This window comes from Esox lucius, chromosome 22 (genome assembly GCF_011004845.1).
Source record: "Esox lucius isolate fEsoLuc1 chromosome 22, fEsoLuc1.pri, whole genome shotgun sequence".
Lineage (NCBI taxonomy): Eukaryota > Metazoa > Chordata > Actinopteri > Esociformes > Esocidae > Esox > Esox lucius.
The window spans coordinates 17,866,965-17,971,324 of record NC_047590.1 but is presented as its reverse complement, the minus strand read 5'-3'; the positions used below and the strand labels follow the sequence as shown (position 1 = coordinate 17,971,324).

The window sequence follows — 104,360 nt, the reverse complement described above, 5'->3', positions numbered from 1 at the left end:
CCTATTAAAACACACTATTCACTGAATAATCATGCAAATGTGTAATTCTAACGATGCTAAACATCTATTGCTTCTTATTACTAATTCATAGTTAAAAAATATCTTCTGAACAAGTTATGAAGTATTTACTATGAATGCACATGTATACTACACCTCTCTAAACTAATTTCCCTCCTAGCGAGTGTTCTTGATGTTTTTTGAAAGCATTCTTTGGTCATCCACGCCCAAAAGTTATTTAAGTATTTAATAATTCTTTATGAATTTGCAATGCTTTGCTTTATGAATCCTAACATTCCTGAGACAGACAATTAGACAAAATCCCTAATATCCCAAGACAAACCAAAAACATTAGCATTTCTCCAGTGTGTGGCTTTTACCAGCTTTCAGATTACACAATCACTATTTATAACTAATATGGTTTGTGTATAAATAGCATAGACTGCAATCCAACTATAATATTTTGTAATCAACATTTACATATTTAATATCTGAAAGACATAACTCCTCAGTTATTTTGTCAATATTCCAGAAAAAATGTCACTCTTTACTAGTTCTTCTCCGGGCAGACGTGAGAGAGAATGGTGTTTATCATGTTCTTGATTATAGGGGTAGATGGGTGTATATTATGAGGAAGATGGTGGGCAAGGGTCATCTCCCAGGCATCCAACAGCAAGACGTCCACCCCCTGGAACATGGCCCTGAGCACCCTGTCCAGCTGCGCTGCGAACCAGTCGCTGACGACAAGGCTTTCCTGTAGGCTTTGGCTGCGGAGGTTAGCGGAACGCACCACGACCGTGGTCTCCGGAGCCCGTTCCAGAAGCCGCACCACCGCCCTCTGAATGTGGCGTAGTCGGCGAATGTAGACCTCCACGGGGAAGGTGGTGAAATGGGCCCAGACGCTGATGATGACAACTGTGTTTGAGCCGCCGACCAGGCCGTCCAGCTCGTTAGCTACGTAGCGCAGCTGAGTGACACTGAGAGGCAGGTAGGAGATGGGCGGACCGTGGCTGCGGTAGTTCAGCATGATGTTGTGAGCCATGTCCACTGCCATGAAGGGCCCTGCTTGCACTGGACTTCCAAGGTTGAACTCCTTCAGCTCTGTCAGACAGAGAGGGAATGTAAACACACCTGGGACAAAGAAGCAGGGGATTTAAAAGAATGGGGAGAAGCGCACCCACCTGGCAAGATGCTGGTTAGGAACTCGTAGTACTGTCTGACGGTGGAGTCTCCGTACATGTTTACCACCTTGCCCTTCAGACACTGATTAATGTCAGCAGGGTCGTTGTACTCTCGAATCGCAGCACCACCCAGCGACCGCCATGACCACTTGAAGTAATAACCAGAAAGAGTGGTCATTACAGTTGCCTCCTTTTCGCTGGTGCGGTTGTCCCCCAGTTTCTCTGGAACAGTGGAGCACACAAGGTACATGGGCTAGCATCATAGACACCTGCACGTTTTTCTTTTAAACGCCTCAAAAGTGTTTTCACAATGCATACCTTGCTTCGCAGAGAGTACAGTGACCGTGTCAGACCCCGTGGCATAAATACGTGCTTTGAGGTTACTTCTAATGTTTAAAAAAGTTGATGATTATTGTTAGTGTTTGAAATGCATTATGAACCACTGTCTGTTAATGTTCTTATGAAAAAGGGGAGAAATATCATTAAACCGAGATAAAACCTAAAGCACATGACATCTCTTTCAACCAACTCTTACCTCTGAAAGAGAAGTGTTTCTTTGTCAGTTATTAGATTATTCTGGTAGCCTGCCCTGAAGTGGTTAATTCTATTGTCACAGCTCAGGTCTTGTTTGGGCTTGTAACAGTACCAGGGTTCCCCTGTGAGGATGTCTGTGTAATTACATACTGGCTGCTGGCTGGTTGGCAGGCATAGGTTACACATGGTGGTTTCAGACACTAATCCAGAACGGAACATGCTCTTGTAAAGCACCCTGTCTGGCCGTTCCTCCCGTAAGCGCCGTAAAACTGTAATTGCCTCGCTAGGGTGGACCAGTGTCACTTCCACCCGTACAGTCCCCTCCCACAGCAATGGAAAAATGGCAGAGTAGGAGCCATTGTTGTGGTCTATCACCTGTCCTGCAACGCCCGCCCCCAACTCTGGGGATTGCAGCCGAGCCAGCAGGAAGTCCCCACCGTAGCTCTTCGGACGCCCGTTGAAATCTTTCAAAAAGACCCGAGCCTCAAGCTGGGCCCCCACGTATCGGTCTTTCCCACCCTCTGCTGGCACGAAAACAAAATGGCTGTGTGCAGGATCGCTGGTTTCTTCAATAGGTGTTGGTGTGGGCTGCTGCGGAGGCTCTGACCATGAAATGGACTCCAGGAGGTTACGCTCCTTTAAAGCCTCCTCAGGTGATGGCTCCTGGCCTAGGTGGCTACAGAAGCTTTGCTTTGGTTCCAAATGAGATAAGCCTTCTGAGGTGATGTTGTACTGCTCCAACGTGCTGTTGGCAGCTGCAGTAGATTGGAAGCAAAGTTGTACTTGTTTTGGGTGAAGATCACTTTTCCACTTCACATCCAAGGTGATAAAGTTATGGAACAGGAGGGTGAGCAGGACCAGCAGGTAGAAGACGCATGCATATTTAGACAGGAAGTTCATCATAGTCCCAGCTGTTAGATTAAACATTTGAAAAAGGATTAAACTTTCCAGTACACTGCATAGATAAGACATACATTTATAAATGTAAGATTAACAAACTGTGTTTTTATGAACACTTAAATTATGTATTCAAAATTAATAAAATCAATTATTAGTTGTCTTATTATATCTTTCATACAACAAAAGGTTTATAAACAAGTAATACGTGGTTTTGTGATAAACTAGTTTACTATTTGGTAGTATGTCACCTGTAACCTTGTCCCCAGGACAGTAACACACAGTGCAGATGAATCTGTTAGAACAACAATTTAAAGTTCTCATTTAATTGCCACCTTAACGTGGTGGAGGGGTTTGAGTACCCGAGTGACCCTAGGAGCTATGTTGTCTGGGGCTATATGCCCCTGGTAGGGTCTCCCAAGGCAAACAGGTCCTAGGCGACAGGTCAGACTAAGAGCGGTTCAAAAACCCTCTAATGATGAAAACTAACTTGTGTTCTGTGACGTCGCCCGGCATGGCACAGCCGGGGCCCCACCCTGGAGCCAGGCCCGGGGTTGGGGCTCGTTCGCGAATGCCTGGTGGCCGGGCCTTTCCCCATGGGGCCCGGCCTGGCCCAGCCCGAACGAGCAACATGGGGCCGCCCTCCCGTGGGCTCACTACCCACAGGAGGGACCATAAGGGGCCGGTGCACAGAGGATCGGGCGGCAGTCGAAGGCAGGGGCCTAGACAACCCGATCCCTGGACACGGAAACTAGCTCTAGGGACGTGGAACGTCACCTCGTTGGCGGGGAAGGAGCCTGAGATCGTGCGTGAGGTTGAGAGGTTCCGACTAGAGGTAGTCGGGATCACCGCTACGCACGGCTTGGGCTCCGGAACCACACTCCTTGAGAGAGGATGGACTCTTCACCACTCTGGAGTTGCCCATGGTGAGAGGCGGCGGGCTGGTGTGGGTTTGCTTATAGCTCCCCAGCTCTGCCGCCATGTGTTGGAGTTTACCCCAGTGAACGAGAGGGTCGTTTCCCTGCGCCTACGGGTCGGGGATAGGTCTCTCACTGTTGTTTGTGCCTACGGGCCGAACGGCAGTGCAGAGTACCCGACATTCTTGGAGTCTCTGGGAGGGGTGCTGGAAAGTGCTCTGACTGGGGACTCTATCGTTCTACTGGGGGACTTCAACGCCCATGTGGGCAAGGACAGTGACACCTGGAGGGGTGTGATTGGGAGGAACGGCCCCCCTGATCTGAACCCGAGTGGTGTTCAGTTCTTGGACTTCTGTGCTAGTCACAGTTTGTCCATAACGAACACCATGTTCAAGCATAAGGGTGTCCATCAGTGCACGTGGCACCAGGACACCTTAGGCCGCAGGTCGATGATCGACTTTGTTGTCGTTTCATCTGACCTGCGGCCGTATGTCTTGGACACTCGGGTGAAGAGAGGGGCGGAGCTGTCAACTGATCACCACCTGGTTGTGAGTTGGATCCGATGGCGGGGGAGGAAGCTGGACAGACTTGGCAGGCCCAAGCGTACTGTAAGGGTCTGCTGGGAACGTCTGGCCGAGTCTCCTGTCAGAGAGATCTTTAACTCCCACCTCCGGCAGAGCTTCGACTGGATCCCGAGGGAGGTTGGAGATATTGAGTCCAAGTGGACCATGTTCTCCACCGCCATTGTCGAAGCGGCCGCTCGGAGCTGTGGCTGTAAGGTCTCCGGTGCCTGTCGAGGCGGCAATCCCTGAACCCGGTGGTGGACACCGGAAGTAAGGGATGCCGTCAAGCTGAAGAAGGAGTCCTATCAGGCCTGGTTGGCTTGTGGGACTCCTGAGGCAGCTGACGGGTACCGAAAGGCCAAGCGGATTGCAGCCCGGGTGGTTGTGGAGGCAAAAACTCGGGCCTGGGAGAAGTTCGGTGAGGCCATGGAGAAGGACTATCGGCTGGCCTCGAAGAGATTCTGGCAAACCATTCGGCGCCTCAGGAGAGGGAAACAGTGCCCTACCAACGCTGTTTACAGTAGAGGTGGGCAGCTGTTGACCTCAACTGGGGATGTCGTCGGGCGGTGGAAGGAGTACTTCGAGGATCTCCTCAATCCCGCCGTCACGTCTTCCATTGAGGAAGCAGAGGATGAGGGCTCAGAGGTGGACTCGTCCATCACCCGGGCTGAAGTCACAGAGGTGGTTAAGAAACTCCTCGGTGGTAAGGCACCGGGGGTGGATGAGATCCGCCCTGAGTACCTCAAGGCTCTGGATGTTGTGGGGCTGTCTTGGCTGACACGCCTGTGCAACATCGCGTGGCAGTCGGGGACAGTGCCTCTGGGATGGCAGACCGGGGTGGTGGTCCCTCTTTTTAAGAAGGGGGACCGGAGGGTGTTCCAACTACAGGGGGATCACACTTCTCAGCCTCCCCGGGAAAGTCTATGCCAGGGTACTGGAGAGGAGAATACGGCCGATAGTAGAACCTCGGATTCAGGAGGAACAGTGTGGTTTTCGTCCGGCCCGTGGAACACTGGACCAGCTCTATACCCTCTACAGGGTGATGGAGGGTTCATGGGAGTTTGCCCAACCAATCCACATGTGTTTTGTGGATTTGGAGAAGGCATTCGACTGTGTCCCTCGCGGCATCCTGTGGAGGGTGCTTCGGGAATATGGGGTCCTGGGTCCCTTGCTAAGGGCTGTCAGGTCCCTGTACGACCGAAGCAGGAGCTTGGTCCGCATTGCCGGCAGTAAGTCAGACTTGTTCCTTGTGTATGTTGGACTCCGGCAGGGCTGCCCTTTGTCACCGGTTCTGTTCGTAATTTTTATGGACAGAATTTCTAGGCGCAGCCAGGGGCCGGAGGGTGTCAGGTTTTGGGACCACACGATTTCGTCTCTGCTCTTTGCGGATCATGTTGTCGTGTTGGCCCCTTCAAGCCAGGACCTTCAGCATGCAATTGGACGGTTTGCAGCCGAGTGTGAAGCGGTGGGGATGAAAATCAGTACCTCCAAATCCGAGGCCATGGTCCTCAGTCGGAAAAGGGTGGCTTGCCCACTTCAGGTTGGTGGAGAGTGCCTGCCTCAAGTGGAGGAGTTTAAGTATCTGGTCCTGTTCACGAGTGAGGGAAGGATGGAAAGGGAGATTGACAGACGGATCGGTGCAGCTTCTGCAGTAATGCGGTCGATGTATCGGTCTGTCGTGGTGAAGAAAGAGCTGAGCCGCAAGGTGAAGCTCTCGATTTACCGGTCAATTTACGTTCCTACTCTCACCTATGGTCATGAGCTTTGGGTCATGACCGAAAGGACAAGATCCCGGATACAGGCGGCCGAAATGAGCTTTCTCCGCAGGTGGCTGGGCGATCCCTTAGAGATAGGGTGAGAAGCTCTGTCACCCGGGAGGAGCTCAGAGTAGGGCCGCTGCTCCTCCACATCGAGAGGGGTCAGCTGAGGTGGCTTGGGCATCTGTTTCGGATGCCTCCGGAACGCCTTCCTGGGAAGGTGTTCCGGTCCCGTCCCACCGGGAGGAGACCCCGGGGAAGACCTAGGACACGCTGGAGGGACTATGTCTCCCGGCTGGCCTGGGAACGCCTCGGTGTCCCCCCGGAAGAGCTGGAGGAAGTGTCTGGGGTGAGGGAAGTCTGGGCATCCCTGCTTAGACTGCTGCCCCCGCGACCCGGCCCCGGATAAGCGGAAGAAGATGGTATGGTATGGTATTTCATTGTGTGTTTGTGTGTGTGCGTGCGTGCGTGTGCGTTTGTGTGTTTTGCAGGTAAACGTACGTTTCTTTAGAGTGTCGTTTCTTTATACTGCCGTTTTGCTGCTTTAGTCAGCCCTTTGCTTTCATTGTGATTTGTTGTGCTCGGTGTTTGTTTGTTTCTATTAATTAAAGAACACAGACTACCTCTGCCTGCACCTGGTTCCTTGCTCCCGCAACACCACCATTCATTACAAGTGTAAATATGTACATATACAATGCTCAAAAAATAAGGGAACACTTCCATCACACATTGATTAAGAAAATATATTAAAGATCAAAATCTTTACTGGACATTGTGTAATTTTTTTAGAACAAAATGAAGTAACAACGGTTGATGGAAACCAAAACCACCAACCGATTGAGGGCTGGATTCAAACTTACACAGAAAATTTAAATAAACAATTGAAATTACAGGCTGTTTCAACTTCGGGGAATTTCATCATGGCAACTCATAACGTGACTCAGTAATGTGTATAGCCCCCACGTGCCTGTATGCACCCCTGACAAAGTCTGGGCATGCTCCTGATGAGACTACGTATGGTGTCCTAGAGGATCTCCTCCCAGACTTGGATCAGGGCATCAGTGAGCTCCTGGACAGCCTGTGGTGCTACTTGGCAGTGTGAGATTCACCAATACATAATGTCAAAGAGGATCTCAATTGGAGTCAGGTCTGGGGAACTTGAGGGCCAGTCAATTGCGAAAATGCGTTCGTCTTGCGACGGCGTGTATAGATGTGCCATCCTGGAGGAGCAGGATTACCAATGCAACCTGAATTGGCTGCAGGTAACGCCTCATGCTACCAGTAGTGACAAGGACACTAGCAAAATGTAAAACTAGAGAAGAATCAGTCAGGAAGGATAAGGAGAGAGCAATTTTATGCTGCCAGCACCTGCAAAACCATTCCCTTTTTGGGAGTTGTCGTGCTGTTACCTCTCCAGTGCACCTGTTGTCACTTTAATTTGCAACAAAACAGGTGATTCTGATGCACAATTTCTTACTTCCCAGACACTTCTATGAGGAGCGACCATCATTCTATTCCACATACATTTTTCCAGTAGGATAATGTCTTGTAAAAAATAATTAGTACAGGTAAGATGTAGCCAATTTCACATTCTAGCCTACGTCTTCAGCTTTACATTGGAGATTTGTACATTTTCATTGTTGTCGGGGGACAAAATAAGCAACCAAACCAGCAGCTTGCTCACCAAAGAGAATGCCCATTATTAAAGGAATTCAGCTCGAGGTCATGCATTAGCCTACAGTAGGTTGCATAGAAATGACAAAGGTGATTTGTTTTATAACCTTGCATTCTACTTCAAAACAACATATACACACACACACACACACATAAAAATAAGATGTAGGTACATATGGTATTAAGTCTTATCACATTTCTGTTAATTTACCAGCTCACACAACTCCATATAAGTTACTGTCAGAGTTTCTTCAGCAACACAATGCCCCTTGGACATGAATAGATCATCAGAGGATGATTAAATTGCGTTGTTGGTTAAATTGCGATGGCAAACTGCACAGACAAGGATATTGCTCTCAATTTACATAGCGTAGTGGTTAGCTATTCAACTTTCATTGTTTTCTAAAGAAACAAACCAGCCATGGAGTGATTCAAGTCATTGTTTTCATTATATGTACTGTATAGCTATTAGCTATCCATCTACTGTAATCTCTTTCTAATTTAATGTGATGAATGTATTGTAGCGATCCTGTAATACCTGTGGTTGATTTGGATGTTAACTAATGTAGGAAACTAGTTTTGAGAATCGTGGAGTTTCGACTAATTGTTTTGACAAAGCAAGAAGTAAACAGACACCACACCTCTGGACACAAATCACATACACTCACACCCACTGTTCACAGATTCTTATAAAAGTTTTGTTAATTTACCTGCTCACACAACTCCATATAAGTCACTGTCAGATTTTCTGCTGCAACACAACGCCTGTTGGAAATTAATAGGTCATCAGCGAGGGAATTGAGACGACTCACTCAGTGTTCACTTTTTGAGAACGAGAAAATCATGTTTGGAAGTGCTGCCCTACCTGGACGTTGCCCCTATGTTTGTCCGAATGTATGCACCAGCACACACATAAAATGTAGGTGTAACATTTGGACTTTAAATACAGAGTGTGTCAAAACATGAATGACACATTAGAAACTTTTTAAAAGGGTTATATAAACTTTTTTAACAGAAAGTTTGGTACCACTTTATTTGGCAGGAAGGAAATAACAAGTTAATAACTAAGGTTATTTCCAGGAAACAACACAGAAACAAAGAGGAAACAACTGGGTAACAAAATGGTTACTACACATCAATTGTAACCATGTTTTGTTGGAAAATAAAAGGTAAATGCTAGGAAAGTTTTAGGGTAAAAGCTTTGTAAGTGAAACAGCAACACTGGGTATGCTAGTGACCCATTTATCGTTTGTTTGTTTATGCTGAAATAACAAGGAAACTGTAAGGAAAGTTCCACAAAAAAATACAGAATGAAAACCGCTACAACCATGTCAGAATGTGTCGATTACCCATCAACAGTTGATATGTTACACTGCTGTATTTAATTTACCTCAGCACAACTCAATTGTTAAATTCCCCTGTATTTATAACACAGTGTCGTTTTTCTTCAATGCTATTTGTATTATTAATCTGCAATACAGCATTAGTCATCTCTTTTCAAATGTTGTTAACCTTTTATTTAATGTGTATTTCGAGTGTACCTATAGGTTCCTTGGATATTCATTGTTCTTTCCACAAACGTTCACATTGTAGCCACTAGTAATGGTCTGAATTTTACAGTGATGCCTCCGTAACCATCTCCTTTACTTTCATGTTAGCTCCATATTACCTTGTGTAGTTGCAATTCAAATGGTTGTCCTTGTCACGGTGTAGGGGAAAAAGATGGAGGCAGATGCAGGAAAAACATTGCGTTTATTTGTTGAGGGTCAAATGCTTGTTATGAAAAAAAAAGTTGTCCTGAATGCATTTTATAAATGATTAATAATTTTATGTAACAAAAGCTATATACCACAGTAGCCTGAAATACCTTATAGCTTTTATAATCCTACATCATTAAAGCAGTAAAAGGTGATGTTATACAAATTAAGAGACCACTGCAACTTTTTCTTTCCTTTCCAAAAAAGTTGAAAATGAAGGTTTGAGTGAGAAACAGAAGGGTTAAAATTAAGAGAGCACTACAAATGGAAGGCTTCTGTTCCTGACTCAAAACTTTCCTTTTCAACTTTGTTGTTATACTGTCTCTCAATGATCAAATAAACCCACCATTAAAATTATAGACGGATAATTTAATTGTCAGTGGGCAGAATCAGCAGGGGATCTAATATTTTTTTCCCTCACTGTATTAGGCAAGTGAATATTCTGATTGAACTGACACTGAAAAGTCATGAATTGTAAAATGTTTTTCAGACAGATGCAACTCTCTATAGCTAAACTATTGAGGCGTGACCACCAGACAGTCAAAGGGTTTGTTGCGAATAGTCAACTGGGGTGCATAAAACGCATGGAGATGAAGATATGCAAATTAACTGCAAAAGACTTGAACGTGAAGCTACCAGGGACCCATCATCCTCCAGTGCCACCATATTCTAGAACTGCAACCTACCTGGAGTGTCCAGAGGGTGTCAAGTGCTCAGAAACGTGGCCAAGGTCAAGAAGGCTGAAACACGACCACCACTGAATATAATGTTAAATGCATTGTATAGATTGGGCAAAGAAATACCTGAAGACAGATTATTCAAAGGTTTTATGGACAGATTAAATGAGTGACTGTTGATGGACCAGATGGACGGGCCTGTGGCTGGATCACTAATGGACACACGGTACCACTTCAGTCAGGCACCACCCAGGTGGAGGAGGGATACTGGTATGGGCTGCTATCATTAAGGATGAGGTAGTTGGACCTTTTCAGGTTGAAGATGGACTGAAACTCAACTCCCATACCTACTGCTAGTTTCTGGAAGATACTTTCTTCAAGCAGGGGTCCAGGAAAAAGTCCTCAGCATTCAAGAAGGCCATGTTCTTTATGCAGGACAATGCTCCATCACATGCATCCAAGTACTCCACTGCTTGGCTAGCCAGCAAGGGCCACAAAGATGCCCAAATAATGACCCCCTTCCTTTCCTAACTTAAATCCTATTAAGAACTTGTGGAGCCTTCTCAAACGTGAGATTTATAGTCAGGGAAGACAACACACCTCTTTGAACGGCATTTGGGAGGTGGTTATATTGGTCACTGAATATCTTTGAAAAGCCAGACATTTATTTTTTATTTTTCCTTTTGTGTTACTTATTTGTTGCACTTACTCTAAAAATTGAGAATAAACAAGTGAGTTGGAGAAATTATTTTAGTAATTTATTCATTCATCTTCTTCCGCTTCATCCGGGGCCGGGTCGCGGGGGCAGCAGTCTAAGCAGAGATGCCCAGACTTCCCTCTCCCCAGACACTTCCTCCAGCTCTTCCGGGGGGACACCGAGGCGTTCCCAGGCCAGCCGGGAGACATAGTCCCTCCAGCGTGTCCTAGGTCTTCCCCGGGGTCTCCTCCCGGTGGGACGGGACCGGAACACCTTCCCAGGAAGGCGTTCCGGAGGCATCCGAAACAGATGCCCAAGCCACCTCAGCTGACCCCTCTCGATGTGGAGGAGCAGCGGCTCTACTCTGAGCTCCTCCCGGGTGACCGAACTTCTCACCCTATCTCTAAGTGATCGCCCAGCCACCCTGTGGAGAAAGCTCATTTCGGCCCCCTGTATCCGGGATCTTGTCCTTTCGGTCATGACCCAAAGCTCATGACCATAGGTGAGAGTAGGAACGTAAATTGACCGGTAAATCGAGAGCTTCGCCTTGCGGCTCAGCTCTTTCTTCACCACGACAGACCGATACATCGACCGCATTACTGCAGAAGCTGCACCGATCCTGCAGAAGCTGTAGTAATTTAGTTGCCTAATAATTGTGCACACATGTATTCCACTGAGAATGATCAAAACTAGAGACTGAAACTAAATACTATGAAAAAACAAAAGAACATGTGAATGACAACAGGTGATATGTATTCAGGGGATTGTAAGGTGGGAAGAGTGTGACATTCAGGTGGAGTGGAAGGCTATGATTCAGGGAGTGAGAAGGATCCAGATGACAGGTGGAGTGGAAGGCTGGGATTCAGGGAGTGAGAAGGATCCGGATGACAGGTGGCGTGAACGGGTACGTGAACTGGGCACAGACCTCACGTGATGCATCCGAAAGAAGGCATAACAAATCATTGACAGAGAGTGCATGTAATATTCATTATATTCAGATAGCTATCAACAGTAGCACATAATTGATTTAAAACATACCTCAAACAGTCTAGTTTTAGCTAATTAGCTTTCCTAAAAAAGTTGCTACAACATTTTACCAGTGTTTTCTTTGAAAAAGATGGGGTAGCTAACCATAGTTCATAGAATGTAGGGAGCTTACAGTAGTTACTGTAATCTTTCTTTCTGTAACAATGCTTGCCTTTAGTTACAAACCTGCTGACGCTGACTTGCAAATGATTGATAAAAAAAATTAAGAAATAAAAATGAAATCATATGCATACCTGTGTTGACATTACATTTGATTTATATTCTTGTTTCTATTTGCGAATTCTGTTGTCCCAGATATGTAACAAGCATTTAGGGCCACATTTCATCTCTGTAGGCTTGCATTAATGAGTATTCAAGCATTTTTGTTTAGTTTTTACCTGTTTTTTCTACTTTGTATATCCATTAATAGTATGCTAGTGCATGATTTTGACACTATTAAAAGCAGTCATAAACACTCCAATTAATTGCAATCCATTTCCAAAAATGCCTCAATGTGATGTTTTTCTTTCCCACTGACAGCTATCTAATGACAAAACTGCCATATTTATGATTTTTTTCATATTTACTGCGTTGAATTGACTACAACGTCCTAATGTGTAACATATTTAATTCTCATTAACTCCAATGCATCCCAATGTATGATGTCTCTGTTAATGCAGTGTTGTTAAGAAAAAGTCAAATTGACTGCAATGCATTCCAAAAATGTCATAGATTCTGATGTTTTATTTCTCATTGACTTCTCACATTGTGACTTTTTTTTCTCCACATTCACTGAAATACATTTACAAAACATGATCACTTTGAGGTTTTTTTCCCCCAAACTGATTATAAAATATTTTGAGGTCTTCTGGGATTTCACTTCGCTTGTGGATGTTGCATCGTCGCACACCCGCTGCAAGGAGCAACTGGAAGTTCTAAGTAGCCTTTACACTCTTTTTTTCATTCTCTCAGCTTTGGGAAAGTGTTCATCAGTATTTGCCAGTGTTCAGGGTGCAGTGGTCTCTTAATTTTTTCCAGAGCTGTAGGTAAATAAATTCCTAATGCCTGCATAATCAAGACCCTCAGGTAAATACATTAAAAAAATTTGTAAATCAAATAAGCACTGTGATTTATTAGAGATACTGTAATGATTTAAGGATAGACATAAATGATTGCTGTCCTCATTAAACCAGCCAGCTACCTTGTGTTCCCAAGTAGACTGGCTTGGAGTGGAAGAAAAACAAAAAATGTGCACAAGAATTGGCATTGAGCCCCTAAACATTCAATTGCAGACATAAAACCCCCAATTTGGAGATTGTTGATGACTCAACCTGAGTAGGAAAATGCGTGGTTTTACTTGAGACTTTACTTGAGAATTAGAAATGTGTGGCTTTACTTGAGACTTTACTTGAGAATTAGAAATGTGTGGTTTTACTTGAGAATTAGAAATGTGTGGCTTTACTTGAGACTTTACTTGAGAATTAGAAATGTGTGGCTTTACTTGAGACTTTACTTGAGAATTAGAAATGTGTGGCTTTACTTGAGACTTTACTTGAGAATTAGAAATGTGTGGTTTTACTTGAGACTTTGTGGGTTTCCCATTATCACTTGGGATATGATGATTGAAAGTTAAGGCTTGTTTAAGACTTGCAGAGTTGGAATCTCTGCATCTTGACATGCCATTACAAGCCTACATAGATCACCCAATTAGAGTGTTTAAATTTTAAAAACTAGGAAAATATAAAGTTGGAATGAAAATATAACAGTTGAGAGAAGGATTTCATTCGTAGCTATGAATACTTACTACTACAAAATCACATACTGAAACTACTTAAAAACACTGAAAAGGTTGCGTCGAGCAGTCTGAGCCATTTCCCACGGAAGAAATACAGTATACTGCTACAGTATGGCTTTAAATCAGACTCATTGTCATTTTGGTACTATCTTTTCTCTCTTCTTCTCCATACAACAAAATCGTTTTTTATGGTTAGCGACTAAAGCCTGGATAGAATATACAATCATTTTTGACAGACATGCACACAGATGTTGATGCACAGGATCAAGTTGGACCGAATCAGACTTGATACTGCTAAAGGTTCTCAAAGTCAGTGCTTTCAGGTTGGAGTCCGGGATGTGTTTTCTGGATGACACTGATGGCAACACTCTTCACTGCGAGAAGGGCTTCATTGCAGGCCTTGGAGATTAAGGATGGCGGAAGTAGAAAACCATATCGGCCTCTGTCCTCCAGCTCAAAGGTGAATGAGTAGAGAATGCCTAAATTGTAAGCCCAGTCATCAGACCCTCCAGGGGCTAGATCTAGGGAAAAAACAAGGGAAGAACAAAACAAGGCAACACATTTTGGGGTTAAAAGTATTTAATATAAAAACTTGACAGCTTTTTGAATCAATTGACCACTCGGTATGAATACTGGGTAGTTTGGGTCTGGGACCCTGATTAGCTAAAACAGCAATGATCCAAACCTTGTGGAAGACTGACTTACATATTGTTTCAGCTGATGCGCCATATTTGTAGTTGTTCTTGTAGTGCCTTTTGATCTTCATGGCTGCTTCTTGAACAAGCTCAACCTGTGAATAAAATAATATGATACATAATGCAGTCCATAAGTGTTTGGACAGTGACAAAATGTTCTGTTGTTTCGGCTCTACGCTCCAGCTCTTTGGATGTGAAATGGTACAATTATAATAGGGTTAAAGTACAGGCTTAATTTGAGAGTTATTTTTATGCATATCAGATCAAATCATTAAGAAATAATAATAATAATTTATTTTATCCCCATTTAAGGTTACCAAAAATATTTGGACAATTGGCTGCACAGCTGTCTCTTATAAGGCAGGTGTGACTGGCAGGTGTTTTTTCTTTATTACTTTACTGAGTGATGTAGCTATCAGCAAAATCAGCACTAGAAAGAAAAAAATTAATATAAAAATTCCAAACATTAATTCATGAAAGATAACACTAAGCAATCAATGGCAGATGGGGGCCAGCAAAATTTTTCAGTCATTTATTGGTTGCTAAAATTCTACAATGTGACAATTTCCAACTTCCACTGGAGGTTGTGAAGACGCCCTGACAGATACAATTTACATTGCCGACAGGAAGTGCCTTGCGCACAAAATGGACTATGGATTGCAGCATCATGATTTTCACAGAAACATGGCTACACAACAGGATACCCAACAATGCAATTGGGCTAGAGTGGTGCAACGACTTCAGAGCTGATCGTACGACAGAGACCTCCGGTTAGACCAGAGGAGGTGGCCTGTGCATTCATGTAAACAGAGCATGGTGTACCAACACTAACATAACCGGGAGTCACTGCTCAACCAGTCTGGAGGACCTGGTGAATAAGTGCAGGCCTTTTTACTTGCCTCAGGAGTTCACATACATTGTCACTGCAGCCTACATACCTCCGGATGCTAATTCTAAACTAGCAATGAAAAAACTGCAGGCTGCAATTAGCAAACAGCAAACTGCACATTCGGATGGTGCTTTTATTGCTCCAGTGGAATTCAACCACTCAAATCTGAATAGTGTTATTCCCAAATTTCCGACAAAATGTCTCCTGCCCCAACAGAGGAGACAACACACTAGATCATGTGTACACAAACATTCCAGAGGCCTACAAAGCCTCTTAAACGTGTAATAAAACCAGAGAGGACAGTCAAAGTGCCACTCAAGCCACCCTTGACTCTCATACGGACATTGATTCATACGCTTCTTCTGTTATGGATTACATCAACATCTACATCAACAATGTCATCACCCATAAACTAATAAAGATTATATGGGGGAATACAGTCAAATGAAGAGAGAGCAACTAGAGCAGTAATATTTTTTAGGGTAATCCATGTCTCGGTCATGGCCAAAAAGTCAAGGGCCCAAAGGACCTTATAGGGCAAAATCTGTCCTGTTGGAACCTGATGAATGGTTCCATATGCTGCAGGAGACCAGGAATTTTGAATGGGTGGTGTGGGCATTGGACACAATATTATAAGGATTCCCGCTGTGAGTTTGGAGCTTCAGTAAAAAGTACAAGGAATGTTGTGAACAGGGTTTAAAAAAAACATAGCTGAAGCTACAAAAGATCCATCCATCCATCTTCTTCTGCTTCATCCGGGGCCGGGTCGCGGGGGCAGCAGTCTAAGCAGAGATGCCCAGACTTCCCTCTCCCCAGACACTTCCTCCAGCTCTTCCGGGGGGGGGACCGAGGCGTTCCCAGGCCAGCCGGGAGACATAGTCCCTCCAGCGTGTCCTAGGTCTTCCCTGGGGTCTCCTCCCAGGAAGGCGTTCTGGAGGCATCCAAAACAGATGCCCAAGCCACCTCAGCTTACCCCTCTCGATGTGGAGGAGCAGCGGCTCTACTCTGAGCTCCTCCCGGGTGACCGAGCTTCTCACACTATCTCTAAGGGATCGCCCAGCCACCCTGCGGAGAAAGCTCATTTCGGCCGCCTGTATCCGGGATCTTGTCCTTTCGGTCATGACCCAAAGCTCGTGACCATAGGTGAGAGTAGGAACATAGATTGACCGGTAAATCGAGAGCTTCGCCTTGCGGCTCAGCTCTTTCTTCATCACGACAGACCGATACATCGACCGCATTACTGCAGAAGCTGCACCGATCCGTCTGTCAATCTCCCGTTCCATCCTTCCCTCACTCGTGAACAAGACCCCTAGATACTTAAACTCCTCCACTTGAGGCAGGCACTCTCCACCAACCTGAAGTGGGCAAGCCACCCTTTTCCGACTGAGGACCATGGCCTCGGATTTGGAGGTACTGATTCTCATCCCCACCGCTTTACACTCGGCTGCAAACCATCCCAGTGCATGCTGAAGGTCCTGGTTTGAAGGGGCCAACACGACAACATCATCCGCAAAGAGCAGAGACGAAATCGTGTGTGAAATTTTTTTGTGCAAGAGGGTTAATTATATATATATATACATATAAAAACATTGTTCCAAAGTTAACACAAATTACAGTCAGACTGGACAAGCCATAATTCTTAACCTATTACAAAAAAAATTTGATTGTATATACGGTTATCAATGTAAATGTGTTTTACAGATCCCCAAACCTGGAGAACATGGTCCACTCGGACTCAATATCTCCAGCCTCCCTCGGGATCCAGTCGAAGCTCTGCCGGAGGTGGGAGTTAAAGATCTCTCTGACATGAGACTCGGCCAGACGTTCCCAGCAGACCCTTACAGTACGCTTGGGCCTGCCGAGTCTGTCCAGCTTCCTCCCCCGCCATCGGATCCAACTCACCACCAGGTGGTGATCAGTTGACAGCTCCGCCCCTTCACTTCACCCGAGTGTCCAAGACATACGGCCGCAGGTCAGATGAAACGACAACAAAGTCGATCATCGACCTGCGGCCTAGGGTGTCCTGGTGCCACGTGCACTGATGGACACCCTTATGCTTGAACATGGTGTTCGTAATGGACAAACTGTGACTAGCACAGAAGTCCAATAACTGAACACCACTCGGGTTCAGATCAGGGGGGCCGTTCCTCCCAATCACACCCCTCCAGGTGTCACTGTCGTTGCCCACGTGGGCGTTGAAGTCCCCCAGTAGAACGATAGAGTCCCCAGTCGGAGCACTTTTCAGCACCCCTCCCAGAGACTCCAAGAAGGTTGGGTACTCCAACTCCAACGCATGGCGGCAGAGCTAGGGAGCTATAAGCAAACTCACACCAGCCCGCCGCCTCTCCCCATGGGCAACTCCAGAGTGGTGAAGAGTCCATCCTCTCTCAAGGAGTGTGGTTCCAGAGCCCAAGCCGTGCGTAGAGATGATCCCGACTACCTCTAGTCGGAACCTCTCAACCTCACGCACGATCTCAGGCTCCTTTCCCGCCATCGAGGTGACGTTCCACGTCCCTAGAGCTAGTTTCCGTGTCCAGGGATCGGGTTGTCTGGGGTGGTAGGTAGCCTAGAGTAGCCTTCGACTGCTGCCCGATCCTCTTTGCAATGACCCTTTATGGTCCCTCCTGTGGGTGGTGAGCCCCATGGGGAAAGGCCCGGCCACCAGGCGCTCGCGTGCGAGCCCCAACCCCGGCTCCAGGGTGGGGCCCCGGCTGTGCCATACCGGGCGACGTCACGGAACTCAAACATTTTTTCATCTTTAAGGGGTGTTTTGAACCGCTCTTAGTCTGACCCATCGCATAGGACCTGTTTGCATTGGGAGACCCTACCAGGGGCATATAGCCCCAGACAACATAGCTCCTAGGGTCACTCGGGTACTCAAACCCCTCCACCACGTTAAGGTGGCAGTTCATGGAGGAGGCTACAAAAGATCTTCATTCATATTTAATTATTCTACAGTGCTTTCTGTGGTGTTTGTAACAGTTTTGTCAAGCAGTATTGGCCCCTCCAAAAAGAGGCTTATTAAATGAAAAATCATTTTTTGAAGTGAGAGAGTGACATGGGGCCTTTCTCTCTTATCTTTCCTTTAACTGGCAGAACTGTCTTTGTTTTAGCAACAGTCTTTTTTTGAGGGGCCTCCATGCTTTTTGCTTGACAAGACATTCATAGCTATCGAACTGAGAAGACTTAAGTATTAATGCAAATTGATAATTGCCTTCCAGACGTGAAAACACTCCCCTACAATTGCATGCACTGGTTACCAAATTAATGGCAAATTGTTCTGTCCTTTGGGAATTTGTCCACAGTCAGTGGCTCACAGTGTAAGTAGGCCATTGGGCGGATGTGCAATACTTAGGTGGCTCAAACTACTGAAATAAAGTACTTGACAACACTAGCTTAAGTAGGGCAAGAGTCCATTAGCTGTCGACAAAAGCGTACAAGATTGAATCCGTCCATTCAGCTCTCTACAAATGACTCACCAACTCAGCGTGATTGGGCACCTGTTCATTGGAGCAGGCGTATGGGAAGAGGAGCATCTGCCCGTAGGAATGGATGGAGAAGTACAGCTTCACTACGTCTTTGTGGCTGCGCAGGAAGTTAGCCACGGCCGCCGCCTCAGGCTCCGACTCTGGGAACAGGCCGCAATATATCTCATCACAGGGCCTGGGGGAGGCACCCACTGCTGTAGAGGGAATGCAGCAGAACACCTCTTATTGACCATTTGGTTACCATGGAAAGTCATCAGAGGACCTTTCGCTAACGCACCTTGAAACGCGCAAACACACATTGAGTGACACGGGATCAGAAGTGTCACTAAATGTGCGCTGAAGAGGTCGTTTTGGTGTCAGACGGACAGACACAACACAGACATTGCTGTCCAAGTCAATGTCACTATGACAAAACCAATTCTGTTTGTAAACGTCTTCGTTAGCTGTCCAGGACGGTTGTGATTGACATTGTTCTGTGCAGTAGAAGTTTCATTCATGTTGGAATACTTACTACTACAACCCCCTTCCCAAAAGAAGTTCACTAAGTAAAATACTAATAAAAACAGAATGCAATGGATGTGCAAATCAATTATTCCGTGTTTAACTGACAATAGTACTAAGACGACATAGCAAATGTTGAAACTGTTATTGTTTTTGGAAAATACATGCCCATTTTCCATTTGATGCCAGCAACACTTTTCAAAAAAGTTGGGACAGGGCTATGTTAACCACTGGGATGCATCACCTCTTCTTTAAACAATACTTTGTGTTTGGGAACTGAGGAGACCAACTGCTGTGGTTTTGAAAGTGAAATGTGTCCAATTGATATAGGATTTCCCCTTTGTCGTTTTTTTTTATTTCATAATGCGCCAAATGTTTTCAATGGGTGACAGGTCTGGACTGCAGGCACGCCAGTTAAGCACCTGAGCTCCATTACCTCGGAGCCATGCTGTTGTAATACATGCAGAATGTGGTTTGGCACTGTCTTACAGAAATAAGCAAGGCCTTCCCTGAAAAAGACATTGTCGGGATAACAGCATATGTTGCTCCAAAACCTGTATATATTGTTTAGCATTAACGGTGCCAAGCCATGTGTACTAATGCACCCCCAACCCATCACTGAAGCTGGCTTTTGAACTATGCACTGATAAAAAGTCAGATGGTTTCTCTTTAATCCTGAGCATGTTGATTCCCAAAAAGAATTTCAAATGTTTATTTGTCAGACCACAGGACTGTTTTCCACTATGTACAGAGATTCCACTGTGTGCTTGCTTACAGAGATTTCTCTGGATTCTCTGAATCTTATATGATTTACCATAGATGATGAGATCACTAAACTCTTTGCATTTTGATGTTGAGAAACGTTATTCCTAAAATTGTTGCACTATTTGCCAGCATAGTCTTTCACAGAGTGGCGAACCCATGTTTTCTCCTGAAAGAATCATCCTCTCTGGGATGTTCTTTTTATAGCCAATCTGTTACTTACCCGTAACCAATTAACCTAATTAGTTGTGGAATGTTCCACCAGGTTGTTATTTTAGCATTACACAACTTTTCCAGTCTTTTGTTTTCCCTGTCCCAGCTTTTTAGAAATGTGTTGCTGGCATCAAATTCAAAATGGGCATGTATTTTTCAGGAAACAATACAATTTCTCAGTTTCAACATTTGATACGTTGTCTTTGTACTATTTTCTATTGAATATAGGGTTTAAATGATTTGCACATCATTGTATTCTGTTTTTATTTCCATTTTACACAGTCCCAACTTTTTTGGAAACGGGGTTGTACATTATTTTGAAAGTTTTTATGTGAAGACATTCGTCTGTTAATTTTACTGTTCTGAAATGTATTTTATTTGTGAAATTTGGTCAAACATACACCATACTAAAAGAACAGCAGAATAGAAACCTGACAGTTTACTCCTAGAAATACTTAGTTACCAAATACTGGTACCTCTTAAACATGTTTTATTGCAATTAAAATAACAAAACAACGCACTGTGATGTATACCAAATAAGGTACAGGACATGGTTTTAACCCATATTGCTAAAGCTCTAGGCTACCTACCACCCCAGACCTTCAGACCGATTTAGGTGCGACAACCAGCTGAAATTTGAAAGGAGCATTGACAGCACGTAAGGGTTGGATCTGCATGGCCTATCAGGGAAAACATGCGCAAATCTATGGTAGAACTATGTGGAAAGTCAGACAAAAAAGATGGGACATGTAAAGTCATCAACATATGTTAATATAATAGCCTTTGTTAGAATGTGTGATCGATTGCTTCTTCAAACCAACATTTTTTTATTTGCAAGAGCACACATTTTTGTTCTGACTTTTCACTCAGCTTTGGGAGAAATTGGCTGTTTACACATGCAGTTCAATATGGTTTTTCTTTTGGTCAATTACAGTGGATTCTGAAATCATTGAGACCTCTTCCCTTTTTCCAAATGTTTGTGTTATATACTACATTTATAATTCATTTCTTTCACATCAATCTACCCCATGATGACAAAGCAAAATATGTTAAAAAAAAATCTTATTAATGCCAATAAAAAAGTTTAAATTATAAATTTTTCATAAAGTACATATTCAGACCCTTCATTCAGTACTTTGTTAAAGCACTTCTGGTAGCAATCACAGCTTTTAGTCCCTTAGGAGGGGCTTCCATCCAGCCACTCAACCATAAAAGCCTGATTGATGGAGCGCTGCAAAGGTGATTGTCCTTCTGGGAGGTTCTCTCATCTCTGCAGTAAAACTCTGTTAGAGTGGTCAATGGATTCTAAGTTCTTGGTGGCTCTAAACCTCTTCCATTCACAATGATAGAGCCTGCTGTGGTCTTGGGAAAGTTCTATGTTTTAGCCATTTTTCTATGTTTTTACAACATTTCCTAGATCTATGGCTTGACACAATTCACAGAGGTCTACGGAGAGTTCCTTGGATTTAATTTAATTACTTGGTATTTGCTTGAAAATGCAATGTGAAGTGTGGTACCTTATATAAAAAGATGTGTTCCTTTCTACATCCTGTCCGATAAATTGTATTTGCCACAGGTGGTCTCAGATAAAGTTTTACAAATATGTCATGGATGATCAAAGGACACAGGACGAATCTGAGCTCAATTTGTGTAATGGCAAACGGTCTGAATACGTACAGTGGGTATAGAAAGTTACTACCCCCTTTCAAAATATTCTCCTTATGTTGGCTTATAGAGTGAAATGCAAACACATTACACACAGTAAAACTGTTACTAGTGACTTTTATACCCACCGTACATTAAATATTTCAAATATTTTCAATGAATTCTTCAAAATGTCAAAAAAACATGTTGTCACTTTGTGATTACGGGCTATTGTGTGTAGATGGCTGGCACGTTTATTTTTTAAGTTATGAAGCAAGTTTATACTTTTCAAAACCACTGTATATTAACAAAATCTGATGTCAAAAATTTGTTAAAAACACCAATTAGTTGTGAAATAAATTTGGGAATAAAATTGTGCAAACACATTCACTGTGTCATGTCTGAAACCAGTTCAAACAAGTACACCTGAAGGACTAATTAAATAAGAAAACTAAAGTTTCTGTCTTTCTACAGTAGCTATGGAATGAACAGAAATAAATGTCAGACTTACTGCACCAGTTTGCATCAAAGTTTCTATTGAGGTCTGTTCCAATACAGTTAATGTCCTGGCTTACTGAACGATTCTTTCTCCACATTCGGTTCTAGGCAAATAAAAAAGCACACAGTATAGAAATCTAATTCTTACATATTCTGCACAGGCAAATACATATAACCTACTGCCACATTACAGTAATGAATACAACCTATAATGACTAAAATGGAGTGACATAGCCTACTCTATATGGTATTTATGCAACAACAAAAAACATGTTTAGGAGTGAGTGGACTGTGTTTATTGATAGAAATTATTTCATCAAATCTTTGAGATTCATATATCTTTGGTTATTCTGTGCACCTCTATAAATCCATACAGTTTTGGATCTGAACTTGATCAATATTTTGGACACCTGATACCTGAAGAAACTGACTTGTCAATTTCTTTATAAGTTTCTTTACAAATACATACTGTAGTTTATACTGTAACTACAGTATGTACGTTTTTGTAATGTATACACCTGTCTTCCCTTTGAATTACTGTATATACAGTGCCTTCAGAAAGTATTCAAACCCCTTTACTTTCTCCATGTTTTTGTGTTATAGAATAATTTTATAACTGACTACATTATTTTCTACCCATTAATGATAATGTGAATTTTTTAAATGCCCACCAAAGTATTATTATATTAAAATAAAATATATATCAATATACAACCACCTCTGCAGCACTCCACCAATCAGGCCTTTACGTTAGAGTGGCCAGATGTAAGCCACTACTGAGTCAAAGACATATGACATGCCATCTGAAGGAGCGTGAGGAAAACTATTTGGCGTGAATGCCAAGCACTACGTTTGCCACTAATCAACTTGCTAATACCATTCATATTGAGAAGCATGGTGGCGGGAGCATAATGCTATGGGGTTGCTTCTCAGCAAGAGGGCATGGGAGGCCAATCAGGTTTCAGGGAAGGATAAACAGAGTAAAATACAGAGAGGTCCAAAATACAGAGGTCCTTGAAAAAGACCCAGTTCAGACCACTTAGGACCTCAGTGTCCTTGAGTGGCCCAGTCAAAGCTTGGACTTGAACCCCATTGAACATCTGTGGGGAGACCTGATCACAGTTCACCGACCCTCCCCATCATTACACAACAAAAGTAGGGAAAAGTGATGGGGCCTGAATACTTTCTGAAGGTACTGTATTAAAGTGATGGGGCTGAATACTTTCTGAAGATACTGTATTAAAATGATGTGGGCTGAAAGCACCCTGCATTTACCCCATAAGGGCTGAATACATTCTGAAGGTACTGTATTAAAGTGATGGGGCTGAATACATTCTGAAGGTACTGTTTTAAAGTGATGGGGCTGAATACTTTCTGAAGGTACTGTATTAAATTGATGGTGGCTGAATTATTTCTGAAGGTACTGTATTAAAGTGATGGGGCTGAATACTTTCTGAAGGTACTGTATTAAAGACAAATAAAGGCATGTTCCTTACCGTTGTCCATGTGTACTGATATCCATCAGGATTCATGACAGGTAGCACATAGATATCCATACTGTCTAGCATCTCAGTGATATCACTGTTTTGGTTATAAAAATTCAAGGACTGAGGATAGGGCACAGATGAGATTAAACAGGTTAATAAATCTGTGTACAATAGAGTGTGCAATAGAGGCAATTTCATTACAGAGCTGTCATACGCATTTCAAATTGTACCTTGACTTATAGATGATGTATGTGCACTTTCAAAATGAATTACATCCATTATGTTTTCAGACATCCCAGCCTCACACAATTTTTTTTTTCTTCAGGGTGACCCCCTTTTTCTCTCAAACCCACTGTTTGACCTTGTGCCACCACTATAACAGCCCCTGCGGAATCGGGAGAGTCGTAGATCGCCTACTCCAAAACCTGTTCGATCAGCCGGTCTGCTTCTTTACACTCCCTTACTTAATGACCAGAAAGTCAATGTGAGCCAACACGCCAGAGGAAATGTTTGCTCACATTGCCTTAGGCATGGCCAGGTCGCCAGAGACGTTGCTGGAATGTGATGAAACAAGAAAATCCCCTATGCCGGTTACCTCTCCCCTCCCTCCAGGAAAACACCAGCCAAATATGCACCACCCTACTGGACCCTCCCACCCACATGAACACACACCATTTGAACAGTGTCCTTACCTAAAATAAGGTTGATATTGCCCAATACAGTATAACATACAAGATGCATGTTTTAAAATCACAGATATTCTTTGAGTTGGAGTGGGTAGAGGAATAGGCATTTTACATGGTACCGACATATTGCACAAACCACAGGCAGAACGCTGGGGAGATCCACTCTCTAGCATGAATTCCACAATCAATCCACATAGCTCTCTTTTCAGCTCTCTCTTGCCGCCCAGACAACTGAAAAAGGAAACACATAAATACAGTAATTTGGTGAGTAAACTGACTCATTATAATACACTCACTGACATTTCAATGTTATTGCCCATTAATTATTAAAAGGAGATAAAGGTAGCTTGGGGAACCTTGAGAACATAAAGTGGGTTTTTCTCAAATGATGAACCAATCAGGAGGACCTTGACCATATCTGGGTGGTCCTGGGCCATCTCGTTGATCCAGAAGTATATCTATAAAAGAGTAGACATGATGACATTTTCATGATTAAAATACACTTGACATGAAATTGCCAGGGCCCTTGAGTATCTGAAAGTGTATTGGTGTAACATTTAAAATATTTTCTTTGGCATAAGCCAACTCCCCCTGAGACACAGTTGGAGAGTGGCGTTAGAGCCAGGGATAAACCATTATTGATTATTGACCTAGAGAAATTATGGTAAGAATCTTGCTGAAGGGCAGATTAAAATATCACTTCAGGGATTCAATTCAGAAACATTTTGGTGACTGGTCTAAAACCCTCAACCATTAGCACGCAGGAGAGTTTTAGTTCAAAAAATAAAATTACTTTTACAGAGGTTTTTCAGAGGTTCCCAAAAAAACTCCAAGACACTCTTAGATAAAAACAATGTTGAAATTATAATGGACATCTACATTTTCAAGTAACAGCCCTTATTCCCACCAGAAATATGCTTTTGATAAGGAAAAAGCTGTGCAGCCCTTTCAATACTTTTTTTTTTGCAATATCTGCAATATCCCTCAAGTTAAAGTTATTACTCAACCCTACTGGCTTCCCTTCTGCATTATATAAAAGTCTCAAAGTTGGAGTAATGATCTAGGATCAGCTGTCCCTTTACATGTTATTCAACACTTTGTTACAGCTCATTTTGAAATAGATTTCTGGAAACCTGTTTTTGCTTGGTCATGATTGAAAAAAAGGCTTTAACATCACAGAATGTGGAAATAGTGAAGGGGTCTGAATACTGTATTCACAGAATCAAATCTCTTACTTCCTCCAGAGAATGGTATCGCTCATAGTAAGAGGCACTGCTTCGCGGGTCCGACGAGTCGTTCCTGGTCTGCATCTCAATCAGCTCCTCTGTGTTGTCCAGTAACACTCTGAAACAAATACACTTTGTCACTATTAACTAGTCCCTTGGACCTTTCAACATATTATTATCATTACAGAGTCGGGGCCAAAAACATACACGCATTGGATTTCCGTTTCCCATTTCATAAGAAATACGCTGATTGTGAAGGAAAAGCTTGTGTTCAAAGGTGCTTTGATTTGTCACAACAACAGTGCCGGACAAAAGTTCCAAACTTCTCATTGGTGATGGTCGTAGGACCTACCGAAACGTCTCAGAACTAAAAATAAATGAAAGATTTGCTTAAAAAAATGAAAGATTTGTCACCTTTCTGGTTTCCAAGTTCTACATAATTACGTTTGAGGCAGGTTATCCACATTTACTGGGTTATATAACTCACCCTTGGTAAGTTGCAAGTGCCAACAGGGAAAAAATAGCCACTCAACAGGGTGGGAGAATGAGAAAACAGAACGTTCTGCTCCCTGTTCAAAAGGCAATGACCAAATACATTCTGATGAGGTCAGAAACTAAATAATCCTCAAACATACAGTGCCTTGCAAAAGTATTCCCACCCCTGACAAATGTTCAAATGTTACTGAATTACAAATGGTACATTGAATGTTATGTTTGAAATATTTAGTTTAAAACACTGACACGTAAAAGTCCATTATTGTAAAATGTCCTTGTTTGTTTTGTTGGAAATATTTGTAAGAAGTATAACATATGTTGCTTGCATAAGTATTCAACACCTACACATTCATTTTGGTAGAATTACCTTTCACTGTAATAACAGCTTAAAGTCTTTTGGTGAGCATCACCAGCTTTGCCCACAGTGTCCGAGTAATTGTGGCCTTTTCCTCATCAGATTTGCTCCTAGTTGTTCAGGTTGGTTGGACAACCTTTGACCAACGCCATTTTCAAATAGTGCCCCAGACTCTCAATGGGATTGATACCAAGATTTTTATTAGGCTGCTTTAGGACATTTTTGTTATTGAGCCACTCCAGTGTGGCTTTGATCTTTCGCGTGGGATCATTGCCATTAATTAAGGTGAATTTCTTCCCAAGCTTTATGTTTTTAGTGGACAAAAGCAGGTTCCTTTAGAGTGTTTCCCTTTATTTCGCTCCATCCATTCTTTCTTCAATTTCCTTCCTCAATTTCCCAGGCCTTTCTCATACTTCCAGGAGGTACTTTTTGTGGAACGGCTTCTTTCTTGCCACCCTCCAACACAAGCCAGTGTTATGCAAAGCTCTTGATATGGTTGACTGGTGCACCATAACTCCAATCCCAGCCACTGAATTCTGTAGATTCTTCAACAAGGCTGTTGGCCTCTGTCACTAGTCTCCTAGTTTGGGCGCTGAGTTTTTATGTCGGTGCCTGGGTGGTGTAATGCAGCTTCCATTGCTGATTATTTACCTGCACTCACTGCAGGCACCTGCACAGATAAGGTTCAACCTGCCCCTTTGCTATCTGGTGCCCTTTCCAACTGACATGTGCCCGTCCGCCTAGGTGATGTGTGTCGCACACACCTATGGGCCTGCGTCGTCAGTCTTTTTTACACGCATCACTCGCCGTGATGGGCACGCGTGGTCCATTTTCTCATGTAAGTCACTCAGTCCAATACATCGTCCATTCGTCTGAGCTGACAACTCCGCCCACTTTTTCAGATTCAGCACATGCCCCTCGGAAGGTCTGTGCACAGTACTGACCCTTGTCCATCTAGTCATGTTCCTGACCTGGATTAGGTTTTATAGGATACAGCCCAAATTCATTCATTAATTACAACTTGTGCTCTTAAAATGTTCACCCAGCACAGCCAGAAGAGGACTGGTCACCCCTCCAAGTCTTGTTCCTCAATAGGTTCCTTCCTAAATTTCGGCCCCTCTTAAGGAGTTTTTCCTAGCTACTGTGCTTCAACACTGTTGTTATTTGGTCCTTAAGGTTTCAGGCTGGATGTTTTGTGAAAGCGCTTAGTGACAACTGTAATGTAATAAGGGTTTTATAAATAAATTGGATTGATAGATTGATTAGGTCTTGGTTGCCAACAATTTTGAAAATTCTATTCATATTTCATTTTCTGAATTAAAATAAATAAAACATGTCAATATGACAAATTAATTCTGCAGTTTGAAAAAAACTGTTGATAATGTTCAGAAAACAAAAAGGTCCTCATTTTCTAGTTTTTTACGGGGCTGTTGTGACAGTCAATCCATTCCTTTGGCTGCTCTGAACCTTCTAGCATTTGTCCATATGACATACGTGTATTTTAGGTTGTGCCTCTGAAGATTATCCATGACATTCCTCAGGTTGTTCGCAGGAACAAACAGGTGCACCTCAGTGCCTGCTCTGATGTGCTCAGGTGCTGCAGGTGACCATAAAACTGTCTGGGAGAAACAACCACCAAGCACATACATGTAAAGGCATAAATATATACATTTTAGTGACATTTCGAATAATATGAATATGGAAAACAATAAACTGTAATGTTATATTGCAAAAAAAGAGAATGTTATTTTCAAACAGTATGGAATTACTTGTTTAGCATCCAGACATTTTTGTACCTCATTCTGACTAGAGATGTTTCTTGCGATAGCTGCCTGTTCTTTGGTTGTGACTGGTATTGAGAGTACTTGATCACTGTGAAAGATGAAGGGAAAATAATAGTGACAGGCATGTTGTATACAACATTCTGCCTAAACTTACAAAACTTAGCAAGACATGGCTTTAACTAGCCTAGCAGCTAGCCTTGATTAGTACCATGTTTTTTCAGACTAACGTCAAAGCTACAGTTTATGTAATACCCGTACAGCAAAAATTGACATTGCAGGCAAAGGTTTTGTCATGTTTATAGCTAGTTACAGCTAGCAATGCTTTTTGGAAACAAGAATGATTACATGGGGTATGGCGAATACTCAGATTAGACTAGTATTGTTATGGATAGAAGGATGCAATGCAGACATGGACTCCATGATGGTTGATCTGATAGAAAACACTGCAGCTGTGTATAGTAACTTTTTATACCTCAAAAGATGGTAACTAATCAACGCTAACATGTTACCTATCTAACATCAATTCAAAACCTTGCTTGTGTAACATCTGCCATTTTCTTAAAGTTTCTTAAGAACTAGTCCAGTGGTCAGGTGAACTGGTCAGTGATGAAACTATACAAATCGCAATGTTGAATGGTATGTATTTTTCCCCAATATATCACAGTCTACAAAGTGATTTTTAATCTTTTAAAGGAGCACTTTACTTGATGCTCTGGGAATGCTTTTTCATCATTGCCAACAACCACGAACTGTATGTTGTTGAAATGTCTATGCGTACAAAATCATGGAAACGTGACTTCCTTGACATTTTTGCCAAACGAGAGGGCATTCTTATTGATTCTCTACAGCAGATTGTTATTCCAGTTTTTTTCCTGTGTCCCCATTTTTTCTCCAGTATTTCCCCCGAATGGGAAGGCATAAAGAATGGTCAGAACTTCTCCTTTTGCACGTTTTACTGAGAACATCCCAGCCGCACAAATGTCAACCTAAAATAGATTAATTTATTTTCCTCTATGGACAGCTGGTCACCATTAAACAAACAACCAATTTAATTTGTCACACTACTATTAGGTGTAATCAGTTTGTTACTTTTAAAGCAACATAAGCAGACTAGGTTATCTATTGTAGACATTTATGACTATGTGAAATTTAAATAAGAAAATACATTTTTATGGTGTGACGGTTAATCTGATGATTCTTCTCAACAACACTGTTATAGTCCTATAAATATAATAATTAATACTTAAATTTTCTGTAAAAGTCAAACTCAAATTCAATTAGTTTTTGTTCATTACAGTTCTGTTATGTCCTGTGGATGGAATTCCTCTTAAATCGTCAATGTTAATGATGTCAGTAATGCTAACGTCATGTCAATCAGCACTCCTACATTTAACAAAACAAAGTTCGTAAAATCATGTAGAGAGATATACAGTGGAAAAAATAAGTATTATAATGCCATGTAGTGGTCCTTCTGGATTTGTCAGTTAAACACATCTTTTAATTTAGGTTAAACAAAGTCTTTTAAAATATATATGACAATGTTTACTGTAGGAAACTTACTGTGTTGAAGTGCAGTTACAAAGTTTGGCAAAGTTCACCAAAAGAGCACATATAAGAAGAGCCTTCATGTTTAGTGTGTCCAAAACTTGTGTAAGAGGTTTTGTTAACACAGCAGAAAGATACAGATCTTTGTTGATTTAGCTTGAGTAAAGTCTAAGTTAAAGTTTACCTTTTTTTTGCTTTGCTTGTTGTTCATTCAACAATGTAAAACAAATAAGATGTAATACCGTTTTGAAATTTTCTAGACATCTCAAAATACTTGTGAAACCACCTTTATACAGAACATTATTTGTCCCTCACAGCTAATTATTTTAGGTCAGGTATTACCTTAAGCACCCAATAGGACATTTAAGTAAACAAAAAAAGAATATATATCATTATACATTCACTGAGTTTTGCTGCAAATGAGGGAGCTCAATGTCCCCTGCATGAAATGGAAGGTGTGAAACAATTACCTTGTGAAACAAGATCAGAAAATCAGATTTACTTGATTATTTTTTATATTATTTACTTGTGTTTTTTAAATATTTGTTTGTTTAATTTGTTCTTTTTTGCTGTTATTATGCATGTATGTTGAGCCATATTATGTTTTTACATAAACATTTTTATAAAAATTTAAATTTTTGAAGTAAAACAACTAAACTGACGCTTCCGCCTGCGCGATGACCAGCGTGAAACTGCGTGAGACTTTGTGCTGTTCTCAATTTCCTCCTCTCCTAGCCTCGATTAATGTATCATTATGTTTTTTTCAGAAGGTGTTTAGTTGAGAACATGTAAAGAGGAACATGCCCCGCAAATCCAACGTAGGAGTATTTTGTTGTGCCTAAAGACAAACGACAATATCTATCAAATCCAAAGTGTAACTAGTTTCACTATTCACTAGGTGGCGATACGCGCAAAAAAAACAAGAGAAGTTTCATACCTCAGGGACACACATCCGGTTCAGAGGTTGTGTTGTCAAGATGTCTGTCCATGATCAGCTCGCTCAATGTTTGTGTGATTTAATAAGGTTGGACTTTTGTGTGTGATGTAGTTACGTCTTTTTGTCTATAGATTTTTGTATTTTTCAAAAGATAAACTATACAACTCCTAGACAACTCAGTATGTGAGATTGATTGGTTAGTCAGCTGGAGTAAAGCGTTGTTGTTGTACAGTATTGCTAATTTCAGTCAGTACAGTAAAGGTGACGTTAACATCTACTGTATTTGTCATTCATTTTACTGATTGTTGTGGCTTTACACGTTTTTACATTAGTTCACTTGTATTAAGTTAACTAACACTAGCATATGATTTTAATGATCCAGCCACTGACAACTGCTGTAGCCATTTGTCAATAGAACATCAATTTCTCTGAAGCTAGCTACTTATTATATGATCAAAAGTATTTCCTGAACCAGTATCACCTCTGCCCATACTGGTTCCTACAAGTTTGTACTATAACTAGAGTATACGATGGGTTTGTGACTTCTCATTTCTGGAGTAACTCAGTTTGAAAAAGTTTTTGTTCTTTCCACCGATTATGTTGCAAAACGGTTTTAAAGCAGAAGCAAACTGAACGAAACTGTGACGGTCTTACCAGGTTTTTCCCCCAATAGAAACTAAATGTTTATATGTGCACAAGCTAAATGTTTAATTAATGTCATACCTCAGCCATGAAATTCTAAGTTTGATTGCAAGTGATTTTAATGACAGGGGCAAATATCGGCACACAACACATAGTACATCAGTTCTTTTAGTGGCAAAACATTTGCAAAATACATCTTTAAGGGAGACATGTTTGTTCTATCTAGCTACATAACCACAAGACAGAGTACCAACAACAAGTTATAACAATGGCCTAGGGTGATCCTACGATCTAAGCTGCTGCCTCTGGTGCACATATACTGCCGCAGCATGGGTTTGAATCCAGCCCACTGCTCTTAGAACAGAAAACAATAACTTGAAAAAGACAAGGCATTGAAGGATCTAAAGTAATTGTATATGTCGGGGACTAATATGTGTTCTAGCTTAACTACATAACTCTGAGTTTCACCAGCGCCCAACTACACATACCCTGACTTTGTCTCCCAAGCGGATTTGTCAGCTTATCTTGCGTGGTTCCTCTCCCAATGCCCCAGGTTGCTGTGGACATTGCTACTGCCATGCTTGTTTCTGTGTGTGCTCCTGACCGCCGTCCTGATCGCGCTGGTCATGAGTTTGCGCGTTTGGCTTCAGGCGAACAGGAATGCGCGGCGCGCACGAGACGGCCGCCCCACGGTGGCCTTCTTTCACCCATACTGCAACGCCGGTGGCGGCGGAGAGAGAGTCCTTTGGTGTGCCCTCAGAGCTTTGCAGAATAGGTAAGGAAAAGCTGTGCCTTCAGTGAATGTGTCGCCCCTCTGCAGTGCCAGTTCTAGCCTTTTGGAGGCCCTAAGCAAAATTTGATTTGGGGCACCCTCCCGTAGGGGTCTCGGGCTCCCTAGCGTTTGAGGGGCCTTCTAGCTGTCAGGGGCCCTCATCAACCACTTATGTCGCTTATGTGTAGAACCGGCCCTGTCCCGTGATTAAGCTAGCCCACTAGCTAATAAACAGCAGTTACAAATATTCATGCTACTATGGTGTGCAGTGTGTTCAGCCTGACAAATGGAGTTTGGGTGGGCAGGAAGCACCAGATAATGTGGATGGACTAACTAAATGTGCCTGATTAAGAGCTGTTGCAAAAAGGGTTAGCTACTCTGACTACTCAGTGTGCAGGCTTCAACATCGCCTTCTCCACGTTCCAGGTACCAAGATGTCAACTTTGTGGTGTACACAGGCGACCAGGGCGTGACAGGTCCACAGATTCTGGATGGTGCACGGAGGCGTTTCAATATCCTTCTACCTCGACCTATCCACTTTGTCTTCCTCAAACACCGCCTGTTGGTTGAGGCCAGCCTTTTTCCCTACTTCACCTTGATTGGTCAGAGTGTGGGCTCCATCTTCCTTGGTTGGGAAGCCCTTACAGAATTTGTCCCAGACGTCTACATCGACTCCATGGGTTATGCTTTCACCATGCCTGTGTTTAAATACCTAGGAGGCTGTCACGTGGCTAGCTACGTACACCATCCAACCATCAGCACGGACATGCTGTCTGCTGTGAGCGAAAGAAATCCCAGGTACGTAATCGGCTCACTTTGTCTAGGTTTTGGTTAGACACCACTTACAGAAAACAACCAAAACCTTGTAATTGGTTCTAGATACAATCTTTTATGTGTTATTGGTCCCAGAATGCAATGGATTGGGCCAGAGCCAGAACACACTTGGGTAAAGTTCAGAAACTGTTTAGTTGTTTTAAAACTGACATGCTGGATTAGATCCAAATGCTGATGACTGAGTTTTTACAACACCTCATCTAATTAACTGCAGTGAAGCGAGTTTCAGAGAAACATACGTAGAAAACAATTGTACAACATGAAAGGTCACATTGATTCGCCAAGTGGAAATTCAATTTGTGAATACTTTGTGAACTTAAAACTTCTCAAATGTAACACATTTTTGCGCAGGCAAGTAACAAAATGTTGTGGTAGCCCTGAACTACTTTTCCTAGCCAAGGGCTTGATGATTAGTAGATATGTTGAATCAGGTCTGCTAGCTCCAGGGTGGATCTACAGCCGGTGGTCCCTGAGGAGAGGTTGGAGAACAAATAATCGCGGTAGTTACTTCCAGCAACCTGGATCAATAAGTGTCATTCATGTTGTAATTTCAGGGTCCACTTTTTTTACTTGGCATCAATCAATCAATCAAAATTATTTATAAAGCCCTTTTTACAACAGCAGTTGTCACAAAGTGCTTTACAGAGACCCCCGGCCTGTTCTTATCGGCATCACTGCCTGTGTCGTGGGCTTCTGTTGAACTCGACTGATCCCCTCGTTGCGTCCCCTGCATCCAGGTTGGACAACCCAGACTCCATCTCCAACAACCTGTTCCTGAGCGCCGTCAAGGTCGTCTACTACTGCATGCTCGCGCTGCTCTACGGTCTGGCCAGCTCCTCCAGCGACGTGGTCATGGTCAACTCCAGCTGGACCCTGGAACACATCCTGACCCTGTGGCGCGCGCCAAACCGCACCTGCCTGGTCTACCCGCCCTGCGACACACAAGCCTTAGTGCAGCTCCCGTTGGACGAGGACTCGGGCAAGAAGTGTCATTCCATCGTCTCCGTCGGTCAGTTCAGACCGGAGAAGGACCACCGGCTCCAGATACGTGCCTTCCGGAAGGTGCTGGAGCGGAAGGAGGCGGGGCCAGATGGGAGGGAGTCGCTGAGGCTGGTGCTGATTGGCGGATGCCGAAACCGAGAGGATGAGGATAGGGTGCTGATGCTGAGGGGGTTGTGCCAGGAGTTGGGAGTGGCAGACAGGGTGGAGTTTAAACTTAATGTGCCCTTCGAGGAGTTGAAGAGGGAGCTGGGGGAGGCAACGGTGGGACTGCACACCATGTGGAACGAACACTTTGGGATAGGTATAAAAAATAAAAAAACTTTTAAAAGAAGAGAGAAATATAAAAAAATATAATGACTAACCTTCTAATGTTGCTGTTATTTTATTTCTATTAAAACGCAAGTCAGCAAAGCTCATTGAAAAACCTCAGGCCGTTCTGAAATGTTGTTCTACTGCAGTAGGTTTTTGTTCATAACTGACACAATGACCTATACGTATCGGTTGAGGTGTCATATATGCAATAAAACAGTCAGCCCAGGCCTTGTACGTTTGTGTTCTCCTCTCTTCCCAGGGGTGGTGGAGTGCATGGCTGCCGGAACGGTCATGGTGGCCCACAAGTCCGGAGGCCCCAAGCTGGACATCGTGGTACCCTACGAGGGAGGTCAGACGGGCTTTCTGGCTGAGGACGAGGACGGTTTTGCCGACGCCATGGAGCGGATCCTTGCCTTGTCGCCATTGGCCCGCCTAGAGATTAGACGCAACGCCCGTCTCTCGGTCGCCCGCTTCTCCGACCAGGAGTTTGAGAACTGCTTCCTGGCCGCCATGGAACCAGTCATGGGGACGTTGGCGTGAAGAGGCAGGAGTATGGGTGGCAGACTGGGGGTGGGCTTGGGGGGGTGAGGTGTGTGGAACGTTTGTGTTTGTGCTGCCTGGATGCAGGTGTTTACGTGCACAAGAACGACCTTGCAACAAAAGACAGATGCTTTTCTTGACACGTCTGGCCAATTTCTTTTTAGGAGCCTTTACTGTATGTTTAGTTTTCAAGACCCATTCCATTATTGTACTTTAATGCGTAAAGGTCTTTGTGTATAACCTTCTTCCTGGACTCTGCTAGTGGATATAGATGGTAGAGAGGATCAGTTGCCAACTGTGAACTTAGTAACGTTCCAGTTTTTTGTTTGCAATCAATCTAACTACAGATCTCTGAAGATCGCTATATCACAAAAAACAATGGGTTCCTGGAATGGGAAACATCCAGGGGTTGCGATAGAATATATTGGGCAGTGCAATGACGACAAACCATTTCCCAAACCTGATGGTGAATGTGCTGTTATAATGGTGTGGTTATTTAAAGTTATTTAAACATTCCATTGGGGGCCACTGAACTTTCTTTAAGATTTTTTTTTAAAGATTTATGTTCATATGATCTACATCCCCATTTCCTAAGTTGGGATGCTGTGTAAAATATAAAGAAAAACAGAATGCAATGATGTATTGCAAATATAATTTAAACCCTATATTCAATGGAAAATCATACAAAGACAACATATTATATGTTGAAACAGAAATGTTATTGTTTCTTGAAAAATATATGCCCACTTTGATTGAATTTTGATGCCAGCAACACATTTTAAAAAACCTGGGACAGAGGCAACAAAAGACTGGAAAGGTTTTGTGATGCTAAAAAAAACCTGGTAGACATTTCACAACTAATTAGGTTAATTGGAAACAGGTCATTAACATGATTGGGCATAAAAAGAGCAACCCAGAGAGGATGAATCTTTCCGAAGTAAAGAAAGGGGCTCACCACTCAGTGAAAAACGCTGCAAGCAAATAGTGCAACAATTTAAACATTTCTCAATGTAAAATTGCAAAGAGTTTGGGGATCTCATCATCTAGCCATGATCTTCGGGCCCACAGACGGCACTGAATTAAAATTAGACACGATTCTGTAGTGGGAATTGCTGCATGGGCTCAGGAACACTTCCAAAAACCATTGTCTGTGAACACAGTATGTTGCTGCATCCATAAATGCAAGTGAAAACCATGCAAAGAATAAACACTACCATGCAAAGAATAAACCATATATAAACAAAATCTAGAAATGCCACCGCCTTTTCTGGGCCCAAGCTCATTTAAGATGGACTGAGGCAAAATGGAACACTGTCCTTTTGTCTGACAAATCTAAATATGAAATTATTTTTGGGAGTCATGGACCGCGTCTTCAAGACTAAAGGGACCACCTAGCTTTTTATCAGCGCACAGTTCAAAAGCCAGCATCCGTCATGGTATGGGGGTGCATTAGTGCACATGGCATGGGTAGCTTGCACATCTGTGAAGGCACCATTACTGCTGAACAATATATACAGGTTTTGGAGCAACATATGTTGCCATTCAGATGACATATCTTTCAGGGAAGGCCTTGCTAATTTCAGCAAGACAATGCCAAATCAGAATCTGCACGTATTACATTACAGCATGGCTCTGTAGTAAAAGAGTCCGGGTGCTAAACTGTTCTGCCTGCAGTCCAGACGTGTCACCCATTGAAAACATTTGGCGCTTTATGAAATGAAAAATACGACAAAGGAGACCCCGTACTGTTGACCAGCCGAACTCCTATATCAAACAAGAATGGGAAAACATTAAACTTTCAAAACTACAGCAGTTCCCAAACGCTTACAAGTATTGTTGAAAGAAGAGGTGATGCAACACAGTGGTTAACATTCCCCTATCCCAACCTTTTTTTTAAACATGTTGCTGGCATCCAATTCAAAATAGGTATATATTTTTCTAAAAACAATAAAATGTCTTAGTTTCAACATTTGATAGTTAGGTCTGGTAATAATTGGACACTGACACAAGTTTAGTTTTTTTGGCTGTTTACCAGAATATATTCAAGTTACAGTTAAATAATTAATATGGGCTTAAAGTGCAGTCTCTCAGCTTTAAGGTGTATATTCCTTCATTATTTCTTCTTCAATTAAGCAGGTAAAAGGTCTGGAGTTGAATCCAGGTGTGGCATCCGCATTTGGAAGCTGTTGCTGTGAACCCACAACATGCAGTCAAAGGAGATCTTAATGCAAGTGAAACAGGCCATCCATGGGCTGCAAAATAAAAACCATCAGAGGGACATTAGGAGTGGCCCAATCAACAGTTTGGTACATTCTGAGAACAAAAGAACACGCTTGTGAGCTCTGCAACACAAAAAGGCCTGGATGTCTGTGGAAGACAACAGTGGTGGATGATCGTAGGATCCTTTCCATGGTGAATAAAAACCCCTTCACAACATCCAAGTGAACCTCCACAACATCTCCAGGAACCTTACAATAACCAGGTTATTGTAAGGTTTTTATTTTTCTGTTTTTCAGTTTCTTTTTCAATTGAACTGTTCACATTATTAGGTCACATTAAAAGTGGAAAAAGTTCTGACATGATTTATCTTTGTCTCATTCTTTTACGTCATAAAAACCTGGCATTTTAAGAGGGGTGTGTAGGCTTTTTATATCCACTGTATTGTCTGCTCAGATTCAGCCTAATTCAGCAAAGTTGATTGGACGGCGCTTCACTTTACAGATGGACAATGACCCAAAACATACGACGAAAGCAACCAAAGCAAAGGAGTTCTTTAAGGCAAAGAAGTGCAATATCCTGCAATGGCCGAGTCAAGCATGCATTTCCCTTGCTGAAGTCAAAACCTAAGACAGAAAGACACAAGAACAAACAACAACTGAAGACAGCTGCAGTAAAGGCCTGGCAAAGCATCACAAAGGAGGAAACCCAGCGTTTGGTGATGTCCATGTGTTCCAATCATTAATTCTTGACAAAATATTTTAAATGAACATTTTGTTTATGATTGTGTTAATATGTCCAATTACATTTGAGCCCCTGAAATAAGGGGACTGTGTATGAAAATGGATGCAATTCCTAAACATTTTATACAAAATCTTTGTTCAACCCTTGAATTAAAGCTGAAAGTCTGCACTTCAATTGCATTTTGGTTGTTTCAGTTCAAATCCTTTGTGGTGGCGTACAGAGACAGAATTATGAAAATTGTCTCAGTGTCCAAATATTTCTGCACCAAACTGTTATCTTTGTATTATTCTCAGCTAAATATAGGGATTAAATGATGTGCACATCATTGCATTCTGTATTTACATGCAGCAGTAGTCAACGTATTTAAAATGTAATGAGTCTTAAACTATATAGAACTGCAGGAAATTAGCTTCAAAACAAATGTTCCTAAGGTCACTCAAAATAATGATAGCAGTGTAGTTAATAGGTAAGCTCATTGAACAATCATACAAAGGGGGTAGTTGAAAACCACTGTACAAAATTACTGAAATGTCAACGAACACCGTCCAGACAAGCAGCACGTTTACTTCCAAGAAGACACCAGACTGTTCAGATCGCAATCTGGCCTCATGCCTATTGGTCAGCGTCAACAAAAACAAGGGCAGAGCCTTAGCGAAGGAGGAGGGGAAATGGGTGAGATGGAAATATAGTGGCTGGTGGTGCCGTATTTAAGGAATGTGGGAGTCGATGACTGAGGTGCTTTGTTACAACAGGCAGAAGATGAAGCGTTATATTGCTGTCCTTCTGCTTGCCCTGCTGCAGGCTCTGTGCTGCTCAGGTAAGTGATATGTACACTCATTTCAGGTGTGGAATGCATTCGATGATGTAATGCTGGATATGTGATTTGCATCCTTTCAATAAGCAAAGCCAAGCCAGTTGTATAAATGAATTTGCCTAATAAGAAATGCTCATTTTCATGTTCTGTTGAAAAACTGCTCTTCTACACTGTTGGGAAATGAATTTGATCCAGGGCTTAATAAGGTTGTTAAATGTGGGTAAATGGCACGTTAGAAATATTACAAATGAATTTCTGTACATAATGAGGGGTCAACCCAAAAAATTCTAGAATGGGGACAAAAATGTATTATTAATAATGAATTAATCTGCTACTTTCTATCTGCTATATTAAAGCTGTTCCATCCCTTAGAGTAGAAGTATTCAATCCTAAGGGGCCCCAAGCCGCTCTATGTATTTAACCAATTCTAGAGCTAGCACTGACTGATGTATTATTTATAAATAAAAATTCAACAATGTTTGTTTAAAATATTTTTTAATTTAATGACAGCACATTTCTTTCTCTATGCCGAGCAAAAGGAACCTACTGTACATTTCATCAGAATTGCTTCTAACCTTTGACCTCTATCCTGCAGGCGTACCCCAGTATCAGTCAGATCTGGCTTCCATGTCAGAAAAGGCTCTTGGCGTGGCCATGACCCAGGTCAACAAACTGTACGCAGGCCTTCGTCTCTACCGAGTCACAAGAGGTTCTGTCAAAAGGGTCAGTGTCTACAAATAATAATAATTAACAGGTGGGTGCCGCCACAGTATTTGGCCTCTTTCAAGGCATAAGGCACCCAACCAAAAAAGATCTAAACCAAGAACCGGGAAGGATTACCACTGTTAAAACAATAAATCTACTGCAAATGCTGAAGTGTTTTCTTTTGGCGTGTTTTCCAGGTTGTTCCTATCGGATTGAACACGTATGATCTGATGTTGAACTTTGGGATCAAGGAGACAGACTGTCTGAAGAGCTCCGGGGAAGACCCACAGAGATGTGCTTTCAGACTTGGCTTCTTTGTGGTGAGAACTACAGCATCTGTATATCTTGAGTTTTTCTATCTGATGTACTGTACATTCCAAACCACTGTTTTGAAGCCTTACCTCTGAGATTATTGAAATTTAAAAGATAAAATTCTTGTTTGGGAGATAAGATTTATCAGACAGCAAAGATATGTCATCAAAAAGAAAAGATAAAAGGGCTCTAGCTGTGCCAGTGGCTGTGCTGTTTTTCTCACTGACAAAATGACCAAATTGTTTTTGTTCAGAGAGATACATGTGGCCCACCGATGGGTCTTTGAGTTCATCTGGAACCTCTTCCGTGCTCTGTTGAATGTTTACACACCAGTGTTGATGCTGGCAGGGGATGCTGTTTTTTATTCAGAACGGAATGTGAACACTTCAGCTTTTTATTTCTCATTTTGTCATTCCATTGGGGCTGCTCGACGGCTACAAAATACGTATTTTTTTGAGAGAAGCCATCTGCATGTGTACTGAACTAGCATACTAATCAAGAGGCATTCTCCTGCACCCTTTCCCGTCTCTCTTGCCTGTGAGTAATCCTCCCTCCCTTTCAGACACCAGCATCCTGCACCAGTCGTGTCCGTGTCTCCAGGGACTTGGCAGAGGTGGTGTCTCTCAACTGTGGCAAAGACAGCTCCAGCAGCTCTGAGTCCAGTGAAGAGGTATATTGGGCTGGTGGATGGAGTGGGTGGGGGGGTGGGGGGGCTGCACAACAGATAAACAAGTAATAATCCTCCAAACTGAAACCTAAGTGATATGAAAATGAATCACGAGTAGCCAGTCAGACTGAGTCAAAGTTAAGGGCCAGTTGATCATCCAAATATCTGTCTGGCACGTTTAGACGGATAACTAAATCCCGACTCTTAATCGACAGACATTTGCGAGGAAGAGACCGTTCAACCTGGACCCGTTCGAAAACCGTGGTAAGCGAAGCGAACCTTAAAACCATCTCTGGGTGACGCAAATCCATAGGAAGTGTGTGTACGTCACTGTGCCCCACCCATCTGTCGCTGCAGGCCCCGCCCAACCAGTGTCTGGCTTCTCAGACGATCCGTCGGGCTCTCCCGGCCTGCCGTTCCCTGGGCAGGAATTAGCACCACCAAAAATCCCCAGGGGCGACAGCTTCAGCAACCATCTTCAGTGACTCGGCGAGACACGGTGTTGCAGACAGAAATGGAAAGATCAGCGTGATTCCCAGTTCCGTCTTCTCGTCAGGCCCATGGGCTCTGTACAATCGTATTGGTCGGGGAGAAGGTTTAGTAGGTTCTGATGGTGGTACTCTACATAAAAGATGATTTTCCATTAAATAATATACTTGTCTGATTGTCATTCATTTTGCATAAACACCGACTAGGACCCATTTTTGCGTTTGGGTGGTTGAGTCCTCTGAAGCCTCTGCGCCCCTCATACAGATGCAACTGAGAATGTCACCAATGATCCATTCAGAGATTTCAGTGATCCAGTGGCATATGTTTTTACAGAACATGTGTGGCCCACAAGAGGGCGCTCAAAGTGTATATTTCAACCAGGAAGTAAGTCTGTTACAGGATGCCAGGTAAGAAATTAGGGTTAAAGAACAAAACAGCAGATTTGTCAGCCTGCTGGTTCAGGTATTCAGTCAAAGGTCTGGACAGACCTGATGCTCACAAGGGCACCAATAATGAACCATGTATTTGGTAACAAATTAGACATTGAAACATAGTTGAGGTATGGTTTTAACATTTATATTGTGATCTTCGGTTTATATGCATGAACAGACATTTCGTCTGCATTCTTCCTGTTTTACTTCATTTCGTTTCACTTGGCCCCCAATATCTGATACAACAGTACAACAATTAAATCTCTACTTCATTTCAACATACTGCAAAACCGACAACCTGGAAAGCAAGATGATATTCAGTCATGGAAATACACTGGTGAAGTTTCCCCTAGGTACAGATCCAGGATAAGCTTCACCCCAATCCTAACCTTAACTATTGGTGAGGCAAACAAAAAACTGATCCAGGATCAGGGACTAGGGCCAACTTCAACCTACGCCAATACAGAGCATCCCAAGAGCAGAGAGACAATGGAATATGCAAGATAATATGACAGCATGTTTTATGTATGTAGATGTGGTACCGCAGCATTCATGGTCCACTTTAGTTCTCATTGCGGTCCTTCAGATTTATGCGGTTACAGTCACTATATCTTGGGCTCTAATTACCTGGGTTCTCCACCATTCTACTTAAGAGCATGGGTTAAACAATGGTGGAAACTCAACGAATGCCTATATAAATATGATCCGGGGAAAACCGACTCTGGTGGACACATTTAGAATTGGAACGTCAAGCATTTTAAGATGTCGGCTCCTTTATATCCGGGCTTTTTAAGACGATAAACACTAGCACCCTTGAAATGAAGGCTTCACTGCAAGAAAAAACCCCGGCCACGCCTTTCTGTTCCTGGCTGAGTGCGGAACAGCCAGCCCCGTCTCCGAACTGCATTTCAGTGGGAGAAGCCGGAGGCAGCACCACACTCAGAAGTTCAGGTCATGAAAACAGGATGTGTGACAAACCAGTAGGAAGAACATTTTGTTTTTGCAAGCCAGGTGGGAATTTGTGGGGGATTTTCTGCTAGTCAGCTTGAAATGTGACGTTACTGACAACAGCATCAACAATTCTCAAAGCAATGTTAAATACTTTCAAGCAATAATTTGTTGTCTACATTTCAACCACTAGCAAGCAGCCCAGCTATGTGGACATTCTATTTCTGTGGCCTTGTCATGTGATATTCAAAAGGCGTCAGAGGCCAATGGGAGAGAAGCGGAGCTGTTACGTACAGATATAAAACAGAAGCTGATCAGGTTCATTAGGCACCAAAACGTTTCAAAACATTTTGCAATGAAAAAATATGTTTCTTATTGGACCAGACCCTCGCCGTTTCATGTTCGGCATTCTTATGCTTGATGCCTAATGAACACGATACAGAAGCAGGTCAGGTCATAGGTCAAACCAACAAGACACACACACCCCGAAAACTTACAGGGCCTTCAAAGATACACACATGATACACATGACAAGCCTCGTCACGTTTCAGTCATGTCTTCGGTTAAGCCACATTTTCTATGAATTAAATAAAAATAAAAAAACAATTGTCCTTAAAAAATGCAAATCAAAAAATTCACTCATTTTTCCAGTTGCACAGTCATGGTTTCCTGCCTTTGGGATAAGGGAATCTCCAGTTTTTTGGAGATTGTTTTAAAAGTCTGTGCAATTGTCTGTGATAAAAGGCCTCCTTCTTGATTCACACATTGCTGAATCGCAACCCAGAGAGCAAGAGCCTTGTAGAATATTCAGGGAATGCTTAAGAAACATTTACAAAGCTTTCTGGGTATTCTTAAGACACTCCTTCAAACAACCTCCCCTAACCTTCACTTATCCATCTCTAAAACATGCATGAGACTTTTTCTTCATGACAAATTTGACTTTAGCCAACTAGCTTTTGAAAACAACTATAAAATAAGAACATCCCCATTAAGTATTAAATAATTTCATACAAAAACAGAGGCAAAACTAACAATCCCTATTACAGAGGTCTTAACTGGGCTCGCTCTCTTTCAGACACAAACACACCTCGTATTTTACAGGAGGTTCATGCAGTACCAATGCAAATGAAATCCTTGCGTCGTCACAAATTATGGTTCCGATTATGTGGCACAGACGATATGGCGAAGAAGAAGCTGATACATGGTTTTGGCGATTCCTTATTTACACATTGAGGCCTTCACGAACCTGGTGAGTTCCAGCTCGTCAGTTTCCTGTTTGATCGGCAGACAGCAGCTCCTCTACCAAAAGAGTCACAAGCAGGTGTCAGCCGACAACAAGTCCCCTCGTCTACAGCTCCCCTTCTCAGTGTGTTAGTTTGGTGTGGTCCCCCCTTTTAGGCGGGGCTGGCGGGGGCCCCCGCCGAAGCGTTGCATAGCCTGGGACGTTCCCCTCCGATAGCAGCTCGGGTGGCGGCGGGGGCAAGGTAGACTCCGAGTCGTCCGCGCAGCCCACGGCTGGCTCAGGTTTAAGGCCCTGCCGGTTGGATGACTTGCGCTTCAGAGTCCGGTGAAGGTCGTCCATGAAATTACCCGGCTGGGGCCCGCTGGCGTTGCCGTTGCCCTTCGGGGGCGAGGTTGGCGGCTGGCTCCGCTGCAGCGTAGGGGGAGGAGCCTTCTTCAGGGAGCCCTTGCTCCAGGAGGAGTTGATGGTGGCAGGGGGAGGGGGTCCGGGAGGGGGCGGGGGTACTTTTGGCTGCGGGTTGACCACTGCCACTTTAGGCGCCCCTGTGTGCCCGTCATTGGGGAGCGGAGGAGGGGGAGGGGGGAAGAGGTCAGAGGCCGGAGGGGGAGGGGGGAAGTAAGGCCCACCGGAGTCAGGCAGAGGGCGAGGAAAGTTGGACGTGGGCAGGCACTGTTGGCCCGCTTGTCCTACTTTGGATTGCAGAGCAGGGGGCAGGTTGGCGAAGTTTAGCTTGCCGGGCTTAGGGGGCGCCGGGGGGCCAGCCGGGGAGGGAGAAATACCTGAGGAGGAGGCAGGATAAGGCAGGGAGGTGGAGGGGGAGGACTGTGGGGCAAACTTGCTGAGAAGGTTCCTGCGGGACTCCTGGTACTCCGCTGAGGAGTTGGACTTGACGCTTGAGGCCCTCTGGGGTGTGACGGGGGTGGGCTTCCTGCCCCCCCAACCGGAGGAACCCGAGGAAGAGGCGGAGGAGCCAGAGGGTGATCTCTTCAGGGGCGAGCCAAGGTTGCCGGGGGGCAGTGGGGGAGGCGGAGGAGCAGGGCCAGTGGTAATAGAGGGAGGTGGGGGAGGCGGAGCAGGAGGGGCAGAGCCAGTGACAGGAGGAGGTGGGGGAGGCGGAGCAGGAGGGGCAGGGCCAGTGACAGGAGGTGGTGGGGGAGGCGGGGCTGGAGGGGCAGGGCCAGTGATAAGAGGGGGAGGCGGAGGAGGGGGCGGAGGAGGGAAAGGCAGGCTGCTCTCAGAAGGGGGCGGGGGGAACTCTGGGAGCGGCTGCGGGGCCTGCCCCCCCCCCGGCTGCCACCTAGGTTTGGTCTTCACGGCGGGAGGGGAAAGGGGTGCCTTTGAGATCTCGATGTGATTGGTCGACAGTGTGGACCCTGGGAACTGGCTTGCCATCTGCTTGACCAGGGAGGAGCCTGTGGGCGGAGCCATGAAGGACAGGGGAGGCGGCTTGGAGAGGCTGTGCTGCTTGGGCAAGGTGGGAGGGGGCTGGTGGGGGGTGTGGCCTATCTGGAGGCTGGACTGCTTCTTCATTGAAACCGGAGGAGGGGGGGGAGCCGGAGCGGGAGGGAGAGGGGAAACGGGGGACAGGGGCTTCAGAACACCGAGGTGGGGCAGAAAGCCCGGGGAGAAGGTTTTCCTCGGGGCTGGAGGAGGAGCAGGCGCGGGTGGGTACTGCTGCTGTGGGGGAGGAGGTGGAGGAGGAGGTGGTGGTGGAGGTGCAGAGCCCAGAAACTGTTGAGGAGGCGGTGGAGGAGGAGGGGGAGGCGGTGGTGGTGGAGGAGGGGGCGGCGGAGGAGGAGGTGGTGCCGGGGTCGACTCGACCAGTTCGTCGTCAGCGAGGTCCTGCGGGGGAGGACTGGGGAACTTCAGCGCCTGTTGGAATGGGTTGGTGCCGTAGGATGGCGGGCACATTCCTGGGACGGGGGCTGGCGGAGGAGGAGGGGGTGGGGGGAAGCCGTTGCTAAGCGCTGACGGGGGCGGCGGGGGTGGCGAGACAAACTGGGGCGGGGCGGCCGAGCCGGGGGGCCCAAGCCTCAGGGCAGCCATGGCTGAGCCGAAAGCGGGCATAGAGGGCGGGGGAGGTGGTGGCGGGGGAGGCGGGGCATTCACCACCTGCTGGGAAGGAGGCGGTGCTTTTGCCGGCCCCGGGGGCGCGCTGTGGTGGCTGCCGGTCTGCACCCTGTGGTGACTGGCTGCCTGGTGGGCGGCGTTCTGGTTCTGGAGCCGGGTGATGGTACTGTACTTGGCGAAGACGGTAGGGCCCGAGTGGTGGGGGGTGCTGCTGGCTGGTAGGGGCGGTGGGGGCGGTGGGGGCGGGGGAGGTGGGGGCGGAGGAGATGGCTGCCGCATCGGCTGGGGAGGCTCGGCATAGGGGCAGACACCAGGCGGTTCGGGAGACAGCTGCTGGGGGGGGCGGCGGAGAGGGCAAGCAGGGCGGCGGGGAGGCCTGGGGGGGCAGCGGGGGCAGGACCTGGGTGTAACTGCTGCGGATGTGAAGTGGCAGCTGCGGTTGAGTCGGGGGGGAGGCGCCTCCCAGTGGCTGGGGGGAAACCGGGTAGGTGTTGCCGCTGTTGATTTGGGGGTGTGGTTGCTGCTGTGGAGGCGGCGGCTGCTGTGGCGGCGGCTGCTGTGGCGGCGGCTGCTGCTGCGGCGGCTGCTGCTGCGGCGGCTGCTGCTGCTGCGGGGGCTGCTGCTGCTGCGGGGGCTGCTGCTGCTGCGGGGGCTGCTGCTGCTGCGGGGGCTGTTGCTGCTGCGGGGGCTGTTGCTGCTGCGGGGGCTGTTGCTGCTGCGGGGGCTGTTGCTGCTGCGGGGGCTGTTGCTGCTGCGGGGGCTGCTGCTGCTGCGGGGGCTGCTGCTGCTGCGGGGGCTGCTGCGGGGGCTGTTGCTGCTGCGGGGGCTGCTGCGGGGGCTGCTGCAGCTGCGGGGGCTGTTGCTGCTGCGGGGGCTGTTGCTGCTGCGGGGGCTGTTGCTGCTGCGGGGGCGGCTGTTGTGGTGTCTGCTGTAGATGTTGTGACAGATGCTGCGGGGGTGCTGGGCCAGGAGTCTCCAGATGTGGGGTCTGGCGGTGTGCATGGGCAGGGTGCGGAAGGGTGGCCCCTCGGGTGGATTCCCTCATCTGAAGAGGAAAAAAGGAAAAGGATCTCTTAATGGCACTACTGCAGTTAGGGGTAATGTACCATGCTATATAACCGTATATCTACTGCCTGGCATAAGTATTTATCTCATTGTTCTTTTCTTGCATTTCAATCTCCACAAAATATTTTGTAATGTCAAATTAGAAGACGCCAATAAAACATTCATGTACTTTGATTTGATGTACTGGAAGAATTCTCCTGAGTGAACACGTTTCCTTTGGAGAGTCTTTAAATGCTTTGCACATCCAGGTTAGTTATTTTTATTTATTTATTTCTGGCTCTGTCAAAGTGTTGGGGTTCATCATTAAATGTTCACGTCTTGCCAGAGATTTTAAGCCAAAACTTGTGCAGTGCATTTGTGAAAGGTTGTTCTGGTTGCCATGGCGCCTTTATGGCAGCCTAGGCTGATCGCTCTGCTATTCTAAAAGCTTTTCATTGATTATATGTATTTTTAATGTGCATTTTTCTTTAATAACTTTGTTTTTCGGTTGCTAATCACATGCTGATCAGGTTTATCTAATAATTTCAGCCTTTCATCCATAAATATTTAACAGAAATTGTACTTTTCAGTCATGTTCCTTTTGATGGTCATTCTGGTTACTGGGGGCCTTCAGCTTTGTCAGAGGATTCTAGCCTATCTGAGTCATTTTATGTTATTTAGCTTTTACAAGTGATTATTTTCTATGTTGGAAAGCGCTATAGAAGTTATAAGTCATTATTATGGTCAGTGTTCTACCATTACTAGAATTTTACTTTGTTGTTCTTTTAACATCATAACAAGCCTCAGAGTGACATCCTCGAGCAGTTCCCTTCCTGTTCCTCTTGTAGAATAGCTTTTTTATGTCGACATTATAGATTATTTAGTGTGGAAATTATTTTAAAAACTGTACATCACTTTGTAATGCAACTAAATATGAAAAAGTCTATAATGTGAATATTTTTGCAATATATAATACCTTTCAACCAACAACAGTCAATAGTAAAAACTAAGTGCAGAGAAGAGAGAAAACACCAGGGCAGATTATAACGGGGAAGTTTGGTTGAGGTGCTCACCCTGTTGTTCTCCTCCATCTGGGTTCCTCTCTTCCAGGCCTCTGAGAAAATGGAACTGACCACGCTCTGGGAGCGCCCGTGGCTGGAGGCCATGTCCACCCCACTGTCCGACTGACCGGAATGGTTCGACTGGGACTCTGAAAACAGCGGACAGCCATGGAACAGACCAGGTTGGACTCGGAGGGGGAAACATTAGCCTGCTCCTGGCATTTCACATACAGCTGCTTCCCCGGCTCTACCCACCATATCACTACTGCTAAACACGGTGTATTCCATCCCAACTCCAATTCAGAAATGTTACCAAAGTAAATAGCCGGCAACCATCAACTCATTAACAGTGTCTCTCCTAAAATGACTGAATTCAACCACGCTGCTCTTAAGGCTTTTAAACATTATTGTAATCGAGCCAATCCTGGATGCGGGCTCGTCTGTCCCGGCCGTGGACACTAGGCCGCGGCAGATCGTGTCAGAACGGAGCCCATGGAGTGTAGACTCACCAGGCAGACTGGCCGAGCCTGAGCTGGAGCCAGATCGGATGCTGGAGGTGGAGAGGGAGGACCAGTCGTAGGCAGCCTCTGTGCGTTTCACCGCCTCCTGGTAGTTGACGTACAGCTGCTTCCCGTACTACACAACCGTATTAGGGCAGGAGGAGGAAGGCCACAGGTCTTGGTTCAAAATAGGAAACGCTTGTTCCACGTCACATTTCTGTATGTCGACCGTAACGTTTAAATGGTGTAATCACCCACCGTCATCATTTTAGGCAACAAAACCATTTGTGGATGAGCTTAGCAGTTCTGTTGTTCGGGTGACCCGTTTCTGCCCAGGAGTAAATGTTCCGCTCAGCCTTTTCAACAACCCTGTTTGAAAGTGGCGAGGCGGTTTGGGGTTTACCTTGGCGATGCGAATGCCGTTCACCCATTGGTGGAGGGTCCTGACGTCGTCACAGCACAGGTACTTGATGTACTGCGACTTCTTCTGGATCTGGGGGTGCTGAACACAGGGGGAGATAAAGCACGGTGTTGCCATGACAACGCACGCAGTGCAATAACGTTTCGGGAAGGAGGCTTACTCAAAAGGGAGTGCGGTTGATACTGTAACTCAAAAGGCACTGACGGACACTAACGTTTAAGTCCACTAGATGGCACAAATGCGCTGCGTCATTGCACATCCGTAAGCACAGTCGCAAGCTTATTTTGGAGCGGTCTAGGCACACCTATATCTATAATTCAGTTAACAACTCCGGTGAAGAGAGAGATTCCAAAACAACCCTGAATATATATGTTTATGCCCATCAGAGTGTTTATGCTGTATTCCGACTATAGGACTATTCGGGGTGTTTTTCAGGGTATTTTTAAATAGACGTCGGCTGAGTGGAGGCTGGCGTGAAGCGGCAGATCAGTCTGACATAGGATCTGTTTGTTGGGCCGATGGTAATGGCAGGGTAATGTCTTAAGTGGACAAGGCATTGGCGTTAGGACCTGACAGGATGTCAGTTACCCGAACCCCTCAGGAGCATGTCCACTCACACACGAAAAAAACCCCATCAGATCCATCTTAATGGGCTTGTCCATTCCCACCGCAACATCTACACTTTAAAAGGGTGAACACCGCTTTAGAAAAGGCTGTATCCAATCCAAATCAATTCACACGGGCATGGAGGATACCATTAGGAAGGTTAGGATGGGGGTTGAAAAATAACAGATCCATATTAACGGGCTTGTCCAGAAACATCTCAGCAAACCTAAACACCCCCTCCGGATAAAAATGGGTGAATCCATTTCCCTAACCCACTCACTTCAGACAGCAGACATGGCATGTACCATTAGGTGGGAATAAGGGGTGAAACAGTCTTACCTTGAGGGCCAGGCAGTAATCCGTGGGGGCCTTGTATTTGCTGCGGTAGTCCTGACCGTAGTACACGTTGACATGGTCCAGCTGGAGAAAGCAAACCAGGTCCCTGGAGGACTGTAAAGAGGCGACAGAGAGGCTTGAGTGGAGATGTACTGAGACATGACTGATTCCATGATGTATTGGTTCCATAACGGCCAAGAACGGAAATAAACTGTATTGACAAATGACGGATTAGGTGATATATGGGTTCAAAACTGTGCACTAGAGAAGTCTTTATGGAGGGAGAATGAGAAATATAGGATTATAGTTGACTGAACTGTTTTTGATTCATGGCCAGTGCATAGAGGCCCAACCGGATTGACAAGTAGAGGTTGAAATACGCACTGTTTAGCCAACACAGTGACAGGCCTGTAATGGTGTGTTTGTGTGTTGGAAAGCATCTCGGAGAGCTTTCAAATGAGAATCGCAAGGCACTGCTGCAGGGAAAACTCCAATTAGCTGTAAGTGGTAAAAATGTTGCGCATACAAATTGGATTATTGGTTCACTTTCTCCAGAATTATCCATCAATCAAGCTTTATTTAAATAGTACATCTCATTTAAAGATGCGACACAACCCGCTTCACATGCAATATACAGAAACATGTACAGACAATTAAAGTAAAAAAAGAAGACCAACATGAGGTAATAAACTAAAGACTATGAATAAGCACCAGGTGGCACTGTAGAGTCATAGTCAATAAGCTGCAGTTGGTCCTGATCAGAGACAGCCAAAGATAAGGAGAGCGTGTGAGGAAAAAGGTCATTACATTTACCCTCAAACTGACGCATGGCATTTTATACACGGAATGGAGAAACGTTTTGAAAGTGTGCTTTCTTATTGCAAAGGTTGTCTTCCGCTTTGTTCCTTCTGAACACAAGCCCGGGTTAAAAGCTAAAGCATATCTCCAAAGGCAATGTCCGGGAAACCAACGGCCTACATGGGTAAAAAGTGACCCATGTAGCGACTGGAGCGGTGGAAGGTGAGGCCCTGTGAAGCCCTGTGTCATCACATCCACAAACAGGAAATTCCAGAGATTGTGGGGATCTGTTTCTCATAACTGTCAACATGTGTAGACCATACACACACACAACGGTCAAGGGGAAAGAGCGCGTGCACAAACACGCACGCACGCCTTTGGTTAGCGTCATCAGCAGGTCACTAACCTTGGCTTTGCCTTTGGGCACGTAGTAGATTCCTGATGCGCGGAGCAGGAAGTATCGCTTCTTCCAAGACTTCTTGCCGTCCTCCTTAAGCCAAAGGATTCCCTCTATCTCCGGGACAGACACTGAGCTGCCACAGAAACATTCCTGCAACAACACACCATTGTTGGTGTTAGCACTGTGTGTGTGTGTGTGTGTGTGTGTAATAGAGTATGTGTGAGTCTCACCTCTAGTAGAGCCTCTTTATTCCTATCAGCCATTTCAGATGTCTCCTTCCTCCCCAACAAGTAGTTCTTTGAATAAGTGTGGAAAACAGAGAGAAATAAAAATATTCAACAAATGACATCTACAAACAAAAGTACCCCTTTCACTACACAACATACAGCTACCTCTGAGATGGGGGGAAGAGCGAGAGAGAGAGAGAGACTCAAACATGAGAAATAAACATGAGTTAAAAAGGGTAGATCAAACACACACGTGCACACACACACAGGACACGGTGGTTCACCTAGCCTTCTCATGACCGATGCATTATTCAACCGCTCTCGTATTCAGAGCTGTGACCTAGTTCTGACACGTCCGTAAACACACACATACACATTCTCTCTCCAGGGCTTTTAGCATGCAGAAAAAATTTGTGTGAGTCTGTGTGGATTCACTACACCAAAGCTCCGCGGTCCAAGCCATTACCTGGGGGTTCTTGAAGAGGGCGTACTTCTCGATGCGTTCAATGAACATCAGTTTGTTGTGGCTGTCCCTGGTCCAGTTGAGCAGGTTTTCCACCAGGTTCTCGTGGTCCTCAAAGATCCGCTCTGAGGACGGAGGTTGAGACATGTCAGTCCAAGCTAACCATGCCCACGTCAAAAGTAAAGCACTATGTAGATCTTATGCTGCCATTAGGGACACATGCACTTTTAAGGAAGGGTAGGGCGCCGGGTAGGGCGCCGTCAATCCATTAGCCAGACAGACTGACCCATAGAGAGACATTGTCAGCCAGTCACGAAAACAGCAAACGGATGTGATGCTAGCTACTAGCGCCACAGACAACACTTTTGTCTCTGTATCCTTCCCCAGAATTCCTCACAAGCAGTGCCTCCCACCAGTATGTTAAAGACTCCCTCAGTATCTTTCCCAGGGTCTCACAGTATATCTGGCCAGCATCTTACATTTCCTCAGTATTGTACATATGTCAAATGATCACAAAGTATCTTCCCCATTACCTCAATGTACTTCTGGGCAGTATTTACCCCATGTCACAAAGATATTGGTATCTTCCCTCAGTATATTCTCAGTATCTACCCCATTATTTGTCAATATTTCAAACTGTCCCCCAGTATCTTAAACTATCCCCTGCCTCAAATCCCCGCTGCATCTTAAAGTACCCCCCAAGTATAATCCCCAGTGTCAGCCATTACCCATCTGCAGTTCGCTGATGGTCTCCACCAGGGACCAGTCGGAGCTGTAGCCACAGTGGGACTTGTCCAGCAGGCTGTCCAGCACCTGCCTGACAGTCTGCCTCTCGTCCACCATCATGGTCTTGGAGCTCTGGTCCGACAGGTGCACCCGGATGACCAGCTGTGGAGGGGGTGAGGAGGAAAAGGTTAGCAGGAGGAACCGGAGGCCCACTGGAACGGCTGAAGGTGGGACCTCTTCCCATTCGTCTCCTTGGGAAGCACAAGCATTATGTGTCGCAAGGGGAAAAACGACAACCAACACCTTAGCTCAAAAAACGGACACCTGCTTATGGAAAACGAAAGTCTAACAAATGTACTTATTTAGATCCTTATCTGTGCTAGCCAAAGAGGCAGACACTTTTTCTGTTCTCCACAGAAATAAAAACCCACTCACGCATTGACAGAACAAAACAGCCCCACATGTTGTAAATACATGTTGTTAGATCACGCTTGCGTGTTTGAGCGTGTATATGTTTGTGTCTCTTCAACGTTCACCTTACTAAAGAGGTTTTTATTAGTCCTATTGTGGTAATTTGTCCCTTCCATGAACTGCCACCTTAACGTGGTGGAGGGGTTTGAGTACCCGAGTGACCCTAGGAGCTATGTTGTCTGGGGCTATATGCCCCTGGTAGGGTATCCCAAGGCAAACAGGTCCTGGGCGACGGGTCAGACTAAGAGCGGTTCAAAACCCTTTATTGATGAGTTACATTTCAAGCATCGTGACGTCGCCCGGAATGGCGCAGCCGGGGCCCCACCCTGGAGCCAGGCCCGGGGTTGGGGCTCGTATGCGAGCTCCTGGTGGCCAGGCCTTTCCCCATCGTGCCCGGCCGGGCTCAGACTGAAAGGAGCGACGTGGGGCCGCCTTCCTGTGGGGTCACCACCTACGGGAGGGACCATAAGGGGTCGGTGCGGAGAGGTTTGGGCAGCAGTCGAAGGCGGGGGCCTCGACAACCCGATCCCTGGACACGGAAACTAGTTCTAGGGACGTGGAACGTCACCTCGCTAGCGGGGAAGGAGCCTGAGATCGTGCGTGAGGTTGAGAGGTTCCGACTAGAGATAGTCGGGATCACCTCTACGCATGGCTTGGGCTCTGGAACCACACTCCTTGAGAGAGGATGGACTCTTCACCACTCTGGATTTGTCCATGGTGAGCGGCGGCGGGCTGGTGTGGGTTTGCTTATAGCTCCCCAGCTCTGCCGCCATGTGTTGGAGTTTACCCCAGTGAACGAGAGGGTCGTTTCCCTGCGCCTACGGGTCGGGGATAGGTCTCTCATTGTTGTTTGTGCCTACGGGCCGAACGGCAGTGCAGAGTACCCAACCTTCTTGGAGTCTCTGGGAGGGGTGCTGAAAAGTGCTCCGACTGGGGACTCTATCGTTCTACTGGGGGACTTCAACGCCCACGTGGGCAACGACAGTGACACCTGGAGGGGCGTGATTGGGAGGAACGGCCCCCCTGATCTGAACCCGAGCGGTGTTCAGTTATTGGACTTATGTGCTAATCACAGTTTGTCCATAACGAACACCATGTTCAAGCATAAGGGTGTCCATCAGTGCACATGGCACCAGGACACCCTAGGCCGTAGGTCGATGATCGACTTTGTTGTCGTTTCATCTGACCTGCGGCCATATGTCTTGGACACTCGGGTGAAGAAAGGGGCGGAGCTGTCAACTGATCACCATCTGGTGGTGAGTTGGATCCAATGGCGGGGGAGGAAGCTGGACAGACTCAGCAGACCCAAGCGTACTGTAGGGGTCTGCTGGGAATGTCTGGCCGAGTCTCCTGTCAGAGAGATCTTTAACTCCCACCTCCGGCAGAGCTTTGACTGGATCCCGAGGGAGGCTGGAGATATTGAGTCCAAGTGGACCATGTTCTCTACCGCCCTTGTCGAAGCGGCTGCTCGGAGCTGTGGCCGTAAGGTCTCCGGTGCCTGTCGAGGCACCGGAGACAGGCACCGGATCCCCAAACCCGGTGGTGGACACTGGAAGTAAGGGATGCCTTCAAGCTGAAGAAGGAGTCCTATCAGGCCTGGTTGGCTTGTGGGACTCCTGAGGCAGCTGACGGGTACCGGCAGGCCAAGCGGACTGCAGCCCGGGTGGTTGGGCCTGGGAGGAGTTCGGTGAAGCCATGGAGAAGGACTGTCGACTGGCCTCGAAGAGATTCTGGCAAACCGTCCAGGTGCCTCAGGAAAGGGAAACAGTGCCCTACCAACGCTGTTTACAGTAGAGGTGGGCAGCTGTTGACCTCAACTGGGGATGTCGTCGGGCTGTGGAAGGAGTACTTTGAGGATCTCCTCAATCCCGCCGTCATGTCTTCCATTGAGGAAGCAGAGGATGAGGGCTCAGAGGTGGACTCGTCCATCACCCGGGCTGAAGTCACAGAGGTAGTCAAGAAACTCCTCGGTGGCAAGGCACCGGGGGTGGATGAGATCCGCACTGAGTACCTCAAGTCTCTGGATGTTGTGGGGCTGTCTTGGTTGACATGCCTGTGTAACATCGCGTGGCGGTCGGGGACAGTGCCTCTGGGATGGCAGACCGGGGTGGTGGTCCCTCTTTTTAAGAAGGGGGACCGGAGGGTGTTCCAACTACAGGGGGATCACACTTCTCAGCCTCCCCGGGAAAGTCTATGCCAGGGTACTGGAGAGGAGAATACGGCCGATAGTAGAACCTCGGATTCAGGAGGAACAGTGTGGTTTTCGTCCGGCCCGTGGAACACTGGACCAGCTCTATACCCATTACGGGGTGCTGGAGGGTTCATGGGAGTTTGCCCAACCAATCCACATGTGTTTTGTGGATTTGGAGAAGGCATTCGACTGTGTCCCTTGCAGCATCCTATGGAGGGTGCTTCGGGAATATGGGGTCCTGGGTCCTTTGCTAAGGGCTGTCAGGTCCCTGTACGACCGAAGCAGGAGCTTGGTCCGCATTGCCGGCAGTAAGTCAGACTTGTTCCCAGTGCATGTTGGACTCCGGCAGGGCTGCCCTTTGTCGCCGGTTCTGTTCGTAATTTTTATGGACAGAATATCTAGGCGCAGCCAGGGGTTGGAGGGTGTCAGGTTTGGGGACCATACTATTTCATCTTTGCTCTTTGCGGATGATGTTGTCATGTTGGCCCCTTCCAACCAGGACCTTCAGCATGCACTGGGATGGTTTGCAGCCGAGTGTGAAGCGGTGGGGATGAGAATCAGTACCTCCAAATCCGAGGCCATGGTCCTCAGTCGGAAAAGGGTGGCTTGCCCACTGCAGGTTGGTGGAGAGTGCCTGCCTCAAGTGGAGGAGTTTAAGTATCTAGGGGTCTTGTTCACGAGTGGGAGAAGGATGGAACGGGAGATTGACAGACGGATCGGTGCAGCTTCTGCAGTAATGCGGTCGAAGTATCGGTCTGTCGTGGTGAACAAAGAGCTGAGCCGCAAGGCGAAGCTCTCGATTTACCAGTCAATCTACGTTCCTACTCTCACCTATGGTCATGAGCTTTGGGTCATGACCGAAAGGACAAGATCCCGAATACAGGCGGCCGAAACGAGCTTTCTCAGGGTGGCTGGGCGATCCCTTAGAGATAGTGTGAGAAGCTCGGTCACCCGGGAGGAGCTCAGAGTAGAGCCGCTGCTCCTCCACATCGAGAGGGGTCAGCTGAGGTGGCTTGGGCATCTGTTTCGGTCCCATCCCACCGGGAGGAGACCCCGGGGAAGACCTAGGACAAGCTGGAGGGACTATGTCTCTCGGCTGGCCTGGGAACACCTCTGTGTCCCCCCGGAAGAGCTGGAGGAAGTGTCTGGGAAGAGGGAAGTCTGGGCATCTCTGCTTAGACTGCTGCCCCCGCAACCCGGCCCTGGATGAAGCGGAATAAGATGTATGTATGTATGTATGTATGTATGTATGTATGTGGTAATTTGTCTGAGTAACTGAGAATGGAATGGAGTTCCATGATCATGGCTTTCTAAAATACTGCACATTTTTGTGAGTTTCTATTAGGCTTGGGGTTGGTAAAGAGACCCCTTATGGTTTTCTGAGTGTTCGAAACTTAGAGTTAGAGACTCTTCTTTACAGTGATGTTTCATATTTAAAAACATTATAAAAGAGAAGCAGTACATTTCCTGTTGACATCCAACCAATAAAGGGAAGAAACGATAATTGTTAATGCTAGCTCTGCGTCTGCAGTTTGTGTACTCCATGCACAACTGTCTTCATTTTGCAAACTACAAAGCATATCGAATTCATACAACAACACATTCAGGCCCCCATTGTGTCCAACCCTATTTTGGGCTGTAACATAGGCAGGCCCATAAGAGTGGGTGTTTGATCCACATCTATGTGTACCAGAAGATCCCACAAAGAGATCCCACAACACCTGACAAATCAGTCCCCAGAAAGTTTTTTATCCATTACCCAATAGAACAAATTGTGATTTCCAGGGGTTAAGATTAGGATAAAACTTGAAATAGAGCATAGTGTTACTTTACGTTGTAGTCATTATGGGTTAGGTTAAGGCATTAGGGTTAGGTTAAGTTTAGGCATGCATTTTAGGTTATTGAGGTTAAAGTTTGGGTTAAGATTAGATTTAGGGATTTCTGGTTATCTGGATAGAATAAACGTGTGTGTGTGTGTGTATGTATGTATGTATGTATGTGCGCGCACGTTTGTGAATGTGAGGTAGGAAGCACCCCCCCCCCACACCCAACCAATACTTCCCACCCACAGGGGTTACAACATCCAATCAGTCGGTAGAGCCGATTAATTAGATCTTAACCATAGCCACAGCATTAAAACCTCGCCCATGATTGACTGGAAGCATGTTTTCTTTTTTTAAACTCTTTGGTCACTGCTTAGAGAGACACAAAAGTCTGATTAAACTTCTCAAACATGAACCTAAATCCTGGGGGGAATGTTCTTTAGACCAGTTAAATAAAACTGTAGCCTTTTGGCAATACAGATCAGCATTCTGCAGTATTTACAGATGACCAAATGAAGCCCTTAATGATAAGACCACCCTCCTCTCAAAGATGGGGGTGATTAAATAGTTCAGGGGGGGTTACTTGGTTGCCTCTAGTATTGGAGTCTAGAACGTGAATGAGGCAACATGAAGTCAAATGACTGCAAGGTGATTTGTAGTCAAAATTCTGAACACTGTGTCCAAAAACTGTGTCTTCATTGAAGTTCTTCAGGAGAACCCCAAACATACCAAAAAGTGCCCCGGATTGGTTAAGAGACGCTGGACCATTCCGATGTGGGAAGCAGTGAGTCCAGAGCTGGACAAAAATGGTGACATGATCCAAATACAGCAGTTCCCTGCTCAAACAGACCCATTCACCAGTAGAACGGGGGAAGCAAGCTCAATGATAGAGTACTTGTTTGCAGTTACCTTTGCCAAAGGCAGTGCAACCAAGTAGGTGCTCTTGGTTGTCTAGAAAGTGCATGATTTAATTTTCATTCTCTAAATTAAAACTGTAAAGTTTCATTAACCAAAATAATATTGGTTCTGTAACGCTGAAAAAAGATACGGTATACCAAAAGAAAATACAGGATATTATTAAGGCGGTCAATTTGGCCCGGACTGTATGTATGGGAATATAAAAAACCCTGTGGTCAATAGAGCTCTTCATTCAGCGCAGTGGCTTTTTATTCTTACCAGGGATGGGGCTGAAACTGGTGCCTGGTGTGGCTCACAGAACCAATTCACTCCTTGGAACACAGTAAAGAAAAAAAGGACCCCCCCCCCCCTGAAATCAAGGCTGGTTCAAATCAACCCACAGTATAAGCCGTCTTTTGGATGCCAGAGCCAAATGCCTGATTGTCTCTCGTTCTCCCTTACCCCTTTTTCTCTCTCTCCCTTTCAGACACTGGTGCACACGCATAAAGTGTCAATGACGCGCACACTCAAACACTGCAATGACCTATTTTCTACGCAGTTCGCTGCGTCTCACTGCATGTAGTTAGTTCACAAAGGGAAATGTCCCACGCTGTGAATCTTAAACAGATATGAAGTAGAGGATCCTATGAAACCCCATGCTATAATGCCGGTGTAATAATACTGTGTAAAGTGTAGAAATCAGAATCATCTTGATTCGCTAATTCCATTTATACATACCCGGAATTGTACTTAATGGTGTTGGGTATTGCTAGAAAGGTGTGTATGTGTGAGTGAGGTATATGAAGTAGAAAAGTATTTTAACAATAATAAGTGTTTGTGTAGTGTGCCTGTGTGCGGGGCAGTACATGGCCTTTAGATTGCAGGCCTGTCACAGAGCCAGGTAACTGGGTAGGCACGCCTCTGGGTAGGCCGTTGAGGACAGCCTGGCTGTGTGGAGAAGATGCTTTTTGTAAAATGACTTTATGTCAGGAACCTTTGCTCTATGTGGAGCCATGGTCCTGTGGTATCACCCCTAGCTCTGTGCTTATATGCGGCTCCACCCTGGAGACCGGGGTTCAATATCCATCTCTGCTATTTCTCCTCTTCACCTGTCCATGATTCCAAACATCAATAAAAACACAAAAATGAAAACTGTTGTTGCTGTGTTTAAAGCCCTTCACTGATGTCATTTGCAGGGTCGTATAAAGTACTGAAGTGTGGGCACGTGATCACAGCTGCACACAAGATATCATAGCATCGTACCTTTTTGACTTGCGCCTCCTTGATTTTCTCCAAAGCCACTCGGATCTTCTCAGCCTTCACTTTGGCCGCCTGCTCCTCCTACGGACACACAGCGACAAAGTTAACAAGTATGGCCAACAACAAAACCCACATGCCACCACCAAAAACACAAGTCGAAACCAATAGGAGCCTTCAATACCAACCACCTTTTCCTTCTCTCCTCCTAAGCTAGACAGCTAAACTGATACTCACGAAACCATTGGCCAGAGTGACACCAACACCTTGCACACCCTCCCCTTTAGTTCCACTCATTTGTAGACAGCCAACCATATTTCATAGAGAGTGCAGGTCTTACATGGTTTAACCATGTCTCTGAAATACCTTACCTGGCCCCTCCAGCAAGACGCCATCACATCCATCTCTGCCCGCCACAACCCAGAACGTGTCTTCACATAGATCAAGCCGACACTTTCTAGTTTCAATCAACGGTAAGTAGCCCCATAATTCACCAGAGCTCCCACAATGTCATTTTAAAAAACACTAATTCAAAGATGGCCACTTATTCATCCTCCCCTGCTAGTCTTCCTCTCCCCTGTCTGAGTGGCAGCTGAGGTACAACTGTCCCTTTGATCTTCCTTCACGGCAGATGGGAGACAATAGTCAGGGATCCCTCAAACGGCGAGCGGCGGGCGAAATGAAGACCAAGGTCTTAAGCGCCTCTGTCCCTTCCAACACAAAGAAGAAAAAAAGGGGGAAAAGCTCACGAAATTAGAAAGCCTTGAGCTGGCAAAAAAGTTGGATGTTGGAAAGTCTCCAATCCCGAATCCAGATCTTCTCCCCTTCGGTCCAAATCTGGTTAAGAGAGACGTTCGCTGAAGTCCATCAGGAGTGACTAAGACCAATGCGTAGCGACTTCTACGCGCCTCTACTCACTCCTCCTGTGACTTGAAGCCGGGAGAGCAAGACCGAAGTTGACAGTTTCAGCGAGTGTGTGAGCCGGGGCTCCTCTTCAAAGACACACACGCCAGTATATAAACACACAGTACGAGCACTACGACACCACTTAACCCTCAAAAGGCAGAGACACCCCTCCCCCCGAAACACCCTCCATCTACCTCCCTTCCTCCTGCTTTCCCCCCCTGCCTCTCCTCAGCCATCTCTTCAGAACAGCTGCAGAGATTTGGGAGCGAGCCCGTTCGTCGAGCAATAATCCCCAAACAAACAGGAGAACCCCTTTTCTGCCCAGCTCAGAGGAACCCCTCCACAACCAATGGCAATGCGTAGCCCCCCCCACAGGCACAGTAACCCGTGAGTGGTATTAGGCTAGCGAAAATGTGAAGACGACAAGGGGCGGTGGGTTTAGGGCTGTTAGGAGCCAAGCCTCTTATCCGGGCGCCTGCCTGCCCTTGACCCAGACGTCTTTTCTGCATGATCGGCAGAGTAACCCAAGAAATGCACCGTTCGGGCCAACGCGGGGTGACAGGCTTTTAGTGTAAAGTGTGCGTCTCTACAAACGCGAGTGCCTGTAAGTGACTGTCTGATGGAGCACAGGACCAATAGGGGATTCTAATACGGAGACATTCTCAGCCACACTTCATTTTAGCTTCAGGACATCCATCCAGAGACGATCCAGATCCCCCGTCTACAGCACGTTGTCTCCCCCATGCTCCGGCGTAGACGCTGGTAGCTAGACAGCGCCGGTTCTGTGCTGAATGCTCTTCCCCGGTGCGTTCTCACAGAGATCCACGGAGGCTGAATTTAAACAGGCTTTTCTGCTGTGTCTATAAAAAGATGGTCCTCCCTATTCCCTTTGAAGTTTTCACCCTCTCTTGCTTCCTCTCATTCCCCCTCCCTCTCAGTCTTCCCATCATCCCTGTGTACTTTGTCGGTGAGAGATGTTAGTGCTGTGAAACTGTGATGCATTCACTCTCGTTTTTGCCCTCACCCAGTTGTGTAGCGCCGACATGCTAACTTGGCACAAATAAACTGGTTCAATGGAGGCTGTCTTGGCTCCATTGAACCAGTCTAAATACAGACATGGCCAGATGATTGGCTTTTTGAAATTCGGGGGACAGCCGTGAAGGCGTAAGTGTGGCTAATCATTTGGATACTCTGCAATAAGACTTACTTACCCACAATCCTCCACTATAGGTATCAATAATATTCTATTCAGTAGCAACACATGAAGTGTCTCCTGAGACTGAATAGATGACTATATTTACATGCATGATGATAATTTAGACCTTCTGCATGAATTAAAATGTTGGTGTTATACTAATTGTTTATTTACGGGTGTGGTTCTTTCATCTGATGGCCTTGGCTTGCGCTATTTATCAAATTCAGGAGGGGGTGAGTGCTAGTGGTCCTATGCATCAAAAACTGCATATCCCACGATTAGCATTTGGCTCAGCGGCTTCTGTTTAAAAAGCAAAATAAATCATTAGAGAAGAAAAGCCAGCCCTACAATCCACCAATGACAACGTCTAAAAGCATATAGTAGCCATCAAACAAAAGCGCCCACTGACCCTGCCAAGAATGTACTTTAGGGTACTTTTATGTGAAAAGCTCTGGGCCAGTGTGGAAGAGGGCGGTTCCACATTAACAGTGATGTATAGATAGCCACATGATATTCAGAGAACAAATCTTAGACAAAGTGGTCACTGTTTGTTTTTGACAAACAAAGTGGGGGGGGTACAAGAGGGACAGCGGGGAGAAAGGGTGGGGGAGGTGCAACGATGGGGCAAGGAGAGGGGGGGGGAGCAAACCTCCTTTTCCAGCCGAAAAGAGGATTAGGCCATTCAAAAGATAAGGTCAGCAATTTCTCAAACAACATTGTAAAACAACAGCTTGTTATTTTCTTCATGGTAATCTCCATCTGTCATTTAACTGCACCAGTATCATCTATCAACCAATAAGTGTCTCCAAACAATGTGTTCAGCCTTTTGAGGGGAGTCAGGTCAAAACCTTTTATCAACAATGTGGAATAAAAACATCTACATAAACATTTATCATCACTTCCTATTGGTTTTGGAATAACGCCAATCACATCAGTCAGGGTTAAGGTCAAAACCATTCACATTCTTTCCATTCTGCAAAAAAAGACAATTTGAATGAATGTTTATTTTCTGACCTGATTAAATGGAATTGAATTGACAAAAATAACCATTATGACATTAAAACACTTGAAAGCAGACATAATCAAAATCAGATGACTACCAACCTTAGGGGCAATTAACTGCATCATAGGGAACGAATGCAACAAGTGGACCACAGGTTCAGGAACACTGGACTTTATACCAGTGTTCGCCAGTCACACCTCATATTATAATATAAAAATGCTGTTCAGTTCCCCAAAGTTCTCCATCTAGCTCCATTCCCCAAAGTTCTCCATCTAGCTCCATTACCTAAAGCTCAGGAAAAGGTGGACGAGTTCAAAGAACAGCTCCATACATTATGTATATAATGGTATCGTGAACAACACTGCAGATCTAGGTCAAACCCGTGTCAAACATTCTGAAACATTTCCTCAGTAGGTGTACTCCAGCATAGCTTGTAGCTTGCGCTTTGGAGATTATATTTTCCTTTTCAGAGATATGGACTGTGGTACCTCGGAAGCGATTCGGTTCCAGTGTAGTTTTATATCAACAAGAGGACACTGAGTTCTCAAATGCGGGCACAAAACCTTCTCTGGTTATGTAAAGACATGTCGCTTCTGAAGCGAGACTAATGTCCATCACTAGCCAACCAGAACTGTCAATTATATGTTGGTTTATTTTCAATGTGAAATCAAGTTACTTAATATTTCAAACACATGAAATGGTATCGACATGTACACTCACGCCCCATTTCTGACCGCAAGACAGGTATTAAAGCCAAACAGTCCAGAACTGCAATGTAACATGGTTCCATGTCAAATAGTCAATCTTCATTTCTTTCCTACTAACAGTGAAAAGGAGAACAGGGAGTAGATGGACAAATATGCAAAGATATGAAGAGGAGTTAAAGAAAGACAGATGAAGAAAGGTGTGAACAGGGGCTGCATGCACACAGAACAAAGTAAGATTAAGCCAATCAGGTAAATTGAGCTAAGTGTTAGGTGGGAAGGACTAAGGGAGATAGTGTAGGGGTGTCGTCCAATCACAATCAAGCATAAAGGAAGAGCAAGCAAACAAGTGATCACCTTGGTCAGCAGGTGAGAAGGCTTTCCTGCAATGCTTTTCAGAATGAGGGAGGTTTCTTTGTCCAGATAGGAGTGCTTGGTGTTGCAGAGGAGAGGGGAGAAAAAGACACGTCAGTGCAATGATTCTCAGTGGCAAAAAAAAGGGTTTGATCCGTGTTTTTTTTAAAGGTGTGGAAGCAAGAAAGGTCCAAAAGATGGAGAATTGTTTGTGGTGAGGGTCCTATTAGACAGCTGGGGGGGGGGGTGATTTATCAAAAGAATATATTTTTTAAGATATTCACTAGAACTCACCTGTTTACCAGTCACACAATCACATACAGTACATCTTTTTGACACTATATTGAGTAAATCTTGTTTTCAATAAAGACACACACACACACGTGCAGGCCCACCCCCACAAACACACTTACAGTTCCCAGTTCCACATCCACTTCAAACTCCCGTGAGGTGGTAAACTCAAGCTGCCGTCTGGCCGGCTTACCGTTGGCTCGTCGCAGCAATGATGGGGCATGCTGAGAAAATGGGTAGGTGCATTGTGGGTGCAGAGGGGATGCAAACACACACACACAAAGTTTGCACATGCAAGGGCAGAGGGAGGCGCACAACATTCAAGCAAAGGTGACTTTTCTTTTTCTCTTAACAAATTTTGTTTTAACTCTTCCTCTCTTAACAGTTCTGTCACCCTCCCATTCCCAAACAGCCCTGAAACAAAAGCCATATAAACTGTATGCAATTGTATCTGTCTGTCCCAGATTGTGGGTTTAAGCAAATAGAGATAACAAGTAATATCGCTATCATGGGGGAGAGGAATTGCAGTATTTCTGTTGAAAATAATTCAGAAATGTTCCTTTTCAAAAGAGACATATGTTGTTGTCGGCTTGCAAATGTAATTCAGCCAAGTCTGACTCTGTCGTGAAAAGCCAGTCATATCTCATTGATCCTGAATAAGTTCTAAGTAGCTGCACAGCAACAAGCTAATCAATGTCAGTACATGTATAGTTAGCTACTTAGTGCAGCTCAGTAGCTACAGAATAGGGTAACCAACATCCAGTTATGCATTTATAATAAGCTAGCAGTTCAGACTTTCCAAATGTGCTGGTGCATGGAAGACTCAGCTAACAGTAAAGACTTGTAGCGTTGGGAGTGTGTTTTGTACTAGCTAGCTACTCACAAGTCACAGACCAGGTCATGCTCTAAGGGGATGTGATGACATTTTTGAGATATGACCTTGCTGAGACTATAGCAACTTGCCAGCTTTAGTGCTCGCTAACAGCATATATTATTACACTGTTTACTATTAACTAGCTAGCCAGCTATGCAACCATGAGGAACATTGAGATTCCCTGTCCGGAAAAACAAACTTAACCGGATGTGCATCATCTCCATAAAATATTTTGATTGGTTTCCCATATGGAAAATTAAAACATTTTAAATATATTTTTAAAAACATATCTGGGATACATTTAAAAAGAAGAAAATTGGCCAATTGATGTATTTTAAGGAAATGTAATTAATAAATTTAGAACACCTTTACAAATATATTGCCAAAGTCATACAAAATGTTTGGAGATGTATTGGAAAATACATACTAAATATATTTTACAATACATTTGGGAAATATATTTTTTATACATTTTAAAAATGCAATACTTGGCAGGTAGTGTCTCGAACATGTGATTTTTGACTTCTGAGGCAAGTACAGGTGCTGGTCATAAAATTAGAAAATCATCAAAAAGTTGATTTATTTCAGTAATTCCATTCAAAAAGTGAAACTTGTATATTATATTAATTCATTACACACAGACTGATATATTTCTAATCTTTATTTCTTTTAATTGTGATGATTATAACTGACAACTAATGAAAATCCCAAATTCAGTATCTCTGAAAATTAGAATATTACTTAAGACCAATACAAAAAAAATATTTTTAGAAATGTTGGCCAACTGAAAAGTATGAACATGAAAAGTATGTACAGCACTCAATACTTAGTTGGGGCTCCTTTTGCCTGAATTACTGCAGCAATGCGGCATGGCATGGAGTTGATCAATCTGTGGCACTGCTCAGGTGTTATGAGAGCCCAGGTTGCTCTGTTTGTGGCCTTCAGCTCTTCTGCATTGTTGGGTCTGGCGTATCGCATCTTCCTCTTCACAATACCCCATAGATTTTCTATAGGGTTAAGGTCAGGCGAGTTTGCTGGCCAATTAAGAACAGGGATACCATGGTCCTTAAACCAGGTACTGGTAGCTTTGGCACTGTGTGAAGGTGCCAAGTCCTGTCGGAAAATGAAATCTGCATCTCCATAAAGTTGGTCAGCAGCAGGAAGCATGAAGTGCTCTAAAACTTCCTGGTAGACGGCTGCGTTGACCTTGGACCTCAGAAAAAACAGTGGACCAACACCAGCAGATGACATGGCACCCCAAATCATCACTGACTGTGGAAACTTTACACTGGACTTCAAGCAATGTGGATTCTGTGCCTCTCCTCTCTACCTCCAGAATCTACCTCCAGATGTACTTTCATCAGAGAACATAACTCAGCAGCAGCCCAGTCCTTTTTGTCTTTAGCCCAGGCGAGACGCTTCTGACACTGTGTCTTGTTCAAGAGTGGCTTGAAACAAGGAATGTGACAGCTGAAACCCATGTCTTCCATACAACTGTGTGTGGTTGTTCTTGAAGCACTGACTCCAGCTGCAGTCCACTCTTTGTGAATCTCCCCCACATTTTTGAATGTGTTTTGTTTCACAATCCTCTCCAGGGTGCAGTTATCCCTATAACTTGTATACTTTTTTTCTACCCCCTCTTTTCCTTCCCTTCGCCTCTCTATTAATGTGCTTGGACACAGAGCTCTGTGAACAGCCAGCCTATAAAGCTATGACCTTTTGTGTCTTGCCCTCCTTGTGCAAGGTGTCAATGGTCGTCTTTTGGACAGCTGTCAAGTCAGCAGTCTTCCCCATGATTGTGTTGCCTACAGAACTAGACTGAGAGACCATATAAAGGCCTTTGCAGGTGTTTTGGGTTAATTAACTGATTTGAGTGTGGCACCAGGTGTCTTCAATATTGATGTATATTTACTATGTGAAGACAAGTATGCTGCATTTGTTTAGAAAATCCGGTCCTATTACTGGCTATAATATAATATTGATTTCAGAAAAAAAACCTGGGTTACACCTAAAGGAACCCACAGCCCTTGCCAGGCCCAATATCCACTAAAACCTGAGGCATCTAAAATAATAACACGGGTGTTAAGCTGTAAAAGAGATATTGGTCTCAGTTTGTGTTCCTAAATAATTTTCAGGTCAGCTGTGAAGTGAAAAAACATAACAAGTCTAACATGAATGTCACTTTGGACAGTGAACATTAATTATTTTGAAATACATTCGGACAAAATTGAAATGTATACATTTTGACATATATTTAGGAAATAAAAGGACATTTTGATACCTCAAATATAATTTGAATAAAGTTAAATGTATTCCTACATTTTTAAATACATTTCAGAATTAAAGGTGAAGTACACCTTTTTAAAATTAAGAGACCACTTTAAATTGAACGCTTCTGTTCCTCACTCTAAACTTTCCTTTTCAATTTTTTTGGAAAGGAAAGAAAAATTTACAGTGGTCTCTTAATTTTTTACGGAGCAGCAATTCATCATATATTCTACATGCATTTTGCTTTGCAAAAATATATGTCCTTTCCGTATGGGTTATTCAAGTGAGCACTGTGCGACAGCATGAGAGTAGGGCTTTAAATGTTGCTGCTGCATTACTGTTCTATATCTCCTAAGGCAGAGGCAGAATTTAACCACATCATTACTAGGTTGTGAAAAGGTTTTTCAGCTCAGTTGCTTACATTTTAATATAAAAAAAAGTCAGCAAATACTTGACGGCAGGGTCAAATTCTGGTATTCATTTTGGATGAAGGCCTCTTTTAGTTGGAGATTAGAGAGCCTGGCGATTAGAGAATCTGACCAGTAATCGAAAGGGTGCTAGATCAAATCCCTGTGCTGGCAATGGGACAAATCGGTTATTTTGTTTTGAGCAAGATTAGTCATCCTAATTGCTCCCTGGGAGCCCACTGTGGAAGCCCCTCACACCTCTCCATAAGGTTACATTTACAAGCCCAGGAAACATTTCGGTTGGACCTTGGCAATTGACAATTATCTAACCCTTAATCCTTCCTTCTCGTAACTCTTTACTAAATTCCCTAAGAGTGCCTCTTCCATGCTTTAGCAGCACGCGTTAAAACATACTAGCCCTATTTATTGTCAGTGAATGGTATCAGTTGGTACATGGGCGGAAGGTCGGTTGGCGTTGCAGGCATGGCTTGGAAAGCAAGAAATAGTTTAGCATTAGGTAGCCTGCTACCTAATGTTAGCCATATAGACATCAACATATTGAAGGCTGTAATGATTCCAGAACAGTCTGAATGGCCTCAGTGCAGCCTGTGAGTCGTGTTTGAATATAACTTTAAGGGTTTCCAGGCTGAAGAATCTCGCTGGCTCGGCCAAAAGCAAGCTACTTCGGTCGATGCTAGCGTGGCTATCCGATTTCCCACATGTAATTAAGAGGCACCATAATATTAGTGAATTAGCTTGAGGTTATACGAAAACAAGCATAGTAGATACATTGTAAACTGTCGTGCATGCGGACATTAGTGATAATAATGCATTCACAAACTGTTGGAATACCTTAATAGGCAGTATACACAGTCCTGTATATGTGCATATACAGACAGCACACACGTATTACAGTGGGGAGTTATAAGCATTTGACATGCAGTTGAATTTGTAATCCTCATGCGTTTTAGCAGGCAAGGAAATATAGAGAAGGGAGGGCAGTCGCGTACGCAAACCCAGAAACACACATACAACGTGACACAAATGTGTGTATGTGTGCAAACCTTTGGAACAAACCAAACCTTTGCAGCAGTTTACTTTCTTTGCAACCAAACAGCCTTTCACTGTCATTACTCAAACAATCAGCCCAGTCATCTGGTTTCAATGAAGTCAACTCTCCACTGACAGCCACTATCATTACCCTCACCCAAACTAAAACATTAAAAGCTAGATAACTGGGCCTTGTTAGGAGTCTGGCATTCATACACAGAACAGTGAAGGATGCGATCAAGTAACAGTTTCAAAGAGCCAGTGAAGACGGGCAGCGTGTGGGTGTATCTTACTTCCGTACTGGCCTGGCCCTGCAGTGGTTCCGGCCCCGGGGATGAGCTGCCATGTTCGGCCCCACCGGGTACCTGAGACAACATCTTGTCGATGTCCAGTGAGTCCATGCTTGAGGCGGACGCCGAATTCACACTGGACCTGGCCGAGTGGCCCTCGGCTTCGAGTTCGCTGACCGTTCCCACGGAGCCTGTCCTCCGGTGCTGCGAGGAACCGGACGTAGGGCGCCGGAGCGTGGCTGAGGTGTATGAGGAAGAGGACGACGACGAGGACGAGGAGGTCTGGCGCGCCGCCTCGTCCATGCTGAGCGACGCCTGCTCCAGCTGGGCCGTGATGTCGTCCAGCGAGAAGTTGGACGCCGACGGTCGGCCGTGGGAGTTGACGCTGCCCCCTCGGACGGTGGAGGCGGGCGACGCCCTGGTACTGCTACTGGTGCTGCCCCCACTGCTACCCCCTCCGCTGCCAGTCTGCCGGGCGCTGGCGCTGCGACCTGCGAGTCCACGCTGTTGACCTTTAACCTGGCGGGCAGCGTTGGGCTTGCCGATTGTGCTGAGCTCCTGTTCTATGGTGCAAAGGTCGGCCATCAGGGCATCCAGGTCTACGGTTTCAGTCGTTTGGTTCAGAGCCTCTGTGAAGGGGAAAGCAGGGATGTTAATCCGTTTTCTAATCAGGCATGCTAAACACACTAAACAACAACTAAAACAGACTTATTAAAAATGGACTTTTGCACAGCAGCAAATTATGCAATGATATGTGGGTTAAGTTTGGATGGGGCGCGTTGGTTCACACACACATTTTTGTCAAAGTGAGGACCAATAATTTCGGACCATTATGAATCCATTTCCCCTAATCCCAAAACTAACCCCAAAAACATAACTAACCCTAAATCAAAACATAACCCAAGCTCCTAAACCCAATGCTGACCCTAGTCCCTTATGCCTTACCCTAATTCTGACCCTATCCTGAAAAAAATCTTATGTAGTAAGTAAGGACTGGTGAAAAGTCCTCAGTCCCCCATTTTGAATACATTTATAATACTTTGAAATTATTTAAATTATCAACAGTAGGTTTGCAGGCACACAAACGTGAGCTTGCCCTGTAGGAAGGAGGTGGGGCCTAGACTATTGTTCTGAGTGGCCGGGTCTTACCGTTGATGTTGTACATGGAGAAGCGGTAGGAGAAGTTGGCCATGTTGGTCTCCTGTCTGAGGGGAGCTTTCTGGACTGGCTTCTGTGGCTTGCCGTCATCCAGACTCTGGAGGAAACACCCCGTCGAGTTCCCACTGTATTAACATCCATGACTAGCTCAAACACCAGACTTCACAAAGGGACCCAAGGGGGTGCAACTTGGATGTGGTTGCCGGGGTACAGCTAGCAGGATTACTGCCTACCGTTGCTAGGTTACAGCTGCCAGGATACGGAGGTGCGGCCACTGTAACTATGGTACGGTTGCTAGGATACAGTTGCCATGACCGCTACTCAGAGACAGTTGCCGGGCTACAGTTACCTGTGTGAGTTTGTCCAGCTCCCCCAGCCAGGCTCCGAACATCTTGTCAAGGTCCTGGTCCTCCTTATCGCTGTCCTCCTCCTCGGCGCCGTGTTCCAGCTCATCGTCCGACACGTCTGCCATCTGTGAAGGAGGTGCACACACGCCCTAAGCACTCATTTGTAGCATTTCCATCGCATTACAATCCACATGGAACCATCGGACCTACCCAATGCCACCTTATATTCTCACGCACCAACACATACACTCACTAAGTGTGAACGGAGTCTAGCAGTGGCAGCGATGTAGCCACACCTTCAGCAGCTCGACCTCCTCGCCTGTTACCCAGGCAACCACGGAGGAGGTTGACAGTGGAAGGCAGTGTTGCAATGGCTGTGCAACAGTGGAAGGCTAAACCCACCCGCACACAGTACACCGAACGCCACCGGGCAGGTCTTAAGACGCCTACAGAGTCGAGGCCGAGACCCCGTCCCAACCAGTGGTTGCCCGTACTGTGTTCTGATGGACGTGCGCCGCCGGCGCGTTGTGACACGTTTTCTAGACAGGCACCACAGCAAGAACACAACAGCTTCGATGAACCCATTCAGCCTACGGGCCGATTTGGTTCTGAAAGAAACTGTCCAGGCAGGTCATGGCCTTTCAGATAACACCCTAACCCCGTTCCAGTGCACTACTTTAGACTTGGGCCCATAAGACGATTGGGTGGCGTCTCTGGGAAGTGACTGTTCTGTTTCAATGAGCCGCAGTGTGCCATCTAATGATAATGGAGCGCCCTCTTGTGGTCAGACAGGAGAAATCTTTTTCTTTTCCCTATTCCCCACCTTGTACAGTTTACACTGGCAGGACAATGATGACTCATGGTGAGGGTGACATACGCCGGGGTGTGACTCAAAGCCACTGGTATAATTGGAGCCAGTTACACTACAAGGCCTTGAAAGCCACTAGGGGTGTGTGTTTTAGTGTGCGTGCGTACGTGTACGCTCGTGTGCGCGTCACCAAAGCACCTACTTGAAAGTAGTTCCTCTAACCATCAACCACAACTGACTGTGTCGGGAAACCAATCTTGGGACGATTTTTTTCCGCTCCATTCAAGCCTGTTGCAGACAGAAGCATATTGATGTAAAAAGTGAGTCAATGAAACCTTCCAATTTCTCTCTCTCATTCTGTGTATATATGTGCGTGTGTGTATATATATATATATATGGAAAGAGATTATATAGAAAGAGATTATAATATATATATATATATCTCTTTCTGGAAACCCCCTCTCTGTTTCTGTATCCCTCTCCCCATGTGTGTCTGGGTGGAGTCAGACACCCCTTCACATCCTGTTCCTGTCACATCACTTCCTGGTTGGCTAGGGAGTATGTTGCACAGTGGGGCACGGGAAAACACACCCTCATGCTTAATCACACACACACAGTGCGTGACCAGGTCACCTAAATACAAAGCCCTATTCTTATTCATATTTGGTTCACTAGCCCCTTTTAAACAGCCACAGCAGGGTCAAAAACCATGTGAAATCCTTCTAATGTTCTGACCGTTTGCTCTAGCATGTCTCTGTTGTACTATTCCATGGTTACATGCTAGAGCATCTGTTCCATGATAACATGCTAGAGCATCTGTTCCATGGTAACATGCTAGAGCATCTATTCCATGGTAACATGCTAGAACATCTATTCCACATGGTTCCATCAGTTCCATTGCTCCAGGAGAGCTTGATCAAGCAAAGATTACGCACTTGAAACTATTCCAAATAGCGTTAGAATACAGGTTTGTTTGCAGCCTGTTCAGATGAAACAGATTGTTAGGAGAGCCTAACATAATCTCATTTTGTGATTGGGGAGGGAGGGGCTTCAAGGCAAGACTGTACCAGGCAACAAGTCTCACCACAGGTCAAGGTGGGGTTGACCTCTGCTTTTGATCTTGTGCATGCAGGGCCGAGGCAAGTGCAGTATCTGTGCGTGCGGGGGGGTGGGGGGTGTCAGGGGGGGAATCTGGGGTCACAACAGGAAATGGGCAGGATAATTCCACATTTCCCCTCCCTTCCATAACAATGTTGAACAGCTTTGTCAATCATTGCATCGCATTGCCACGGTTACAACATGGGGCGGGGCATCTTTTGCCTGACATTGCGTCAAGGCAGGGGGGACTAAAAGATGGAAAAGAAGGGAATCAAAAAAGCCTCCTTTCGTGGGAAAACTGCAGATTATGGATGACATCTGTGTCTCCAATGACTTTCTAATGGCTATGAAGTGGACTCCTTTTGACTGTAAACCCTATGGGCCCCAATCAGAAGCAGTGCACTACAGGGAAGAGGGCGCCGTTTAGAATGTGAATACAGAGATGAGAGATCAACCGCTGCCTGTAGTCTGAGCTAAATATGGGCAGCACTACCTTAGCTGTAATCAAATCAAACAGAGACAGGCCGGGCCGCAGAGAGACAGGCCGGCCCGCAGAGAGACAGGCCAGCCCGCAGAGAGACAGGCCGCGCCGCAGAGAGACAGGCCGCGCCGCAGAGAGACAGGCCGCCCCGCAGAGAGACAGGCCGCCCCGCAGAGAGACAGGCCGGCCCGCAGAGAGACAGGCTGCGCCGCAGACAGACAGGCTGCGCCGCAGACAGACAGGCCGGCCCGCAGAGAGACAGACGCTCGCTATTCAAGTGGCGATTCCTCCTGTTCTAATGCCATCATGTCCGTCGTTCCAGGTGCAGGGTCAGAGGTTAAGTGAATTAGCACCTGGGCCCCTGCTTAGAAAATGATGGGTCATGACCACAAAAACATGTGTGTTCTGCACAACTTATCACAAAACAAACAGCTTTGGCCTATTCCTTGTCTGAAACCATTAAAAAGCATTCCCTCTTCCCTTCCCTGCCTCTCTGCCCCCCCCCCTTCTCGCTCCCCCTCTCTGTCTTTGTCTCCCTCCCCCCCCACCACCATCCTCCCCATCTTGGTCCACAAGGAGTCAAAGCATGACTGTTCCTCATCACTCTCCCATGACCAAAGGGGGTCAGAGCTGGGGCAACCTCAGGGTTCAAAGGTCACCCCAATGGTGCTGTTCAATGTTTAGCCTCTGCCAGTTGGAAGGGTACACAGAACACACAGAACACACAGAACACACAGAACCCACACACAGAGACACGTGTCTGCCCTACATGCCCAAACTAGGCCACCAGTACAGAGTAGGGCTGCATGATTTGGATAAAATATTGAACTGCGATTTTTTGCTAAATATTGCAATTACTTAAAAATACAGTGGGGAGAACAAGTATTTGATACACTGCCGATTTTGCAGGTTTTCCTACTTACAAAGCATGTAGAAGTCTTTAATTTTTATCATAGGTACACTTCAACTGTGAGTGACGGAATCTAAAACAAAAATACAGAAAATCTAATTTTTCTATAATTAATTTGCATTTTATTGCATGACATAAGTATTTGATCACCTACCAACCAGTAAGAAATCCAGCTCTCACAGACCTGTTAGTTTTTCTTTATGAAGCCCTCCTGTTCACCACTCATTACCTGTATTAACTGCACCTGTTTGAACATGTTAACTGTATAAAAGACACCTGTCCACACACTCAATCAAACAGACTCCAACCTCTCCACAATGGCCAAGTCCAGAGAGCTGTGTAAGGACATCAGGGATAAAATTGTAGACTTGCAGGCTGGGATGGGCTACAGGACAATAGGCAAGCAGTTTGGTGAGAAGGCAACTTCTGTTGGCGCAATAATTAGAAAATGGAAGCAGTTCAAGATGACGGTAAATCACCCTCGGTCTGGGGCTCCATGCAAAGATCTCAACTCGTGGAGCATCAATGATCATGAGGAAGCTGAAAGATCAGCCCAGAACTACATGGCAGGACCTGGTCAATGACCTGAAGAGAGCTGGGACCACAGTCTCAAAGAAAACCATTAGTAACACACTACACCATTATTAAAATCCTGCAGCGCATGCTAGGTCCCCCTGCTCAAGCCAGCGCATGTCCAGGCCCGTCTGAAGTTTTCCAATAACCATCTGGATGATCCAGAGGAGGAATGGGAGAAGGTTATGTGGTCTGATGAGACAAAAATAGAGCTTTTTGGTTTAACTCCACTCACCGTGTTTGGAGGAAGAAGAAGGATGAGTACAACCCCAAGAACACCATTCCAACCGTGAAGCATAGAGGTGGAAACATCATTCTTTGGGGATGCTTTTCTGCAAAGGGGACAGGACGACTGCACCGTATTGAGGGGAGGATGGATGGGGCCATGTATCACGAGATCTTGGCCAACAACCTCCTTCCCTCAGGTCGTGGCTGGGTCTTCCAGCATGACAACGACCCGAAACACACAGCCAGGGCAACTAAGGGGTGGCTCCGTAAGAAGAATCTCAAGGTCCTGGAGTGGCTTAGCCAGTCTCCTGACCTGAACCCAATAGAAAATCTTTGGAGGGAGCTGAAAGTCTGTAATGTGATTTTCTGTATTTTTGTTTTAGATTCCGTCTCTCACAGTTGAAGAGTACCTATGATAAATATTACAGACCTCTACATGCTTTGTAAGTGGGAAAACATGCAAAATCGGCAGTGTATCAAATACTTGTTCTCCCCACTGTATATATAAATATATAAACAAACTATATATAAATATAAATCACTACCTACATAGTGTGCTTTTAATCAGAATAAAACATTAATTAAAATCCTTTTGAAACATTTAACATTTACCAATTTAACCCTAACCTGTGTCAAAACATGTACACATTTAATGAAACAGCAAGTGCTCTGTTTGTTCCATTATAATAGCTAGTCAGGCAAACTTTCTCATCCCATGAGGGATATTTTCTCCCATACTGTGTAAGCTTGTAGGCTGACACTGAAGCCAAAACTCTTAATAGCCATGCTATTGTGTACCTGGGACAATATCTAGTCAACATCGCAATTTAGACTATAATTCAATTAATCATGCAGCCCTAGAAGAGAGAGGATGGAAACAAACAAGAACAGTGACCAGAGAGAGAACACCAGGAAGACAGAGAAAGAGGAGAGACAGAAACTACACACAAAGAGAAAAGACAGAGGGAAAACAGAGAGAGAGAAAAGACTAAGCGAAAGAGGAGACAGAGAGAGAGAGAAGACTAAGCGAAAGAAGAGACAGTGAGAGAGAGAGTGAGAAGAAAGAATGAGAGAAAGGAGAGTGAAGGAGAAAGGAGGGAGAGAGAACGAGAGAGAGAGAGAGAGAGAGAGATGAAGGGTAGAGGAAAGGGGAGAAAGAGAGAGAATTCTCTGAAAGCACTGCTCTAAATCTAAAAAAGCAACTGTTGGCTTCCGGTGTTCTAACCAATAGGCCAGGAGAGCATAACCGGTTTTAGCCAGTTCATACAGAGAGGAAAAATGATGTGATGTCGTTGATGTCGCTGGCCTTTTGGGGCGGGGGGGTCAGTGATGAGATCATCGCTGACAGGTAGTGTAGACGCCTAACCTGGTATCCCCTACACCGTAAAAAAAAAAAAAAAAAGGTACTGTGTTTTTAGGGAGGCTAAGTGGCCCACGCCACTGCCTCCAGTGCACATATACTGCTGCAGCATGTGTTCGAATCTGGTACACCCCTTCCAGCAGAAAAACACATGGTTTCCTCTTCTCTATCCAATAAAGCAGGGGTTTTCAACTGGTTCTGTGCCAGGGGCCACCATTCTGACTAACAAGTAATCAACGGCCCACTACTGTGTGTGTGTGTGTGTGGGTGGGTGGGGGTGTACTCCTTACCTGTTGGGTGGGATTTCTGCTGCATTTTCACTGACTTTTGCACTCTTTCTCATGAGCGTCTGCTGTCCTTTGAAATCACGCAACATCTGTTGCATATACTCAATAGGCTTGGCCTTCAAGAAGCTGTGATGTGTCTCCATATGACGAGAAAGTTTCGACGGTTTCATGGTTTCATTTGAAAGCAACGTTGAACATACGAAACACAGTGGTCCCTCCTCTCCAGTTTTGTCAGTGGTTACTGTAAATCCATATTTAACATAATCTTCACTGTATTTTCTGTTTCGTTTCCCCGTTTCCTCCGAAGTTGTAGCTTTGTCTGAAGAGCATGCAGCAGAAGCCTGTCCATCTGTCCTGACATCTGTCACTTTCCTCACTAAAAAGCGATCCATGCTGGACAGCTCCACTCCACTCCAAATTTAAATTCACCAATATTAAGCGTCTTTTCAATGAAACCTCAATAATGTTTTTCCCTTAACTCTGAGATGCTGGTCTATTTCGCGATTAATGTGTACGTATATGACGTTGGGGACGCAAAACACAACGTTAGCATATAATAGCGTTAGCATAGCATAGGATAGACCTGATAGGTGCAGTTTGAATCTCAACTCCTCTATATTATTTTAGATATTTTAATAAAATATAGTATGTTTGGAAAAATAAATTATGGGAAAAAAGTGATTTTAAAAGTGAAATTACGTAGGCTGGAATGCATGTCACGGACCACATGCAATGCCGCCGCGGACCACCAGGGGGCCGCGGACCATCGGTTGAAAACTCCTGCAATAAAGCATACATGCCACGGATGCAGTCCGCGGGGGGGGTGGAGAGCCAGTGGGTCCTACATCCGATCTGGAGGACCACCGCGGTCTCTTCCCTTAACTGTGCTGTTTCATCCTAGTGGGTAGATATCACTGTTGTTTGTCTAGTCCTGGGTCCTGTTCAATACGACGTCCTGGAGCAGAACATTTTGCCACAGGTTCTTTTTTTGGATGTGTTCAGGTCACTTTGTTCGGGAATTCTTTCGACCGTTCCATGCTAACTCAACGTGACCACAGTCCGCGTCCACATTTCCACAACTCATCATGACCACCGTACCACAATTTCAAACAACTGGATTGTTAGCCCTTTTGTTATTTGCACAGCGGAAGCAGAGGTGCTGATTATGAAAAACAACACAATTGAGCTGTCAAGTGCAATCACTGAAAATTCTGTATGTTTCATAAAACAATTTGAAACAGAATGTGTGTGGATGTAGTCTAGTTTTGGCTTCACACCCCATCCACCCACATACACAAATGTGACCACACAACCAACTCCCATACAAACAACTCCTGCGTTCCTGTGTGTGTCTTTAAAGTGCCTGTTGTGTGTCAGTAGAGTACCTGTGAGAATGTGTCTATTGCTTTTCTGCCTGGCTGCCTACCTGACTGCCTGTCTACGTGAGTGCGCTTGTTTGTACGCACGTCTATCAAATTTCTGTGCGTGTGGGAGTGTGTGCCTGACGCCAATTGAATCAAAGAGCTAATGAAATTACTGCAGGAGTGACACATTGTCTCAACAGCTTCCTTCTGACAGTAGTTTTTTTTTTAAACGCATCAGCCAGACACACCACATACCAGCAAAGCATTCCTCTCTCTGAAACTCGTTACTTCTGACTCTCAAACGACACACTCCGTTCTGACTGGAATTAGGACAAGAGCTTCTTACAGCTGAAACGTACAGCAACACCACATGGTATCACGGCACACCTTTTTTCAAGAGAGAAAATGCCTCTGTTTTGAACGATTTCGGGGGAAACGGTTAAAGGGAGCGTTCAATATCTCTGTTAGGACCATGGACAATTCTGACCCACAGACTACTTAGAAGGAGGAACCGTCTGACATGAAGTGGTAAAACACCACATATCCCCTTTAACTGTACTCTGACGTGCTCGCTTGGAAGATGTCAATGCAGGGGGGCATTCCTCTGGTTTTAATTAGGCTCCGTCATCGACTACATTTGGGCGGACCACAAATGTGCAACGGGAACAAGTAAAACATTCAGGGAGGCCTGCAGTGTTTAAGAATAGCACTGCAGTTACTGGTAAAATAATGGGCCGTTATTCTCAGCATGACAAACGGTCCCCCGTGCGTGCTTGTATGTGTTACAGGGAGAGAGTGTCAGAAACTGACGTACAGAGACAGAGACCTGGAGCAAACCATTAATTACACCTACCTCGGGCCAGAACCAGAACAACACCACAGGTAACTTCAACAAGATGACCGGAGAGAAAACGCAAGAACGTCATCAAAAAGACCTTACCTACTGCAAGGTTAACCTAGAGGAGAGCCTTAAAACAAGCTGGCTCTGGAGTTATGCTCAAACACAAAAACTAAATCCCACAGCATCCGAGGAAAGCAAAAGAGACCAAAGCAGAGACTGACTAGTTGACACACTGGAAGGACGGCCTTGCTATATAAAGAGTCAGCCGTGGGCAAACCTGGCTCTCCAGAGAAGACTGGCTATTTGCACACTGCTACCGAGCAGCACTTCCTAATCCCCTGCTAAGTGTAGGTGTCTAGCTGTCCATTTGGCTTGCATTTATGCCATTTATTTATTGACTCAAATAATACAGTCCCATAATACATTTGAAATCAAAGAAAACCTTGACGGCCAGTTAATGGCAATCACAAGACCAACATTTGGGATTCGTTTTGGATACAATGATCAGACGACTGGGTCCAGCATGACACGCTCAACAACACTGACAACTGCAAATTTCCAAAGGCGGCATTAACAGCAATTGAAGCAACCCCCTAGCCCCGACTTCAGAGTCAATGCATCCAGCTGTTCCTGTGGCCCCCTCTGGGTCCCCCTCTGGGTTCACCTCTGGGTTGTTTTGAGGAGTGACTAGGAGGAGGGTGTGGTTGGGAGAGGGGAGTGCATGGGCCTAAACACAGAAAGGCCATACATATAGTAGAGGTATTACTGCTCTAAACTGCTTTTATTTCCTGTGTGACACAAACCAGGAAGGCTTGTGTGTGTATGAATGAACAGTGGCTATTTCCAGGCATGTAGCCGTGTCCAGAGAAGTGTGCTCATTTCCTTTCGTCCCACTCCCTCCCTCATGTTTTCTCCCTCCCTCTCTTTCTCCACTCGTTTTTACCTCATCCCATCCCTAGGGAAAGTGAAACCTCATTCACCATGCTCAGGCAGCCAATGACAGTCACCATCTGCGCAACAAGGGAGGGGCTAAGAGACCACTAATCATAGCTGGAGAATGGCACCCGCTCATAACTGTTAAGCTACTGTGTGCAGCTTGTAGGCTATAATATAACGGAGAAGATATAAGGAATGATTGGTGTTGTATACTGTGGGCACAAAGGAAAACGATGTCTCCACACTGGCAATGAAGGAGTTCCAGTGAACAGAGCCTGGCAACAGTCTAAAGACACTCTGAGTGTGGGTTCTTCCTGGGGCAGTCCTGCATGATTCCCCCCCAAAAACTGAAAAACTAAAATGTGTATCCACAGAATGGCCCTGAAGTGATGTTCCTTTTGGCAGTTTAGTCTTTTAGGTTATTAATAGTCAACTGACATTCTGGACAACAGACCCACCGTAGTTTGACAAGGCTATCTGAATGTGCACTTGATGGAAGTTGAGACTAACCGGCTATTACCAACAGTATTTTTGAAATATTTAAATCATTAAATCAAACTTTAATTGTCTTTTTTGATAGCCTGCTGTGCTCATTCACCCCTGGCTGTCAAAGCTAGGCAGGACAAAGAGGGGACAGCAAATGTAGAGCCATCATTGTGGCAGTATAGACTGTTACAAAAAAAAAATAATAACACTTCCTCAAATAGATGGGCAATGACAGTAGAGAGGGAGTGGCTGAAAAGAGTACCAAGATGGAGATATAAGGACAGTGGGGGAGGGGCGGACAATACAAATCCAAATGGGGGAGGGCCGGGCTGACAAAACGCCATCAGTCTGGCACGCCTGACAGCCTGTAGGTAAGAAGGATCGTACACTGCTTGGCTCTGTCAACTACTCTGAGAGCATCACTGGCATGAACGGCCAATCAAAGTACTGGGGTAGATGGGGTGGGACGAGATGTGACAAGGTGTGTGGTGCGAAACTAACGCCTAACAGAGATTCAAAGGCAAGAGAGAGAGGGAAATAGTGTGAGGAGAGAGACATAGGCAAAGGGAGAGAGAAAAACACCTACCAGGTTCCAAAAAAAAAGAAAAAGAGAGAGAGAGAGGCAAAATGACAGACAAAAGGAAAGAGAAGCCACCAAACAAAAGCATAAAGACAGGGAAAGAAATCGAGAGAGGGACAGACAGATCGTAAGACACCCACAGAAAAAAAGGGAGAGGCTGAAGACAGTGAGAATGACCAGCTGATTGGTTCCCACCCTGTGGCAGCAGCTAGAAGTCAGCTGGTGACAATAGCAGCCGGCTGGCTGGCTTCTCCATAGTAACAGCAACAGCCTGTAGTCCCTTCCCCCAGAGCCCACGGTCTAGCCACATAGCCATGCAAATGATTCCATCATTATCATCGTCTGTTTGACCATCTTATTTGATATGTACCGTTTCTGTACTCCACGTGCCCCTGCATTTGCCACGTTTCAGATTTTCATAAATGAAACGAGCCATTACTGGTATGTAGCACTGCTTAAAGGCGTACATATACACACACTATTATGTGTTTTGGTTCCTATGTTCATGGTTCCTGACGAACATAGGACCACGGTTGTGAATGTGGAAAGAACCTATAGGCATTAAAGGAGCATTCCAAAAAACGTTTGTTTTCAGCCAGTAGTCAGTGCTTTTGAGTCAAAATTGGTCCCTGTTCCTCATGTACTACGATGTCCATTTCATACGATACCTTATAACCATTAGTACATATGTTAAGAATTACATTTTAACACATTAACAGCATTTTAACAAACAGAGTGAGGTTATTTAAAAGTCTGAAAATGAGGAAACCATTTAACTTTTTCAGCGTCTCAAAGTTTTACTCTTCTGCCCCAACCTGCTCACAATCCACACAGAATACACACACACACACAATATAAAATATGGACTGCGTAGCTATATCCAAGAATAAACTCTAAATGAGAAGATAAGTTCTCCACCCCATCTCTGTCAAGGCTCTTGTGTTTTAAGCTGATTATAAATAGTTAGCTAGCTACGCGGATGTGTGCTAATCACTGCCCCCAGTAGTTTAACTGTTGACCTTCCTAGCAATAACATATGTTGTTGTTTTTTGGTAAAAATAAAGACTAAATGATTTTAATCTAAACATAACATAGGCTACTGTACACAATACAGATAAATGAAGGCAGCAAAAAAATTTATGAGTCTTTCATTTATAACCTGATACATATTTATTTGACTTCCAAGCAGTATATTGGTGAATCATGCATTTTATATTAATCATGCATTGAACTGCATACATGTATTCAGCCTACAATGCCTTCCTCTACATCATGTAGTTTTCAGTCAAACAGAACCTACTTTTAAAACCTCATACAAAGGCAGCTTTAGCATTACGATCACCTGTTTACTCCAAATCTGCAATGTATCTAAAATTCAATTCCACTTGAATGTTCTTATAGAAACGGATTGCCAGTTGTACTGTAGGTATACAGAGACTGATATCACAATGGTAATGTCTGATATCCAGGGGTGATAAGTAACTATTAGTTGGTGTAGTAGTGGGGATTTTGTTTTGCTTGATTTGATAGGATGTCTAGGAGGTTTTGTTTCTCATGTTCTGCTGTTGTTTAACCACTATACAGATAAAGAGGCCATTCGCCAGACCGAATAACACTGGCACACCAACACACAGACAGTCTGTCAAACAGACAGACACTCTCATGCAGGATGCCTCAGCGTTATTGTCTGCTTTCAGGGCACGGGCCAAATGTGGAATCAATAGTGCGCTCTCTCTTGCAGTCAGGTTTCACACAGAGACTCTTAGGTTGCCTGCTGCAGTGTCAGGAGCTGCAGCTAGCGCACGTGTGCACGCAACACACACACACACACACACAGTAACCAATGGGAGTGTCGTAGCCTCGAAAGGAACATGCCGCACAGAAATAGACCCAGAACTGTTCAAAGGTCTATGTTGAGCAAAGATGACTTAGTAGACATCTTGGCTGGCTCAGCTGTAACGATGTCGCATGTTCAGATTATACTACACCACCTCAGTCTAGCCTAGAGCGTCTGTATAACCACGCTGTGTGTCTGTGGTAAAGAGCTTGTGCGTAAGTCGCGTACACACACACACACACACACACACACACACACACCTGTTAGGGAACAAAGAGCACACTGATTATTGAGCTGTCCAATCAACACCCGACATGTGCACACGCTCAACACCCGACATGTGCACACGCTCAACACCCGACATGTGCACACGCTCAACACCCGACATGTGCACACGCTCAACACCCGACATGTGCACACGCTCAACACACGACATGTGCACACGCTCAACACCCGACATGTGCACACGCTCAACACCCGACATGTGCACACGCTCAACACCCGAAATGTGCACACGCTCAACACCCGACATGTGCACACGCTCAACACCCGACATGTGCACACGCTCAACACCCGACATGTGCACACGCTCAACACCCGACATGTGCACACGCTCAACACACGACATGTGCATAAGCCCAAAGCTAGGGATCAGAGTAAGGTAGATCTGGTTTTAAAGGCCAAGTGCAGTCTAAAACCTGATTTTACTATATACACTGGATGAAATCTCCACACCAAGTTAAAAACCCTGAAATCATGTACTTTTATGGAAGAGCTGTTCAAATTAAACTAATAGCATTTTTGCCTGTTTGGCTGGGATGGTATTTTAGGCCAATCGCAAGGCTGATTTGATTATAACAAATGACTCTTCAGCGTGAAAAGAGGGCACACCCTAGACCATCCTATCAGGTCAGCCAGTCATCAAATTGGTTCCCTAACACCCAGATATTGGCATGTGTGGCCCTCATTTGGTGGGAGAGTTGTCTGTCTGAAGACCATTTTTATTTGGCATTTTCAAATTTGCCAAACAGGTCCATCATTGGAACCACGTCACTCCTCTTTCCTATAGGCAGACACACAGAGACACTACAACCCCGAAGACCCCAGAGCCCTTGGAACTATCCCGACTGGAAGTGTCACACTGTCCATTCATCTGCCCGTCCATCTGTCTTTCAGCTGTGCCACCTCACGGCACGCCGACCATTCTGCTCTTCCGTCCATCTACCGTCTCCCGGATTATTTGTGAATGCCAGCGTGGCCCTGAAGGACATACATCAACCCTGCCTGCAAAATTCAAATCTCTAAATAGAGCACAAACGTGGCGAACCAGTCCACTACTGTAGGATGAACGCATGTTCACAACTTTACAGGGTTTTTCGCTGGCTAATCCTCAGCTCCCGAGGGCCTGCTCTTCATCTTGAACAGCCGGATTCTCGTCACAACCACAAGGGGTTGGTTAGCATTTCAAGGACAGAGGCAGACACACCAAACCATTTGAAACATCTTCCCTGAGGAGACGTAAGAAAAATAGCATCCTACCAGTCAGCAGTGAAATGTCAACAGTAATCCACGCCTTTCTGTGAGTACAGACCTACTGTCAGCCTTCCTGCCCCAATCCTAACCTTTGCCATGAGTGGGAGAAATATAAAACTGGTCCCAGATCAGACTCTATAGCCAACTTCGGCCTACTCCCATTTAAGCCCCAAAGGAATCGGAAGGAGGGGTGGTTTGCTCCAAATTCCGGAATACCGTCCCACTTATAAGCACATACAAACCCCCACGCTTTCTCTGAAACGAAAAGACAACTGCTGTGTCAAGTGAATGAGGGAATGAGACAGACACACACACACGCCTTAAATTACAGGGCAGAGTGGGTCTGTGCTTCAGTTTGTTATTAAGGACCCCTTTAAATGCTTTGTGTCCTTCAGTCAAACCACACCCCCACAGTCGCTCATCTTCAAGGGAGTATCAGTCTCTAAATAGAGCGACATGGGGTACAACTCGTCGCATTACATCTGGCGCACATACTTTCCTACATTCTCTTACAACAATTTCCCACCCTAGTTAGATTTCTCTTAATTTTGCATTTCACAAGAGTAGGTATCAGGGTATAGTTGTAGAGGAGCGAATGTGAAGTGTAGCTGGGCTAGCACACAACCCTGCATTCCCCTGGTTGTACTAACAGGCATACTGTACATGACTGTACTGGACGCAGAAAGCGCTAAAAAAATAAATAACTCACTTCCGTGCTACTTTCCCAATTCCCAGGAGCGGGACGGTTGCAGGGGATGCACCTGTTCACTACATACCTCAAGCGAAAAGACCATGTCCTCAAATTCACTACAGATTCACTACATTGACCCGTGTTAAAAGTAGGCCACTTCAAAACGACTATCGAGCCATTTGGGGCACAACCACAAACACAATGTTGCTGTCAATCCCCTAAAATGGATCCATTTATTCTGACTGGAATTTATGGACCAGATCCTTGTCTTTATCCTCTTTCATTTTGAACTGATTTACAAGGCCTTATGTTTAGGAGAAGAAACCATTGTAATAATTGAAATTATTATACAACTACGACAGGTATCAGAAAGTCTCTGTGAAATAACTGGAACGGGAGTCATTGTATTGGTGTGTGGGATGGTCCATGATTGTTTTGTGTCGCTTTGCGACTTCCTGTGGTCTTCAGCGACTTCCTGTGGTCTTCAGCTAAGAACATCGACGAGGTGCAAGCAATGTAGCAGTGTCTGGTTACCGTCTAAACCGCAGCCTAAAGGAAGCTTTACGACTATATCTTACCTTTGGTGTGTCTCTTGCTTGGTCCCGCTTAGGAAACACGACCAACGAATCAATGACGGTCAAACTTAAATCTCCTGGAGAAAGAAAAGAAAACAGGAATGTAAAATAAATATTTCTCAGGAAAATATTTGATTTAATATTTTGGTTTTAAGTGGAAACAGAAAAAGCCAAAGCCATTACTCAGTGAGAAATAGGAGCTATGGATCAATAGTGGTTAGTCTCATCGTGCTGTGAAGAAACCAAACAAACTGCGGCACAGACAGACACAGGCACACAGATCACATTCACAGGGATTAGCTTTTGGGCAATTCAGAATGTGAGGCATTTTTAGACAGAAACATTTGCACACGGGGCTGAGCAACTGCACTAAGCAGTGAATTTGACACACGCAATGTGGCAGGGTAGCTTATGTGACAGACAGACAGACACACACACTACAAAGGACTTGTGTCTCCCAGCCCCAGACTCAGTCACATTGTAAATCACAGGCCCAAACTCAAAGCTAATCAAAACCTGACTCTCAACCTTACAGGATTCACTAGTCACAACCACTAGCCTTGTTCTCCGTGTGGATGAATTGCAATGCTAAACAAGGCGTTAGTCATTCAGTCAGTCACCTCTGAGTCACTCTTTTTCTCTCAGTGTACCTGTGGGCCTGGCACAACAACCATTTCAAATGTGCCTAAGTGAGAGTGGCCGCATCATTCTATGGGAGTGACGTCAATTTAATGAAGGATTTGCAATCTTTTGATTTAATTTTTAATGGAGCGGTATTTCTCACACCTGATCAGGCAAACAAACAACTGTCCATCTAAATCCAATCCAACCTGAGCCAGCAAAACAATATTAAAAAATATAAGCTAATTAGCTAGTAGCCCACTAAATGCAACTCTATGTTCCTTCAATAGGCTAGTTTGCTAGCTAAAGCGCAAAATTCACTTTTTCATTCATGCCTTAACTGCGATGTTTTGCTCCAAATCACTGCAGTATCAAGTCAGCCCACCTGTCCTGCGACAACGTTACAGAGTAGTAATTAGTGTTAGGGTGCGCAAGACAAGTGGGGGGGGGGGGGGGGTTGTTCTGAGGGATGAATGTTTGGTAGACTAAACAAATAAAGCCGATGTCTATCGCTCTCAACACTGCATCGGCTTTATGAGGGCAAAGTTCGATGCATCGTTTCACTGGACTTTCGACGCAGGAAGTGTGTGGGAATGAAACCTCCGCCTGAAACTACCGTCTGTTTGTTTAAATTACTGACTCATTACATACAACATGATTCAAAACAATCCCAAACAAATCGACCAATAGGATATGTGAACAACACTGTGGTGAATGTGACTGAGGCAAATCACAGCGGCCTCTCAGAGCGCACACACCCACCCACCCACCCGCCCCCTCCCTTTCTGCTGGGGTACCCGCTCTGTCCTGTGCCATTCCAGCTGACCTCAACTGTCCCTGTGTAGAACAACTGTCCTCCCCAAAGCATGTGGCCCACTTTGTGAACGCAGGGGGGCTGTGTGGGATTTCTACAGTACGTGTGCTGTTGTTGTGGTGTTTGTGTGCAACACAACACACATCGAAGTTAGCTTCCGTTCGTGATACTGTCACTCAGGCTCAGCTCAACTTGCAGTTGAGTAACGAAGAGCCCTGCTCATGATATCTGCCTGGCAATAATGTCCCCGGATAAACACTGCGACGCAGACTGAGTAGCTGAGCTGACATGTAGGTATGCACAGCTGCAGTCGCCGCAGTGACTCCCCCAGAGGCGGTAAGCGCAAAGGAAGTAAACAAAATAGTCTGTCAATGGCCCCAGCCACCAAAGCCATAACCCCAACTCTACTCATGACGGTATGGCATGCTAAACCAGCGCAGCATGTCTGTAACCGACATGAACCAGCTTATCTTCTACCCCCAAGACTGTTAAATGATTATCGTACGGTCATGTACACATTTCATACCCAGATTAATACATTTAAAACAACATTGTAATAGCTAGCTACACTGTGTTGAATGCATATGGAATAAATCTGATTGAGCTGGGGAAAGAAATAGGCTATTCTGATTAATCAAAAGCCGTTGCACATATCGTAATCAAACAATAACTTTTTGGACTGTACTGATGTGGTACCAAATTGTAACCCTGCCCATAGAGAAAAAATATTTATTTTTGAGATTGAAAATGCATGTAGAATGTATGATGAATATATGTTGAATATATTTATCTGTATTTAAAATAAATTTCAGGTATGAAATTTCAGGTAAGTATTTCACCTTTTATTCCAATATGTATGTCAAAATGTATAAATACACTTCAATTTTGTCCAAATGTATTTCAAAACAAAGTGACATTCATGTAACATGTTATATTTTATCAATTCACAGCAGACCTGAAAAGTATTATACCTTTATTTCAACAAGGAACACAAACTATGACCAATATCTCTTTTACAGCTAGACACAAGTGTTTTTCCCTTAAAGGCCTCAGGTTGTAGTGGATATTGGGCCTGGCGAGGACTGTGGGGTCACATAGGTGTAACCCAGGGACGGGGTTATTGTCGAAATCAATATTATATTACAGCCAATAATAGGACCGGATTTTCTAAACAAATGCAGCGCATTCAAAATATTCATCATTAGTGATGTATTGATGACATCACTTTCAGGTGTTGAAATACATATATATTTATAGATATATATTTACATATTATCTTGCAGTCACCAATATACTCTAACGCACTGAAGCAACCTTGGTAAGGCCACAACTCGCCCCTTAGAAACAGATAACCCTGTTTGGAGCAGTGGTTAGCAAGCTTGACATGGAAACCATACATCACAGGTTTGAGACACAGCCTGCCAAACGCTGTTCATTTTAAAGATGTATTCAAAAGTATATTTCCCAAATGTATTGAAATATATATTTAGTATGTATTTTCTAATACATTTTCAAATGCATCTACAACATTTGATAAATGTTATATGCATTTGGTAAATGTTTTCTAAGTGTATTAATTACATTAAATCGGCCAATTTATGTGTCCCAAATATGTTTTAAAAAAGACCATGTGTTCAAAGTGGTGTTGGAGCCCTAGTATTGGCTAGTATGTACTCAACCTATACTACACGAACACTCGTTCATACATAAAATTAACATGTATAATGGCGCCGCACACACGGTTCATACCTGCCACACGTTGCTACGTGTACTGCTACTGTCCTCTATTTGCAATGGAGTTTAAAACCTCAGTGGGAAAGTTTCTCATTTTCTAAATTAAATTTGGTTTTCCCCACAGCCAGTATTTATCCCACATAACAATGAAGACCTTTGTTTGCACTGAGACAAGTGCGGAGGTTACAGTGGGCTTCTATGCCCCATCTAAAATAAGTATATGGAGAAAACTGCCCCGTATTTTGAACTGTATATTCAAATCACCATGACACCAGTGTATCCTTCTCCTGCCTAAACTTCCTGCTCCGGCCACAATCCGCCAAAATCCTGCAGTGCGCTCTTTTCCTGTCTGAGCATGAAGCAGGAAGTTGGAAAAGGGGCACTTTGTAGAAGTGATGATAATAAAGACTTGCATTGTTACAAAGAGGGAATAAAGAGAGAAAAATTACTCCACTCACGGTCCCTGGAACTTAATATACAGTGGATATAAAAAGTCTTCACATGCCAGGTTCTTGTGATATTAAATAATGAGACAAAGATAAATCATGTCAGAACTTTTTCCACCTTTAATGTGACCTATAACATGAACAATTCAATTGAAAAACAAACTGAAATCTTTGAGGGTGAAAAATAAAAAAAACTCACAATAACCTGATTGCATGAACTAATACTTTGTTGAAGCAGCTTTTGATTTTATTACAGCAATTAGTCTTTTTGGGTAGGAGTCTATTAGCATGGCACATCTTGTCATGGCAATATTTGCGCACTCTTCTTTGTAAAAGTGCTCCAAATCTGTCAGATTGTGAGGACATCTCCTGTGCACAGCCCTCTTCAGATCACCCCACAGATGTTCAATAGGATTCAGGTCTGGGCCATTCCAAAACATTAATCTTCTTCTGGTGAAGCCATGCTTTTGTGGATCTGGATGTGTGCTTTGGTTCGTTGTCGTGCTAAAAGGTGAACCTCATCTTCAGCTTTATAACGGATGCCTTAAGGTTTTTTCCCACAGGGGTGTGACTTTTTATATCCACTGTACATAGTAAACTGAACGCCACGGAAGGCAAAGCTGTGCGTGTGGGTCTGACCCCACGCAGTCCACACTGACTTAACAGGAAGAACATCTGTTACACCGTCTCGTTATACATCCTCCTCCAACTAAGAGGACAGGTAGGCTAAGGCCGCTATCTGTCACCCTGATCATGTGAAGTGACACAGGAGGGTCCTGTTAAAATTCAGGAAGCCACCTGGTGAGGAGTGAAGCACCAAGGGACCTGATGCGAGGCGAGTAGAGTCGAGCCGGTACCATGCAGTGGAAAAGCGCCATTACAGTGCCATGTCATTATGACCAGGCTCTTCATACACCACCACAGAAATGCAGTGTAATCATCAAAATACGGGGAAGTTGCACAGATTGCATCAGTTAACACATTTTTTCCCCAACTGACTTTTCTGTACCTGGGGAAAATCTCTTCCCACGGGCCATTTCAGATAGAACAGTTTTGTTTGTTCTGTCCAACCGCTCTGACAGTGACAATATTTGGATGATGCAATGTGTATTTTTCTGATGCGGGGAACTGCAGACTAGGAGGCTGCTGTTTTATTCTGAGGTCTCCGTCTTATGTTCCTACTTGTAAAAATATAATAAATGAAACACCCATTCTCTTCACATCTATTTAATACAAAGCTTTTAATCAAACATGTTTTAAATAGACCAGCATTTTAGAGGGGAATTTTCATTGCTCTGGGAACCGGTCATAGTTACTGCTGAAGCCCTAGTGGTTTTGATCAAATGCAGGCCTAATCTTTTCTTGAAACAAGACCTACTCCATGACCCTGTTCCATATGTGTTAATGGTAAGCTAGACAGTTAATGGAGATCTTCAAAGACAAACCTTAGCGTGGAACCAGTATTCATACTGACCAAAGTAACAGAGGCCGCATCCAAAAACAAGAAGAAGAAAAAGGGCGTTTAAGCTTTTTACAGACCATACATAAACCTAAAACAGTCTATACACAAACCATACCAATACGTAATCAATTTAGTTGATTTAGTGATTAAAGTTGGCCTGAGGAGGTATAGTGATCTAAATCAATGTGTCTGTACTGAGTGCTGCTGCCTGTGTATGAATGCAGCCATATTCTATTCAAGCTCACCATCTTTTCTCCTAAAATCTTAATAGAAATCTGTACGAAATAGGAAGAACTCCCGGGACGAGGTCAGCATTCCATTACCAGGGAGGTCTTTAGTCTTCACAAGGAATCTCCATAGTCCGGTCCCGGAGGGCGCCCAAACACATGGTGGGAATTACTGGATATGGAGCGTCAGGAATTTTCCCACAATGACCACGGGATCGGATGCAGTCTTCGAGTCACCCTTAGCTAATGCTAAAGTTTATGGGTAAATGCCAACACAGACACATTCTCCCATGCAGATAACTTTTCCACAGAAACTTGCGGGTGTTGATGTTAAACTAAAATCTGTAGTGTAGATTTTCCAGAGGTGACACTTAGGACGTGAATTGAAGAGAATCAACAATATCTGCATCACCCAAGGCAGCCGCATTGTTGGAAGGTGTTAAAGTTCCCTGTTGGTCATTGTTATGTAAATGCAAGCCAAAAATTGCCTTGTGCCTGGCTTTGTCCCCAGGTGAGAATAGGTCAGACTGTGCCATTGTCCACTGAGACACGAGTGCTGTCCCCCATAGGGGGACACAGAAAAGTCAGAGCATTGTGGGTAAAAACACTGGGGTAAATGCTGTATGGCAGGGGTTTCCCAAAGCCTCCGCATTTTTTGTTAGCTTTTTGTTTTAGGCCAAAACTGGAACAAATGATTAAATTAGTCAACTAATTATTAAAATGTTGACCAAATGAAGGAAATGTGTCAATTTAAGGTTAAAATTAAAAATGTGAAACACATGGGAATACCAGAGAAGTTTGGTTAATCCTGCTGTATGGCATTGCACCAACAGAGAACACTTGTTTTGCTGAATAACCTTTTAATAATTATATTTATTTCAGTTACCAATTTCCATAGGAACCTCTGCAAATACCTTAAAGGACTGTTCCAGGGATCAGGCCCCTCTTATTACGTATATTATTCGCACACACACGCACACACAGCAGTCAATTAGTGCATTATTACACTATGATAGTTTTATTTGAGACGTGCTGACAGATTTGCATACATTTGTATGTTGTTTTTTTTAATAGTGTAAATGGGTGAAAATGCAAATGTTCACCTTCCAAGGTAACATGGGACCCCTCCAACAGCTACTCCCTGCAGCTTCTGAGGTGTGACGACGATGTCTCGCTCAATGTGGCCTTGGGGTGGAATAAACGGTGACGTTGCTGGTGCTGACGTCCTTCCGGGCTCCATGCATAAACAGCCAGGTTAATTAGAAGGTAAACAATCGTTTGGATGCCTTGAGGATCAAGAACTGCGCACGCATGTGTTCCCCCTCATCGCGTGCCCTTTGTGAATTGAACATTGTTTGTTATGGAAATGTTATTTTAATACCTTTGTTGTCATTACAATTCATGTGGCCTAAATAGGCTCTAGGCAGATGCTCTAATCCACTGCACCTTACAGTTACAGTTGTGAGTTTTTAATAATATTTTGTACAGCCTGCCTGTGGGAATCAAACCAACAACCCTAGCCTTACTAGCACCATGCTTTTATCAAATGACAAATCACATAAACCTATGTAATATGACATAATAGACTAAAATAGGCTGATTCTGCTACATGAAAAGTACTTTATATAAACAGGCCCGGACTCACTCGCTCTCTGTATGTAGCAACAGGTTTGTGTTGGCTGACCTTGGACTTGTGAGCAGACCGCTGATGTCAAAGAAAAACCATGATGGCCGCCAAACTCAGTGGCTGAACTGAAGTCAGGCATCACTACGTTACTTTCCATTCTGGCACGTGAGTGTTTAAATCAGGATCACCACACAAAAAAACCACAGACCAGGCCAAAGCCAAGAGATTGGGGTGAGTCAGGGAGTTGGATTTAGAGGGGAAGGGTATTTGTGAATGAGAGGGTCTTTGTGAGGGGGAGCCACACAAACAAACCATGAAATGTATTATTATGAGCCTCCTATGTGACTAAAGATACAGGTTTTGTTATGAGTCATCTGTCACAGTTGCACCTGTTTTGGAGAGACAGGGCATCTGGTTGATTAAAAGAAACAACTTGGCTAGCTGTAGCAGTTGTATCTTTTTCAACTGACATTCTTGGGTCGACCACCTTTACTGAAAACCCAATCATGTTCAGGGAATGGAAGAGCACTCAAGTAATTCTTAACATTCAGACTTTGACCAATGTGACTACCTCTGACTGGGATTACAGAAACCTAAAGGAAAACGCCACTGCTACACTCAACTGTCAAACCTGGAATAAAATTAGCTGAAATAGGCTAAACAACTTGAGAAAAATGGCTGAGAATGACCTCATTGTTTCCAAAAACACATTTCTAGGAGGCATCTGTAACACTAACAGCTGCACGGTCTTTGTCCAGACTGACATCTTCCTTCTCCCTTCTCTAGATCCAATTGCCAGGATGGTGTTTTATCATCTTTAGGCACCAAACAAAAGAAAGCTGAATGGTACAACTTGGACTCATCCAATAAAGAATACCCACCTTTTCAGTTTCAAAATGCTTCCAAAAGATTTCATGCCCAATCATTCATTTGCCAAACAATGCCATCAGTCCTGTAACCACTGTGTGTGCAGCTTGTAGCTGAAGGTTGAGGAAAGGTCAGCCAATAACCGTATTAGGTGGTCAATAAAGTTCAACCTCTGCTCTTGGCCAGCAGCAAAAATTGGCAACAGTGCAGGAAGATGCTGGCTGCATCCCGGTTCTCCACCCATCTCCCAAACCATACACTAAAATTCCCCTCATATAACAATGGTGGAAACTCCCTTAAGCAACTATTTACACCCAATCAAATATTTTTCAAGAATAAATTGCCAATGGGAAGTGTGCAAGTGTACATTTAAGCTGAGAATTAGGATATTGTCTTTCCTGTCCAACTAGCCTTCGATCTACAGGTGTGAAAAAGTACACCAACCCCCTGGAACACATGGATTCCATCCACATTCATTGACAAAGATAACATAACATATCTCAGAAAAATGCAACATCAAAACCATTTATGCAATTAAAAATCAACAGAAATACAGTTTCTTAGCGCAGAAATGTTTTTTACAACCTGAGTTGATTGTTTGTTCTGTCCCCATTAGTGGAAATAACTTAATGTAGCCATTTAATTTAACTATTAATCTTACATTTTAGCCAATTCATTTTAGCATTCAATTTGCAGTGCTCTCTTAATTTTGACCCTGCTGTTCCTCACTCAAAACCTTCCTTTTCAACTTTTATGGAAAGGAAAGAAAAAAGAGCAGTGGTCTCTTAATTCCGAAGCTGTATGTAGAAGAAAAAAACTACATAAAACTGTGGGTGGGAAAAAAACTGAAAAAGAAAATTATTGTATGTCAAGATATCTAGAAAGTGAAAGCTACTCAAGAATTTGAAGAGATTAATGGCAATGCGTCAGATGTTTTATGGGTCGTTACAGTATATTCATCTGTGCATGGAAAGCCAGGAAAGTGAAGGGAACACTTACATATTTCATGGATAATGGTGGTGTCAGCATATAAATGAATACTATTACCAACTGTGGTCTAGGCCAAAGCAGAATTAGACCAGGGTCCTGTTCAGTAGGGTGTAAAACATTTTGAAATGAAGAGCCTCTACCTAACCTTGTCCAATAAGAACACATTCTCAATTTCAATTGGAAAACGCTACATTGTAGAAAATCACTAGCATCATCTGCTCTAGTAAGGACCTGTTGCCAGGGTTTCCAGAGTCTACACACATTTTGTTCTTGTTCTCTATAAACCAATTTCTCTCTGTGTTTTACAGTCTCGGACCCAGTCTCTCATTCGCTCTACCTCTCACCCAAATAATGGCTTCTCTCAACCACCTCATATAAACACAACACATCAGTGCTGTTGCCCATGTTCCATGAGAACCAGCTGAAACTCAGAGTAGAGAGCAGCGAGTGCACAGGATGGGAAGGATGATGATGATTTCTATCTCAGCTGGCTGGTTGGAGATGGCCGTTGCCACGGCAACAAAGACACAGCCACGGTCATGCTAGGTCAGTCACTGAAGGAACAGAAGGCAACATCCCAAATAGCATACAGTGGATATAAAAAGTCTACACACCCCTTTGAAAATGCCAGGTTTTTGTGATGTAAAGAATGAGACAAAGATAAATCATGTCAGAACTTTTTCCACTTTTAATGTGAACAATTCAATTGAAAAACAAACTGAAATCTTCCAGGGGGAAAACTGAAAAAGAAATACCTTACAATAGCCTGGTTGCATTAGTGTGCACACCCTCTTATAACTAGAGATGTGGCTGTGTTCAGAATTAACCAATCACATTTAGTAACTTTTATGGACAGAATATCGAGGCGTAGTCAGGGTAGGGAGGGGTTGCAGTTCGGTGGGCTGGGGATCTCCTCGCTGCTTTTTGCAGATGATGTGGTCCTGATGGGATCATTGGTCAGTGACCTTCAGCACTCACTGGACCGGTTCGCAGCCGAGTGCGAAGCGGTTGGGATGAGGATTAGCACCTCTAAATCTGAGGCCATGGTTCTCAGCAGGAAACCGATGGAGTGCCTCCTCCGGGTAGGGAATGAGGCGTTACCCCAAGTAAAGGAGTTCAAGTATCTCTGGGTCTTGTTTCGTGAGTGAGGGGACAATGGAGCGGGAGATTGGCCGGAGAATCGGAGCAGCAGGGGCGGTATTGCATTCGCTTTACCGCACCGTTGTGAGGAAAAGAGAGCTGAGCCAGAAGGCAAAGCTCTCGATATATCGGTCAATTTTTGTTCTTACCCTCACCTATGGTCAATGAAGGCTGGGTCATGACCGAAAGAACAAGATCGCGAGTACAAGCGACTGAAATGGGTTTTTACAGAAGGGTGGCTGGCTTCTCCCTTAGGGATAGGGTGAGAAGCTCAGCCATCTGTGAGGAACTCGGAGTAGAGCCGTTGCTCCTTTGCATCGAAAGGAGCCAGTTGAGGTGGTTCGGGCATCTGGTAAGGATGCCCCCAGGACGTCTCCCTAGGGAGGTGTTCCAGGCACGTCCAGCTGGGAGGAGACCTCGGGGTAGGCCCAGGACTAGGTGGAGAGATTATTTGTCGACACTGGCCTGGGAACGCCTCGGGATCCCCCAGTCAGAGCTGGCAAATGTGGCTCGGGAAAGGGAAGTTTGGGGTCCCCTGCTGGAGCTGCTGGAGCTGCTGCCCCCGCGACCCGATACCGGTTAAGCGGATGAAGATGAGATGAGATTTAAACCCATGTTAAATAGAAGTCATTACACACCTGCCATCATTTAAAGTGACTCTGATTAATCACAAAGTTCAGCTGTAATTGTAGGATTTTCCTGACATTTTCTTAGTTGCATCTCAGAGCAGAAGCCATGGTCCACAGAGAGCTTCCAAAGCATCAGAGGGATCTCATTCTTGAAAGGTATCAGTCAGGAGAAGGGTACAAAAGAATTTCCAAAGCTTTAGATATACCATGGAACACAGTGAAGACAGTCATCATCAAGTGGAGAAAATATGGCACAACAGAGACATTACCAAGAACTGGACTTCCCTCCGCAAGACGGAAGCCTTTTCTTACAAAGAAAAATATCCAAGCCCAGCTGAAGTTTGCACATGGGAAAATGTGTTATGGTCAGATGAAACCAAGGTTGAACTTTTTGGCCATAATTCCAAAAGGCATGTTAGGCACAAAAACAACACTGTACATCACCCAAAGAACACCATACCCACAGTGAAGCATGGTGGTGGCAGCATCATGCTTGGGGCTATTTTCTTTCAGCTGGAACCGGGGCCTTCAGGCATCGAAGATGAAGTGGAAGTTCACCTTTCAGCACGACAACGACCCAAAGCACACATCCAGATCCACAAAAGCATGGCTTCACCAGAAAAAGATTAATGTTTTGGAATGGCCCAGACCTGAATCCTATTGAACATCTGTGGGGTGATCTGAAGAGGGCTGTGCACAGGAGATGTCCTTGCAATCTGACAGATTTGGAGCGCTTTTGCAAAGAAGAGTGCGTAAATATTGCCACGTCAAGATGTACCATGCTAATAGACTCCTACCCAAAAAGACTGAGTGCTGTAATAAAATCAAAAGGTGCTTGAACAAAGTATTCGTTTAACGTTTTTTATTATTCCCCCTCAAAGGTTTCAGTTTGTTTTTCAATTGAATTGTTCACATTAAAGGTCACATTAATTCTGACATGATTTATCTTTGTCTCATTCTTTTACATCACAAGAACCTGGCATTTTAACAGGGGTGTGTAGACTTTTTATATCCACTGTATAACAGTGCAGTACTTCTGACCCAGGGCTGGTAGGGCCCTGGTCAAAAATGAGCCCACAGAAAAGGGAATAGGGTTCCCTTTTAGAACAAAGCCCAGGTTGGACTACAACTTTTTTTGTAAATTCATAATTTGTTTGTAAATTCAAATTATACTTTGTTATTGACAGAGGTGACATTTTACAGAGTATGTGCTTCAATAGCAATGGGCCAGAACAGAACCAATACTGCAGCCGTTTAGAGCGTGCTACACCCCCCTAGGCCACAGGCTTGAATATATCAACTAGACCAAATGAAACAAATCAGTGTTTCCTCTAGATCAAGGGTTTTCAAAGTGTGAGCAGTGCCTCCCTAGAGGTGTGCTAGAGAGCTTTAGTGAATTTCTAAAGCACTCATCGTGTAAAAACAACAACTTTATAACAAGTCAAACTGTTCTCGTAATAATGAACACATATCAATGGTAAATGTTATAAACATTACGTCATGATGTCAGGTAATTTCACAGTTATGATACAGCCAGCAACTAAACTTGCAACAGGCTCTACGTAACATTGGCCTTTATAACACTTTATAACAACATTTCTTTAGCCTATAACACTTATAAAGTTCTGTAGACAACATACTCTTTATATTAAGGATTCAGTCTTCAAAATAAAATGCATCACATCGGGCAAAGCTGGAGGGTTAAATTGAAAAAATGCTGTACGCAGCCTAATGAGGGCGAGAGACAAGAGAGGAGATAGAGAGAATCTTGGCCAAACTGTTTAAGCCACGGGTCAATTTACCAAGCATTGGATTATAAGTAAGGCAAAGAAGTTAGACCTAAAACCTATAAATATTTTGGGAAAATTGAAATGCAGCCATTCTCTACATCAGATTCAGAAAGTAATGAATTAGTAGCCACCGTAGCAGTGTTGTGCAACAATGATGGGTTGATAAGTAGACAACTTTACTCAGTCCAATTCTCATTTTGCACATGTTCAATGCTCTCTGGACGCCATTGTTTTATGGATTGGGTATAATGCATGGAGAGACATCGGCCATACATCATCCCTGTCAGACCGAGATAAAATATAGGGTCCTGTGCTGTACCTGTGTCAGTCCCATCAGCCAGTCCTGGCTGTTTGTCAATGTCATGACAGGGGGCTTTGTCAGGGTAGAGGTGGAGTTTATCACCCTCTTTCCTCTCCTCCTAGACATCCTATCTGGCAACTGGAATTCCAGAGTAAAATTCCCACTGGGTTTGGGATTCTCCCATCCTAACCGCATAGTTCTTCTTTCAGGGTGATTAGGTCGGTGGAGGGGGGTGGGGGGTCAGTAAGAACAGGGCGGGGCTGCTCTTTTTCAATCCTGAATTTGTGGAAACTGATCATGGCTATAGAAGCTAGTGACCCTCTCTCTCTCCCTACAGAGTACAATTTCCTGTCACATGACTAATGTCAACAATGATTGGACCAAAGAAGGAGCAGGCATAGACCATCTGCCGGTGTCTAACAGAGGGAGGCGGGCCTTTGAGGACACAGCATACTCAGCCACCTGCCTTTGTGCTCATGCTATTGATTAATAACTACCTAATCTACTTAGGCCCATGGTGTTAGTGAGGGAAACAAGGAAGAGAGAGAACAGACTGATAGACACAGAAATAGGAAAACGAGATAGAAAGAAAACAGAGAAAGAGACAAGAGAAAGGAAAAAAGAGGGAGGGGGATGGAAAAGGAGTGTTATTTATCCAAAGTGTGAAACAGCAGGTTTTAAAGACTGTTGAGAATTGGCTACACATTCTGTTGAGGGAAGAAGTAGCAAGCTGTGTGTTGCCAGTGCACTGCATTGCTGCCTGCTCTATGATGCGGGACAGTTTCTGACAAACTGCATGTGTCATCTAAGAGTGTGTTTACACTGCAATAGTTCCATTTAGATGTACAAAACGGCAGTTTTGCAGTGATACATTTTGCTACAGAGCAAACGGGTGGAAATGTAATTGTAGCACGTCACCTTCCAAGATGATGCGGGACACCTGACAACAGTCCCCGTGCCTACTGAAGTCTACGGTTATTTTAACCTTAATTATTTGACCTTCTTCCGGTTAACACAGGACAGAGAGATAAACAGAGTAAGAGAGAAAGACAGTACTGACCAGCCCTTTAAACAGCCAAAACGTACAGGGTGAACTGAGGATTGCGAATACCTTTAGAAAAACAGCTAAGGGTTCATGTGTGAACTACTTCATTAACGTAAAACAAATACATGATCTTGTTTATTACACAGAGTCATGCACGTTTCTAACTCCGTGAGCAGTTTTGCCATGGGAAAATCTCCACCGTCTCAGTCTATGGAACGGGGCCCGGGGCAGGCAGGTGGCTTGCTGCCTTTGTTCCAAAATGGCAGTTGCAGCTGTCATCAAAGGTCAAGAAAATGTTCCATGAAAAGTCCAGGACCGATAGCCAGGAGCCATGCACAAAGACACCATAATAAGGGGAACTCACGCCTAGATGTGGTATTGTGCATCCAAGCAGGGATGGGAGGGTGCACCCACGCCTTTCAACGATGGACCCAGCCCAGGTTGGCATACGAGGGTGGCAACTCGGCCGGTCAACGTGGCGCCTCACCACCTGCTAGCCCCACCCCCCTCCACAGCACACCCAACCCACTGGCATCCCCCTACCAGGCCCCAATCTCAGGTTTCCCCTACCTAATCTAGCTGTATCATAGTAAATTACAAATACGTTTGAAGCAGCCCCTCCACCCCCACTAATTCACACCCTCCAGGGTGTAACGGATCCCGGCTAAAGCGACACCCAGCGTCTCTGGTGTTGCCGCTTTCTTTGTGCGTGGCTCAGGCAACTTTTAATGCCCACGGACATGTGGTGGACGGCAGGGCAGAGGGCCTGCGACACGTGGAACAACGTCCTCCGCCCCCCCCAAACCTCCACCCCACGACCCCTGCAGGAAGAGCCTTCACCCCTCCCCTCCCCCGCTCTGTCCCCGGGGGAACATTAGGCAAGCTGCGACGTTCTCATGATCAGCAGCTAAACTACTTAACTTGGTACATGAAAGGAAAGAGGCAGGATAGTGTAAATCGGGCTTAGTTTCGAGCCACGTGAACACAGAGGGTTTGACCTTCTTCTGACCATTTGAAAGAGGTAGAAAAGTGGTAACAAGAAAACCAATAAGCAGAATGGGTCTTGTAAAAAAAAAACATAAAAAAACAGACGTGTTCTGAACAATTTAAAACTAGGGCTGTCAAATGATGTACGAAAAGCGCTAAGTTGCACAATTGCGATGCTTTAATTTTCCTTTGACCCTAAAGAGAGATTTGTTTCCATTTAAAAAGCGATGCAGTGAGTCACAGTCACCAAATGCTCTGATCGCAAGGGATTCAACAACCAAACAACCAATTAGTTTTAATAGCAGTTTCCCATAAACAATGTAAACAAATAATATAACCAAAGGTCGCTACAGCAATAAGTCTAATGCTCAAAATGTCCAAATACACCCAATTCAACTGACAAAGGCAGAAGGGGGAAAAAACTAATTCAACCACGATCCCACCAGAACTGACACTAGCTACTTGTGTGTAATCAAAATGTGAGCATAGCTTATCCACTTGTTAGCTTGCTGCTAACGTAAGCAGGCCAGCATTATTAACATTAGCTATACAGTGTAGTTTTTCATCAAACCCAAAAGTAGATTGACTTGTGTAAAACATGATTAATTTAAACTATATAAAATCCACATGAATCCTTGACAGAAAGGAAAACCATTGATTAATGTTACCTGGAGGCGCAGTGTTTTTGTTAAGTGTTGTGTTATGTACTTAAAAGGTCCATGTACAAACAAGAAACAACTGCAAAAAGTTTCAATGCATGAAGACAAACGTCATGCATTAACACAATACAAACCCATTAACTTTGCCACCACTACTTAGAAACTATACTTTCACTAGGACAAAAAAATAAGAGGGAGATCAATGTGGAACTAGGTGGTAGACAAGTCTGAAAACATGTTTTTCTGATGGTCAAGACTAGTGAATGAGAAAACCATGTACAGTATCTACTTGCTTTAAGTGGCTGTGTGGTTTTTAGTTGTGCTCTGCAGTTTCCTCTCAGACATGCAGTCTCTCCCCATCTCCCGCTCCCCTCAGGACATAGAGGGACACTGAACTCCCGTACATCTACCCTTAAAAGAGTGAACTAAAATGACACCAAGCCGGTGTCAATGGCACCCTATTCGCCATATAGTGCACTTCTTTTCATTATCGCACTATGGGCCCCAGTTCAGAACTAGCCTATACGATTACCCTGCCTTCTCAACCTGATTTTTTCCAGCACAAGTGGAAAACATAACCCATTAAAGCATGGGTTATGTTTAGAAAAAGCACAAACCGAACAGAATTGAGGACAATGGAAAAAGGCAACTTGAATTTGTCAAATATGAAATGTTCATTGTCATGTTGCAAAACATTTTGGAATGTTTGTTGGAGGATGTTTAGTGAAAGGATTTCACTGCCTATAAAAAGGTAACTGCTCTGTCCCTAAGTAACACAGAGAAATCGCATAGTTTCAGTATTTCCAGGGCTTTGTAAACGTATGGTAGGCTACCATATGGCTGCCTAAAAACATACAAAACCATTTGGTTTTAACATGGCAGCAGGACAGAACCAACAAGCCTATTTTCACCAGAGTACCAGTCTTACCACTTGATAGCAACACCTGTGCCCCCCCACATAACATGTTTAAATTGAGATATAACCAGGCAGAGGGAACCTGAGGCCATAGTGTCCAGATAGTGGCATTGCACACTGCATCTCTCAGCACAATGACCTATGAACTCCATGGGTAATGATGGTTAACTTTACAGGGGGCTGTACTTACTGTCAATTGTGTTTCTTTAAAAAAAAGGCCCTAGTTTAGCCCAGAGATATATCAACATGTTTGAGCACCTAAAATCCATTTACTCAGCCTTTTATTAAACGGCACGAGTGCTCAAATGGATTATGCATTAATACCACTACCCAAATAGCACAGTGGGAGTGAGTAATTTCAACGTCCAATTGTAAACCTCTTACTCTAAAGGATAAAGAAGAGACTAAAAACAACAGCTGATAAAACCTCTTTGCCGCTTGTTATAGCAGATGTTGTCGGCGTTGTTTGGTCTAGGCAGGCAAAGGTCACAACTTCCACGATACATGAATGACAAACCCTGTGGTCAAATTAAGTATCCGATCTGCAGATACGTCATGCACCAATGGGAAGAGAGACTAAACATGGTGGACACCAAAAAAAGTGAGCATGATAAGCTGCAAAGTAGCGAGAAAAGGGCGTACCGTGGACAGCGTACAATACATGTAGGCTCAACGTGTTAAGATTAGGATAACTAATAATATAACAGGAACGAAAAAATAATTATCTCGGTACGGAACAACGCATATAACCTTAGTCGAGCTTTGATAAGTTAGTACCAATAAAAAAGCCTTTACACAGGGTGGGGACTGGCGACCCTAGAAGACAATGTTCAGTTAGACACTCTTATTGGGCTTAGCAGGACGTTCAAATGGATGTGTAGAACGTGCCTCTAAAAATATGTGCAACATTCAAAAACGTTTTCCTGCTAAACGTAGCTCAAAATGGAATGACAGGGAGCAATACGCGATTATCCATTACACCCATCGAATTCGAGGAGAGCCGAGGATGAAGTCACAGAATTTGGATGAACACATATTTACCTGTCCTAGACCATCAACGGACAGACATCATAACATGACCAATTCAGACAGTGCGTCAGACAGTGAATCCACACTCTGCTCATAAGAACATTCACTCGAGAACAGTTGTCCAGTCATCTGTTTCAATAGGTCATGGTCTATGCGTGGTCCTTGAGTATGGCTAGCCACACACAGATTATCCCCCAAAAAATGAATATGAAATGGTCACATAAGAACACCGCAAAGCATATAACCCTTTAACGCAATATAGTGGCTATTAGCTTTGACGTCACAGCGTTTGGTAAGGTAAATTAAAAACAGGCATATTTACATTGTTCCAGCAATTCACAGCAGCAAGCTATCAATTCTCTCCCCCCCTTCTGGACTCACCATGGTCTTTTCACCATAACTAGTTTTAAGGTATTTATGTAAATTACATTATAACCAGGTTTAATTAATACAATTATCATACAATTCTACAGACATTCATGAAGGTAAGAAAAGGGTGGTTTCACCATCCACTTACAATTAATTTGGAATTCAACACAGCGGCTCGTCTTCTGTTCTTTCTCCCCAATGGATGATGAAAACCAAACGCAGTAATCACAGGATTGCCGAGGAAATTATATGATTTATTGGTCCAAATAACACGCTTCTGTGCATCAATTTAAATAACTCTAGTGTCCGCTGTCCTCATCTCTTTTTTCACTAACCGCTTGTCATACAAACTCCGTTTGCACATAGACTTCTTCCCATTCTCTATCCCATTCTTTCCCAGGATTGTTGGGCGATACACACTATGCGTCTCGCGTTTCCTGTCCAGCCCAGAATCCAGACTCGACTAATCAATGGCGCTATCCTAGGAGTGAGCAAGCACTTCTCTAAACAGATGGATGAAAAGGCCAGTGCCATCTACCAGTTAATGGGATTGTTATGTAAATCGGTCCATATGGATTGATTCATTTTCGTCAATCCTCATCTATTTTCCTGCCAGGTTAAAACATTGTTGCAAATCCTTTCTAATCTCTCCCATTAATTTCACACATTAAAATGTTTTAACCATGTGTTGGTTGTTAATAATTCATTTTATATTCTACCAACCATTTCTATAGTTGTAGGCCAGAATAAATCACATTTATTATAGCATTTACATAATCTCATTCGACATGGTAATAAAGACATTCAGTGGTTTTCAAACGATTTAACATGTAATAATGAATATCATATATACGTAGGCTACTTGAATAATCATGTGCCAAAAGTTAGTGGAGATGTGTTAATTGTGTCGTACAGATACGAATAGACTGAGATAAATCTAAACGACTTCTGCCACCTAGTGGACAGTATATCATCATGCAGTTAGTTTTTCCTATGCTTGGTTCTCTGAATAAAGCAGGCACTATTCTTACATAAATACCTTAGTAACAGGAATTTCACACGAGTTATTCATGCTTGTTCATATCTGAATATTACAGTTTTGAAATATTCCAATATGAACAGTTTTGTTACAGTTTTGTAACTTTTTCCATCTACCCATGGCCCATTTTGAACTGGAACCCGTCTCAGTATTTTGGCCTCGCTCGATGGCTGAGGGGCACTGTGTAGAATTCTGCCTCAAACAATTACAAGACTAAATGTAACCAATAATACAACATCTCTACTGCATCTGTTCCCTTAACGAACAACACCAGAATAGTATAAGCTAGTCCAAGGTGGTTTGGGGTAGGACTACAAGTCAATGGAAGCTGATAGACGGTCCTGCAGGTAAGTTAAATGGGGAATATCTAAGGGGAAAAATAGAAGAATTTGAAACATAAACTTAAAACATTCATTCTGGGCAATTTTTACATGCTATGTGCTTCAGAATTTGCGTGGTCTGCTATTTCGTGGCTGGGCTGTTGTAGCTTCTAGACGCTTCCACTTCACAATTACAGCACTTCCCGTTGACAGGGGCAGATTTAATAGGACCGGGTCAGATCTAATAGGGCAGAAATTTCACAAACTGACTTGTGGCAAAGGTGGCATACTACGATAGTGCCACGTTTAAAGTCACTGAGCTCTTCATTATGACCCATTGTCCTGCCAATGTTTGTCTATGGGGATTTCATGGTTATGTGCTGGATTTTATGCGCCTGTGAGTAATGGGTGTGGCTGAAACACATGAACTCAATAATTAATAGGGGTGTCCACATACTTTTGGCCATATAATGCATAGGTCTTCAACCCTCTCCCGGGGACCCCCCCAGCCATTTCATCTATCAGATGTATCCCTAGCACACCTGAATCAATTTATTAACTTATTAACAAGCCCTTACCTGTTGAATCAGGTGAGCTAGTTCAGGGCTAAAACTAAACTGTGAGATGGCTGGGGGGTCCTCAGGAGAGGGTTGGAGGTCTATGATATAGTGTATCTTTGGCAGCAATTACAGCCACAAGTCAATTGGGATAAATGTATCAGCTTTTAACATAGCTATTCGGCCTATTCTTATTCTTCTGCAGAACTGATCAAGCACCAGAAAGGTTGATGGGACATTTAGCGAACATCAAATTTTAACACATTCTCAACTGGATTAAGGTCCAGGCTTTAACTGGGCCACTGCAGGATATTGGTCTTTTTTTTAGGCACTCCATTCTGGCTTTGTCTTTATGTTTGGAGTCATTGTACTCCTGGAAGATATGTCTTCTCCCAAGTCAAGTTTAGCAGGTTTTCTTCAAAGATACCCCTAATTTCCTGCATCCCTTTATGTTCAAAGAGCCCCCACCTGCCCCCACCATGCTTTACAGTAGGGGTAGTGTTCTGAGCATCATGTGCAGTGTTTATGATTGCAGCGAACATAGCACTTAGCTTTGAGACCAAAAAACTCTATTTTGGTCTCATCAGACCGCAGAATCGTCTTCCACTTGGTCTCAGGGTCTTGGAGACATTCTCTCCCAGGTCAGACATGGAAGACTAGCTCCTGTAGAGTTGCCATAGGCCTCTTATCACAATGTTTTTCAACGCAAATCAAAC

At 44.5% G+C, this 104,360-nt stretch overlaps 5 protein-coding genes across 6 annotated transcripts; 2 read left to right on the top strand and 3 right to left on the bottom strand.

Moving 5' to 3' along the window:
- Positions 1-201: 201 nt before the first annotated feature.
- LOC105023745 (NXPE family member 3-like) lies at positions 202-8,299 on the bottom strand. The gene is made up of 5 exons (XM_020042179.3): positions 8,231-8,299; positions 1,714-2,623; positions 1,497-1,564; positions 1,179-1,400; positions 202-1,098 (listed from the first exon to the last, which is right to left on the bottom strand). Exons 2-5 carry the CDS (start codon positions 2,613-2,615, stop codon positions 548-550), a joined length of 1,743 nt encoding a protein of 580 aa, XP_019897738.3. The 5' UTR covers positions 2,616-2,623; positions 8,231-8,299; the 3' UTR covers positions 202-547.
- A 3,989-nt stretch (positions 8,300-12,288) lies between these two features.
- On the bottom strand, positions 12,289-29,827 carry cpb2 (carboxypeptidase B2 (plasma)). Of its 2 annotated transcripts, XM_013139780.4 has the most exons (11): positions 29,756-29,827; positions 28,208-28,283; positions 27,906-28,030; positions 25,571-25,679; positions 24,692-24,793; positions 24,459-24,566; positions 23,659-23,769; positions 22,176-22,266; positions 18,536-18,738; positions 14,178-14,262; positions 12,289-13,993 (listed from the first exon to the last, which is right to left on the bottom strand). In XM_013139780.4, exons 1-11 carry the CDS (start codon positions 29,821-29,823, stop codon positions 13,767-13,769), a joined length of 1,305 nt encoding a protein of 434 aa, XP_012995234.2. In that variant the 5' UTR covers positions 29,824-29,827; the 3' UTR covers positions 12,289-13,766. The 2 variants fall into 2 exon arrangements, with proteins under 2 accessions (XP_012995234.2, XP_019897617.1); XM_020042058.3 differs by lacking the exons at positions 27,906-28,030; positions 29,756-29,827 and having other exon boundaries at positions 28,208-28,281.
- Positions 29,828-30,688: 861 nt separating this feature from the next.
- On the top strand, positions 30,689-35,295 carry LOC105023707 (GDP-Man:Man(3)GlcNAc(2)-PP-Dol alpha-1,2-mannosyltransferase-like). Its single transcript, XM_010893114.3, has 5 exons — positions 30,689-30,764; positions 31,873-32,094; positions 32,518-32,889; positions 33,663-34,228; positions 34,499-35,295. The coding sequence occupies exons 1-5, from the start codon at positions 30,718-30,720 to the stop codon at positions 34,777-34,779; spliced, it is 1,488 nt and encodes a 495-aa protein (XP_010891416.1). The 5' UTR covers positions 30,689-30,717; the 3' UTR covers positions 34,780-35,295.
- Positions 35,296-38,445: 3,150 nt separating this feature from the next.
- Positions 38,446-40,883, top strand: spp2 (secreted phosphoprotein 2). Its single transcript, NM_001304171.1, is given in 6 exon segments — positions 38,446-38,557; positions 39,150-39,277; positions 39,457-39,579; positions 40,134-40,241; positions 40,454-40,502; positions 40,596-40,883. Coding segments are annotated over 6 exon segments (639 nt in total). The 5' UTR covers positions 38,446-38,454; the 3' UTR covers positions 40,724-40,883.
- A 398-nt stretch (positions 40,884-41,281) lies between these two features.
- Positions 41,282-102,248, bottom strand: raph1b (Ras association (RalGDS/AF-6) and pleckstrin homology domains 1b). Its single transcript, XM_034289921.1, has 18 exons — positions 101,877-102,248; positions 84,079-84,152; positions 69,490-69,612; positions 69,132-69,237; positions 67,986-68,611; positions 62,806-62,880; positions 58,647-58,724; positions 52,004-52,163; positions 51,279-51,400; positions 50,816-50,881; positions 50,592-50,735; positions 49,391-49,501; positions 48,428-48,526; positions 48,034-48,160; positions 47,537-47,673; positions 45,820-46,464; positions 44,558-45,752; positions 41,282-44,392 (listed from the first exon to the last, which is right to left on the bottom strand). Exons 3-18 carry the CDS (start codon positions 69,610-69,612, stop codon positions 43,470-43,472), a joined length of 4,737 nt encoding a protein of 1,578 aa, XP_034145812.1. The 5' UTR covers positions 84,079-84,152; positions 101,877-102,248; the 3' UTR covers positions 41,282-43,469.
- Positions 102,249-104,360: the final 2,112 nt, after the last annotated feature.

Coding starts and splice junctions, on each gene's coding strand:
- LOC105023745 (XM_020042179.3), bottom strand. CDS start 2,615: ATGATGAACTTCCTGTCTAAATATGCATGCGTCTTCTACCTGCTGGTC. Junction 1,565..1,713: donor GAAACACTTCTCTTTCAGAG/GTAAGAGTTGGT, acceptor TTTAAACATTAG/AAGTAACCTCAAAGCACGTA. Junction 1,099..1,178: donor CCTAACCAGCATCTTGCCAG/GTGGGTGCGCTT, acceptor TCTGTCTGACAG/AGCTGAAGGAGTTCAACCTT.
- cpb2 (XM_013139780.4), bottom strand. CDS start 29,823: ATGAAGGCTCTTCTTATATGTGCTCTTTTGGTGAACTTTGCCAAACTT. Junction 24,794..25,570: donor GATACCATTCTCTGGAGGAA/GTAAGAGATTTG, acceptor ACTCTTTTATAG/ATATACTTCTGGATCAACGA. Junction 23,770..24,458: donor GCCTGTGGTTTGTGCAATAT/GTCGGTACCATG, acceptor CCCTATCCTCAG/TCCTTGAATTTTTATAACCA.
- LOC105023707 (XM_010893114.3), top strand. CDS start 30,718: ATGTCTGTCCATGATCAGCTCGCTCAATGTTTGTGTGATTTAATAAG. Junction 30,765..31,872: donor TGTTTGTGTGATTTAATAAG/GTTGGACTTTTG, acceptor CCAATGCCCCAG/GTTGCTGTGGACATTGCTAC. Junction 32,095..32,517: donor CTCAGAGCTTTGCAGAATAG/GTAAGGAAAAGC, acceptor TCCACGTTCCAG/GTACCAAGATGTCAACTTTG.
- raph1b (XM_034289921.1), bottom strand. CDS start 69,612: ATGGCAGACGTGTCGGACGATGAGCTGGAACACGGCGCCGAGGAGGAG. Junction 69,238..69,489: donor AGCTGGACAAACTCACACAG/GTAACTGTAGCC, acceptor TGTTTCCTCCAG/AGTCTGGATGACGGCAAGCC. Junction 68,612..69,131: donor CTCCATGTACAACATCAACG/GTAAGACCCGGC, acceptor TCCCCTTCACAG/AGGCTCTGAACCAAACGACT.